General features: G+C 42.5%; 3 protein-coding genes across 5 annotated transcripts in view; 1 reads left to right on the forward strand and 2 right to left on the reverse strand.

Annotated features, from left to right (window-relative positions):
• The window catches only part of mchr2b (melanin concentrating hormone receptor 2b), a 6,871-nt gene extending 5,088 nt beyond the window's left edge, over positions 1 to 1,783 (reverse strand). The window contains exon 1 of the mRNA XM_040173881.2: positions 1,022 to 1,783. Within this exon, the coding sequence (XP_040029815.2) occupies positions 1,022 to 1,425 (404 nt within the window). The 5' untranslated portion in view covers positions 1,426 to 1,783. The remainder of the gene's footprint in view (positions 1 to 1,021) is intronic.
• Positions 1,784 to 32,267: 30,484 nt separating this feature from the next.
• Positions 32,268 to 97,719, forward strand: ctnna1 (catenin (cadherin-associated protein), alpha 1). 3 transcript variants are annotated; one of them, XM_040173813.2, is made up of 18 exons: positions 32,268 to 32,433; positions 33,814 to 33,931; positions 34,124 to 34,319; positions 39,345 to 39,511; positions 40,110 to 40,229; positions 41,548 to 41,817; positions 44,723 to 44,926; positions 64,339 to 64,419; positions 64,853 to 65,005; positions 70,540 to 70,632; positions 71,873 to 72,029; positions 72,687 to 72,887; positions 75,235 to 75,386; positions 78,763 to 78,873; positions 80,300 to 80,481; positions 85,210 to 85,315; positions 95,194 to 95,328; positions 95,946 to 97,719. In XM_040173813.2, the coding sequence occupies exons 2-18, from the start codon at positions 33,827 to 33,829 to the stop codon at positions 96,234 to 96,236; spliced, it is 2,724 nt and encodes a 907-aa protein (XP_040029747.1). In that variant the 5' UTR covers positions 32,268 to 32,433; positions 33,814 to 33,826; the 3' UTR covers positions 96,237 to 97,719. The 3 variants fall into 3 exon arrangements, with proteins under 3 accessions (XP_040029747.1, XP_040029746.1, XP_040029745.1); XM_040173812.2 differs by having other exon boundaries at positions 32,342 to 32,647; XM_040173811.2 differs by having other exon boundaries at positions 32,356 to 32,551.
• Positions 55,809 to 61,604, reverse strand: lrrtm2 (leucine rich repeat transmembrane neuronal 2). The gene is made up of 2 exons (XM_040173849.2): positions 60,916 to 61,604; positions 55,809 to 60,293 (listed from the first exon to the last, which is right to left on the reverse strand). The coding sequence occupies exons 1-2, from the start codon at positions 60,917 to 60,919 to the stop codon at positions 58,639 to 58,641; spliced, it is 1,659 nt and encodes a 552-aa protein (XP_040029783.2). The 5' UTR covers positions 60,920 to 61,604; the 3' UTR covers positions 55,809 to 58,638.
• Positions 97,720 to 144,179: the final 46,460 nt, after the last annotated feature.

The following is a 144,179-nucleotide window of genomic DNA, read 5'->3' on the forward strand; positions in this document are numbered from 1 at the left end:
AAAGTGCAACCGGCAGAAATAACATCTTCCCGCGAGGATTAGAACAACACCATGTTGGTGCTGAGGGGAATACAGATGGTTGTAAACTAAGAATATAATGTCAGGTAGTTTCACAGCTCAGAAGGAGAAAAAAAACACACGGATAGACATAAATGTTTTAAACAGATTTAACTTGGTAATATTTAAATTAGAAGCTGAATTTTTCACTGTGACTGCTTCTAAATTCAGATAACGGTTCAGAAATGTTTCTGCTTGTATCGACATGACGTTCAGTGGTGTCATTGGAGCTGTTTGAAAACTCTCTGTTTTTGAATTAAATAACAACACTAAATTGAATCAGGCCTGTGGGATGTTTTAAACACTGTAATTAAGTTGTTTTCATGGCACAACAGACCTCTTTTTGTTTGTTCCTTTGTTACGGGTTATCATTATTTCGACCTTCTTTTGAACAAATATTGCAATTATGGGATTGAAGTTTAGTCTCTACTTCATCTATTTGTGACATGAACCTTTATAACTACGTATGTAATGACAGTAATTTGAAAGGATAGTCTGCATTGTCAAGACTAGATCCCATAAAACAATATTGATAAATTAGCTGTTAGTGGCCCTCCAGAACTGCATTATGTATATTATTACTGAAAGTGTGATTGGGGAGAAACTCCTGCTTTGGTGATTACCATCAAAATTAGATGTTTATCATTCTAAGACTCATTTATAAATGTCCTCTACGCGTACACATCACAGACAATCCACATTTTCAATGCATGTTGCACAGATTACCCCCCCACTGATGGTCAATCGAATATGGTAACAGATGAAACACGTTCAGCTTCATTCACAAAGGAAATGTTGTTATAATTATGATTATTTTACCCAAACTTTGATCAAGTACGTGTTCAGCTTTATAAATGCTGTGTTTTGCTGTGAGAGGGGGGGGGGGTCCTGTGCCGCTTGGGACATTTCACCCCCAACTAGTCGTAATTAGTCAAACGTTTTTGAGGATTCGATCAACACTCACCGATCGATGCATAACACAGTAACAATTCCCACTGTGGTGAACTGGTTGCTGACATCCACCACCACCACCGCTTTACACATAAAGTTTCCGAAGACCCACTGCCTGTCTCTGACCAGCTGGTGAATGTTGAAGGGCATCACGAGCAAGAACAGCATGTCGGCTATGGCCAAGTTCAGCACGTAGATGTCTGACACCATTTTCTTCTTGCACGCTTTCACCGCGTAGATGACCAGTCCGTTGGCTATGACCCCCACCGCGCACAGGATGCCGTAAATCGAAGGCAATATGTGCATGAAAGTGGTTAGGTCGATGGGGCTGTAAGACGAAGGGGTCGAATTTAGACATGACACGTCAGACGAGTTCTCTGTTTGGTTTTTCTGGCAAAAAACGGCCGTGTCATTCATCTTAAGATCCTCTTAAACAACCGCCTCGGTCTCACGGCTGTGGTCGACGTGCGCACTTTGCGCTCTCCGGCAGGCGTCCGGTCTCCAAACTCTCCAAACGCAGCCAAACTCGCGCACTCTCCAAAAGTATGCGTGTCCTCTCCTCGAGTTCGTCCGTGGATTTCCCCCCAGCCACCCCCGACTGAGATGCTATGATTTCAAACAGGGAGATGTCAGATCTAATGACGGCTGCCTGCATGAGCGCTGATGCTCACTGGAACATCTTATCTCTGGTGCCAGACCATTTAGCGCGCGCCCGCCCGCGATGTGCGCTTTACCACAGCGGAGTGCGCCTGGGGGGACAGTAGTTCCCTCCCTGCCAACACACAGCGCGGCGTCATGTCGAAACAAGCAAATGAAAACAAGATCCTCTGAAGCCCGGAAATATTGGCCAACTTTTCGCTTTGATTCGACGTTTAAATAAAGCACGAGAGGGAACTCAGCATTATGCACTTTAAAGAAGTTTCTCTTGTCCCTTAAGTTTACTCTCTGCTACACCGTTATTAAGGCAACAGCTTGCATGTTTAAACCTTCAATAACATTTACTGTATTTGGATATTGACATGACACATCAACCTTTTATGGCATTTGAATGGAAAACCAATAAACTAATATCTCTACCGTGAATAAAAGTATACCTCTAGTCACACTAGATTGGACAAAATGTGTTAAGATTAAAAACAGGATGGTGTTCATCAACGCCGGCCAATTTAATTCCCTTCTGTCAATTTGCTATACCTGTCCTCAGGTTTCAGGTTTCCACGCTCTCTATTTCCTTATGATGAACAGATGAAGTTCAATATTATACTCATTTTAACACTCCTAAAACAATAGCAGACCTGCCTCAATGGGCACAAGAGAAACACTCCCTAAACGTAATTCACTCTACTTATTCATGTTCTATTATTTTGATCTCCGCAATTCAGATCGGACGTTTAACTTTGCCAGAGATACATAGATGGTCATCGAGTGTGTTAGTGGAGACTGAATGGAAAGTCAAACAAGGTGGCACAACGTCAGCAAGGCTAAAACAGTCATTCTAAATGTTTTGGACTTTCCATCACAGATTCAAGGACAGGCGAGGATGGGGAGGATCTTAGGCGATGCTTCGGGTCCCCATAATGCAGGTCATCTGCTTTGCAGAGCGTTCCAGTTTTCTTGAGAAAAAGCTTAACATTCAAGGTTAATCCAATTTTTTGGAATGTAGGCAATTTGTGCGGCGCGGTATTTTCAGCTTTGTACATCTCCTGAAGGATGAAAGTGTGAAGTGGTCTGAATATCTGATGGAGGAAGGGGCTCTAGATTGGACAGGTATGCTGATTTACTTTTTTCATCTAGCGCCAATCAACATTTAAAATTGTCCAATGCTTTATTTGAAAGCAAAACACTCGACTAGATCACGACTCTTTGCTGTCCTCGCTTCGAAATGGTGGAACGAGCTCCCTGATGACAGCAGGACCGCAGAGAGACTTCACATCTTCACATTGCACTTGTAATGGCTTATATCTATAGCAAGTTGCAAATTGGCTTACTTGAAGAAATTGCACTTTCTTGTTTCTTGTTCGTCTGGGTTTGTATCCTCATGGTTGAAATGCACCTATTGAAAGCCGCTTTGGATAAAAGCGTCAGCTAAATGACATGTAATGTCTTATATGTGACCAAATGCCTCCATAATGGCTCCTATCAGTGTTGAGTGACTTTGTGTTTTGTGACAAGAGCACATTTCTTCATGTTGGTATTTACCTCAAAGCACTGTTGTTTAGCACAACTAAAAGAAGCCATCTTGTTATCACTGTGATGTTAACACATGTCACAAACGTTGCTGGTGGTGCCAACACGAAAGTATTGTGAGCTTTAAATGGTGCTCCTGTGTAAAGAGAGACGGCTGGATGGATCGATTAAGGAGAGGTTTAACATTTCTCCCAAGCAGCGGTTGACTGCGTTGGCGATGAGAGACAGCCCAGAAAGTGGAGTGTTTTCTCAGTGAAATAAAGCAATGATGCTGGAGGAATAATGATGCAAAAGGGAATAAGAGGGCTGCCAAAGTCATGAAATGTTTGATTACATTAACAGCTGATTATACCTTCTCCACTGTGCATCACATTCAGTCATCACAGTTGGATTCACACAAATCAAAAGCTCATATCCTTGATACCCAGCTGTCTGGGAGATGTGTCATAATTACACCAGGAGATATTTAGGCTATGAAGACTCAAAACCTATTCTATGCAATTTTAATAAGAAGCTTAAAAGGTCCCCTTTATTTCTACTAACATAATAATGATATAGAATTGCTGTGTCAAAGTGCCTCGCGGAGCCAATAACGACATTAGGAGCAATCTCTTTTATCACTGGGATGGACGTCCAATAGGTTCCGCTAACATTTCTCGACACAAATGATTTCATTATTCATATTTGTTAATTGAACACTTTTCTGTTCTTCAAAGCTATACAAGTTATTTCAAAGACGGCGCTCATCCGTCACACATCGCCTCTCTGTGTCTCTTCAGACACTTTTCCCACTTGTTTCGAAACGGTGTATCACCTGTTCAGTGGATGCCCTCATACTTTTTCACCAGACCTCCTAATTCACCTGCTCACCTTTTTTCCCCTCTGTCACTCACAACAAATAGCAGCCGAAATCCTTTTTTTATTTCAACTTAGTGGCCTTGTGCATTGTGCTCCTCGATCTGAATGTGCCTTTCAACCAAAACCTTTCCACACCTACTAACACCTGCCTGTAAGACCATTTCCTTGTTGCCCGCACTTCCAATCCTGAGAAACACATTGGGTATTACACAGCTAAAGCGTTCATTAAGCATTATGTGACATAAATAACCACATGGGCCACATTAATTCTTTTTAGACAGAGAAATCATTGCAATACGGCACTGTTGAGATTAGCATGAACTTCAGTCTTCTCCGGTCACCCAAAGCTGAAAGATTTGGCCTGTGAGTTCTTTCCATTCCTTCAGCAGCTGCTCCTCTAAGTGCTGGTGCAAGACCGGGTCAGTAGGGTCGTACCCCTCCATCTGCCTCTGTCAAGTGAGGGATAAACATGACAACTTAAATGGTTTACACTTATCGTATGCGCAATTACGCGTATATATTAAACTTAAGTGTGTATTAATTGTGAATAGGTTGGTCCGGCTCTACAAGATATGTGTTAGCTATTAATTGACAGTAGAGTGCTGGACAAGTAATTGTTAAAACCTACACTATAGTAGTCCCCATTAGTTAGGTAACGTGCTCACGGCACTTGCTTGCGGTTGCTCATAAAAGCTCGACTGATCACTTGAAGCCCACCGAATGGAGCCATCGGAGGAGTAAAAACAGACTCAACAGAGGGAGCGGAAACAAAGAGAACAGTCATAAACACGAAACCATCGGCATGGAGACAGATTCTGGCATTATTCTTTGTAATAGTGACGCAATAACATTTCACTGCACTTTGATAACAATTTACACAGCTGTAAATTGTTGAATGATTTCTCTATCTGCATGTTAAAAAGTGAAATGTTTGCTGGGGTTGTTCCTGCTGCAACAAGTCATCGCCTCGCTCACAGATGTCCCAACCCTTTAATTAAAAACATTCTGAAATTGATCATGTTTTTTGGGGGGTATAACTGACAGTACGGTCTAGTCTAAGTCTAATATCTGAGGGAAGCTGGATGAGCAGCTTTCAGAGTAAAATCCCTGTTACTGAAACACCTAAACTTTTAGAATACATCTCACGGTCTTCATTGTTTGTTTTCATATGTATTATGTATGAAATATAAATATATGAATATATATCATTTTCTCTAGGGATCTCTTAATGTAAAGTAATAAGGTGCAGACCGAACTTTAAAGCTTTTTTTAGCGGACAGAAACAATGTACCCGTTATATTGATTTTGTGCATTCGATTTTAGGACCTCTCCCATCATTCAACGGCTGCATGAAGTCTAACGTTTTCATTTCGATGTATGAATTGAAAATAAAATGAAAATATCTGGATCTTCAGGCCATCTAATTCCTCCTTTCATCCCTCCAGCCATTCTTGCCTCTCAGCCTTAAGGAGTTCATGACGCAAAATATATAATTTGCCACTGAGTTCCAAACATCTCTTTCAGAATGAAATGGTAGTTTGGCCATTTACCTTAGACAGCCGAAGTGAAGCTGAAGTGGACGGCTTGGGCTTTCAACGTCTTGTTTTTCCGGAGCCAGAGATGTCCATATTTGGAAGAGAATAGAACTGTGTCGGTCCGGGCTAGACATTCGACCCCTGAGTGTCTTTTCAGTAAAATTAACTAACAAACCATGTGTGGCGTACCTGCTAATTAATGCTGCAACATTATCTAACTAAAATAACCCTATAAGCAAAGACTTGCCCAAACAATGAAAAAACAATATTGTTATAAGAAATAGTGAAAGGCACAAGTGCAGTTAAATAAGCGTTTTTTCTTACTTTGTTTTTGCATGTATTTAAAAAAAGTAGAATATGTTTATTTGTGACTTACAAAGTTGTTGGTAGGCAGATTTTGCCACCTTTTGGTAAGAACCACACTAGCCATTTCCTCCTTTCCGGTGTTTATGCTAAACTAATCTAACCATCTGCTGGCTCATCTATATGCAGGGCTGTAGTGGAGGGTAAACGCACGTAAACGCCGTTTACGCACCTCTGGAATTTGGAAATAGCGTTTACGCACCTATAAATAGCGTTTACGCACCCCTAAGTGGCGTTTACGCACCTCAAAGTTCCCTGCACCTTGTATTCTTCCGTTGGAATAATCCGAAATAAACTTGGTGTAATTTTAAAACAGCTAAGACTACGTTCCCTATTGTTGAACATATGAACGCCGTAGTCTGAATCCTTTTCATCTGCGCTGTATTGTGGTCTGTGAGCATCCAATCAGTGCCTGGTGACGCGTAGATTAGAAATTAAAACAAGTCAGTTCTCAATGTGAAAAAAACATGCTGTATAGGCTATTTATGATGACATAGGTAGTACATGAGTGTTCCTTTAACTCATGTTGTCAGTGTAATTGACAGGCTGCTAAACTGGTTAACTCTTAAATGCAACATATTTTTTCAGGCAGTGAGAGGACAGGCAATGATGCAGAGAGCACAGGGAGAGGAGAAACACCAGGTCCAATAGAGAGAGAAGCACAGAGGAACCATGAACCCCAGAACACGTGTTCTGGGGTTCATGGCTCCTCTGTGCAAGGCAGGACCTGACGTGGAGGACAAGGAGGCCCTCTGGGCACTACTGTAAAAAGGAGACTCCGTATGTAGATAGTTCTTAATCTGCAATTATGTTGTTATGTTGTGTTGACATACTTTTCTTCACTGTTTTCATAGATTTAATAAACTACAAACTACTTACACATTTATTCATTGTCATTGATTGTAGATGACTTTTACTGATAACATAATGCAATATAGCCAGGACAGCCTTAGTCGCGACGCTTTGTGTTGCGTTGCTTCGCATCGCGTCGAGGTCTGTATGATCACAAAATTCAGAGTTTACCCACTTCTAATTTTACCACTACAGCACTGTCTATATGTAGTTAATGTGCAAACGCAAAAGTTGTACTGATCTATTGATCTAAATATGCGCCAAAGACTCACTATGTTTATTTCCCTAAATGTCAAACTAATCCTTTAAACAACTAAATCCAATTTCCCTCCGAGACCAAAAAGGCGCTACCTGCTCTGCCTAGTGAGTAATCCAGCATTAATTCAATGAGGCGTAAATGTCAGAAAAGTGGAAAAAGACTATTTGAAAATGTCAGAATGGAGAATATGCTTTTCATCCAGTGACGGCACTGCATGTGGCATCAGAACATGCTCCTCTTCTTTAATCTTCCCTTTCAGTCCTGTTGAGCTCTCATTGTAGTTAAGAGTACACATAATTGCTTGTGACATAATGTTCTTTGACAGGATTAAGGAGTTTGCGCTCACTTCCTCATTACTTTCCTTAGAGAGAGAACAGCTGAGGCAGAGAGGGAAAGGGCAGCTTCAAGCTGCTTCACACACTGCAGTGTGTGTGTGTGTGTGTGTGTGTGTGTGTGTGTGTGTGTGTGTGTGTGTGTGTGTGTGTGTGTGTGTGTGTGTGTGTGTGTGTGTGTGTGTGCGTGTGTGTGTGTGTGTGTGTGTGTGTGTGTGTGTGTGTGTGTGTAGGTGTGTGTGTGCCACTTCAGTGGGGGAAGTTTTTCATTAGAAGTGTCTTCATGGTATAAGGTGAGGGCGGGGGGGGGGGGGGGGGGGGCTCTGCCACTGGGTGTCAAAGGTGCATGCAAACACGATAACCTAGAAATACCAGTGTGTGTGTGACCGGGGATTTTTGTGTCACAAGGATGATGGGACAACAGAGCGCTCCTGGTGTACACATGTCATTTTCACTCGACCGCACAAATCATTCACATGCACCTATTGAAAGCCATTCATCTACAGAGTATAATATATTGTTTATTCATGTCCTACCTCACATGTCATTTGGGTGATTTACTTAATATACTGTACATCCAAACAGTTATCTTTAGTAGGCAGATTCTTAATACTTATCACTAACTTGCCACAGAAAACCATTCGCTATCACATCAAGGACCACTGACCTGAGAACATCTCGTCCTCCGCGTCCGTGTGTGGAGTCTATAGACTTGGGGCTGAACGCGGTGTTCTCTGCTAACCGGTGGTAAAACGTGGACAAAGCAGAGCATCTGACTAACTTTTCCAAGACCATCTGTAATTGAATAGATGCTGGTATGCCTGAGGCCTTTAACTGAATAAGGGAAAATGTGAACGGAAATGTCAATTGCCACAGTGTGTCTGTATGCATTATAGAATGGGACTTCAAACAGTTGAATGACTATTTCGTTTTTAGTTTCCGCAGAGATGTTGAAATTCATTGTGCGGATATGTAATTCGTGCGATCTGGCAGGTATTGGCTGATGCTCCACCTCCACAAGTGTCCGTTGATGTCAAAGCTGAGCACAAGTCCAGAGAGAAAACATGAAGTAACAACACAGTGGTCTGCTCTGTTGGAGTTTCAGCTAATAGAATCACATGCCTTAGATGTCATATGAGTTTCTTCTGTCAAGATAAGATAAAAATCTCGAAATCTGTTTCTAATAGTAATTGCATGCTCTGGTCAATGTTCAAAAGCAACTAAAACCCAACAGCACTTTTCTAACCTGAGAAACACTGATCTACTTGTATTGTTGATGGTCTGCGCTCTACAAGCATCATTTTCTAGTGCAGAGTATTTTAATTCTACATATTGTGGCTCTGAATATGCATAACAAAACCTCTACTGGTTGAATCCCATCTTTTTGAAAAGTATAAAGTACCAATGCTTGTAATAACCAGTAGAATATTTTCTAGAAATAAAATGGATCTGAGTCCAACATAAAACCCCTTTGGAGCAGATGTTTGTTTGCCTTGTTAGCAATCGTCAACTATGATGTTCCGCTTCAAGTCCAGCGAAATGCATCCACATTTATCTTAATGATGCCTTTACCTTAGCTCTTAGTCCCTCCCATAGGGAGGCATTGAGGAATACCAGCATGTCCTACAGCATAAGGTCGCATTTGGCAGTTTGTGAGCAAGCATGCGCTTCTGGCTGCTCTGACCCACAATCCCCTCCACAGCCGATATGTGAGCAACAGGGTCACGGTTGAGGGTGCAATGTTTTAACAAAGTAGCCACAATTGAATGTATGTACATGCAACAGTCCATACTTTGCAAGGGCAGCTGCAGTATGGACCAAAAATAAATAGTGCATTCTAATATTAGTGAAGGCACTTTCCTCTCTGTAGCCTGCTATCTGCTTACATGCCTGTCCTGCATAAACAGACTTCTTTTTCTCTTTGTGTGTGTGAAGAATATGACAATTGTGTCTTTTGAACACTGGGAAAGGAAATTACGTAACTCGTATATAATCCAAAGCGCAGCAATTATCTGCCTCATGTGACTGAAATGACTTGATGATATATTGTGTAAAATGATCATTGTATCCCTAATAAACGTTAATGGAGGAAATAGCAGATCATGAAAAACACATATCCATCTAGTTTGTTTCTAGTTTGCATAACACTCAACTTGGGAGGGTTTAATCTTTGATCTGTCTTCACTGCAGTACGACACATTAGTGATAATGAGATGGATCAGTCCGATCAGCTGCAACTCACTTATGGCTCCTGAGTGATTCCGCCTCGCTCCTCGGTCCCATCACCTCAGACCAGACGTAAGAGAAGTGACACGAGATGGCGGACCGGTACGATCCTTTGGTTCAGGCGAGGGTCGAGAAGCGAGGAAATATCATATAAGAGTATCGATGCACCCTTTGTTTTTGGAGGAATCAGAAATGTGACAAACACAAAGGGAAAGGTCACGACGAGCTGAGGAGAAGTCAGTGAGACGATTAAGGGTTGTTTGGGGGGGGGGTTCCCATTGGAGTTGAGCCTCATTTGCATATCTCCTCTAGCAATGATGGCCTCTCCGCTCGCAACTACCGAATGTCTCCTTGTATGTACTGTACATGCATATATGTATGTATTTGTGAAGATAAAATACTGTGACAGAACTCTGACAATACACGAGTTGCCTCGGCCTTGAAGTGTCATAACATTCAGAAATAACATTCCCTTTGTGTGCCATTTGTCTCTCGCGCAGGTTCCCGTTACAATGCAGAGTTTCCTCTAACAAGACGGTCGATCAGATTATGTCTCACTCCCACAGGGGCGGTTCTGTCCATGTGAACTCTTCATCTACATCCAGTCACGCATAATATCAGATTGTGGCAAGTTATGCAACTCCCGCTTTGTTCAAGTTAAATCACTTTATGTTTATTTGAATACAAAACAAATGAGCTTTGACAGGCGCTCCTCTGGCCGTAGCAACTGGTCCTGTCCGGCTTGTTTTGCTCCTCCCCTCATCTTGTGGACAATCATATGATCTGCTTCTGCATCCCCTCCAGGGGATCAAGCACGACGAATTCACACAATGTGGTGAAACCAGTCCTTTGTAAAGTTACCACACATCCACTTCGATATTACACATACTTTACTTCCCTAGATAACTTTTCTGAGAATGAAGGATCACAACAGCACTGTGTTCTCTTCCAGCCTTTAAACAAGAATTGCCCAATATTTGATTAAGTGTTTATTTATGTGCTTCCTTCATGTAAATGACCCGTTTGATTCAGACAACAGAGTGCTGCATCTTCTTAGTCAGCAATAACAATACTCTTGTTAATGTTGAGTCTCGGATTCCTTCCATGCAGGAAAGAAAATGATGGATAATGTGATGTCCCAAAACGTGTTTGCCTTAACTGCTTTAGAAAACACACTGTTTAATTTGAGGCCTGGCTCTTGCATGCCGACGATTGCCGAGTGTCTCCGCTCGCTGTGAAAGTGCACAGAGTCGACTGCAGATTGATTCTGATCTTGTTTGATGTGACTCATGTGCTTTTTACCAATTCGGTTAAGGAAGACGAGAGCACAGAGTCCTCCCTGTGAGACAAGAATCTATCGTGTTGTAGCTTGTTGTTATTAGTTAAAAATCTGTGTCTTATTGCTGATTTCCTGTCGCCAAGCCAAGGACATAATTCATTGTTAGAAGTCCTTCAGATGTAACACAAACACTCGTGACGTACAGATAAAATGTGTATGTGTTCTTCTCTAACCTCTTACCATGTCACGTCAAGCAGTGAGCCTTGTTTTGATACCTTCATGGCAACAACAACAACATTCACCCTCGGTTTTGCAATGTTTTTGCACTACACTGTACATTGACTCTATCAGTGACATATCAGCCGATTGATATTCTTTGGTTTGTTTTAAAAACTTTATGAGAAGGGTTCACATTTTCCTTTGACTTTAAGTTCTTTTGGAAAACAATGTGAATGATCGTCCTCAACCTTCTGTCTGTCCTCCTGCAACTGTTTCTGAGTCTCACTCCAACAGCATGAGGTTTGATTTCATTTCGACATTCTTTTTGGAGCATTTTCGAAGATGTGTGAGTCTTCATTTCATTATTTATAAAACCTTTAGTTTGATGCTGTAAATAGACAAGACCGCTTGTGTCACGGTGTGGTTTTATTTCCTGTCTTATTTTGTAGTTTTCTGCTTCTTGTCTCCCTGGGTAACTTCACTTCCTGCCTTGTCCTGTCATCGTGATGTCAACCTGATTTTAAAACACGAAACATTCAAACGAGCTACAAAAATCCCAAATATTTGTTCCCAAACAGCAGTAAGGCTGTGTCTGTCAGGAAAACCCTGATTATCTTAATAATTTTCATTAAGGGTTCATGGTTCATCTTGTGTATCTGTCATTTAAGTGATAATGTTAATGCTGGTGTTTCACATAATCACTTCATGAACCACAGTGCTGCATTTATCTCATCATCCACTCAACCTCTCGTGGCACTTTGTATTTATTTCCTTTCACATCCCCTTTGAACATCAAAAAGGAGTGAGAGCTGATTATTACTGATTTCAATTATTTCACATTTATAAACACCTTGAAAGCTCTTCCTTTCTGCGTGAAGGAAATACAGACTCTTTGATATCTTGTGTGGAAAATGGACCAGGTATTTTATGATAATGTGGTAATGGTCAATGCATAATAGTACATGATGATGAAGGGTGATAAAACGATCTTGAAGGAGGAATAGCAGGTAACAAGGACATAATATGTCATATGCAGTGTGGAGCGGCAGACTCCCACAAAAGGCTATTTTCATAGCAGACATTTCGGCTGCGTTCAGAGTGCAGGAACATTCGATTTGTGTCTTGGACCAGATTTTTGATAGACCGAAAACACTGTTTCTGTATTAATGAGATTGTATGCAATGTACATTTTAATGGTGTTGCATCAGAAAAGTAAAGTACCAGTAGACGGTCAAGTGATTGTGTTCATTTTCTCCAGGCCTTTAACCACTCATTCCTCAACCTCTGCCAATCGTAGCTTCTCCTCTCACAGCAGACACTTTAGCCAATCATTGTAGGAAAAACAGAAGTGTAAATTATTTAAAAATGAGTGCATTCCATGTAGCGATGCTATTTTTCAAGGCCTCGGTACGGCGCACGCCGGCTCGCTGGCACGACACAAAGAAACAGAATCATCTAGGAAGTCAAACCGCTTTCACTCGTAAGATCGACTTTAGAAATTTCACTTTTGACATACAAAGCATCACGCTTTCACATTATGACCAAGGATCAAAGTGGCAGAGCTGCCAAAAAAGAAAGGAAAGCCAAACTAGTGCAGTTACTGTTTTTTGCAAAGGCATCTGAAAACAAATTACATTCCCATTTCTCAACGCTTTGCGTTGATTTTATGTTTTGAATCGTCACTTTAATTATGGACCTGGGTGGGAACGCACGCCCCCCCTGTCTTCACATGAGTCGGGATAATGGGAAGGCCTCCAATCAGGATGTGAGCAGCTGTGCAGAGATATGCTGACGCAGTTATTTATCTATGTTCGGCAATCTGGGACATCGACACTAGCATTGTTTTCACTTTGTGAGTCTGTGTTTGAGTCATCGTGTCAACATCTCCCCGGCGATTTAAGCCCTCGGCCCCGGTTAGCGGTGGGGGCTGGACACAATGCAGGATTAGAAAGAGGGTCTGTATGTATGTGTTTCTGCCAGCTAAAGTGATGGAAATAGGAGAACATGGACATGCGGTTCACTGCTGACCCGGTTTGAGCGAGCGTTCGACCCTCCAGCTTCACGTAGGTGAAGAGAGAGCAGATCAACTGAGAGACAAGTCTTCACACAGCATGTAGCTGTGGAGAAATGCTGAATTAGATGATTATCTAGGCCGTAGGTGCATTCCGCGGCATTACTTCTTTTTCAGTCAATTTGGTATGTTGACCGTATGGCATGGAAATTTCAGCAAACAAAATACTCATAATTGTTGAATGAATGAGAGAGGTCTATATTCATGTGTTGCTGCCAACTAAAGTGATGAACATCAGACAAATCGCCTTGTTTAAACAAGAAGATTAAATCAAGCAAACATCGCAGATTAAATGAATACACAGGCCAGGATATTAGTTTGTGGAATAGTCACGGAATGCAAACTATTGGGTTTTTTTTGCACAGGGTCACAAATCATCTTTTTTTTCTACAAAGTGTTATGACCAGGTAAATGAACGTGGACCTGAACGCAGCACACAGGAGTCACAGGTGAGGTTTCCTGGAAAACATCTGATTTATTCACATAAAAAGAAGTTGCGCAGGGTTGAGTGTGGTGGGGTTAATGACACCGGAGAGCAGGCAGGCACGATTCCACAACACGAGAACAAGGTGAGCAAAGTAACCAGCCGGCCTGAATGCGTCTCTACCTCTCTGGCTACGACACGATGAATGGCAGGAAGGTTAATATGGGGCCGTCCCCTGTTGGCTGATTGTTCCAGCCACCACCTCCCAGGATGAGCAGGAGGGGGCCACACCTCCTCGCTGACAGACACGGTGAAACACAGGCGAACAGAAAGGAAACACAGGGGAGCTGCTGGACTGACACAGAGAGACGGCCATTTAAAAGTCAAGTGGGAGGCTGATCTGATCCAAGCTAAAGTTGGAAGTAGTTATGTACCATAGGATTTTCAAAAAAAGACAAGTATTTGTGGGTGGGAGGGGAGGGGGACAAACTAACTGTATGTGGTTTTGTTGCCAAAACCAAAATGTCTTCACTAATTCCGAGTGACACAAAACCAACAGATAACAAATGTTCAATTGTTTTACGAGGTGCCATGAGACTGTTGTAATAAAGCACCAAACCACTTTTATATTGATCTGAGATAGGTGGGAAACTCCAGATATTGATATCTAAGATGCTAAACCAAGATCAGCAGCATAGTTTCCCATTTCATCATTTGTCTTTGCCTTTCAAAACCAATACAAACAAATGTTGGAAAAGTAAATCACTTTCTTTTCTTTTTTTTCTGATGTGACAAAGCTTCAGAGGAGGTGTGGATGGGTTTATGTGCGGGAAACCTTTTGATGGGTGCTTTCTTTTCTTTTTTTTTTGTCTTGGTTGCATTAATAACTACTTGATTAAGCCCAGGGGGGCATTGTGTTCACAATATAAAGAACAACACCGTGGACGGGTAACTGCATCCCCGGGATTGTCACGCAATGACGGTTTGCTGTATTTTTGGCATAACTTTGTTATCTTTAATATAATTTAGATAAGCAAATATGTAGAGTATTAGTTGTTTGCGTTGTGTGTGGGCTGGCAGTATGTCTATGTGTGGCCTTGCTGTCTGAAGATGACATTGTAGGAGAAGGAAAGAGTGAAATGAGGTGAACTTATAAAAAACAATGTTTGGCAATCTGCCAAAGTGTTGGAAAAAGAAAGATATTTATTGTAAGACATGATTTAACATCTTCCTAACTCACTTTGACACTCCTCTGCTACAATATGTGTCACTAAGGCAAATGATTTGATTCATGTCTCTATAATCACGGCTCCAGAGCGAGCCTCTCTCATCTCTTTGTATTTATTTCCCCTGTCTGGGCTCCTATTAATTTCCTGGCCCATGAGGACCCATCAATGCACCAGGGAGTGACTCATTTTACCCCTGGATTCTCAAAAATATCTTTATCTATATCTTTTAATATGTCTTCAAAATTTTGATGGATGTGGCAAACGTGTGAGTCAAAGTGTGTAGTAGTGCGCCCAACATTTGGTTGCATTTCTTTTTTTTAATACATTTTCCCTTGCAACTACAATTAAAGCTGAAAATCACCATTTCTCCTCCTGCTGTGCTGAGTGCCAAACAAAGCATTATTGAACTGACGAATTTCTAGTGCCATTCTTTTTACGTCATTCTGAGTTCTAATGGTATAATTACTATATTCTTCAGGCTTCAGGGAGGGCTGAAATGTTTTGTTTTTCCTGCCAGTCTTCGAGGGTTTTTATTTGAAAGTATAAAATGTCTCCATGCGGTTCATCCCCAGCAGGTCTTTTGATGGTTGTGGGAAGCGTCTGAGCGCCCGTCCGTCAGCTTTCAGGGAAATAAACAAAATTCAAACAGCTTATTTTCACCTCCAAGATGTAAAAAGAAATCTGTATGCTGTATTGATCATGCTAGGCCCGGCGGGCTTTATGTATTAGTACTTACCGTCTCCACAGCGGGAGCTCTGCCCTCACTGTGGCACTTGGGGATTCACGCAGTGTCTGATGGGTTCCAGCATTATCAGTATGCAGCACACATGCCTACAGGTCTGCAAATAACTCTGTGACAAGCCGCCCATCCAGCCGCCCCGCCCCTTTGTTGATCCATACTTTATTACTATATTTATGAGTAATACACAAGCTCCAACGGTGTCGTTCCAATCAACCAGGGGTCGTGCAAATTCTTTTTCCCCACTAGCCGTCAAATTCGATGAGTAATTTGAATAGGTGCTGATGCAGACGGAGCTGGTGGTCAAGTGGGTTTATCTTTATCCCGGTTCAAATAAACTGTGCGTGCTGACAGAGCAAACTTGAATCCGTACTTGAATCTGATGAACTAAGGATACAATCTTGTTTGTCTGTTGCTGCTCAAGCATCAGCTTATAAGATTTTTAAAAAAAATGAAAATTTGTTTCAAGATTACATCTCTTTGCCGCCTTTCTCGGCAGAAGTAAGTACTCCATCAGTGCAACTAGTCACAAGTAAATGGACCTGCAGCCCACCTAAACACAATCCTCTGAGAACGTATCTTTCAACGTGGAGAATCAATAATAGATTTCTTTACTCCACAGGGGGAAGGTTTAAACTAGACAAGTGTCAGTCTCTGTTTTATTAGACAGTCATCCACCCCTAAATGCGACTAAGGACACAATGCAGCAATTTGATCACAGCAGATAGGAGCAGGCAAGAAAAAACGATTTCTTCTTTTGTATCAAGTCCACCACATTTAACAGGATCACAGCATGGTGCCGTGGATCACAAACCAATCCGGCAGCGGTTTTATGCAACATTAGTAATTTTTCTCATATATTTAATGAACTAACACGGACGGCATGTTTAACTGTACATTAAAACATGCCGGTTTATTCCTTGTGCAAATTAACATAGCATGGAAAAACACACAAACACCCCCTCCCCCCCCATCACATAAACACGGAAAGGTAGAGATTATAGACCGGGGATGCTCACTTTTTTACAGCTGATTACATCATGGAAAGTTTTAACATTTCCATTTCCATGGCAACAGAACAAACTCAATATACTAGTGAGGCGGTTGATGTGATGTGGACGACGGCTATAGACCTTACCAGAATGGATTATTTTGTCAAATGTTAAGATTAATGTCATGCTACTTAAAACATAATGATCCAATAAAGAAAAACCTACAGCTGAGTCATGTTTACCAGACACAACACGGTAGTGTTTTAGTTGCTTTGCGAACACACGCTCCTGGCACTGCAGTAAAAGCTCTTTGGCAATGACTCAGACACTTAATATGCATATATTTCCCCCTACTGGTCAACACATAACATTGCATATCATCTTTGTCCCTTTTATTTCTCAGCTTTTGATATAAATCTAAATTACTGCTGCAAAATACAGATTTGGGCAGATAGTAGACCAGCGTGTGAAATTTCTCCATATTTATGTTATGGATTGCAGTCAGTGGAGCACATCACTGGCAGCCTCTGGGCTTTATAGCTGTTATCAAAACAGGCTGAGACTGGCCTGTGTTGATTTGTGTCCTGTTCTCTGGTGAATCTGCATGTAATTTGTCCTGTGAGTCCCTGTTTGATCCATGCAGCAAATCTTGGCACAAATAGGACTTCACAGCATGAGAGCTACTCTTGCTGTGGATTTTGCATTAAGCCCGTCATCCTACTCTGATGTTATGCTATTGGGAATAAAATAGGTGGTGCCTCCCCCTCTTGTGGTTTGATGTAATATTGCATTGGCTTGAAGTTGTAGTTGCTCCTAACTGTGCCAGGTCATTAGAGCTTTTGATAACCACATTGAGGCTGATACTGAGCTTGCATCGCAATCTGCAAACCATGAACCGAATGCTAAGCGCACGGAGAGCACCGCGCGTTTTATCTCGGCAGAAAATAATAGACACCAATTTCAATGCGTGTATATGGAGTTATGTGACTGCCTGGGATGACAAAGACAATGTTTGAGAGGAGAAGAGAAAGAAATCAATGTCAGGATTGAGGCGGCTTATTTCCTTTGGTGTGCAGTGTATCGCTGATTGAGCGTTCAGACCCATCCAAAACCAAGATTGCCTCTCCTTTTTATAGGCAGCTCCAGCTCAGATTGACTCTCAGTCTCACGATGCTGGTAAAAATAGCTTTATTCTCAACAGGCTAGATTTCATTTAGCAGGCCGGTGTCTTTGCACTAGTAGCTGATGGGAAAGAGTTTATTTATAACAGAGGAGGGGACGGATTACTTTTGTATTGTTTTTGTATAAGAAACATCGTGCATTGCAGCAGCATCGTTTGTATGTGTGTGCATGTGAACAATCTCCTTTACTTTCAAAAGTCGCATGTGTTTTCTTTTGAAGGTAAAGATGAGTGCTGAGAGGAAAAATATTTCACCATGCATTCAGAATTCTTCTCCCTGTTTCCCAGGAAGATCCTGGGCTTTGCTGTGAAGCATGGGTGGCTGTGTGAGTTATGGCACGCGAGCTCGTCAGGAAGGTTTCAAAGAAAGAATGGATTCCACACAATAATGTCTCCTCTCAGATACATACCAGATATAAAAAAGCAACAATACAGGAAAGACAGCACCGTGCACAACGCCGCATCGGTCCCTCAGGTTGATAGTTAAAAGAAAAGTGTGGAAAGTGTGTTTTCTCTGGCAATGAAATGGTGAGCAAGGAAGGCTGGGTTCATTCTTCTTCAGCCTCCTAAGGGCACTGAATTCATGCCTAGCTTTCTTTTTCTCTCCCTCTTCTTGTGCGTTTATGTGAACGCGCGCGCACTACACTCTTGTCTGTGTTTGTGTGTGCATCGGGCGAGTGTGCCAGGGCATCATTGGGTTGAAGCTATGTGGAATGGAATTTATCAAAGTCAGTGGAGCATTGTGATGAGAGCTTTGTGAGGAAATTTCAACCATGACTATAGCCAGGGTCCATATAAAGCGGTTAGCTTTCTCTTGCTTTTTAATGAAAATTCTCCCCAGCTATTTTGGTTCACAGGATCTCAATATAGCTTTAACCTTTGCTGTTTGTACTGTCAGCTGAACTGGTGGGTGCCATTCTTCCATCCATCCAAGTTGTTTTGCATGATCAGAATTTGACCAGGCGTCTATTTATCTTCAGCCTCCCCGAAGACACGTTCTGCATATTCAATTTGTATTTTCTCCATCCAGTTTCCATTTGAAAACCGATTGACTCAGTGCCTCCCCATCCACTATAATGACCAAATAATTTACCTTGTTACCATGAGGCAGATAATGGAAATGAAAATAAATCCCAATCCAAACTTTGTTGGGCCACAACATTACAATCAAATGCTTGAGCTGAAAACAAGGAAAAGGAGCGAAATACTCTCCATGTAACAATTATTTGTTTGATTGCTTTTGAGGTCTCTTACCTGTGCTCTTTGTGTCTCTGTGTCTAAATGGCTTCCCATACCTAAGGCCAGTCATTTATTTACACCATTAGGGCAAATTGCACGGCTGAGACCAGCTATGATGTCCTCTGCTTCTCCACCAGTGAGCACAGCCCATTGCTATGCATTGACAACCTCCAGGTAGAGCACATGATATACAATTGCCATTAACTCACTGCCACTGTAAATGGAGCCCGGTAAACATATTTATAATTGCACCACATAGACTTGTGTGGGAGCATGATGGATTCTTGACATCAAAACTATTTTTTGATGACAGATTTGCAATAACAGTTTTTCTGCCGCAGGTTTGCGGGTGTTGGGAGGCAGACAGCAAACAGTATTTCACTTTGAGCAAGTCATGTGTCACTTAACGTAATTTCTTTTTTTTTTCTCATATTAGATTGGAAACATTGCTTTATCTTGTATGCGATGACATGCAATTTTTTTTTTAGCTGTAAAAAGTTTCAACAGTCTGACTAGTTATTGTCAGATTGGATAATAAAATTGACACCATGACTATAGGTACGATATGATTAAGTACAATATAGCTGCAGTTTCATCAGATAGAGTAAGGGAGACACATAAACAGCTTTAAGTAATGCATGCAGAGAACTCAAGTACCTTCTTTAGCACACAGCGCACGCAGACACACTCAAAAAGCAGTATTTTCTTGCCACATTCTTACAGGTTTGAATTGACACATTGGTGGCAGGCTCGACAGATTTCACAACAAATCATTCACTGCTGTCTTACAAACCTAGTATATATTTTTAAAAATATGGAAAATTTGCATGGCACGATGGATAACAAAAAAAACATCATTACTTTTAGAACAACGGAAAATTCTAATCATTTACCTATCACCTCATGCTATATATATCCTCTTTCTCATACAACAGATTATTGCAGTCCATTAGCAGAAATTGTAACACCATTAGCTAACAAGCACTGAAAATGCTGGCAAAGCTTCCTCCCACTCATACCTCTGCCAACCATATCTGTATTTCAACCCTGCTACTCAACATTCCTGACCACTCTGCTATTGATAACTTATGCGTCAGAGCCGTGTAGAGAGGAAGGTCATGCAACCAACATACTTGGAGCCAACCGGTGTCAAAGATATTTCTTTCGTTCCTTCTGATTCAGATTTATAGTTATGATGGACAAAGTTTCAGTAACACACGTTAAAGGTATAAAATCGGAAAGGAATCTTAAATGCTGTCGTATAAAAGCAACACTCAGTTTAAGACACAGAACAGATTCACAACTACAAATAGCAAACCCGATCTTGAGGTCATCATACGCAGTGTATGATGCTCCACGGTTTATTACAAGCCTGAAAGCTTTTTACCTCGGTTTGCTTTATCATTAGAACACGTTTTTTTAATCATGCCTCATTTCCTACAGCTCTAGCCAACTTAATAGCACAGCAACATAATTAATACATGAGGAGTTTGCAGACGCACACAGTGAAAAGGACCTTTCTGGCCTTATGCTTCGCCCTCAGTCTCACAAAAAGGACGTGCATTAATTGTAATCAACAGAGACACACAGAGCTGGAAAACAGAAAAGGCTAAATCAATTTCAATCAGCAGGAACCTGACCTAATGCTAACTATGAGGCACTGAGTCAATTGCAGTAACTGTGTAAGGCTGAGGCTGACCACATTAGCTGGAAAATAAATACCATTTTCAGTCTGGCTTAAAGAAAATCTACGAAATGTTCCTTCTCCATCTCAACAGAGAGACCATTCAGATGCGAGGGAGTGTCGTTAAGGCTGCCAGGTGGCATCGATTGATAGCAATGACCCTGCGGGTCAGTGTGGGGCAGTGTGTATGATCGAACTGGGTCTTTCAAACAGGAAAATGTTAATAGTGCACTAGCTGCAGCTAAATGTCACCTCCCGACAAAGATTGGACATACGATCCCTGGAAAAGCTGGCAGTGTCCTATCAAGCTAAAGGAAGTCTATTGTATTCATTTATCTAATTCATAACTTGAATGTCCTCAAAGCTTCTATAGGGACCGCAGCTGTTGGGAGAATGTGCATGAATATGCACAGTATGTCTTACTCAATCATTTCATCTTACTCAAATAAGTAAGCATAATGTCTGTTTTCCTGTGACCAATGGAGTTTGAATTTGGTCAATTGCACAGATTAGATGTCGCATAGAAGCTATTCTGTTCAGAGTTTGGAGAAAGTTTATTCACAAAGTAAAAGTTTGAACTTTAATTTACAAATTATTACTCAAAGTGAGAGATAGACATTGTGATTTATGGTTATACTATTTTCCATATTTAGAATCCATTTGAATATGTTGGCAGTTCAACCCCACAACAATGTTGTGCCTGGCTCGATCATCTTAAGCCTCTTGCATTAATAGTGTCAACCAAATAGTTAGTTGTCAGAGAACGAATGGATGCCTTTCCTTGCTGTTACTGAATTGTCCTGACTCATCAATTGACCTGTAGTTTTAAGGATCAAAGATGAAACTATAAAGGGGCAGAGAAGCTGCAGATGCTCCAACCAGTGTTACCACTCACGGCCCACACCGGCCACAGGGCGGCTAGGAGCTGGAGTTGGCGTAAGGAGGCAGTCAATGACAGTATGAAAGAGGCTGTGAGAGGTGTTTGAGAAAGTGTGAGACAGCGCAACTGCGAGAGGTTCTCGAGCGCACAGCCATGACTAGCAGCCAAAAGTATTGTGCAGTTTGTTGCAGCAGAATGCAGGGTTGGACGTGGACAGACAAAGAGTCTTTCACCGTCAAATACTCACCAAGGCACCCACGTGAGTGATTGCATGTTCTCCTGGCGGAGGTAAACAATAATTATATAGCTAGCGTCGGACACTCTTCAAAATTCATAAAATGATTTCACACCATATACAAATACACACTAGAGATTGAGCGAAAAGAAAAGCTTCCTTGAAATCGCAGACACTCAGAGGAGTTGACTCAGAGTCAATATTATTATTATTATTATTATTATTATTATTATTAGAGTTAATATTCTGTATGATAAATTCATTTATAAGTGTCGGCCTTTTGTGATTATCATCAATGCTGCTAAATGTAGCATTACAAATAAAGTGTGAATTATCTGTCATGTCTATTAATAAGGTACAAACAAGATTTTGGTATGTGTATGTTTATTTGAAAAATTATGGAAGGACAAAAAATGAATAACACCGGAATTTGTCAAGCGCATTAACTGTCCTACTTTTTTTATTACGAGATTAGGAAGTGGCTCGCCTTTCTGCATAGAATGGCATCTGCTGAAGAGTGAAGGGCACTTATTATGAGAAATGTGTTGACTCAATCTGCCAGCTCAGAAGACACCCACACACGCTACCAGCGTTGCCATTGAAGCTGGTCATCTTTTTGAAAGAACAAGTGATGAAATGTCTGCACTTTTTGTACACATTCTCCCCATTGAATGTGTTAGTGTGCAACCTACTTATGACATTGAAGTGAATCATACAACAATGCCAGCAATGCATTTAAAGTGCATTAGTTTTTGGACAATACGGAGCAGCCACATTGTCACCATAATATAATAGCACTACAGTGTGGTGGAGGCTACGCTTTAACTAAACATTTACACATAGACATTGGGCAACATTAGCAGTAGACATTTTCCAAATCATTTTTCCTTAACTGAAGCTACCGACTCGACACCAGTCGGATATAATATGATGATGTTCATCACACTATACGATATGAGACGGTGATTTCAGATTTCACATACTCGGGGAACAACTTTAACTAGCGGCCTTATGTCTTTTCTCTTTAACTGATGTTTTTAAGTGTCTCCTTTTAGTTCCTCTCCTTTTAGCTCAGTTCTGGGCTCAATTTACTAATGCAATTTTTGTGTGTGTGTTTTAGCTGCTGGGTGTTCAATTTGCTTCACCAGTTAGTAGGTCATCTTTCTCTGTGTTTAATGAGAGTGGCTTTTACTCCTCTTTGAGTAAATGGGTGGTTCATGAAACCAAAACAATGAGCGAAACGGACTAAAAAGATGTAGAGCAAAACATATTTTAAATGGCACAATAAGAGCCAACTTTTTCCATTTTTGAAACTGGATGCAAGGCAATTCCTTCTAATCAATTCTCTGTTGGCGCGGATGAGCGTAACGTGGCTGTGGATACAGACATATGTTGGGATACATTTTTCATGGCCATACCCTCTCTAATAGTATATGAGACATTTAGCACAAGCAGTAAATTGAAGCTGAGCAATCAGCAAGAGATGAGTCGAAGGTGCCTGGTCCTGCATGTGAAGAAGCCTCAAACCAAAGCTCTTAGACAAAAATTACACACAATGCAGAGCTGATACTGCAACACCCAGAGTATTCTTTACATATTGTTGATCCTGATCACTGCCTCCTCTTAAAGAAAGGTGGGTAATCTTCTTTGGTGTTCTTCTTTTTGTTGTGTTTGCAAGAAAATGTCTTTGCATCCCAACAGCAATCCATTTATCACAAGCCCCTGCAAAAAGCTAAAAGAAGAAGAAGAAAAAAAACGTATCTCTAACTGTCCATCCACTGGTTATAGTTAGCCTGATTAAAACGATTGGACAGGTTACCCGTTGCCTTTGCATTTTCCTTTTATTCAGCCCTTCCAAGCCCATCTCCGCTCTCTCACCCGGGTCAGTCTTCTCATGTACTTGTTTTTCTTATCTGTTCATGCTTCATTCTACTTAAGAGATGGCACATTACTCTCTAGCTTTCATTGTATTGATCACAGACTGGTTGTGTTTTTTTTCCCGCTGGTCTCTTGTCACTGGATAACCCTGGCATGTTAAATGGAGCAACAACTGTTCTTTCCAAGATAAAGAGTTATTATCACTTTGTTGTGTCTTTGTCTGTCTTCAAAGACGTGTCAGTGCTACAGTCAATTGTAGTTTAACCGTGGGACTCGTTTTCTCTGTCATGTGCTGCACAGTGGATGTCAGGAATCACACAAGATGTAAAACTGACGTTAAACGTGGGGTTATTTGTATGCATCGAAGTGAAATTAAAAACTTTTCAATGAAAGGTCAAAAATGAAATGTCATTTTGCAACCCTCCCTCCCCCTAATAACGGGGAAAAGGGCTAATTATCAGTGTTTGGACCGTGGCATTTATCCTTTTCCAGACATCTGAATTGTGACCAAAATTTCTTTTTGGTTAGAATATTTGAGCAAGACAAGGCTAAAACATGAGTACCAATAGGGATTATCTTTGTCTTGAACCATTTCACTATTTTGTTTGTATATTACAACAAATACGATGTTACTGATAGCGGGATGCTGATTTTCTTTTGTTGTGTTTTTGTAGTAGTGTCTGTTTGTAAAAACGACTTGCTGTATTCACCTTCCTCTTCATCTTTGACTATGAGGTGAATGTCTTCTAACATAAACTATATATGTATATGTAATATTGGTAAGCTCATTGTTTTCACATCGTTATCACTTAAAATATATTTTTTTCTGTTTTTCGTCTTTTTCGAGAACCCCTGCTATATACTTTTTGACATATCAGAGATGCTTTACTCCATCATTCAATTTAGTCCGGGCTCTCTTGATGACTTCCTACCATTGTTTTCTGTTGCTGTTTAATAAGCAACAAGCTGCTTTTTAAACAAATATGTCCTCGCCGATTCTCGTTTGAAAACACCCAATTGTGGGCTGTTCAGATTCAATAGATGATATATAACACACACATCAAATGTTATTAATTTAAAGAAATAGTTGGGGCCCCCTGACAGCTGTTTTGAAGAAGAGATGCCACAGACACAGATAGATTTGTTCTTTCAGTTTCCTTTTTAAAAAACAAGCTAACTTTCCTCAAATGACGGTTTCCAGTTTACATTATTAACAAGTAGAATTGCTTTGTGAAGACATGAGTTCACATTTTGCTGTGATGGTTGTTTCCTACAGTTTATTCTTGGGGTTCCTTGCTTGGTCCACGTATGTTAGATAGTGTTCTTAGGAGGAGAGTTAAGACTTCTTTGTGGGCTCTGAGATTGTGTGCTTTTTTTCACCATAGTTTATATGCTTGATTATAAATAAAATATTATGAATTGATCATATATTACAATATAGCACTTCAATGTGTACAATAGGAGTACCAAACCTTTTAAAACACAGACATACTAAATGCTTCAAGCAATCTGGTGTCCTAAACCACTAAATTAAAAATATCCAGCTTAGGATATGTGTCGATTGATTTTTTTTTTTTGCCACATCAGAATTTACCTCTTCTTATGAAATGTCATGAAAGTTTGATAATAGACGCATGGGATTCCCTGTTATTGGCAACATTGACGTGTCAAAATAGGAATCCATAAACCTCCTGTGACAGTGCATAAAAGTGGACTCATTCCCATGATTGATTAGACATCCAGCTGACACACAGCCGGCGATTGTTTACTGTGGTGGACCCTGACGACGACTGGGCGTTTATTGCTATCTGGTCCAGTAGTATTTCAACATTGCATCTCACTCCTCGGAGCCATCTGCGAGCACGTTCACAGCAGCCTCACACATGTGAGGATGAGCAGTGGTGGTTTTGTTACCAAACTGCAGCACAGGCCCTGCTGTGTTTGCCCATCCTGTCGCTTCTACCGACTGATGTTTTCCCTTGCAGGTATCTTGGTAAAGAGAGAGCAAGGAATGTCACTCTGTATAATTTATGGGTAATTATGCATCGCACTTTGACGATCAACAGCGTCGCTGAATTCCCTTTAGGCTTGGGAGCCCTCTTAGAGGAATAGAGAAACGCTGTATGCCGTGTTGGTATTGGGAAATGGAAGGCACATAAAAAATTCAATGGATAATCACTTCAGTTGTAGCTAGTGTATATTTTATTTCGTACAAGATTTCTGCATAAGAGTGGCTGAGCTTTTCTTCACTCTCATATTCATTATTCAAAACACAGCTATCTTTTGCAAGAAATGCTTCTCAAATTTGAAAGCTCTGGGAGGTAGCGGGGAGGCGGGGAGAGGGGGGGGGGTGCTGCCATCAGGTGCTGCTAAAAACCTCTACACCGCATTATCAATTCAAATCACAGCAGCGCATCAGGTGAAAGTGACTGGCGGCAGCAGAAGATGGAAAAGCCCAAATAAATTATGGTGCTGCATCCCTCCCCACCACGAGTCCTTACATCGGAGGGAATCAATGTCAAACCGACGGAGCATCACTTCCCTTCGCTACCGTTTCTGTGATGTGTGACAATTATTTTGCTTTCAATGAACCACTGTATCCAAAAAAAAAGTTACTTTGCTCCTTTTTCTGCTCGTTCTGTGCCTGGAGGGAATGAACGTGGTCATGCGAAGGTGATCGCGTCGGTGTGAGAGAAGCTGATTCCACGATACATCGCGTGAAGTCGTTTCCTAAGCAGGCCAGTAAACGAACAAATGTTTGAGGGAATCAGTCCTCCCTGAGAGAGAGGGAGAAAAGAAAAAATAAATCTGCCGCATTTCCAAAAGACATCATCCGCTGCAGGGAGAGTGGGAGGATGTTCTCATTGAATTACTACATTCTGCTGCTGCATTCAATAAAGACTGACCCAACCTCAGAGCCTGGTAGTTGCTTTGATTCGTTCTTATTAAAGTAAATATGGAATAAATGGCGCCGTGGATAAGCTGTCTCTGTGGTCTCATCTATTCATTGCCCGAGGATTACCCCCAAAGCAGGTCATGATGATGTCATGGCGCTCTGCATCATTAACATTGAGAGGTAATTTCCCCTACATGGAAGTCGTGTCTATCACCTGCTGGGTTCAATTTTCAATTTGCCACGAGACTGCCTGGGTCATTCCGACGATTTATCTGGTGCAAACAGCCTAACAGTGGTATAAAATTCCTCTGCATTTCTGCCGACTTCTTTTCTTTTATTGCTTCATGTTGAGCACAAGCAGCACAAAGTACCACCCACTGTTTTCCTGCTACTCTGACTCGATTTTCAGTGAGCAGAAAATATTCAACAACTGTCCAAAAGAGATTTTCAGTCAAATGGGCCCCATGTGATAAAAAAAAATTCAAGCAGAAATGTTTTATGAATTTATGTATAAAAAAAACACCAATACACCAAATCAATATGTACTTTAATATGTCAGTTTCACGTTTCGACAGTGGTTTAGTCAAGATGAACACAGATGTGTTCCCAGTCTGACCATTTCTATTATTTGATTTATTACAGGTGGGAGATATTTTGGCACAGACCAAAGCAATAACACACTAACTTTTCTTTTCACAAATTCAACACTCAAAACTATATTTCTTTCTTTAGGCTGCTCTGGAGGGTTTAGAAACCTTAGCTACAGAGTGTTTTTTAAAGGAATCATATGAAACCCCAGAGAAGCCTCACTTTCTGTCAGCCCCAAAACCTTCTGTGTGCATTTCATTTTGTTCTATTTCCAAACCTGTTGTTCCACCTCCACTGGGTATAAGGTACTCTACAACGTCTAATGACATATTATGACGTTTTTTTTGTTTTTATTCAATAGACAAATACAAGTTTCAACAGATACATTTGTATCTACATATACAGACAAAATACAAATATGACTTTGCCCCCAAAAAGTCATGGTTCAAATGTTATTTTTGAAGCCTATGGCAGACAGATGTTCTAAGAGGTCCTTATTAATAAATAAAATCCATACCACAAAGTGCCGTCTGATGTTATATGCTCTGTCGTCAGCTATTTGCTGTGAGTTATTTTTTGACCGTGTCCATGTTTAGAGCTTACCACAACAAAACACTGTCAACTGTATATCTTGAAGGATCATGATCAACATAAAATGTTTGAATGGCGTCTGAACCTGTAACTCATCGCAGCGTTGAAAACCATTATCTTTCATTCTGTGGCTTCCACCACATTATTCACCTTCCTTTTAAATTGAATCCCATTTGGAAAGAAAGAAATTAGGGCAAGAGCTCCCTGAAGGACTTTGAAATAAAACAAGGTTTCTGGAATAATGTTTGAACTGTGAGTGACGATTGAGTTTTCACTCGGTGGTCTGCTGGTAAATGCACGAAACAAATGTATTATCATTCCCTCAAAAGTTATTGTACAAAAAAACACCATAAACATGTCATTGTCTCTCCATCTACAAAGGACATTTTGAATCAGAGGTTGTACGATCTAAAAACAATGTCAGGGAGAAAAATTGTTTTTTATCAGCGACACAAGTTTCCTAGAAAAGTCTTCTTCCCTTTTTCAGGAGCAATCGAACTCTGCACTCGAAACTTGTTTGACTTTGAAACCGCCAAAGACCAAATACAGCTTGCGAATCTATGTTTTAAAAGTTACAAAACAGACTGTCTGAGGGAAAGGATTCTCTATCAAAGGTTACTCAGTGGCGGCACCACAGGCGTGTCACTCAGTCTGTTAATGAGGCTCCGTGGTCACAGGCTGGCTCCTCACACTCACCATCGAGGAGTGTGCGTCTGTTACAATGCTTTGTTGCTACCTGTGTACCCCCACCAGTGGGTGCGAGTACTGATGCCTGAGACCGATGGTCAGTTAACACACGTGGCTGTGTGTGCATGTGTGTGGTTCTGAAAGGAAAACCATAGAATGTAATTGTTCACTCATAATAAAGGCCATAGCTCTTTGCCCAGTGAGTTACATGGTGACGGTATCTTAGTTACTGTGGGATAATATAACCTGGGCATTTGACAGATATTTAAATAATTAATAAACATTTAAACATGAAACAACATTAAAAAATGTGTGCATTTTGTCACCATTCTATAGACGAAGGTGAAATTATAACGTACTGTAAACTACATAAGTATAAACATAAATGAGTGAGCTCAGTTAATTGGGTATATCTACTGCTATTTATACACACTGCAATTACAGAATCATGAAGCTAACATCAGCTGCATTTTAAATGGTTGATAAACGTGTTGACTTACATTTCTCTTCACACACACACACACACACACACACACAGGAATGCAAACACTGGATCAACAGTCGATCCCCGTACCAAGTAGCTACCGAGCAGATTTTGCAACAGCCCCCTGGGGGACGGGGCCTTCAAACAAGCCGTCCCGTTCGTCCCTTCAAAACACACTTCCCGCTGCTTCCAAAGCCAGAGGAAAACTGCTTCCCCAAGAGGGGGGCAACAGTCTGACACCACGGCTCCCAAAGAGTTAGCAGCATCAGGGTTTCAGACTGAAGTTAAGTCGTGAGCTGCACCCTTCTCGGTGGTCAAATCAGATAGAAGGGCGGCTTTTGGACCAAGGCCCAGAACAACAAGAATCAAGAAAGTACAATTTCTTCAAGAAAGCCAAACTATAAAGTGCTATAAGTAAGTGTCATCATAAGTGTCCCGGTATAGTCTGGATCTAGTCTACTCCTACAGTCCATCACTGTCCCAACACCCAACGGCAAACATGTCCGACATCTCCTCCCATGGGGAATTTTTGGTGGAATCGCTGCAGTTCTTTTCACCTCCGTGAGAACGTCGCAGTGAGTGACTGCTATCGAGGATGATCATTAGTCTGACTAACCAGTCCACCTTCCAGCCCGACCCGCGGTTTTTGCCGTGGAGGAGTGACGACCGCATCGCCGCCACAGTCACATCCAATCACGGTGGTGTGGGTCTCTCTCGGGAAGGGGGGGAGGCTGCAGATGACATCATGCAGCTCCATGGACAGCTGTCAGGATGAGTCAGGTGAATGTGGGCAGACTGAAAGTCGCTGTAAAGTCGTTATGTCAGAATCTTCCCCCGGTGAAGGTGCTTCCAATTCAGTCAGTGTCAAAAGTATGAGTAACTGCTCATAGAGGACGCCGTGATGTACAGCATAGCTCCTGTGTCTGCAAAACAATGGATAACCCAATTATGAAAGAGGTTACCTGCGGATGCAGTCACGAGGGGTTTCTCTTATCAGCCTGCAGCGGTGCCACTCGATAAGACGTTATGTTTTTCCTGAATAGAAACACAACATGACTCTGTGGTGCTACTGAGCAGAGAGCTCAAAGATAACCAAACACATTTACGCACACAAAACACTTGTGTTTTATTTTTAGAAAATACAATTATGATAACAAACAGAAAGATAAAATATATTTACCACCTCTGCTACCACATGCAACAGATTTGCATTTGTGTCACAAATGCAAATCTGTGTGTGTGTCACAAACATGTGCACCTCCTCATAATGAGGAGGAATTATGTATAGCATGCTGTGCTCTTATCCTTCGTCTGGCCTAAAAGGTACAAAAAAGATTGAAGTTCAAGGACATCCAAACTTGTCCTCCAGGGCAAGCTGTTACTTGGACAAACATCCGTCATTCAAGCACACAACTTCAGCGCATCCCTTCTCCCTGCAGAGCATCAATTGGAAGAACATAAATCTGCTGCGTTATGCCCGTGGCAGGTCCTGTGTCTCAATGAAATGAATACTACAAGACAGTTCAATGATTCACAGAATATCGCAGCTCGTTTTAATGGTCCTATTTAATGTGTGACCCGTGAGATTCAGCATGGTCAAAACTGTGGAGAAAACAATTACCCTTATTATTAAACGAGAAAAACATTCAGTCGTGTCTTTCCATAAGATAATTATATTCCTAGGGCTTCATTAAGAGCTTTGTGAGTGCATTTGTGAGCTGATTCTTTTCTGGACTGTAATTCATGCTTCATTGGTGGAGCTTCTTAATTAACACCTTCTACAGCCAACAGATAGAAGTGTGTTAGTTGTACTTGCCCTCAGAACAAGGCGTCATTGTTGTTTGTGAAGTTCCTTGGGGCCACCTCTTTCAGTCGCAGATGACTTTGTCTCATATTCTTTTTTCGCATTTCTTGGTGCATATATATAATTAGAATTATGACCTATCTGCTGGCATTGTTTTACCACCTCTTAGTTTTACATTTTCTGAGATTTTTATGTATCACCCTGTCACTCTTTCTAGTAACTTTATGCAATCCAAAGACAGTGTACTCATTGTGTCTGTGTGTGTATGTATGTGTTTAAGTTTTGAAAGTGAGCCTGGAGGAGCAGCACCTGGCTTCTTTAGATAATCTATTTAATGCTTTCACACCTAATTAGGCCCAAACCCAAATACTCGACTCTTGAATATGTTTATCAAATTTGTCAGTGTTATCAGTCACTGCTGCCATAAAACATTAGGGTGACAGTTGCATACTGATCACAGGGTGTATAGTTTTCCCCAACCGTAATATTGTAAAAATGTTTGGCATCTGCTAGTCATCTTGAGTAAAAGTCAATGTCTTATCTGAAATGTCAGTGCAGCTGTAGTTGGATGTTCGCAATTATTAATAAAATATGAGAAACTGCTCATTGTCTGTGGGGATCTGAATTAACTGACTTTGAAGCGTTGTTTTTCTTTGTTGTCTGCTGTTAAATTTGTTAATCCAACACTGGAATCCAATGGCATTCAAAAATAAAAGTATGGGATGGGCATGGGGTATCAGAATGGGTCGTTCGGTGGCAATATAGATGGGCAATAAACCACTAGATCGATTTTTTCAAATCAATGTCTCACTGCGACTTGTCCCGTAAGATCAGACTTTAATAGAGAAGCAAATAACTCAACATCACAAAGGATACATAAAACATGTATTGTATTTCAAGCCACATTACCATTGAAGATTAGTCACGTGAGCTGAGAAGATTTAGTAATAGACCAAAGGTAGATTTTTCCCAAGTGGATCCATATTGCTTGAGGATGAAACCCTTAACCTAATTTTTTTTCTATTGTGGTGAAGAAATGAAGTGTAATGGGGGTTAAAGCCTATTATGTTTGATCCAATTGCTCCAAGACTGGAATAACGGGATCATTTTTCATTAATTTGGGTTGTGATTTTTGACACGTTACAGCTGAAAAGTATTAGAAAACGTACATTAACAAAGAGACAATTCAATTTAACTGCAACAGAAAATAATCTCTAACCATTAAATAATTAACAAGGTGAAACTAGGGTGTTTTGTGGGTTTCCCTGTCTGGATTACCTTAAATGAACAATAGAGCAAACACCAGTTTCCTCTAGACTAGAGAAAATGAAGTCAATCAAGATGAAACCAGTTCCTCATTTCTGTGAAGATCAAAAAGTGGGCAGAAAAAAATGAGATGAATTCATAAGTGCCAGCAGTTAAACTTCAAGGTCTAAAATGTCCTCCGACTACAGCAGGTGAGGCTGGTGTCCCTCGGCGCGGCCCATGGAAGCGCTGTCGAAGCAACAATTGATCCATATATGGTCACGTACAGTCGGAGCCACGCCCAGAACACCTCCTCGCTGCTGCGGCCTGTGGCTGCTCCGCTGCCGGGAAGTTCAGGAACTCGGTCACCGCCCTAGCCCCCCCCCCTCTCTTCCCAACCCCCCCCCGCCTCATCCATTGTTGGGCAATAAACTGCGACATCGAAACAGTCTTGACCGAAACTATTTAGGTAACAAACTGCTCAGGGTTACTTGCAGCCGCTCTCGTAGCTCGAGTTACTCGGATATTTTCTTTTCCCAGAGGAGAAGCAAGCTGTGTGCGGTTAGGATCGCAGCTCAACTGAGCCGGTGAGAGGAGGAAAAGTTTTGAAGCGAGGAACTCCGTATTTCCCATTCCTCCATTTTGAACTTTTAAACTACAGTTTTGCCCGTGGATTGTTTTCAGTAAGGTTGCAACTTTCCACTCTTTGTTTATTACGTTGGAAGGGTTAGTGTCCAAGCTGTTAGCGTGAACGTTTTTCGCAGCATTAAATGGGCTAATCGCGATATCGTGACGTTAAATGTTTGTTGTGTTGGCTAGCATTAGCATTAGCAAGGTGCCCTGTTTGCCACACGGTACCTTAGCAGGTAACGTTAACCCTCCGCCCGTTGAGCTTCTCTAAAGTGTTATCGATGCATATTACTAGTAACACACGGCTAGTTGATTTGGTCAACAACCGGCGAAGTCCACTCGTTTACTTGTTTTGTGGTCCCTTACCGATAAAATTAACGTTAGAGTGGTGAAAACAACGTTTCCGCTGGGAACGTTAGCTGACGTCGCAACAGGTGCCGCTTATTAAGCTACTTAATGTAATTAGTACCCGTTGCTGTTAGCCCCCGGTTAACGCTGCTCCCCCCACGAGTAATTCGTGTTCGCTTTTAAAGTGTTTTTGTATTTTAATAAAGACATTTCTAGCTTGGAAAATCGCTTCATCTGATCAGATTTAGAGATAACAGGCGACCTCTGCCCCACCCATACCTGCCGTGCTTTCAAGTAGTTATCGGTTAAAGTCTTTCTTTTAGGGCTGCGCTTTTAGCTTTACCTCCATGATGAAATGAGTTGTAACTTTTCATGAAAATCTGCATATCTGTCTTGGATTAAATATACAAAAAGAGCATAGTTAATGACAACTAAACACCATTAAAATTCCAAAGATTATTTTTACTATTTTTTTTAAGCTTAATTGAAAGCACACCCACTAAATATCAGTCCAGAATAACATTCAATGTCCGCCGATTGTTTTCAATGTTCTCGCATCTATGGACTATGTAGGTTAGTGGCCATTGACGTTTGTCTTCTCATAATACAGGACCAATTTGTCAGTTGAGGCCCCCTCATCCCTCAGGCCCCTCAGAGTATCCGACCCCTCCCGATTTAGAAAGCTAATCAATGGCGTTGATGCCTGAAAAAAAAAATAATCAAAGTTGGGCCACAGTGTTACTACTTTCTTTCATTTTGCAATGGATTGAGCATTGCTGTCCCAAAGGCCGTGGTCTTTATATTTTGTCGAGATTAGCGTGAGAATCATGAAGGATTCTGACTTTGATTTTTTTTTCTTTTTTGTAACCAGAATTTCAGACACCATGACTACCATCAACACCGCTAACATCAACTTTAAATGGGACCCAAAGAGCCTGGAGATTCGCACTCTGGCTGTGGAGAGGCTGCTAGAGCCCCTGGTCACACAGGTAATGTAAACAAAGTGTGCATTTTTAATTTTATGTAGGATAACCACACAGGCCTAGATATGTGATTCAAAATCGAAGTTTATTGAAATCCCCCTCACAGCTACATTTTCTGAGCCGGTAGAAGGTGACATCCCTCTTTCTTATCCCAGAGCTGCGGTTTCATTGTTGAACCATTTTGTATTTCCGACATAGGTCACCACCTTGGTAAACTCCAGCAACAAAGGCCCATCTAACAAGAAGAAAGGACGATCCAAAAAGGCTCATGTTTTGGCGGCATCTGTGGAGAATGCCACCCAGAACTTTCTGGAAAAAGGAGAAAAAATCGCAAAGGAGAGTCAATTTCTCAAGGATGAGCTGATCGCTGCAGTGGAAGACGTCCGTAAGCAAGGTATGTTGGAAATGCGTATTGTAACAGTGTTTTCCAGCTAACAGAGTGCATCTTGAGATGAGAAGGATGATGCATAAGTCATAAGCTATGTACATATCCTCAGCCCCAGTGGAAGACATGATGCAAGAATCTCCTTTGAGCCTGACATAGTCTGCTATGGGGGTATTTAGCGGGCCTTTCGCTAGACTTTGCTTTTACGCATGCATATAGTTAACATTCATATCTAATACGCTGTCACTATCTTGTGACAACAAATGACAATGTTACATCTTGACCTAAACCTGGCAATTAAGCTGCTTATTTGGTTTGCAAAAGCAAACGAGATGAAACAAAAGCTCTCTGAATGTAGTTTTACCATTTTTAGCTTAGTTTGCCATGCATTTTTTATTTGACATAATTTGCCAGTTATTTATTTATTCATTTTTTGTAAATTGCTGAGAAATCTTTGTCTACCTATGGTCTCTGCTGGCTGTGAAAGGCCATCGGCAGATGGGATGAAGGGATGAAAGACTCATTCTTTCTGTTTTTCAGTATTTCTAAACATCACTCCGTATCAATTGTAATCATGTTATTGACATTTACCGGAATACACTTTTTTTTTCCTCAAGATATCATTTAAGTTGATTTTCCTACTTTGCTGCTCCAAGAACAGGCGCTAGTACAGAAAGGAAGATTAAACCAATAACATTTAGATATTGATGAAACCCCAATAACTTTGGCACCTCCCTCCGCTCTCAAATATTTAGCACGCTTTGGCCATTAAATCCCAGGTTTCTTTGCCCTTGGTTTTATCCATCTTGATTATGAGACTGGGCCCGTGCAACATTTGTTTGGCCTTCTGTGACTGTTATCCACGGGGCCTCGTAATGGAGTACCAGTTCACTGTGCGACAGAATGAACGACGTGTGCGGCTCAAGACCAAATCTAACCTCAAATCACCGGCCAACTCTCAAATTAAATTACAAATTGGCTTGCTATAGCGGATTCCATCATCTGACAACCGCGATTGCGATTCTCATTCATCCCGCTCTGCTTCAGATAGCCAATCGTCTTTTGACACACGATAGTGGGCCGCTGAGACGACAGCGCGATGACTCGCTGTTATCACCGCGCCAAGCGCTGTTCCTCCGCAGATGTCCCCTCTGTCCGATCACCGCTCTGAGCAGTTGGGAGGTAGATGACACGTAGCCCGTGCATTGCTCTGTGCCCGGGAATGTTACCGTAGTCGTGGTAAGCTGTCACCCGGCTGGAATGCACTGACTGTTGTTAGCCGGTGCCCAGGCCTGGCCGTCAGCTATGCCACGCTGCTCAGCGGAGCGTGCCTGGACTGAGAATGCGGCCATTGAGCAGAGTACCCCCTCCCTCCATCACCCTCTGGATTCAAGAAGTATTTTCTGCCCAGCTGTGGCTTGCCGGCTGTTGTAAAATGGGAGAAAAATATTCTGACAAGATCATCAAGTTTACTTTTTTTTTTTTTTTTTTTTTTCTCCTAGTCTTTCCCCAAATCATTTTTTTTAATTGTTTTTCCAGAGTAAACAAAGTCTGACTGTATTTGAATTCCCATATGCATCGATACAATCTGTAGACGTCTCTTGCCCCCTTTTATAGATTTTACCTCGACGCAGCCGCTGCTGTTCTGCGTCTCGCCCTCCCTTCGCTGTCTGTGTCTCTGTTACCCCTTTGGCCGGGCTGTGTGATATACATTTTAATCATTTCATCCAGCACTCTGCTGGCCGCAGGTGAGCCAGATGGATGGAAGTTTATTAAAGGGGTACTGATCATTATCTGCCCCCTGAAAATGGCCTTATTGATTCTGTTCAAATGGAGGCGGGGGGCAGCCTGCAGGTGTGGACTGTGTGTGAGGTCCATGTTGGTGATCATTTGCAAAAAACTGCTTGGTGCTCTGTTGGTGATCACAATCTGTGGGAGATCTGTTCCTCTACAAATCATTACTCTAGTGAATTTGAAAATAGTCCGCCAAATGGCCGTTAACAAAGAATAGTCCCTGGAAATATGATTAATTGACGACCCAAAGAGGAATTAACCGTTTAATTGTTGCCATTTGAAGTAGTTTATCTTGGATGGTCTGTGTGATAATTACTCCAGTGGTTCACACCACTTGATGATAGTTGTTGAATCTCTAAACTAGTTTTGTTGCAGCTGCTGTGGACCTGCTGAGGCCACAGTCGTCTCCACCTCACACCTGTTTTACAGCTATGTTCTTCAGTTTGTCTGTCTGGCAGACGAGAGTTGCTTCCATGACAACCTTTTTATGCTTCAATGGTGTTCTCTCTAAAGCGATAACTGCTTGATGTTGGGTTGTGCTGTGAACAGTGTCAGAATCCTTTGGAGCATGCTGCAGAGCAGTATTGTGGCTGAACACATCCACTATAGTCGCTTCTATCTTTGCTTCACTTATTTGTTTAGTTTTTTTTTAGTCTTCAGAGTTTCACTTAAAGTGCCTTCAAAATCCTACATGTTCTCACAAACTACGAGCATACAGTAAGGGAGCCTTTTGAACTCTGGAATCTGAATGCACTGAAATGGCTATCAAATACATTTGAAAACAGTTTTATTGTCTTTCTAACATTTTGAGTTTCGAGACGCCGAGATTCCATTGGTTAAGTAAGTTGGTAACAGTGCTCGCATATTTCTGAACCTCTGATTAATAAGTACAATTTTAAGTGCTACAATTTGTTTAATGTTTTTAGTTTAGTGGTAGAGTCTGAAGAGGTGTGTCTTTAGTTGATTGTTGCTGATTGTAATCTGATGGGGCATACGTTTGTCAAATGAGGAATCTTGATTCAGAGTTGACGGGTTTAATGAACAAGAAGAATCTTTTGTGCAATGCAATGATGGTTGAACAAAAAAATTGTTAGAATACAGTAAGAATTTGTATTTGTTGCTACGCTACTTGGCTCCAGCTCCTTATGTAGTGTGTCACACTTGACACACATTAATGTTAGAATAAAGCTATTGAATTATTTAAAATTCTTAAATGGAAATCTATACAGCTACTAGTTGCTGGATACTTGTTCCATATGTCCTTTTTTTCAGCCGCTATAATCTTGATGAGAAGATTGGTATCACTCTGTATGCAAGTTTAGAGCTGGAGCCAGGCGGCAAACTGCACAACATGCAGATTGGAAGCAGGGGTAATAGACCTGGTCAATATTATCTTTTTCGTGAGGCTGGTGAGCAAATGTATTCACTTGGTATGATTGCAATGATCTTAATGCACAGATCAAATCACAAACTCCAAAGCAAATGCTGCTTTTCAGTTTGATTCCCCATTTAAAAGCAGATCGTCTACTACAGTATTGTGGAGTGTGCGCAACTTCAGACAAAGAATCTGCTTTAGAAGAAGCTGCCAGTTCTGTCTGCTCAAGTTGAAAATGTTTCTTAAGCACAAGGTTGCATGACTTAAGACACTGGGGCAGAGGAAAGTTGGCTTGAGGAAAAATGGGAAACTGGACCCCCTGATAAATTAGCTCATCCATCAGCATGAGCTGTCTCACATACAGTCACCTTTTGTTCTCACAGCAAATGTCAGCCGGGGACTCGTCCACTGGCTGCTTGTGGATGAAGCTCACGGAAAACATTCCACAGGTCAAAGCCAAGAAGCCATATCTTGGTATCTTGCGCTGATAAAACTTCATTGAAACTCTGTTGACTGGAAGGGTAACCTAAAACACCACTCGCCTCAGTCTGAACAGCTTGCATATCCAATTAAAAAAATTCTGTTTGTTGCCATTTTGTTGTAGGAAATACCATGTGAACATATTGTCTTTTAAAAGCATTGTCTGAACGGCTTCCCCAGTTTTTTTTTTTTTTTTAAGTCTAACTCATTTACAGCCTTTAATGTCTCAAATGGGGAAATGCATAGTACCTCTTTGTAAGCATGGTGCTGCTTTTAAAACACAACAGTAATTATAATACTTTAATGTTGTATAGCTCTTTTCTAAGTATCAAAGTCTCCTAAAACATTTAAGCGACTTTGGGTCGTAAACATTTAAATTTAACTACAGGGCAGCCGCTGTGACTAACGCCGGGTTGGACCGTCAAATGATCTACCGCCTTATTTGCAAACAAACTTGTCTATAAATTGTAATTTATTAGAAAAGCTTTAGAAACTAACTCACGCTTGTTTTAGTTATATCAGTGAATTTTTCTGTAAGACGATTATTTGTGCCGATGCTGTTTTATCTCCGGTTTCTATAAAGCTGTGCCACAATCAGGAACCCGACTGACTTTGGAACTCGTCATACATAGAATAATTAGAATTTGGTCGTGCCTCCGCTGGAGTAAACTATTTCTGGATTTACTGTCCTGTTCATAATGTGAGCCTGCAAAGTCTATTTGTGTGCTCAGTCGACTGTGCAGGCCCATCCAATGTGGGACAAAGCATTCTGCCGGACCAACCAGACAGTGAGCCCTTTGTCCTGGCTGTGACCCCCTTTTTCTCTTTTTGTTGATGGCAGTGTGTGACAATGTGTGTGCAAGCAGAAATGATTACTGGACATTGAAGAGTTGTTGGTGTGTGTTTGCGTCTGGATTTGTTGCTCTGTGTGACATGTGCTGGCCCTCAGCAGGCCGGGGGATCGGTCCCAATGTTGCTTTTCTGCCGCATAGTCCCCTTTGTCTCAAACCAAGACTTTGACGCAATTAACTCTTGAGTCTGCAACAGACCCGTATCAGGCTGCTGCTGCTAGCTCCCACAGACCATCACTAACGTACCCTGATGCTGCAACTACTAGTGAAGCAGATTTAAACAAAGGAAAAGGAAAAAAATCAAATGATTTATTACAAGAAATATTGTGGGAATTTACAATATATTTCCAAATGATTTATTTGGGTCACACATTTCTACATCACAACTTGGTCACAACCACAAGCTGGTGTGGCACATGCCTGGCACGTTTACAAATTTACATCCTCATAGTATAAAATTTCATTGCCAAAAATGGGCAACAGTTTCAGTTTAAACCTCGAAGTGACTGCAAAGGTTTTGTTACTCCTTCTCAGGTGACTCGATGCGACAGGCTTCTGGAGAATTTGCGGAAGACCCCTGCTCATCTGTGAAGAGGGGCAATATGGTTCGTGCTGCCAGAGCCCTCCTGTCGGCAGTCACACATCTGTTGGTGCTGGCAGACATGTCGGATGTCTACAAACTTCTACTTCAGCTTAAACTGGTGAGATTGCTTTATTCTTCTGGATGACAAGCATTATACATAAACCTACTTAATATTTCAGAAAATTCAATTATTGACTCGGTGGAAAACACCCGCTTTACTTTATCCCCTCAATCAAGAACTGTATTATCCACTGAGGTTGTTTTGGAGCACTGAAATGGCATTGATAATGCAATCATCGGTGGTATCGGAATGCACTAAGGTTCATTTGATTATAGTGACCACATAAGAACTCTCTTTCAATAAATGAATACATGAACTTACATTTCGAACTTATCAAATATCATCATTTCAGCTGGCTGGAAGGCTTCACCTGTTGAAACGCAGCGTGCCGACCTACAGCAAATTAAAATCACACCTTGATTTGTTGGTGTGATTTGATTGCAATCTTTAAAATTGCCCTTTTGAAATGATTGTTTTAAACCCCTAGCATGCTTGTGGAGATAATGAAATCTATCCCTAATGAGTTACATTTTAAAAGTTAACGCTTAAAGTTGCCCTAATTGACCATTCATTTAGTTTGAACCTTCACTTTCAGTGAACTGTATGCCTCCCTCTTCCAAGTTATTGTCTAACTTTGTCCACCCACTTGACTCAGGTGGAAGAAAATCTTGTGAAAGTGCGTAATGCAGGAACCGAGCAGGACCTTGGGATCCAATATAAGGCCTTAAAACCCGAGGTGGATAAGCTGAACATGATGGCCGCCAAGAGACAGCAGGTAATGTACAGTCAGCAGAAAACAGCGACGTGGTGGGATTCTGGGAGCAGAGAATTATGAAGGATTTAATTGGGTTGAGAGGTTATCAGGTTCCTGAATGGTTGTTAGTTGTCCTTTCCGCTCATAACAAAATAGACTCTCACGGTCCAGATGGGAAGTAAAACAATGACGAGCATGAAGGAGAGTGCCCCGTGCTTTAGATTGTTCATGCTTACTGCATCTAATCACCAATCTTCTGATTACAGATTGCAGTGAAGTAGGTCAGGGGTGCAAGAAAACCGCCTAAAGGCTCCTCTCTAAATGTAACAAAAGCCACTTCCTTGAGAAATGACATGTCATTTCTCTCTGTGATACAAGCGGTAGTCAACATTGAGGCGTTGCATGATTCTTTTAGCCACAATAAACTACCGCATGATGGTGCAGATTAGGCCTGTCAAAATTGCACAAAAATGATTTGAATTTGAATATTTGCTTAAAAAAAACTTGTAAAAATATTTGGTTGCGCATTACACGTCAACAGGAAAAATCTATACGAGATATAACTACTTGTGTAGGTCATTTATTTAAGTTAAAACATATTTAACAAATTACCTACACAAAAACATGTAAATTAACTAATGGCCAAGACCACAGACCTCTCGCTCGCACACACGCTCTTTCTCTCTTCTGCACCGTCGCACTCTCTATGCATAGCGGTTTAAATGAATGACAACAATAAAACAAATGCTGAGTGCTGAGCAAGAGTTCTGTGAAAGTAATTTAAGGTTGTGATATAAAAGTGCATACTGGTGTCATGCTTCAATAAAATTCTTCATATTCCTGAAGTCTTGCCAGAATGATCACTTGTCTTTTCATAATCTAGCCTTTGCTTGGCATTGCACTTTGGTTAGGAATATTTTGCCGTCAATTGAACAAAGGGAAATTCCAGACATTAATGGGGCTTAGAGACTATTCTTTTGGTTTTCTGCTAAGTGACCAAAGGGGGGGGGAAAGCCTGTGTGTATGTGCAAGCTAGTGATGTCCTTTCTCCTCTCATCCATAAATACATATTTGAATACATGAATACATATTTGGACGATAATGCTGATGAATAGCAATGCATTCATTTGGAACGCCATTTTATAATGGCCATATTATGACTGTGTTGACTTACCGTATGCAACATAAATAAATCTGGGTCATCATCCAGAGCAAACTTTGTCAGGCCCAGTTTGAATCCAAAGTACATTACCGGCCAGCCTCTTGCATGTACTCTGCCCTCCAGTTAACCCCTGGTATATTCCTTTGTTCCTGCTATTTAAACTCATTCCGCTGCTAGGAGCTGAAGGACGTCCACCACAAGGACCAAATGGCGGCTGCTCGCGGGGTGCTGCAGAGGAACATCCCCATGCTGTACACAGCGTCACGCGCCTGCCTCCAGCACCCTGACGTGGCAGCCTATAAGGCTAACCGCGACCTGATCTACAAGCAGCTGCAGCATGCCGTCTCCGGCATCTCCAACGCCGCGCAGGCCACTGCCTCCGAGGACTCTGCACTCGCTCATCCAGCAGGTGGTGGGGAACTTGCCTACGCCCTCAACAACTTTGATGTAAGTCCAATGAGTTGCTTAAGTTTGCCTGGTTTTCCTTTTTTCTTTGAGCGTTCAAGTGGACAGCCGTTGTATTAATCAAAACATAAACTTTATTATGTTCCACAACAGTGTGGCTCAGTTCCAACACTACTAATTAACACAGATGGATGCAGGCGTGTTCAGGGAGTTTCAGTTTGCTCAGATTTTGACTTTGTAGAACCTACCAGCTGCATCATAAAATGACAAACTCTTGAAACGGTTGAGGTGGAAATGCGCACTACAAAGTGGGACATGGCTGTGGGGTACTTAGAATATGTTCTTGAGTCACTTCTGCAGTGTTCCCGGGCATTGCTTCTATGTCAAATGAAGGAGATTTGCACAGATGTTGTAAATGACTCGACTATTCCTCTGCTAGTAGACACTCCGCTTTGCTCTACCGTTGCAAGCTTTGCTCTACCGTCTAACGGCTGCTCATGGAGACTAAAGCTGAGGTCTTTTTATCCCCATCGTTATTAAAAATGGATGGCAAACTGAAATGGTACCTTTTTTATAAATATAGGGAAGGATGCGAGAGCATGTAGAGCACTTTACCGTATTTAAGATGCAAACAAGGCTCCCTTAATTTTGACATTTATTCAGCAGTCAGGATGAGTTTTAATGTACTAAACACATCCTCCATATCCCTAAAATCCACACAAATATTTTGGTTTTAATTATTTGCTATTACTCTAATTCCTTCCACTTGCGCTCCATATTTAGTTAAAACTGCACTACATATAAACTCCACTGGCTCACCCTTAAATTTTTATGAGATTCATATAATATTGTTATTAATCATAATTATAATAAAACTGTTCTTAATAATAATAACAACAACAATGTGTACGCCTAAAAAGGTATACGAAACGTATGACATACCAATCATCATAATATTGACATGAAACAACATTGAGCTAGCAGCTGGATAAAACATCGAGCTAATCATCTAAATGCTGCCCGGAGTGATAAATGCAAAGATGATTGACTATTTTATTCCTCGCTGCATCTCACTTCCGTCAGACTTGCAGAGCACCTTTTTGTTCACCGGAGATTTGTTGATATTCACACTGCATCCAAAGACTCCCACAACGACAAATGAAATCTGGGTCGATGAGGTCTCGAAGTACATGCTTCCATTGTGCTCCCACTTTTAGCAGACAAATTGCACATTTCGTAGTAAAGCTTTTAGCCATTTCGCTAAAGTAGCAGTGTAAGTTGATATGTTCATCCTGCGGTTTACCCACAAGATTGATGCAATCTGCACTCTTATTTTACATGCCTATGGCCAAATTACGTGCTGTTTAATTAATTACTCACTCGTAACCTTTTTGCATGCATTTTGGCTATTGCAAATAACGGCTGTTTTCCATGGAGCTTGCAGTAGCAAGAAAAGTGAAGCCTCCTTAATAGATGTTCGTGAGTAGCACTTGAACATAAGATCTCTAGCAATTTACCGGATTTCCAGTTTCACACATGTATTGTGCATTTACGTGTGAATCCTGTGCCCAGGATCAATGTGACTGTCACTCTCCAGGCAATGCTGCTCCTGAAGTGAGCACATCAGTGTTCACAAATCCCATGCGGACAATTTAAATTCTCAGTTTTCTCATAGTTGCCTGCCTAATTATCATACCAATATGCTTTTCCTCGTTACCTCAGAAAAATACTTAAGTCCTCCGTTTGAGACATTAGCACTTTGCAAGACTAATGAAAAATGTATTCAAGCTAAGCTTTTTTTCTTTTTAAGTAGCAAATGTGGTATTTAGGCATTCTGCTTGAAGCATCCTTTCATCGAGTGAACATTTATTTTCTATACTCTGCACAGAGTTTATAAAAGCATGCCATTGCAGCTTCCCTTTAGTATAATTGTATCCTAATGGATTGAGGAAGAGTGTAAGTTTGTGTACTTTACATCAGTAATTTGCAACCGGTTATGTGTGTGTCCGTATTCAGTAATGGGCTAATAGCTGACCATTTGGGCTGAGTGGATTACTGTCATTTAAATTTATTTGACACATAAATTATAAAAGCATTACTCTCCAACAGATGGCATGTCAAATGATCAATCTACATAAAACATGTGTCTACAATGCTACAAGTCTCTCAGCGCTGTTGCTCCATTGATTGTTTCACAGGTAGCCAAGCAGTCAGTCCCAAAGTCCCCCCCCCAGGTCTTTTACGGACTGGTTTTAAGTGCAAGGCAAATGAGTAAAAAAAGAACCCCCAATCTTTCTTTTTCCGTGTCTTTCTGTGCGCCTGTTGCCATGGTGATATGACACGCAGCAGAGGAGGTCAAATCAGACTGAGTGGAGGGGGGCTGGAGGTGGCTTTGATAGAGGGCGGGCAGCCTAATGCAGCATATTTCTAACCAATGAATTGTTTTATATTTTGTAGCAACATGGCATCCATAGAAGCTCAGAGTTTGTCCGTCACAGGCTTTCTTCCTAGCCGCCACAAGCGTTATAGTGATACCTTAACCCTCTGCACAGTCTCTCCAGCATGTCAACTAGTTGCCTCTCTCAGCAGGCTCGCGCCTGTGAAATCAGACTTAAGTGTTCTCCTGCATCCTGCTGGTACAAAAGAGTGCAGCGGTTTACGACAATACCTGCCACTCTAACCTTTCACAAAAAGGAATATATATATATATATATATATATATATATATATATATATATAATATATATATACACACATACACACACCACATATTATTGACTCATCTGTTGCACAGCTGTCTGCTCTACCGCAGCAGAGTTTCTCCAGCCATGTTCTCAGTCTGCCTGTTGGAATTGTTTCTTCGGAGCCGTAGAAGGAGAGATCCCTTTGGTCTTTTAGCGTTTTCTTTTGCCCCCCTGTGTAATTTCCCGTGACCCTTTTGTTTCAGAAACAAATCATCGTGGACCCTCTGGCGTTCAGTGAGGAGCGCTTCCGTCCCTCCCTGGAGGAGCGCCTTGAGAGCATCATCAGCGGCGCTGCCCTCATGGCCGACTCTTCTTGCACGAGAGATGACCGCAGGGAGCGCATAGTGGCCGAATGCAATTCCGTGCGCCAGGCTCTTCAGGACCTGCTGTCTGAGTACATGGGCAATGTAAGTGTTTCACCCTTCCGTTCCCTACCTCCTGCCACCACACCCGCTGTGCATGCTCAATGCAACAGCTCTTAGATCTACTTTCCCTTTGCCGGACAACTAGATAGATGTAACGTCAAGACACATGAGTTAAGAAATGCATTCATGACGTCTTAATTCAGGCCCAGAGAAACGTAGAAGCACAACAATTTCCTCAATGTTGAACTTCATAAATACATTCTATTAATTGATTATAAATCAATTTTACAAATGCTGTCAAACTTGGTGCTTGAATCCTCACATCATAGTCCTGTGGGAAAATGACCCTAACCCCCTTTTTTATTTTGCATCAGTTTTGCATCCACTTACCTTGCTTTATATGGAATGCCGTTTTGGTCAATTAAATAAATTAATAAATACATGAAATATGCATTTGAAATGCGTCATGAAATAAATAAATGAGGCAATAAATACATAACTATTAAATACATTTAATTATTTCATGGTACTTTTTTTCATAATGACACTTCATTTCCAGAGACTTATTTCATAATGCCGTTTTACATTTCACGTTCTTATATGCAAATCAGGGGGCGTGGCCAGGGATGATTTTGATATGAGCTACTGGCGTGTTTAATCCAGTTGGATTTCAAGCCGCCGTGTGTTTGGTGGCAGCAAGTCAGAGGCCCCAATTATCTTAGTCGTTTCAAGTATGTTGCCCCCAGATCCAATCAAGTTTAGCTTTACAGCACTTTCATGTACAGTCAAACATCAAACTCTCTGTTGGCCAACAGGGATGTTTGCCATGTGGCTTGTTTACATGCAAATGAGGTTCTGCCCTTTCCAGTCTAGAAGGAAGCACCTCATGCTCTTTGCAAAGGGCCAAGAAGAGACAAGAACCAACCAAAAGAATTGACTAACAACCATTTACATACATATGGGGGGGTTAGATAAGAAGCCGAGCCCTCTGTATCTGATCATACGTGTTAAAATCACTGGAGGAATTTTTCCATGTTGCTTTAATGAGGCGTCGAACCTGTTAACTTCCTTAAGATTTATGTTTAATGTTGATAATGGAGTCAGTGTTAATTTGGTCGACAAACTATGACAAATGTTTCGTTAACGAACCTTTTTTCCGTGACAAACGATCTTAAAAAATAAAAACTATGACTAAATCTATTCTAACTTTCGTTAACGAGACGAGACAAACATGTTGGTGGTTGACGAAGTCACAATACTTTTTCCCCCTAAATTCGCACTCCGCTAACAGACAGTTTCAAACAGTTTGAATGTGGCATCGTTAGTTTAGCTCAGCTGTCTCTGTTTAGCTGACTGTTAGCAGGCTGAAGCCGCGCTGCTTCACAGAAACATGAAGACCCGTTTAACAGACTGTCGGACCTTTCTGCTCTGTTCTCTGGCGACGGCAGGCAGCGTTTGCTCGGTGGATGAGACGGTCCGTTACAGGCTTCTCCAAACACGTCTAACAAAATAAACTCATTGCAGGTTCTGAAGCCTCACACAGTGACCGTGAGACACACTCATTTCAACTATAGTTCACGCGCCACATCGTGAGAAGACTGTGCTAAACCGTCTCGGCCACCGTACGTTCGTTACTAAGCAACATAGAGGCGGCAACACACGTGACAGGTGGATCCTCTTGATAGAACTGCGCAGTGCAGGTGAAGGATGTGGCGGCACAGAGCAGGTGGAGGAAAACCCGCAGGACACAAGAGCGAAGAACTGGTCATGAAACCAACAAATAAACAAAGAGAAAGAAAAGACTGTTGATCGAAAAGTGGGGGTCCAGTTTAGAATGGCTGGTTTATGATGCAGCCAAGAAAATAATGTATTGCACAGAGTGTAAGACGTTAAGGGGTCTCTTTTGTTGGGACAAGCAATTTCACAGTGGAAACAATAAAGGACCATGATGTTTCCGGTGGCCATGTCAAAAGCATTGCAAGTAAACAAAGACAACAAATTGTTGCGTTTAGATCCCTGGTCCTCATGAAGTTGTTACACCTTTGTTAAATTGCATTGCAAATAAATGCTTTGCTATTTGTTAAAATCCAAATCCTTTCATGTAATGATTTTTCACATGTCATTTATATTAGCTCACACAAACACTTCAACCATTTGTTCTTGGCCCGGCTCCTCCGTCACATTTTACAACCCATTGTGGCCCGCGAGTCAAAAAGTTTGCCGATCGCTGCTATAGACCTGTCCTCACTATTATGCAGTTGTAGACACAACACAGGGGGTCCCTGGGCCTGAGAAGGGAAGAAAAGGAGTTTAATATGGCTATTAGATGTGATTAAAACTAATTACATTTTAGACTAGTTTTCGTAGACTAAAACTAAGAAGGATTAAAATGACTAAATGTGACAAACTAATATGCATTTTTCGTCTAAAGACTAAGACTAAATCAAAAATAGCTGCCAAAATTAACACTGCTCTGAGTATGTATTTCTACAGACCGTTATTCTCACTCACATAGCAACGCTGTGCATGCTGAACCATGGCATTTGTGCCTTGGAGAGAGATTAACCCATTTACACCTCTTTATCCTCTGGCCAGAATGTGTCACATTTTCTTGGATTCCAATTAGTCTAGAGTGCTTCTCAGATACATTCACACATAGATTTTTTTTGAGATTATATGGCTTTCCAAACCGCATTAAGTGGGGCTACACAAATGGTCTGTTTCGTAGTTTTATTTTTAAATCATACGCTATTGTGGCTGAAATTTAAGTGTCCGCATATTAGCTGAGCAGCTATCAGATAACATGAAACAAATGAGTCTTGTGGACTATCTGACAGACGTAATAGTTTATTTTGTGCAGTAAACAACATATTGTCTATATATGTATAGGTATGTTATCCTTTGGGTTTTTTTGGATACCGGTGCCAAACCAATATTTTTAAACGTGGCCTGAACTGGCACAAAAACACGATTGACATTATTGAACCATAAATTAACTTTTTAAAACAATACTTTAATTTAAACTTCAAACTACGAACTATATATGAACTCTTAACAGTTCTCAGTATAGTTAGTGTTTCCCCTCATGAGCTGGAAGTGTACATACTAGTTAATTTTGGGAGATATTGATCATTTAATTTTAGATTTGGGCTTATTGTGCATGAACTAGATATATAAATATATTAAAAAGCATTTGTTATATTGACGCTCCTTAAGCCCCAAGCTCATCTCTCTTCCATTTTTCAATGGTCGATGGGGGTGTGGATTTTTTCTTTTGACCCGGAGACTGTGATGGTGGCTGGATTTGCTCTCCCGCACTCACAGGTCCGATCAAGAAGGGCTCCTTCCTTTTACAAAGTTTGATTGTTCTCTCACGCGCAACATCAATCAAGGTGAGAATCAAACATTATATGGCATGTGGACCGGGTCATTACAGCTACGATGTTTTTGACAAGTTAACTAAATTGTATTTATTGTTGGAGGAAATTATGGGGGCATTTTTGGACTCTCTCCTTGTGATATCTGGGGCAAAATGATATTTCTTGCCCTCACGTATCTGACTGTTGGCCCATGAATTCCCGGTACTAAACAAGATTTGATTGTTTGTCCTAGAACTTCCCAGACATAAAATATCTTGGTCAGATTTGTATTTTTCTCTTTAAAAAGGGCCTTGTTAAACTATTCCTGAATATCCTGTCAGTGGTCCCCAACCTCTGGGCCACGGGCCACTTGGGATTTTTTTTTTTTTTTTTCCTGAAAAATATTTTATTTTGAAAAATAGCACATTCTCTCCCAACTACATGCCTTAGTCCCTCTTTACACATTTCCCAATTTTTTTTTTTTTTTTTTTTTGTCGTACGCAGCGATCCCCCTTCTACAATTCTGTATTTTGTGGGTCTTGTGGGTTATATTCTAAATAGGTTAACCTAGGATCTGCTGCCTGGACATGGTTATTATAGGAGAGAATTGGGCAATGTCCCAAGGCTGCCTGCTTCACAGGCGGGCAAAAGTGCACCCAAAGTAATCTTTTTGGAAAATGGCAAAATTCTCAATGGAATGTCATTAAAATCTTTCCACTAGTTTTATTTTATTAAAGAAATGGACAAACATATTCGACAAAAAAACCCTCTTTGCAGTGTCTATGAAGATGGTACTTAAATATTAACGATGGTTGCAGTAGCTCTGCAGTTTGGTGGGAGTGGATTTGTTTCAGCGTTTTAAAGTATTCTCTTTTGTGGTATGGTAGCAGTTTTGTTTATAAGACTAACTTATAAACCAGCTTTGAACTACAGTTTAAAGATATTTAGAGCTGCTAAATGAAACCTTTTTGTAAATAGATGATGATGATGATGATCTAGTCTGTTTAATTTGATAGCTGCTCAGTTACCAAACCCTGCATTAGTGTGTTCTCCCTTGACAATGCCGGTCAAAATGACAAACCAGTCAGACGTCAACTCTGTTTACATGTCATTGTCTCAATACTTCTGCCCATGCTCTGCCGTCCCAGCTATGGTTTGTTCTCATTGCTCATCCAGATCACTGCCAGTTTATTTTAAGGTTTGGGCATTTCAAGCAGCATCTCCCGTTCAAAACACGTTTTCTCCTCGACTGGTCTCATCTGTAGCCCGTGTATGACTTAGAAATGTAGATTCCACGGAGGAGCACATCTCGTCACCGTAGTGATGGCGAATAGACATTTCAGGGATATGGCCGCCCATTTGACAATATGGAAGGAGACCATCACGGAGCATAATAGGGCTGTGTCCATCTTGTGCATTTGCTTCTTGGGTGTAGCCTTTGAACTGAGGCTGACTTGTAGCGACCGGGCACCAAAAAGGCCACACACACATCTGTGACTGTCTTTCACTAAACCTGGCACATAAATCAAAGCTCACGTTGCCTAGATGAGTGTGCTCTCATTGTGAAGCAGAGCTTTAGAGGTGTGAATTGACAGGGTTCCCACGTAAAGTTGCTGTAGGTATGAATTTTTTTGCCGATGCGCTTAATGACAACGAGAAAGCATAGTGGTGTATCGTAAAACATCTAATAGTTGATTAATTTAGTATTGTGCGAAATGAGTCAGCAATTGAATAGCTGTTTACGGTACGTCGGCTACAGACTCTAACGTCAGGCTGCGTGTCGCCATTACGCGGTTGTCGATGTGAGGTTGAAAATGCAAAGAAGATGGGGAAGTGCAAATTTAACGACAAGTGGATGGAAGAGGATGCATTTAGGAGGTGGTTGGTGCCTCCTAAATCCAATAAATCCAGTGATTTATCGGATAAAAAAAACAATTGCAAATGACAAACTTGGAAGTTATTAAACCGTATGTCGCCTTTTACAACATATGGGTTTACTCTCACAGCTGATGTTGGATGGCATCTCAACTTATTCTTTCTCCCTTCCTTCTGCTTCTTCAGGCCCTTCATCTACATGTTGTATTCACCCCCCTTACTAAATAGTATTCAATTGAATGAACTCAATTAACATTTATTTGGGATGTTAAACAGTCATCTAGGGGAAGGCTACGTATTCAGATTTGGATTAAAAATGTGGAAAGCTTGGTCTACAAAAAACAATTTGCAATTCAATTTCAGCTTGAAAAATTGTTGTTTTTCAAAGTGCTCTTTTCACGGATATTCATGAGACATTTTAACCCTTAGTTTTGAGAGCCAACCTTTTTGGTTCTTCACAAAATCAATATCAATCCACATGAGCATTCAGCAACCCTCAAATACATAAAAATCTGCATTTTTGGATTCAAAAACATGAAGAGTTGGCCAAAAGTCACGTTGCAGGTGGCCAAGAATTGCACTTCATTGTGTTGACTGCTGAAGGGTGTCAATTTGTAATGTAAACATCCACATGTGTGAAGCCCCAGCACTGCCGCATAAAGTTCCCTCAATTATTCTATATTGTCATGATACATGACACATTCAGCATGGTGTAACCATTTCTGGCACTTTTTTATCAATCTGCCAGGGTTTTATGTCACGCAAACTAGTGATTCTGGGTTGCTTTGACATATAGAGCGACTGACATTTTAAATTCCCTCGACTTGAAGTTACACAATATTCGTTGGTGCTGCATCGAAGAGGACTGGCAGTGGGACCGGTACGTTTCTCCCTCAGCAGCCCTCTGTCTGCGCGACCTAATGTAGTCCTTACTCTGAGCACCCAAACAGCTCTCTCACTTTTCTTTCTCAATCCTGTTTTCCCTCCCGTTAAGAGTGCCGTTCCCTTTTGACAGCTCCCTCATTCCTCCACTCTTTTGGCTTTCGGCATCCACAGTGAGCGTCAGACAAGCTTTTGCCCTTTTCTTCGGGGGCTGCCGCTCATCTTTACCACATTTTAGGTTCGGGATGATCATCTACCCGATCCTGCTATTAAACATGCATACGAAACCATTCCTAAGTTTTCTATTCAGGGTTAGGAATCTAATGACACTACGACACTAGCGGGATGTTGGATATGTTTATTTTATTTTTTTTTAACTTCTTTTGAAAGAATGTTCAAGAGCAACATGAAAGCAGTTCAATTTATCTAGATGTAATCTCATCTAAATGCATAATTAAAGTGTACTACTCTCGACAAAATATAACAAGAAAAAAAGATTTAGTGTCCCTAAGGCCTTTCGTAAATTTACAGCCTCCATAAAACACTGTCAGTAACCGCCTTTCAGGCACCATTTCCCAGGCCTAGCCCCTTGATCTGTTGAATTCCAAGCTTTTGATTGGCTTTTCTGTCGGGCAGAGAAGATGCCCCCAGAGCCTGCCGTTAAACAATAAAGAATGTTGTGTGGGTACTTGATGATCCTACAACAGAATCCACCCCCACCCCTCCATTTTCCATTTTGTGAATTATTTGTAAATTAACATAACCTGCTAAACGGGTTTTCTGTTCTCATAGCGTTTGCCACGGTTTTATTGGCAATTATGGCAACTTTTTCCTCAACAAATTAATGCATGTGTATTTCTTTACAATGACATTCAATTGTGTGCATGTCTGAATATTTTGTCACCCTTTTATTGCTGCATCACTAAATTCAAGTATACAATTTGCCTACCATCCTAAAAAGCTGTTCTTGGTCCCCTGGGAGAACTTATTACCCTGCGTATTCCTTTTGTGCACACGCTGCAGATCTGTTGCTGCCGAGCCGTCTCGTTCATCTCTCACGGATTGGACTTTCATTACTCTGAAGAAGTGAGGAGTATTTTAGTAGTTAAAAGAAAACCCTTTAAATAGCCTTTTCTCAGGTTTTGCTACCACATTGACTATATTTTAGGAAACAAGAATTTTAATTAAATTAATGCCCAATTACATTTAACAAGTCCATGGAATCATTTCGGACAAAATTATTATTATTTTTTCTACTCAAAAAAAACTTGTCAACTCTGATATAGCGCCTCTCTGCCTGTGATCCTCCAAGCTGTTCCACATCTATTAAGACTCCATTGAGATATGGCTAGGTTGTATGGCCAAAAACCTCATATCGTGGTATTTTGTAGGATTGTGACTGTATCCCGGTATATCACCCTATTTTAAGACTAGTAGCGCTGACTGCTGTGAGAAACTAGTTGTTACGGCTCAACACCGGTGTGACCGTACGGGCTGTATACTGTAACCGGTATACAGCCCTACATTGACATTACTTAACTTTTGCTGATTCAAAGAACAAACTTTATTCTCAACTAGAAAGGAAATCCGAGATCCAATAATGTATTATGACCCAATGAATGTCAACCGCACAATAAACCCCATTGACACGGGGCATAGGACATCTTGCCCAATCGTTTACATGCATTTGCATTTTGGCATGAATGTGCAGACCTGTTAGCATTTCAGTAGCATCAGGGCTGTACAAATTGGTTTTAGTGTACAGCTATACTACACTTTATTTCAAAACCCTATTTTTTTTTTTCAGAATTTTACTGCTGCTAGCTACTTTCCTTGCAGAAATCCATTTTTACCTGAGACAGAGTGACTATCTTAGTCAGATAATCACATTGGTTTGAAAGTCATGTGGACTGAATTGAAGTGAATGGAGCTGTGAGGGACATCTCTGAATAAGAAGCAAACTCAATGTATCTAACACCTGAAAAACCCATTTGGGTAAATGGTAAATTTGCTCAGCTTTATTTTTTCGTCACATATGCTGCTTACCTTGAATGCAGGACCTGGTCTAAACTCATATATATTAGGTAAATTATATGTTGAACTAAATGACAAAGCGTGGAGATTTTATTTAACAATGAAATCAACCCATGTAAAACAAATAAAGTGACTTGCAACCCTGTCCATCCAGCCATAACTAGCTCCTGTTCAGGAGCCGACATCCTGTCAAGGCGCTCGTTCAGAGCTACAGTGTACACTGTGGACACTTCCCCACTTCACAGGGCGAGCACACACCCTTACAAACATGTTCATGCCGAGGGGAAGCGCGTGTCTCCACTTCACCTGACCTGCATGTATTTGAACTGCAGCACCTGAAGGAGAGCCCAGGAGAGCATGTTAATTCCAGTCTTCTTGATGGTGAATAAATGCTACATGTCTTCCAGACCCAAGGACTAAGCCTAGTTTAGATTTATTTTCTGTCTTATTTCCTTCCCTTGACACGAGGAATGATTAATTTTATACTGAAAGCAAAGCATGAAGATGGCCTCTTCTACATAAAAGATGAACAGAAGTTAAGTATTTTTCATTGAGATATTCAGAACACAACAGGTGACCCTGAATAATTAAATTGAGCTCCTTGATAAAATAGTTAACTTCGAAATATCACAGTGAAATGTGTCACAATTTCAGAATTTGATTTTGATATTCAAACGCTGGATTGGTAATTTTCCCCATACATCCTCATTCACCCGTGCTTTCTTGTGGGTTTCTGACATAAAGCCACAATTAAAAATAATTTTGACTGCTTTCCTTACCAGGAGCTTTCCTGCTGGGGTATGAGATGACGAAGAAATGGAAAATTCTCTTGCTTCTTTGAAGCCCCCAATGTTGCAGCCATTAGCCTTCCTCTACAGTTATTAGAACCAGCGTAGCCCTCCCTGCTGTAAAGTACTCGCTGCCATCCAGTGTAGTGGATCTTTTTGTCATTGCTCAAATATCTCTTGTTGCTTTTGTTGAATCAACTATTTAACTTTCCCAACAATGCCTCATTGTACCAGTAGCATCTATTCTTGGAGAATTTGCTAAATGTAAATAGTGCCTCTCCCCTACCACCAGGTTCACGCTAGTATTTCTGTTGGCATTCATGACGTTGTCTCAGCCCACATCCCGTTGAGAGCTGCATGCAGGCGATGGATATGCACTGAATTTAAAAGTTAGCACATTTAAAAGATAAGCAATTAAAATATTAGGGGAGTATTGCTGATGCGAGTCCAGATCAATATGTGTGCCCTAAGCATTTTGTAGATTCATTGGAGGGCTCGTACAGCGTATGTGACGCATTCATGCGCTCGTAAGCCTTGAACCCTGCAGACTGCCGATGCCATGTAGTCAAGACTTCGGTGTTGGCGCCTCCCCCAGCTGCATACACGCTGCAGGTGAATTACTGAAGCCTGCTTTCTGTAGGCCTCATCAGAAAAGGGCAGGTAGGATTAATAGCCATGTCTTCCTATATTAGTGTTTGCATCTAATTTAGAAACCTCAAGCTGCTTGAGATTATATATATAATCTCTCAACCTGAAACTGCCTCCCCAAAATCCTAAAGTAGACTTCTTTTTTTTTTTATTCTCTTAAACAATTTAGTATTGACATTGCTGCGCAATTAGAAAATATAGCAACTTGAAAGTTTATTTTCAAATATTTGATCAAGATTGAAAAGGTTGAAATAATTTTTACAAACTATTTAGCTGCAGGAATAATCCAAGAAATTGCGTGGATTTTCTTTTTGTTATGAGTTTATTGTCCTATTCAGACCTCTCGCTTGCAAAAGTCACAGCATCATGGTCCATTTAACAGTATTATCTTAAATGTCACAATACAAATCCTACCCATTATGTTGAGCGCTGCTATGGGGCACAGAATAAAGTTTTTTTTGGGGGGGGGGGGCTGGTTGGTATCTGGAGAAGGGACCTACGAGGTTGTATCCATGGAGAAGAGACTGAAAACTGTTTGTAATTAAGGATCTAAAATGCGCTCTTGCTAATCAAGGCTCTGCAGAAGGAAAGGCAGCTCTACCAGAAACGAGTCAATTCACACTTCAGATTCAACAGATTATTTTTCATCTTTATCAACGTACAAGATCTGACATCGAGTTAGTTCAAAACCGTCTTGATATTGATGTAGGAAGATAAATTATCCAAAACGCGAAGAGACAAGATATTTGACGGCTGTATCCAAGATGTCAAATGGCTATATGGTTAACTATTGAACTAGTGCTAATATGGATATTAAGTTAATTGACAGTATAATCTATCATGTGTGGGTGGGTTCAATGCTTTTGTTTTCATAAATTCAGTAAATTTGATGTTTGAACAAAACTAGCAATTGTAACTCATTACCTTTTGGTTTTTTTAAACTTGTGATGTGCATTTGTCCCTCTTTGACACTGTAGACTAAACTATTAATCAATTAAACAGATTGTTGGGAAAGTATTTAATACTTTAAGAACAACAATGGTTGAGTCTGTTGAATCCTCTTGGACCACTTTCTCCAGTAGGCATAACCTAGTCTTCTGCATAACCACCCGTTCATTGCCCACGTTCGACTGTTAAAACACTAAAACGCTAATGCGGTGAACTTTTACCTCGTTGAGTTGTAAAGTAAGTGATCTGGTCATCATGTCGAGCTGCATTAAGGGGATTGGATCGCACAAACCCAACATACTGATGCATATATCAACGTCGCTACGGGTTAGGTTTGCTTTCAATTTATTCTTTATACCATACTGTAATGAAAGACCAAACCAAGTTGTGAGTATCCACCAGTTGGCAAACATTCTTTAAATTATAACCATTTTATTTAAAAAATATATGTTTTGAGGGGGGAAATGTTTTTTTTTTCATTTTTTTTTTCAGTTTGGCACATCTTATCCACTATACAGATATGAAATTGTACATATTACAATACAAAATAAAAATGGAAAGAGAAAAAGCATTCATTTTGCACAAAGAGGTTGGGTAATAGGGAATTTGTTCACTTTTTTCTTTTTTTTCTTTTTTTTTTTTTCTTTTTTTAGGCAGGTTGGGGACCAGGGCTCGAGGGTGACGAGAGGAAACAAAAACGGTTTACAAAGAGCCAGAGTGCAAAGGGATGCATATTTCTACAAATTGTGATTTTTCAGTCACTTGGCCAAATGATTAACAGAACTTTATAGGAATTCCATATAGATCCCTATTCTTGGTGTTATCAAAAAAGAGGTCTGTTCATAACGTTTGCTGAATGACATTAAGAAATCTGTAACTCAATTGACTTCTGAACATGCAAGACGGATTAGAAGGGCAGTAGTAAAAGCAGTGCTAAGCTGGAAGAAAACAAAATTGGAAACCCAGTGGAGTAGTTTGACTGGAAATCACTACTATCGGAGTACGCAATGTGTTCCGTTGTACTCAAATGTGAAGCGTAGCACTTTATTAGACACTTTCTTAGACATTTGTTGTTGTAGGCGTCTTATGATCATGTGCACAGAGACATTGACCCAATAATTTATTTTTAGAACATTGAAACCAAATTTTCAGACAAAGCCACAAATGGCACCTCCCTGCTACCTCGCGGGAGCATCCGCCTACGAGCGGCGCCTCGCTGCTCCGAGCCGGATGACTCGTTTCCTGCTGCTCTATCAGCATCCAGCTGTCGTAAGCACTGATTTGGTCACATATCCAGATTTGACATGTTCATGAAGGAAAAAAAATCCAAATTTTAATTTCCTGGGAAAAGCAATCAAGAAAGTGCCCTTTTTTTCTTTTTAATTGTACTGGGTCGTGTTCTTGTTCTCCTGCTGGAACATTTGGTGGTTGACGTTGCTGTGTGATCGGTTTGCCTTTCGAGCCCCCGGTGCTTTCAGTCACTACGTATCGTTTCATTCTCAGCCACCTTCGCTAATAATCCAAGACATTGCCCCGTCGTTGCCCCTCTCCATCGTTCCATCAATTCCTCTCCGTCCCTCTTTCACCCTGCCCCCACCACCAAACTGAACACCGAGATGTGCGGAGCTGCAGCAGCAGCTTTGGTCTGATGCTAATGCACATCCTCCCCTTTGCATACCAATGTGTCCTGACCGTGGCTTGCTGTTTGCTTATCACTGGATCTCCATTTGCTCTCAGGCTATTGACCGCAATTTAATTTGACGCTTGTGACTGCGAACCAAGGAACTGTTACATTATGCATTATTCAAAGTAATCCCATTTTGAGTAGAGTAAATGACAACCTGGTATCCCTAAGGAGAAAAATGTCCTAAAGTAAAAGGTTCAATGATGTTTTTATGTAGTGCGATGGATGATTGCACTATGACTATTTGAGTGGCTGAACAAGCTTAATGTTGCTGGACCACTGGTGTGGGTGACAGAACATTAGATTATTTTTGCCTTGCCTTAATTGGTTCAATCTTGAGCCTGTCAATCCTGATTAGCATGTAAGTAGTAAAGAGCCATGGCTACTGGGGAATGGTTTTATTTTAAAAATAAAATGCTCTCCTATCTGGCGTTTGCGCTGGTCATTACCCTTTAACTTGCTACCCTCCCACCTCACACTAGCCTGTCTGTATATAGATCCTAGTATAATAGCAAGTCAGCAGACTGTTCTTTCGAGGTTAAGCTGTTAATATTATTGGCACAGTGTTTGTGGCAGTTGGGGGGGGTGAGTAGAGAATCATCTACAAATCGTTGTAGATGTAAAGGTCACATCAGGATGTCCAGGATGAGGACGAAATCAGTGTATTTAGAATTTATTTGTGGTGGTTGTCCGTCGTGGGAAGGAGGGCCAACAAGCCTCAAAACATGTTTTCGTTTACGAGCAGACCTCTTTAAATAAGCTGTTATGTTTCCAATAAATATAATTGAATATAAATTCTCCATCCTGGCACTCTATTCAATTCATGTGTGTAAATGCAGTAGTTGCATTTACACACATGAATTTTCTCTTTTTGGCTGTTGGGGTGGGCCACCAACATTAATTGTTTTTAGCAGGAAACCCGGAAGCCTTTAATCTGATGGCAGATTATAGGCTTGCCTAGATCTACTAATGCTTGAATTTTGAAAATGTGTTAAAATGTGCTTAGTCTGAATATAATTTCAGGACTCCTTTTTGGCTAACTGTAAAATAAAGACATTCTGGTAATTGGTCCAATTAATTTGCCCCAGTGATTGAGTACATGGTTTACAGTGCTTGTGGTGCAGTTAAAAACATGATTTCAAATACTTTTAAAAGAAATAAGCCATAAATCACATTCCTCCACTTAATGTATTCTGTTAGCAGAGGAACCTTTTATATTTTCTCTGTGCTGCAGAATAATTGAAGATACAATGTGGAGACAAATCTCACAGTTCACAATTTTCTTGTTTTAAAATGATTGCCCCGGCTTGATGTGAACAACCTTTCATTCATAGAAAAATAAATTTGACCTCTACCACCTCCCTAAACTGTCAGGTCAGACCTCTGTCATTGTCTCATTCGTTCGCATTTGTCAAATCTCACTTGTAGAAATTATGCTTTTTACATAAACTGGAAAAACCAAAAAAAAAAAAGCAAACCCTGTATCATCTGAAATGGTCAAATGGCAAACCATATGCTCTAGGAATAAATAAGAGTTCATACTTCACACTCTTTGTAAGGCAGTTGCTGACACTTGCACTGCCCATAGCCGTTTATGATCACGAGCGCCCCCTCCTCGTGGCTGGGCTCGTACTCGTTATAGGGTACCTGGGTCGCTAGATCTGCCATAGGCTGCCGCTGCTGGGTCCTCATCTGTCGGCGGTTCTGAATAGCCGAACAGTGGCGTATCCGGCGCAGGGTGGGAGGGCAGCACTTCCGTGAGATATATACAACGAAAATTATGAAAAAGAATGAAAATAGAAGGGCCATAGTTCCTATGATAACCCTCTGAGTCATTACAGTGTTGTCCATCGCGGAGGAGTCCTCTGTCACAGCTTCCTCTTCCAATGTAGCGGTGGTCGCTTGAGCAGTGCGACGTGTTGTTGTTGTTGTTGTTGTCGTCGTGGTAGTGGTCGTGACTATGGTAAAGCTCCCAAAATCCTCTGCATAGTCCAGCGTGGGGGTCTGCTGCATAATTCCAAACAAGGAGCTTGTGGTTTCTGCAGCGATAGTAGCGTCTGTGGTTGTGCTAGTGGTCTGAACAACCGGCGCTGAGAAATTTTGGCAAAGCTGGAATCCGTACACAGCATCCAGTATCTCCTCCCCTTGGGCATATTCGGGACTGTGGCAGAGAATGGAATGTTCCCACCTTCCCTTAAAGGTGCTTAGCCAAGTGGCAAGAGAGCAAATCCTTTTGGTACATTCCCAATAGTTGCTGGACAGCCCGATGGTTCCCAGTGACTGCCACATATCCATGACTTGGGGGTACAGACTGCTTAGTTTATTGTTATCCAGCAGCAAAATCTTTAAATTTGGCAGCGTTTGAAACACGTCAGATGTCAGGACCCGGATTTCATTCCCTGTGAGGTCCAGCTTCTCTAAAGTGGTCCAGGTCCACTCCATGCCACACGTCAAGTTGCTGATTTTATTCCACTGCAGATAGAGAAACTGGAGGGCAACAAGGCGAGGGAAGTGGGCCAAGTTGATCTTGGTCAGCTGATTGTGCTCCAAGTGGAGCTCTTTAAGCTTAATGAGCCCAGCAAATCCATTCCGGGCCAGGCTGCGCAGGCGGTTGCTGCTCAGGCCCAAATACTCCAGGCTGCGGCAGTCCCAGAACGCGCGAACAGGTGTGGTGCGGAGCAAATTGGAGCGGAGGTGGAGTATCTGGAGCTTTCTCAGTCCGTGAAACAGTTCTGGTTCCAATGCGGTCATCTGATTGAAGGACAGGTCAAGTATCTGGAGGTTGATGAGGTGGATGAAGGATGTGTTGGGCAACTTGGTGATGCGGTTGGAGCTCAGGTTGAGGTCCTTCAGCTTGTAGAGCCCTTGAAAGGCGTCCTCTTGCACTGCTGTAATCTGGTTGTGGTCTAGATGGAGCCAGGTGAGCTGGCTGAAGCCGTAGAACTGATCGGGGCTGAGCTCGGTGATGGTGTTGTGACGTAGTGACAACCCCAGGGCCCCCTTGTCTACAGCATCCGGGGGCGCCTGAAGCCCCTGGGTGTCGCAGTAGAACTGCAGGTCTTCACAGCGGCATTTTTGCGGGCAGGTCGTGCACGATGCAGGAGGCAGCAGGCACACTAGGAGCATGCTGATCACACTCAGACACAGAGCCGCTGGTGCAGGTCCCACCAATGGCCACCTTGAATGGAAACCTGGGTGGGTTCAAAGATAACAGAATGAACTGTGGGGCGGGAAAGCTTATCTCTGCAGAGCACTTATTACTAATTCATGGTGACTATTGTGCTTTTTCTACTGTGCTCTTTCTCTACTGTGCACAGCGCAATATAGATTTTTTTTTTTTTTTTTTTGTTGACAACTTTCATGGTTGCTCCTAAGCATGATTTATTTGGACTCCGCTTTAAATGAAGATGTTAGTTTAGCATTTATTGATCGGTTGCATACGTGAGCTGGACTTTGTTTTGACATCCTTGCTATTTATATACACGTTATTTTGTTGACACTTTGCGATTAGTCACCAATACATAGATTCCTGCTGCTTTGTCATCTATTGCGCATATTTTTGCCCCTGTTTTGTCAGCTAGAATGTGCAGATGTCCTTTTTGAATTCCTAGATTTTTTTTATTTCTAAAAATCACTTGAGTACTGCGTTACAATTTAATGTTATATTGCTATATTCCCAACTAGTGTGTCGTGAAGAAGAAAATGGGGCAGTTGCGGTAAAGAGATGAGGCTGAAGAGCTTTTAGTCCTTAGCCTCCCTCTTACTTGAATTCCCTATTCATGTCCAGACGACGGTATAAAGGGACTAACTTACCCATTCTTTTGTGCACATCGGAGGCTGCATTCAACTGTCCTTTTCCGCAGACTCTTGGAGCAACCAGATGGAAGAAAAATCCAAAGGAAAAAAAACCCTTTGAGTAAGCACAAAAGGAATCAGCCTCTTTGGAAAAAAAGCAATTCTGAGCCCACACAATTGAAACAAAATATGAAATTCCATGTCCCGAGATGATATTATTCCGGCGACTCCTTCCGAAAATCCAAGCTCAGAGAAAGGGTTGAATCTTTTCCTTCATCCTCGGGAACCTTGAATAAATATTTATATAATTCTTTCTCTTTTTTTCAAGTTGATCAGTTGCGTCCAGAGCGACTCCGGTGAACATAACCCCCCTCCCTCCGCCCCACTCCTTGCTCCTCTTTTTTTTCCTTTTCTTTTTTTTACCCTTTTGTTTCCCTTCCACCGCAATGATGTCAGCTCAGATGGTTAATTGACGATCAAGCATCTCCCTCTCATGTCCGCGCTCTCCCGACCCTAACTTGTTGATGGCAGCCAGAGATCCTGCTCCCTGTGCCGGCTCCGTCTCGGCATAGCCTCTGCAGAGCTGTGAGCGGAGCCCTCGTCTGCTAGCTGAGACGCAGGGAGGGAGGGAAAAAAAAAAGCAGAGCAGGGAGTCGGGGATGTTATTCTGTGCTTTTCTGTTGCAGCCACTCACTGCTACAGAGTGGTGGCAGCCTGGCGTCGATCATCACTACTGTTTCTCTCTCTCTCTCTCGCAAACACCCTCTCACTCTCTTGCTCAGTCGCTTGCTCTCTACCTCATTCGCACTGGCCGTGCACCTGTCGTCCTCCACCCTTCTCTCGCATCCCCACTTCCTTCTCACTGGCTCGTCACCATCAGAATATTGATATCTTGAACGTGTTGCGGCAGCTTGCTGTTGAAATTAAACACCGCTGTAAATCTCCGCTTCGCCTCCAGTATGCGCTTTGTATGAATGCGTGCCAGAGACTCTCATGAAATGTGTGAAATACGCAAAAAACTCACTGTAGTTGGTAACTTGTGGCTCCAGACAACATAAACATGACTACGACCACGGGGAGTAAAGACATGCTGCGTTCCCTCAACTCTGTACGGGTATTCATTATGCTATTGCCATTAGACCAATTGCAACGCTAACAGAATTGTCATAATTTACATATCCTGAGCACCGTGCTTGCAGGTGACCTATGGCCAGCTGCTCTGTAGCTAAATCAAGCTAGCTTTTAACATGCAATAGACAATGTTTATAGTTTAGTTAAAAGGCGTTGAGAGTGCTTGACAGAATTACGTATCTGAAAATGCTAACTTTTCCTCATTTATTGTAAGTGGAAATGGGTGTGAGGGTAACTTCAATGACCTGGATGAGACGCAGCCAAAGACGAGATGCAAGAGACTGCGAGGCACTGACGTCTTTAGCGTGGTACTTAAACACCCGTTTCCACTCAAGCATCTTTTCATTGAAACACATCCACAGGTCGCTTAAGCCCTCCGCCCGTCCATGTTTTATACATTTCATTTCATAATCTCAGTTCTTCCGACAGTGCCTTTCCAAGTCCCTTGACCAGCACGTTGCTGTCATTGTCATTTCTTGTAGCTTGCATAAGTCAACGCGCTGAATGGGCATAGAAGGCACTGACCTCTGATCATTTGCCACTTTGTTTGCATTTAATTCTCCCACAACCCAGTGATTCTGTAGGAAAGGGATGTTAAATGCTAAATCTGTCCTAAAGGACATGGATTAAGACCCACTTGAGGAACATAAAAGCTGCTGCAGACAAACTGATTCCATAATAAGCACCTGAAGTGCTTTAGAACCCTCTAGCATGGAAATGAAATGTAGGCTTGGCGTGAATAAAACAGGAATAAGGGACTAGGGGCAGAGCGGACTAAACCCCCGACCACAGCACTGCATCCAAGCAGCACAAAATCGCAGGGGATTAGTAGAAGCTGCCGGCCCCCAACTACATGCACAACCCCCTGATGGGCAAAGAGCAGTGGGGGAAGGGGCAGGTCAATGGTGGTGTGTCGCAGTTGATCTTAGCATTTTATTTTTTTTATATATTTAATTTAAACTTTTGGATTTTCCATGCTTCGCTGGAGCAGTTTGCAGTGTGGGACTGAGCATGTCTCGGCTCTCAGCAGGGGGGGCAGTAGTTGGTCCTTTGACTGCTGCATAACGTTAAACTGTGTGACCGCTGCCAACAGTGTTAAGAAAGACGATCCTGTGGGGAAGCAATTAGAGATGTAGTTTCAGAGTTGCTTTACATTATTAGTGCTTGTGATTAGCCGTGATGCTGCTTTTTACTTAAAAACAAAGAAAGGACTAGTAGTCTTTCTACTAGATGTTGACAGACTAATTGTTTTGGCTGATTAAATCTGGCAGCTTATGTTTTACAAACCTTTTTTCAGAGGAACTGGGCTCCATTAGCGGCCACCACTCGTGATCCAGGGAAATGCTGTTTTATATTGACGCTCCATACACATAACGAGGGCCACATATTTTAAAAATATCTGTGCGGATATGAATATCTCAGATAATGATCTTAACCACTGTTGGACAAACCAAACAAATGGAAGAACCTCTATGTTCAACAATTGTTACTGATGTTGGCCCATTAATTACATTAAGAACGTGTCAGTGATATTGAGCTATACAAATATCTTCCTGGCAACGGTGGATTAATTTGAGAGAACACCAGGACGAACCAGGAATAAGAATGAATTGGAATAAAGGAAGCCCGTATCTATCTCATTAATAAACTAGAGCCTGCATCACAGGTTGGCTGTTGGCTCCCTGTAATGAATCGTGCAGTGTTCTCTTCAATTTTCATGTAGAGGTCTGTGTTGACAGCAAGGCTTGAACAGTATTTGGCTTTCTTTGATCCCTCCAGGAATACAAATTCCAATTTAAATGCAGTTTACAAAAACAGCAATTAAATGGGTGTGGTGTCCATGAATTATAGCACTGATATAGATGCAAATCGGCTCTTTTTATAACCCAAAGCAGCTGTGCCTTTTGTGTTTGCGTGTTGTAATGCGATCGCTCAGGAAAATACATCCCGGAGTTTCAACATAGGGCGCCTGGGCCCTTTTGACAGCTGACTTGGCGCAACGGTTTACGATGACTAAAAGGATCACAAATGGATCAGGATTGGTATCTGCAAAACACTAGCTGCACTGTAATCTGGAGGTCCATTTTGAGCTCTTGCTGGAACTTGTTACTAATGAAATGTATACAACTTCCCTTTGCCTCACAGCAAACTGTTGCCCTTTGCAATTGCAAGAACCTACAAAATTGCTCAGATTGCAGAAGAAGGAAATGCACACAACTTGAAACATTCTTTAAACAGTTTTATGTTCTCACAATTCCATGATCATTAAAGTATTTGCTTCTCACTAACCGCTCTCATTGTTTGTTTCAGGCTGGGAGGAAGGATCGGAGCGACGCTCTGAACACCGCCATTGACCGGATGACCAAGAAGACCAGAGACCTTCGCAGACAGGTTTTTATTTTTTTCATCTTAATCGCGCTGTCATGTGGCTCACTGAATCATTATTTTAAAAAACAAAAAGCAAATGACATTTCTTCGTTGCCAACAACCTGCCACCCACTTGTTTCCTTGGCGACGTGATCTACTGTTGCTTTAGCATTGGGCAACAAATGCTGACAGCACAACACAGAGGTTACCCGACAATATATATTGCCGTGGCAAAGACGGCACTCTGTGAACAAGTGGTCAAACAATCACTCATCTTTGGAAAATATTCAGCCAACGGCAATCAGAAGTCATTTGCTCATTGTTATTTATGGCCGCGTACAGCGGTTGCGTTGCTTTACTTGTTTGTGTCTATGAATTTATTTTTGAATTTATGGTGATGGGGATATATTATTCTAACTGTGCCTTGTTTCCTTTTTTTAAATGTCTTCCTTCACAGCTGCGTAAAGCTGTCATGGACCACGTCTCCGACTCTTTCCTGGAGACCAATGTGCCCCTCTTGGTCCTGATCGAAGCTGCAAAGAATGGCAACGAGAAGGAAGTCAAGGAATACGCACAGGTGTTCCGTGAGCACGCCAACAAGCTCATCGAGGTAATTTAACTTCGGCGTCTCTGTTCGGTCTCTAGGTTTGTTCCCCTGTGAGCCAACTTAAGAATCACAGCGTCGCAGTAAGTAGCAATCTGGGATCTTTCCACCATAATGAAAACAAAAATGCTATTTTACATTGAAGTTATTTTAGCTGGTTGGGTTTCTTTGTCACACTCCCACCCAAACACATTTAGTAAATAGAAGGTGAGGCGGATTCTAATCTGATGCTAAATTGAGCAGACCAACCAAACATTGCTGTGTTGTCACAACAACAGATCAATTTTTTTAAGTACAACCAAAGGACTGAAACAACAACTCAAGGATAAGTGCTACCTCTGGGAAAAGGATGTCCTTGCCTCAACATATTGATGTACTCTTCATTATTGGACAACTCCAAGTGTTCCTCATACTTACAAAGAGAAATATCTTAAAAGGAGGCAGAATGCATCCTGCTTCTTGCTGCTCTCTGTGGTTGGTTTCATGTCTTAACAGAAGTGCTCATTGCGGGACGACAGATTTTTTTGGGGGGCGGCAGCAGCAAAGTGTTGGACTTTGATGGGCAACAAGCTGACAGAAACCTGAGCGATACTCAGTAGGGGTGTTTCCCTCCATTTCTCAAATGTCCGTGTCACAGCGTGATACGCTGACATTTGAAAGTGACTTCTTCGCATGGGCAGATGGCCATGAGAGTAGCTGGATCGGTTGGCAAGTATCTACATTCACTGGGGAAACCGCTGAAGCATCAGAGGCAAAAGGGAACCACTCTGGGGAGGGGACCCTGAAGGCTGCAGTGTCAGAAGTGGCATTAAAGGACAACATTTGTGGACTTTCCTAATGCTGAAGCACTGTAGCTTTAATCTGCTCAGAACACTCGGATGGGATACACAAAGGACTATGAATGGTTTCGCATGTTTTAGTCCTCTACACACCACATTTGGGTGTGATTAAGTTGGATGGTGTCAATCTAAGTAGCATAGATAAAGTCCTTAAATGTGTGTTTCAGCTGTCAAATAGAACAAGCACACTGCCCCCAATAAACTGATTGGATGTCAACAATGAAACTGAAGAAAAGAACCCTTCCGTTATAATAATGGATGATATTGATAATTTTTACTCTTTCCATGTCATGTGGAACTAAACTGTTAAGTCTAAATCTTACTAAGATTTGTTAGTAATATGGATCTGTAAAAGTAAACATTTTTTAATTCTCTACTCCCAAATCCGGAATAAGACCCCACGAAGTCATGTTTAAAAAATAGAAGACATAGTTACTGATACTAATGTATGGTAAGTGACTGAGTTGTTCTTGCAGTAGTAAATTAAGGCAAAGGGTCGTAGCTTAAATGTAGTGATTATTATCATTAGAAAATTGAGAATTGCACTGGCTTAGAAATCTAAATCTCAAGGTAATACAGTAATACTAATCACTTGGATCATATTGTTAATATTTAAATATGCAGAACGTACATCCTATAATGTTACAGCCACAAATTGCAAAAAAAAGGTTGGTTGTAAATTGCAAAGAATACAGTCAAATGTTGTTTTACTGCTCTAGAGTGAACCAACATTAATGCAGTAATGGATGAGCCGCAGGAAGTTTTGCAGTCGTTGCCGCTCACTGAAATAATCTCATTTCCCTTCCAATGTGTCATGTGAAGTGGGTGTTTTGGGACGGGGTTACGATGTCATAGCAAAAGTGACAATGTTTGGTTTTTAACACCTAAGGAGTTCATATCATGAATGTGATATGTCGGGAACAGCAAGTGCCACAAATCTGTTTGTATGACATCACGAGTTGTTTATTTGAAGCCTGCCTTAAGGCAAATGGTCCATATTGATCCACATTCATTAGTTGTCCCCTTTTTAAGCAGGTCCTTTACTCAATCACACTAAAGCATTTGAAAAATTTGCATGTAATTAATCTGTTATGTAATTAATTAAAGATTGTCTGACCTGACACTGTACACCTTTTGCTAATTGCAGTCGGACCAAAAATATTCCACATTGCATTGATAATCTGTTGACTTTGCTATTATCTCCATCAGGAGAAGCGTGCGCGCGTGTGGCTGTGGCTAATCTTCTGCTGCATCAAACGGAATAATGTTTGCTTGCTGCAATGGTTGTGAGAGCAGCGCACGGTGGTTAAAACCAGTTTTGAAAGCCAAGTCATGTTTAAAAACGGACGAGGATTCAGCTGATCCTAATGAATATTTCACTAATGCAGGGGGTATAAGACTTGAATGGTGAATCATTTATATAATTGAATAACTACATGTTAAAGCGTATTATTAGGGCCTTGCTATCTATGCATTGAATAGAGGCTCCCTTTTTATTTATTTTTTTGCCAGATTGAAGTCTTTTGTTCAACTACTTCGCTCCCCTGCATTCGTTGCTGATCGTCTTTTGAGTTAAAGTGAGGAGTATTTTGCGGCGGCGTTGTGTCCAGACACAGGTTTCGCATACTGTGGGTGTTTTTCATTCAATCACACTGCTGCCGTGGTCGTGGCAGACCGACCCGGGGGACGTCTTCACTCTGCTGAGTGAACCTCTCTAGGTCGTGATGTTATTAGTCTCTGTTCAGATGTTAGGAAACTACGTCAAGCAGTGTCCTCCTGCTGATTTTTTGCAATTGTTGAGTGTTTTATTGTTTTCGTCCGATGTTACTTTTTAACCGAAATCTTTCGAGTGGGGGGGGATTGACACAGCTTAGTGTTGTTTCCCTGCTGCTCAGCAGAATGTGGAGATTTAAGCGCACAGTCTGCAGAGGAAGAATGAAGCCCAGAACGACAGCTGGATAAATACAAAAGTGGATATTTAGGATCTGTAATGTCGTCTTGGAGCTTGGCCTAAGGATGGTAGGGACCAGATATGGGGTTAGTTTACATTGTTTAGACGCGGTTGTTTCCCCCGAGTGTGAATTCTTTAGTGATTATGGGCTTTGGAGTAAGGAGCCACTAAGTTAGAGATTTTCAACATGACAAACCGGGATGCAGGGATGCCACCACTGAGGTGTGACCAATGATCCCAATGAAATGGTGTAATCAGCAGTGGAGATGGCCTGAATAGCAATGTTTTTCCACCGTGCCTAAAGCCTTTTGTTTAATGCATAGAAAGTAGAATCAAATAATGAAATGGGTTAACGTTTGTTTGTTTCATTTGATGACAAATGCTGTTAGGGTAAGCTGAATCTGTTTCTTAAACCTGACTTGACTTTTAGCAAGCTTCCAAACGTCTCTCATAGTGAGCTTCTAAAAAAGGAATACTGCTAAAAATGTTTACCTCCTGATTTTATCAAGAGCAGCAATGACATTGCATATTGAGCTTTCAAAACGTATTATCTTCTTCCTCTCCCTTTCTGCCATCCAAGAGAAAATATTTATGGAGTATCCAACCTCGTTTGGCTACACTTTTTTTCAGGGTTCCCATTGCAGGTTATTTTGTCAGTTAATCAAAAAGGATGCATATCATCTTTAAGTTGTAAAACACTGATTCATTGTGCCCGTTTTTTTGTTTAGTACTGGAATAATTTGACGGTAGTGGTTAACTGGTTTGACTTTCTATTCAGGTCCAATACCAGCATAATATTCACCCTGTTGTGCACAGACTCTCACGTGGTGTGCGTGGTATGGTCGTTGAAGAGACTGGTTTTATAGGATTGTCTTCCTTTGTGTGTCTGCCAAGATGGCATAATTGAGTCACACGTCCTTACCCATTTCACGTACTTGTCATTGAACGACGTGTATATCTCTGCGGGATCAGGTTTGTCTAACTTTGTAGGCTATTTTGCTTCTGTGGAGTACAAAGGAATGTAAATCTGTGTATTTAGACCTTTGTCTCCGTAAACTCCGACTCCCCTGACACTTGAAAAAGCTACATGGCAGGTGGGAGGGCATTACTTGACTTTCCTGTTTGAATTCCTCCGCAGCCTCTTTATGCTAAAATGGCTGCTTTCCCAGTAGCGGCATCATAAGAGCGAGGGAAGGCTTATGTGAAAGATCATGGAAGTGAAAGGGCAGGTCTTCCCAAAAAGTGCCAGTTTGGCTTTTACATAACTCCTCTCTCAACCTTCCTCTCGGGTTACTGCATTTCCCTCCCTGTGGTCCCTGCATGTGTTTGCATAGTGATGTAGGATGTTTATATCAATGTTTCAGTGCTTCACCAGCGCGGTGGAGTAAGTGCTTCTCATCAGCAAAAATTGCTGTGGAAATTGTGAGGCGGGCGAGGGGCATCTTCTGGCAGTGCTTAAGTGACTGAGGAGGAGGCGAGGGCTGCTCACGTTCATCCACCGCGCCACTCTCGCACCCAGCAAGGCTTTCCCCCCACCAGCGCTGTCCTGGAATTTTCCGTATTATCTTCACAGCTTTGTTCCACATTCCGTCCTGTCATAATAGGATTTTTCCTGGAGATCCGAGACCCCCAGTAGAGTTCATTAGGGCAAACGTGAGCCGTCACAAGACCACATGGGGTCAAAATCGACCTCATTAATCCTATTCAAATGAATGTGATCTATGTATTATGAACCTTCATTTGATCAAACATTAGGCCCCTTTTTGTAACACCATGCAATGTTTGAATGCAATCGATCATGAATGTTTTATATTATTATGGTGAAACTGCATCTTTGTTTACTGCCAATGTAATCGCCTCACTGCTAATGTTGCTGCGTGACCCAGATCTCAGTGAATCATTGAATTACAAATATGACCGATTCATTACTGAAACTACGAAAATAAGACCCAGATTGCAACCCTTGTTTCTGCTGTAGTGAAATCCAGATTTTATTCTTATACCTTTTTTTTTTTTTTATAGTTGATTGTGTTTCAGCGCATTTTCTGTCCATTTGATAATCCCGCTTTGGCATTGTTCCTCATATCCCAGGCATGTTGTTTCAGCATGGTTGCCAGCATATCCATACCCACAAATGGGAATATTCAAAGTCCCTGACCTAAATTTTGTGAATATGATGAGATGCATAATGTGACGTAATAATAATTACTAATTATAATTAATAATGTGAGAAGCTAAAATGTGCATTTTAAAAGTGTGCAAAAACATTATTTTTTTATTTTTATGGTTAACTTGCAAACCATAAATGTGTGCAGCTGGAAGGAAGACTCACTCAGCGCTGCTATTCTTAAAAGTCTTATGTGTGTCCGGAATATTTTCCTTTCTGATCCAGAAGTGTAATGACAATCTGGCAGTCTCGCGATTTTTACCACAAAATAGTCATGTCATTGTATGTTTGGCTTCAACTTGCATTTACATTTGGAGAAGTGTACTTTGGGAAACAAAAAAAAATGGTAAACTGAGCGCAATCATATTTGGTCCTTTTCGCAGCTTTATGAATTAATCCTCGGCTTTGGGTTTGTATTCCACGGGGATCTCTTGTACTGCAGAGCTGCTCCATTTCCGATTCATTATGGTAGCTTGGGTTTAGGATTCAATATGCTTTTTTTTTTTTTTTTTCCTAAATGGACTATGTCAGTCCTTGTGTTTTGCTAACGCTGGTCTGTCTGTCTGTTTGTTTTCGTTCTTAGGTGGCCAACCTGGCGTGCTCCATCTCCAACAATGAGGAGGGAGTGAAGCTGGTCCGCATGGCAGCATCTCAACTGGAAACTCTTTGCCCCCAGGTTTGTTCCACCCGGCTGAATGATTGTGCACCTCTATGGGAGGCTTCCACATGTCTCCTAATACAAGTTATTCACTAATTGAAAACTGAAAGTGCTGCACTAACAAGCTAACTCCTGATTTTGAGAGACTCAAATGGCATTTGCGCTATAGAGGTGAAGAAGTGACCTGAACTCACAATTGTTGTTGAGTAGTCATTCTTTCAACGATGTGTTAATTTGATTAATAAGAGAATGGGCAAAGTAGTCACAAACATGCCTCACAGAAGTGGCCTCGCTAGCAGTTATGATAATGAGTTACCGGTGCAGAGACAAGGGCATGATCCCCTGCAGGTTCCTCACCTCGTTTTCTTTCAGCAACATTCCGAATGCAACACCACCTGGGATGTGAATTCCGGGTCTCAGTTGGTGAGGCTGAAAATTGCCCATGTGCAATTTGTCTTCCGCCCTTTCCCTGGTATTGAGCAACTACATACACAAAAGAATGTCTCCTTTTCTATTTACGTTCATATTGCAATTTTATAATATATTATGATTAGAATGAAATTATATATATATATATATATATATATATAATATAAATAAATTACACCCATACCCAATGGAATAAAGTTTTGTACAAATAAAATACATCAACAGTTTTCCTCATTCGTTTTCCTTTTAGTCTCTTGATTCAGTTACTGTTTGTACTCTCACCTGTGCTAGACTCGCATCGAGCACCAAAGGAGCTGTATTTTCACGTTTCTATCCCCCCATTTCCAAAACGTCCATCTTTCCTAACCGTTTAGAAATGTTCAAACTGCAACAATAAAATGCCACTCTGATTTAATTTGACATATGCTGAACGTAGGAAGTCATCTGTAGCGTTAGAATAAAGAGCATCAATAGTTCTTTGTCTGTGTCCACCATTGATCCTGTCTTACCATTTTAACAGTCAGTCTCTCATCTATTCCCCTGAGTCTTAGCCGACGTCTCCACTGTGCTGCCACTACTCCTTTTTTAATCTCTTCTAATGACTCCCATTCATCCTGAGCTTTGCAATTCACAAGTTCCTTTCCCCAAAACAAACTGATCTGTTTTATTTCATTGCAATCCTTCAAAACATGAAATGAATTTGCTTCACGCTGCTGTCCCAGCAATGCAATGGGGTGGGAGGGGGCTTCGTGCAATCAACCTATGCTAATGTTGTGGTTGAGGGCTGTGCTGTAATGGAGCTTTAATGGCTGTAATTGGGTAATTACAGGTGATTAATGCAGCGTTGGCCCTTGCTGCCAAGCCCAACAGTAAGGTGGCCCAGGACAATATGGATTTGTTCAAGGAGCAGTGGGAGAAGCAGGTCCGAGTCCTCACCGATGCCGTCGATGACATAACGTCCATCGATGACTTCCTCTGCGTGTCCGGTGAGTTGCATTTCGTGGCCACTGTACTGCTGGACTAATCATTGGTCCTTTTTTAGGGGCCTTTTTTTAATGATTATAAATGTGTAACTTGACCATAAATGATTTTAAATGTGTAACCTGATTCCGGTCAGTTGTGAAATGGATTTGCACGTATTGGTGATATTAGTCCTTTCTGAACCGAGCCATACTGATTGGGCTCTACCGGGGGGAAATCAGCATAACTATGTCTGAAATTAACATCATGTCACGTGTATTAAAATGCACAAATGGTTTGTCGTGCGTACCCTCAAAGCGTTCTCGTTAAGCATTAAGCAGAGTGACTTCTCTCACCTCCAGCCAAGGGCGGATGATAATTTACACAGTGAACATTTGCATTTTACAGGCTCCACATCAATAAGCTGAATTTGTCTTCAGCCCTCCCCATCCAATACTTGAGCTTCCCAGTGGCCCTCTTAATTTGAGGACTATGCAAACACAGAATGAAGGCATTTTCTCAATATTACTACTATCAACATGTTCCGTCTTGGATTAAAGCATATCTCCGGTGAAAACAAATCCAAACACTAAGCTCTTTGCATCCAGGCGAAACATGGCATGGATTTGTTTGCGTATTGCAAAGTATACACCATTAACTGATGCATTGTGTTCTGTCCCCAGAGAACCACATCCTGGAGGATGTGAATAAGTGCGTCATCGCTCTGCAGGAGAAAGATGTTGACGGTTTGGATCGCACTGCCGGGGCTATCCGAGGCCGTGCCGCCAGAGTCGTCCACGTGGTCACCTCAGAAATGGACAATTATGAACCTGGAATCTACACTGAGAAGGTCTTGGAGGCTACCAAGCTCCTCACCAACACAGGTACCACAGAGTTTTTGAACGAGCCAAAGACTGGTTATTTAGGCCAAAAGACAACGTCATGCATACTTACCTATGTATTTCTCTATGATGGTATATTTAGATGATTACAGATGCCGTGAGTCAGATCTGGAAACACCCTGATTTCTTAAGCTTTTGGATTATTATAGTATGTTTTTTGCTCGAGTCAGTTATTTTAATTCTAAAAACAAAGCTTGTACATTCCAATGGAAGACTCTATGATTTATAGTACTGCAACTACATATGTTATGACACTAGCGTGATGCAAAAGAGTGTCATTCTTTAAGAAGGTTCCCAGTGAGCAGTTAGCCATAAAAAAAAAAACTCCCAGAATGTATTCGGGAAAGTGCGTTTTACTGTGAAGTTTCAGTTGGTGTACTTCAAATGAATCCTCCACCTCGTAGTCAACCACAGGCTCGGATTCCACTGACAATACTGATCTGCACAGTCGGCACCTTTCAGTTGTCGGATAGCCCCGAACATCTTAACCCAAGTTACATCCCAGAAGTAACTGTTGTCCACATTCTGTGCCTTTTGATTGAGCCCGAATGTGTGAGCGGGTGTTAGCTCTCATCGCTAGGAAGCTAAAAACATGGAAGAAAGACCGCTGCTTGTCCCTCTTGAGGGTGAGCTCGTTAAAAAGCTGGATGTGCAGACGTCAGCTTAAGTCGGATTTCTTCTGTTGCTGAGGTCTGAAGACATCGACTGTCGTGAGTTTTTTTTTTTTTTTTAAACTAAAGTGTCGCTTTTTAATGTGGAATCTCTGCACTGATGACGTGCACTGTCAACTGTGTGACAAATATAGGCAGGTGTTTGTGTATGGAACCAGGCAAGAATTTAAAGTTGGTTTCACAAGAGATGATTGTCAATTTTCCTTTGGTCAACCAGTAGATCATTTTAACTGGTTTGATAGCTTTCGACCTCAAGTTAAGATATCCTTTCTTTCTATTAAACATTCAATTTTAAATAAACTATCTGTTGATATTAATTATGTATTTATGGTTTTGCCTTGTTAATTTATTAAGAATCGTTGTTGCCAAATGATTATAAAAGAGTAACTACACACTATATTAATACAAAGGATAATGTTCGATTGCTCAATGAGTACATGACACGAGTAAAAAACAAATCCCGTGGTGTCTCCAGGAATCTATTTGAAAAACAATGTGTGCTAATGTTGTATATTTTGATGGATTTGGTTGAGGAAATTCTGCGCTGAGAAAAGACTAAAAGGAAGTTACAGCTTTGGAGTTATCACTAGACAATGTATTTTGGGTGCTTTGTGTCTGAATGGGGCGATTTGAAAGACTGATCAGTTATAGGTTGAGCGAAATAATCGTTGCGACTGAAACAAGTGCTGCCAGATTTTCAATTTTAACATTGCTTCAACAACACGGAAGACTGCAGGTTAGAAACGCTCTGCAAGCACAACACCCTATTCTAATTTTATATTTTTATTTCCTTCTCTTGCGGCGCTCTGCCTCCACATGTGCATCCATGCCTCTCCTGTGAAGGCCCACCTGAATCCTCAATACTGCATTTGAAATGTTATTTAAATCAAATTAGCTGGAGAGCCCTCTGGAGCTGTTATTATATTGTCAATGGGGCAGGGTGCATGTCTACTGGGAGAGCTTTGTGAAACATAACCCATCTATTGGAAAACTCTATTATGCCAAATCTGGGATGTATTCCCCTGAGCATTTTGTTCCTTTTTCTCGGAGAACTCAAAGTAAATGGTTCAAAAGTGAGCAAGCAGACAAACAGTGCAAAATTCACTCCTTCAAAAGCGGAGTGTAATGACTCAACTTTTCAATTAAGCATTCTGAAGCCGCTATCTTCCCTGGTGCAACAGGAAAGGCCTTACTAGTAACTTTGAGGGGGTAGTTTTTAATACTATGCTTTATAATTTATGTCATATCTTTTGATGACCTTCAGTCTGCAGACAACGGCCATAGATGGGCATCAGTGAGGAAACTGAGCCGAGGCACATTGCTCTGGTAAAGTCTCCCCTCGGTGTAAATGCTTTCACTCTCCCATTGGCTCGAAGTCTGTTCTGTGCTGGAGCTGATGGGAGAATGTTTTTTTTTTTTTCTTTTTTTTTTTTTTTTTCAAAACAAAGCTTTTTTTTTTTTTTTTTTTTTCAAATATCCTTGTACTATATCATCGGCCATCCCTCACTCGATATACCCGTTTGTAGTCTGCGCTTTTATATGCTGTGCTCACCTACAGGCCATTGACCTTTCTTAATGTTTTTTTGAGCAGTGAATCTTCATCAACATTGTTTTTCTTTTCCCCTTCTTCCTCCCATCCTTCATCTCACCTTCGTCAGTCATGCCACGGTTCACGGAGCAAGTGGAGTCTGCAGTGGAGGCCTTGAGTGCAAACCCCTCCCTACCTGTGGATGAGAATGAGTTCATCGACGCGTCCCGTCTGGTGTATGATGGCATCCGTGACATCCGCAAGGCTGTCCTCATGATCAGAGTAAGTTGTACCGTTCCTTCAGCAATGCTTGATTTCAGTGAAAACATTTTTGGCCTTCTGCCCGATCTGTATTACCAGGAAGAGGAACATTTTGACGGTCATTTGTGTTTTTTTTACTTGACTAGAATTGAATATCTGAAATTCAAGCCTACCTATTCAAAGCGAACATTTAAAATATCCACATTCTTTGTGTGAAAAGCGGCGCTACTTTCATGTTTCTTTCTGGTATCTAGAATTAACTTAAATCATATCTTCCATAGAACTTTCACTAGGAAAAACTCATTTCCGATAGCTACAATCCAATTAGTAATGTTCACAATTTGGATTTCATGTATCCGAAATGACAAAAGAAACCATTTCCGAAATCCATGATGTCATTTTGAAAACATCCACAAGTAAAATGTAATAGTGGGTATCTCAAATATACTTTTGGATAGGAAGAATGAGATAAAATCTGCAGTACGAGTCTTGGGCAATGAGTTGGATATATTGAGTTACTGTTCTGTTTAGTAAGAATATCGTTTTTAATCTGTCTATTTCTCTGGATCTAAAATGTGATGGGAGATGGTTCTATTAAATGTTCAAACAGCTTGACATAAGGTTCTGACCAGTGCTCCTTGCACCAGATGCTCTTAATGCAACGAGAGAATCTGTATATGCGTGCCGTCCGAGAAGCCAATGATTAACTATTCTCATGCAAGAGCAGACCTAATTGACCAGTCTTGCAATGTAGTGCGACAACAGCCTCCGTTGTCTGTGGGCTAATGGCCTTTGCTTGAGTAGATCTCTAACTGAGACAGATGGTAGTTGGGTACCTAATTGACTGACAATGCGCTGACCAAAAAAAGAACCACGCTCCAGTTAATGAAAAAAAGTCAAATGGATAGTTCTTAAGGCTTAACTACTTTGACTACACAACACTGCAAAATTAGATGTTGTATATCTTAAGAAGTGGAAGAATTTTATTTAAACGTCTTCTCGTGTGTAATGGTACCTAATTACATGTTTACTGCATGACACCAAGACACAATGGGCTGGATGTTTTTATGTTGTCCCTCCATTATTTTCAACACTTAAATCTTTCGAATTGGAATCATTAGTCCTGATAGCACAATTGCGTTGACAATGGTGCTCCAAAACGGTGCCTGGGCTTTCATGAATAATGCTGCTTAGACAGACAAGAAGAGGGGGACCATTATGCAGCATTTACATTATAATAAGCAATTGATTTAAGATGGAGCTTTTAATTAGCATTCTTGAGTTGGACTGTGAGCCAGAGAACTACATTCACTTTCCATCTGCCCCAGCTTCTTTCTTGTTATCCAGATTGATTAAGCTGTTAACAGTGGGCCTGTGGGGCGGGCTGAACACTGCCTGATGTGTATGTGTGTGTGTGTGTGGAACTAACGGCTGATATAACAAAAGTTGAGCTTACTTCAAATGAATTCTGCTGTTCTCAACAATGAGTTGGCGATGGTGATGTGATTCATTTTCTATCTAAAAAAAAAAAATGTTTTCAATGATCTGCCAGTATTTAGTTGATCACGTGTGTGATTTAATCCTCACGGGTTTTGTGGTGTTAATTCAGCGTGAAGTGCCTCATCTGCCGAGTAGTTACAGAATTTCCAGCAGCACCTGCACAGCCGTCTACTTAAGCAGTCTACTCTTAATTGCTGCTGTTTGCAATGAGATTAGACAAGTGAATCAAAAACGAATTATTTAGAAGAACCCGTTGCCTGCCTGAACTGCCTTTCATATGAAACTGACCCCGGTTGCCCCACCCAAATTCCCCCCCAAAATATGATTTATCGCAAAATTGGCCGAGTGGAGCACAACTTCTCCAGACGGCATGTCTACAGAACAGACAAGCGTGTGTGTGTGTGTGGTTGCGGCTACTCCACATAGACAAGTCTTTAACCCCTGTAAGTGGTACCCAGGCGGCCTCTGTTGGATGGCCCTTGGATATTTGACAGGCAGACGGAGCCCTCTCCCCACCTGTGGCGACATCAGAGAATATGCCTCCCAGACATCAAACTGTCGCGAAGTCAGGGAGCTGCTGACAGCGAGATACGGGGGCAGCTGTCGCTACCTCATGATTTGTGCAGGGCACCGTGGCCCAAGGTGATTTTGCAAAGAATGTCTTTTTTCACCGAGGCTATGAGGTGAATGTCACTTAAAAAAAAAATTGCCATTATACATTTAAACTGCCATGTCCATATCTGTATCAGCAGTCAGGATACCGTAATTTGAGCTCGGTCCCCTGTCCTCTCGTGGTATCAGGGGGTGGTCATTTGTGCTGCACAGAGGTTGGCACTGATACAACTGAATATTTTTAGCTCAATTCAGACAGTTGAGAGTCTGGACGTTACAAAGTTCAATATTGGATAAAGTATTTTGTCACAGCATGAAGGGTAGTATTAAAATGTCCCTTACTGTGCTCTCCGCACAAATCCTTAATTAAACCGCAGGCTATTGTCCCATATCTACAGTAGTGTCCACTGTGCCCACAATGAGCTTTCATCTGTTAGCCGCACACATTGGGGGTTTATCTGTTGCTCAGGCCACAGCAGGTGATGTCTCTGCCCTACTGTGCAGCATTGTCTGGGCTGAAAGGGATGCCTTTGAGTCACTACAGCTTTGTATCTGAAACATGCCCATATTCCCCTGAGAACAAGAGCATCTCTACATTTCATAAAGCAGCGTACGGTTGTTCAGAGACCTTCAGTTATTTATAGATGCGAGGGCTCCAAATCCATTACAGACAGCCGGATAAGCAGCGGCACAGGCGTGATAATGCACCTTTTATCTGTCCGCATCGTCTCCCCTGTCGCCACCAAATACATTTCCCCGTCAATCAGTATTGTATTTTGACCAAAGCGTGACCCGTTGAGATGGACATCCTGTTTGATCATTAATAGTGATGAGGAACTTGGTTTCATTTCGGATTCAGTGGGAGAAGACGCTCTTGAAAAACACAACTCGTGCCTCCCTTGCCGTTCCACAGATAGCAGCAACAGATGGGACTCTGAAGCGGTTTGCTCCCTATATGTTTCATGCCAGCTTGCCCCTTCATTTTCCCTCTCAAAATGCACAGGCAGCACATTACACTTGATTTACAAATTCATTTTGAGTCTACGGTTTCTTGTACCAAGCTCAGGAGCAAAAGACATTTATCTGATGCTGCGCTGGCTGGCAGCCACGAGGCATTTCTCAAAGATAGTAAGCAGGTTGGTTATTTGATAGTGCTTAAAAGGCTGTAGTGTGCCAATATTATTTGACGTTCTCCACATAGAGCTAACAGCTTTCTCTGACCCCCTTCCCCTGGTTTCTGTTCTTTCGCACCCTCCTCCTACCTTTATCTGTGGATCCTTTGCAGACTCCAGAGGAGCTGGACGACTCTGACTTTGAGACCGAAGACTTTGATGTCCGTAGCAGGACCAGCACGCAGACGGAGGATGACCAGCTTATCGCCGGCCAGAGTGCACGGGTAAGATATTCCTCGCCTCTTCTAGTATATACAGACATTCCAGTGGATCGCCTTTTGTTCGCCCTGCCTAAAACCTTTAGTTGTCAAATTGCCTCATGTGAGATGCTTGTAAATGCATATTTAAAGCATACATTCAGTCATGGTGATAAATATTGAGTACATTTGTTTATGTGCTATTCTAGAACATCCCATTGCTTGGTACAGAAAAGAGCAATTTGGTGCCTCGACCACAAGTAGAACCATGAACATACAATCACAAAAGAGTGTGTACTTCCAAGAGCCGCTGTTCTTCCAGACACTCCAGTCCCATTGTCGTTGTTGATGGGTTGTGCACAATTGGCTTGCTGCTGCCGTATCTCATGTGACCAAAGTCTTTCCTCATATAGCTCTTGTGCACAGCTGGGTCTCATTTACGGTGTTAAATGGTTGTTGGGTGCAGTCCTATAGTAAAAAGTATTGTACAAATTGTGCATTTCACCCTCTAGCTTTTTTTGAAATTTTTCAAAATGCTTAAAAGTAAAATGATGTGAACATTTTTTTAAAGTAATAAATTAATCAAAAATAATCCCTTTTGGCCGAGTGATGTAAAAGTTTTTTGTTTTGTTCACCAAGGATTATGTGGCGGTTTTCTTCGGCATGGGCTTTTCACCTTTGCACTTTGTGGAGCTGCTTTACTCAGGCTTAGGTCACTGTAGGGAGCAAGTCCTATTTACCAGTAATGGAACGCTCACGCGTTGATATTTGATTTCCTTCTCTTAAGTGCCTGCACACTTCTGCCTCAGACTCATTCCTTGAATGTCTGATTGCCTGTTTGGAAACTGCCAGTTAACCATCAAGCCCAAGAGGATGGATAGAGATGGTGCTAAACACATTGGCACTTGGTATTAAGTAGTGCAAGACAAATGCCCTTTTATTGATTTTCAGTGACCAGAGGCATAGAGTTTAATAAATGTATATTCATCCGGAAGATTTCACGTACCATCACTTAGTAGCTGTGAACCCTGTTCCAAACGCAGCTTTTGTAGTGCTCCAAAAAAATACATCTCCACTTAACCTGCACCAATCAGCGAAATGCCACTACAACTATTTACAGAAAATATATTTTTCAGTCTTAAGTCCAACATTCCTGCTACCATGAATTTTGATGCCTAAAAGCATTAAGAGTTAAATAAAGTACGTTTGTCCCAACTCCATAATATAAGCTCTGCTCTAGACAAAATGGTAGCAGAACTGTTCAGTATTGTAAGAACAATGTGTATGTATAAGGGAAGTGGCAGAGTACACCAGTGTCTTCTCCAGTATCTGGCAAGAAAATGCATTGGCATCCATAGCGACCGCAGGAGATGATGTACAACGAAATGCCCTGGAGATCGAAAATGGCCTCGGCCACAGTAACCCTCTATGCTTCCTATAATTCCTCCTCCAGGCCATCATGGCCCAGCTGCCCCAGGAGCAGAAGGCAAAGATTGCCGAACAGGTGGCTAGCTTCCAGGAAGAGAAGAGCAAGCTGGATGCTGAGGTATCCAAGTGGGATGACAGCGGCAATGACATCATAGTGTTGGCCAAGCAGATGTGCATGATCATGATGGAGATGACAGACTTCACCAGGTGAGTTTGAACTAACAGCTTGGCTCCTGCCAAGAGCCTTTTTTTTCTTCCACCCCCCCCCCCCCCCCCCCCAGCAAATTATGTCAGTATTTCAGTATTTAGTCATTGTAGACACTCTTGTGACCTCTGAAGACATCTGAATGCAATGGTTTGTAGTGCGGTTTTACATTTCAAAGAGTTTGTGGTCCATTTTCACAGGGCCAATATGAATGTCACTTTACCCGCCCTCACATTAATATTCCGATAGTTGTGCAAGTGGAGCATAATGCCCCCGGGACACGAAATGCGTGTTAAGTTAAGCCAAATACAATCTCCATTAAGCCCACATTTGTTTCCCAACATTTGTCCATATCTGCACACTACTATGTGCCCAGTTTAACACTACTGTTCATGCATCAACGCTCTTCATTTTCCTTAAGCAGCACTGTTGGTAGGATTTTCTTCCTGATTATTTTTTCCTTTTACCCCTAATCTTAATATACTGGTACACGAATAAAGCTGCGTGCGTGCAGTAAATCCCAAATGGACCGTCTCGTTCAGCAGAACCCCTGTAAGGTGCCCACGTTCACCCTCGGTTGGTGGTTTGGTTCAAGGCAATTATGATGGTAGAAAAATGGTTTGAATTAAAAGAAACACCAATTTTTCTACTTGAAATGGTATGAAACATCTTTGGGTATAAAGAAAATCTGCAGGTGTCTAAATTTTCTGTGGTTAATACTGACAAATGAAACACATTTTCAGCTGCTGATTTCTGCAGAACTGCTGGTGTAACACTGTTAAATTTGCCAACCACTTGAAGGTGAAAAAATGTTTTTGGGTTTGATTAACGTCACAGAAGTTTTGAACATCATTGGTGATCCAAATTTAAGCAGCTGGATAGAACCACAAGTCAAAGAAGCCCAAATTTCCAAATGAATCTATACAGACGCTTATTTATGTAATCCTATCTGATAATCTGTTTTCCTAAACACACTAAAGAAGATGTTCGTTTTCTATCATTACTTTGGGACGTACTGGTTCGGTAGTTGTGAACGACATTGTGCGCATGAAACTGGTATTTGCCACCTTGTTTGGAAATGTTGACAATTATATATATATTATATATTATTATATATATATATATATATATATATATATATATATATATATATATATAAATATTGTACGCGCAATGTGCAGAGGCATTTTGATTAGTTGACTGTATTCGTATGACTGCAGTTTTTTCTGAAATTCAACTGTTACTCAGAGGGCATTTTGCATTCAAGACTGAGTCATATGCGTAATGATGAAACACTGCCTCCCGATCTCAGTCTTCTGAATGGGTCAAATATCCCGTCTACTCGGCCAAACAAGCACACTGAAAAGCTGTGGAAGAGATCTTACTACTAGCACAGCCAGTGATCTCAGAGGTCACCTAGAGCCCTGAGATTTTTAATTAGCAGTGCATTCAGCCAAAAGAACCAAGGAAAAGAAATGGTATAGGAATATTTGCCTCCTTTTCTATTCCATTGACAGTCAAGAATGTAATTGGGATGCAAATGATGCTTCCATTTAAGGAGTTTTTAGATGGCATCAGCTGTGTCTATATATTTTAAGAGGTTATTGATGGCGGTGACATCTTAATGTCAGGCACCGGCTTTGCTTCACAGTAGATGGCTGACCCTTGGAATTCAAATAAAAGCTTTCTAGTCAGCATTCCAGGAAAATTACCATTGTGTTTTGGGATTCAAAAATTGCTTTAAAGTTTGGTGTTTGTTTTTTAATCAAAAGCAACAATGCTTCATTGGCAGAAGAAATATGACAGCAATCAAAAGATATATTTTTCAGAATGCAACACACATTTTGAGCATTTTTTTATTACTGTTTTATCTTAGTCACGTCATGCAAGTTTTGCACGTTTGTGGCCGTTTATGCTGATCAAAAACTTGTTTGGTTGGGCTTGATCATCGGGTGTCTTATTTTCCTGAATAATAATGAATAATAGCCGTTCACCTCTCAACCTGAAGGAAAAAATCCTGAACACTGAATCCCAGAGCTAATTAATGTGCCAGTTCGGCGCACGAGTGGTAATGTGTCAACTGGGTCAAAGTCGCTCATGTTGGAGCGATACAAGTAGAGCAATGCTGATTTATTTTGGATCCCCCACAAGGCCTTTTTCAGCCCGTGCCTGGATTTTAAACCATAAAAACACAGAATGCGCTGCTTCCTTGAAAAAAAAAAAATGTTTTGAATTTAGAAAGCTGCTTCATAGCTGCATGTAAACAGTGGCTAGGAGTTTTCCTGAATTCAATGTCTATTGGAAATGCACCATTGCCAACATGGGCTACTGTCACTGAAACGGCATTTTTCCCCGAGCTGCAGATTTATTCCCGTAGTTCACCTGGTTTTATGTGCATAGAACCCAATTACCATCTGGGCTCCCATTGTTAGAAACCTTCCTTTGGATAGCAATTCATAAGATACTTTATTTGTTCTTCAAATGTGTGTACCCTTCAATAATTGCACACAGATATAGAATTCTAAATGAAGTGCTATTTCCTTCGCTCAGGTTGTTTCAGGGTAGTTCTAACCGAACCAAAGAAATCTGGTGAGCGATATTCATCCTGCGTTGTCAAGTTTTGAATAAAGTGTATTTACGGTTTAGCTTCATTATCTTTGACCTTGGTCATGACCAACAGGATGAGCCTTAAGAACAAAGTTGACTTTTGCTACTAGAACTATATAGTATTGTTACATTTGGCACTGTGGGTGTCTTGAGAACCGCACACGGCGGTCGGTTGGCCTGAAAGTACATCTTCAAATCTGCCTCGCCTCTCAGGCGGCCTTTGGCATACAAGGTCAGTACAAGCGTACAAGGTCAGTAGCTGACTAATTCAGCCCCGCCCGTGTTATTGCCCCCTTAACCTTGGGCCGGCACAAAGCCCTGCCAAGGTTAATGCTGCGTGAGATTATCGCTCTGGACCGCTCTCCTGACAAATTGGTAGGGAGTGAGCGGGATTCTTCGCGACTGGCGCATTGCTTGTGGCCCTTTGCTGCCACTCATAAGGCATGTATGGCTTGGGAACATTTTTGAGAGCCACCTGTCTTGGAGCGGCATTTGGTGTTTGCAGTGCCCGGCCATTGTGGCTTGCACCCATCTGAGCGCCCGAAGCTGTCCCCAGACTGGAAGTCCATAGTTTATTCTCCGTGTTGGAGTCCACTACGGAAAACCTTGCAGGGGTGTCCTCCCGTCAGGTGTTTGCTAATCTCTCTGCGTAGCCTCTTTTTGTGCTTTTGCATACCCAGCCGCGGGCTCTTCCAAAGCCAAAGAAAGGCAAACCTTCGGGAGAGAAATCGTTGGTTGCTGCATCCACGCTTTGGGATGTTGCTTTTCTTTTATTGAGCCAGGCGACCGCTAAACACGAGCAACACTCTATTAAACCCACAGTGTCCCCCACCAACCCCAGAGCCCCATCACAATGCCTGTAGCGCTTTCTCCAGGGGTTGACGTGTCCCCAGAAAGCTTCCAGTCTGCTCTGACGCGTGGCCTCTTCCTCTAGGGTCGCGCTTTGCAGCCGAGGGAGAGCGGGGAAGGGTTGGAGGGATGAAGGGGAAGCGAGCGAGCGAACGGGACACAAAAATCCATCTGTTCTGGGTTGGATGGCTCATTTTTTTTAGCCTGGAGAGAGCAGCTTTGAATCCAATTCGTGCCTCATGCCAACTGTGTCCCAGAGTCACTTGTGGGAGCAGAAAACAAATGCAAATGGCTGACTAGCTTTACAGTGTGTGGGGTCAGGGCTTAACTGACCTGTACTTGGGATGGGCATTGTTGGTCTCTAGACTGGTCAACGCTGGACACTTGACATCAGGACAATGACCCAAGTCTTTTTGAGTTAATTTAAGTTGCTCTCTCATCCCTCCGTGACACGTACTAGGCGCAGAATGACCACGCTGGGGGGGGGGGTGGGGGGTGGTGTGTGTTGTGTTGTGTGTGTGTGTGGTTTTCTGAGGGAAACAAACACTTCTACGCCAACAGACACAAAACCAGTCAGATTTGGCTCTCAGCCCTCTAATAAAACCCTTTAAAGCTGCTTGAATAAAAGGGGGCAAGCAGCCCGTTGCACAGCTTCTGTTCCAGTCAGCTTCTCATGGCTAAGAGTTTACAGACTGCCATCTACTGCAGGTAACGCACGGACTCCGGATACAACCTTGCTTTGAAACTAAAAAAAATAAGACAAGGTGCACATTTCTGTTATGATAGAAAGCCTATGGCACTGTTAACCACTACGATACAATGGCCTCTCGTGAATATCGTGAATATGATAGCGCTGACTCTAAAAAGCACGTCAGCAACATATTTTATCCATCTTGTGCTAGATGACGCCCTCATTTTCTAAGTGAGTTGATGGCGCTCGAAAAGCGTGGTACTACAGCGCCTTGCTGCAATCTTTAAGGCCGGCCCTGAGAGTGAAGGCTGCCCCCCTGCATTTAATGTCTTATAAAGGGTGCTCGGCTCTGACTGAAGATACAGTGCCGACTGGTTCATGTGCGAGCGGTCTGCGTGTCTGCATACACACATTTTTGCGACGCATTCCCATAAGTGATTCCCTATCCATACTTTCCTATGACAGAAAACTTGAATGAACGTCCAAAATGGGCGCAAGCTCCATGACTGAGACGCCTCTTCTGCAAATTGATTGGGATCAGAAACGGTGACTAAACTTTTCCCCCTTTTTTTTCCTCCCCCAGGGGCAAAGGGCCTCTGAAGAATACATCTGACGTCATCAGCGCCGCCAAGAAAATTGCAGAGGCAGGATCGCGAATGGACAAGCTGGGCCGCACCATTGCTGACAATGTAAGTCTTTAATAGAATCCATCCCAAAGGGTTAGATGTGTACTACACCTTTTTGTGCTGGCAACACCGATGCATAGTGATGCCACAATTACACCTTGAGGCTACAACATGAAACATGGGATGAATGACTCTTAATCCTGATACAAATGGCATGTACAACATGTCATTTGTATCAGGATTAATTGAGGAGCTTCAAATGACTTAATCTACTTCCTCCATCATATTGACTTTATTTTGTGCTCAAAGAATCTGACCTATGTGTATTTGTTGCACTAGCTGACAGAAGTCCTACTTCTTCCTGCACACACAAGTGTGTTTTATCTTTGTGATGGTCACGAATTTACTACCGAAGTTACATTTACACTTAAGTTGCGAAAATTCTGACTTGTGTGCAAACGTCGACATCGTAGTTTGAGTCAAAGGTTTGTTGTGTTGTTTGGAGGCTAACTTTGCCCGCTGCGTATTCTGTGGTCTTAATACTGTTTTATGCAATTTTCTTTAAGCACAAATACTTTTGTGGATCGTAGCGAAAGGGCCGCTCAGCAGAAAGCTTCAGATGTTAACAACTGCTATGATTTGTGTTATTCATGAGACGCCCCTTACCAGCCAATTTTTTTCAGGATCAAAGACTCCCTCCCTCGCTCTTCCTTTTCCCACTCCCCAATTCCATCATCCCTCCACATCAATCCCACACCCCAGAGACTATGGTCCTTGACATTGGGACGCGCACATATTCAATTATCCATGGCTTCATATTTCACTTAAACACTTGCACTGTACCGCTCCTCGGGGAGACACTGTACATGATTTATCCCCCAACTTATTCATTTGCCATCTCTTAGGCATGAGCGCGTGGTCCTGGTGTCTGCGCCGCACAGCCAGTTTTGTTGTTAAATCATGGAATACGTTGAGTAGTGATGTTTGCAACACAAAGTGTTTGTCAGTTTGAGGTCTTATCCCGACATCGGTGGATCCCGTGTGCTCGGTTGTAGCAGCCATGTGCTGCTACAACCGAGCACACAGTCACTCAGAAAGGCACATACTGGCTTCAGTTGTTTGCTTTAAGATTTCAATTTCGATAACATTGGCGGCGTTGTCAGTCCCTCTTTCTCTGGTTTTGTTGACATCTCCGTTGATATGTTGCCAAACCGTTGGAACGGCATCCAGCCTCTAAAGTCAAATGATCGGCCAACTGCGCCACACAGGTTTTTAATGCAACGTTTTCTGTCCAGGTTTCTGCCCACACAAGGCATCAATTAATGATTCATAGAAGTATTGAACAGATATTCAGGGGAAATTTCAGGAACATTCCACATTGGAGGGTGTGGGGGACTGTATCTCAGGCTTTAAAAGACAGGCAGTAATGTTGCTAGTCCCTCTTAGTCTGATACAATGAGCCGCTGGCCTCAAAGAGCCCTGCGCGGCAGATATTTTATTGAAGGTGACCTTAAATCTTCGATATTAAAGGCCCAGGTCCATCACAAAGTATAAATTGTATCTTTTTCGACCTCACTGAATCTGCATCATCTGAATGGGGAATAAGCCGTTCTGGAAAGTGACTTCTTTTTTTTCTTTTCTTTTTTTTTTTTATGCCTCACTGCTGCTTTTGAAGATGCTTATTCACTTTAATGAAAACCGTGTTATCCCCCAAAGAAAACAGATGGGCTACTATGCAGGTGTGTGTGTTTATGCCTTGCGTGTGAACACGTCTGACTGGCCTGCCAATCCACATTCACATGTGTGCAGATGTGTTTGATACGTGTGACTGTTTCATTCCCTTGTCCTCAATGGTTCGTTACCAACTTGGCTGTCTCGTCCTTTGTGAATGTATGTTTGCGAGTGTGTACACTATTAGGGTTCATCCGGTTTTGAAGCACTCAAAGCATGAATAAATGAAGAGCGTTGGCTGTTGGAACTTGTGTCTTTGCCAAGACTGAGGACCCCTTCAGCCACTGAACCCCATACAGCTGTCCCTTGTAGGCTTTCCCTCTCAGCGGGCTCCAAAACACCGACACTCACCCGTAACACATCAGCCTGGCCTTCCAGGGACGGAAATGGGGTGGACGGAGGAATAAAGGGGAGAGATGGGAGTAGAAAAAGAGCGTTTGTGTGGCGTGAGGATTGTTCCTACTGAGAGATGAATCCATTAAGAGGGCTTTGCCTTTTAATTAGCAGTTTAATTGCCAGGTGGCAGTTAAAAACAACAGAAAACCCAACTCTTATTTATTTACGCAGGCAGTTTATAGTTGGGGCCGGATCTCTAACCAAGCAGGAGATGCCACAGGCGCACTTGCAGCGAAAGCATGGCGCGTCAGGTTTGTCCAAATCCACCAGCGGCAATACTTGAGTGAATCACCTCCAAGACGTACACATACTGACAGTCAGAGGAGCAAAGGAGGTGCTGGGACTGCTCATTAGCCGAGGCATATTAATCACCTGCAGGGCCCATGAGGGTTTCATCCTCACATAAAACACATCAGCAGATGGTCCCAGACTGATAGCACAGCATCTAGCCACACGGTTGCCCATCACAAGACTGTTGTCTTGTGTATCTTTTTGCCTCAGCTGAGACGTTGAGGTGGACGCAGGCTAGTTTGGCATTGGCATTTTTTCCAAACTCACTTGAATGCGTGTAATGGAGCCTTGTTAAAGTTTTAAAGAAATGAGCGTAGTGCAGAGACGAGCTGTGGGATTTAGGTCAGTGCCATCCAAAGGTCTGCACTGCAGCTTATTAAGAATTTATGACCCCCCCCCCCCCCCTCTGCAGGGCACCTTATGAGAATTCCATCGGAGCCGGCTGGTAAACAAATAATGCTTTGTAATTGAGATCTATAATGCAAATGTGTTCGGCACTATGTAGCCCATAAATTTCTACTGCTCGCCTGCTCACCACATAAACACTTGCATGTACACGTACAAAAAACATGCACTTACATATTTGGAGACTGGGTCTGTGCATGCCTCGTGTATGTGTTGTGTGAGCTTTATTCTCATGATGTATACTGACATACATGGTGCACTTTTCCAATTTGCATTCAATCAGTGGAGATTTATGGTGATCCATGGGCTCTGGTGCTGGTCACAGTCTAATCCCGACTCTGGCCCCAGACGCTCCACAGCAGACAGGGTTGTAAATTACTTACTGCAGTGGGGAAGCAAAATCACCCACAGAGCCCACAAATTCTCAGCTCAGCAGTTCAAGGGTCAGCCGTCGGCAGACTGCGCTCCAGCCCAGATGCGGGAGCACCACCTTATTTGCTGGTTGAGAAAACTTATCAACTCCGGATTGATTGTTTTGAAAGGTGGTTACCCACAATAACTCAATATTTTAACACATAATGTCGAGCCTGTCAGCCTAATGGAAGAGATCTGGCCTTGATGGTGCTGTGTTTAGTTGCCAAAGAGGTCTGAGGTTGATTATCATTTCTGAAGTGCATAGAAGAATAGCCAAACATCTACTATATGTAATGGTTTTTTGGCCATGATTTGGGCAGGTTAAATTGTGCATCGCTGTGACAGGAAGGGGGGGGGGGGGGGTGTGAACAGCCAGATCTTGAAATGAATGAAATCTAACTTGATCCGTCTGGTTTCTAAGTGAGCCAAACGCTGTAAAGACTCGGGCCTAATAACAGTCTGAATGTCAAACGTTAATTTCCAAATGTTTTAAAGTGCCTGTTCTCATCTCCGCTGTAGCAGCCCTGTTAACTTCTAGGTTTTGTATACTAGTACGATGGTGAAGCGCCTGACTGACGGGTGCAGCAAGAACATTCAAAATTGATGGGAGCCATTTAATTGGTCCCCATGGTTACCTCTAAAGTCTTTCTGGCTCGCCCCCAGCTGGATTTTCTCCTGTCACACTGAGGCTGTCGGCTTCACTGTCCCGTTAACATTCCCAGGTGCCGGTGTTAATAAATTTGCCCCGCACAAAGATGGAGCATCTTTCTTTTCTTTTTCTTTTCTTTTCTTCTTTTTTTTTTTTTTTTTTAAACTGATACCGTACGGGAAAATCTGGCTATCATCAATCTGTAATGAATCGTGATTGATATCCGTAGCCTGTGGCGGATTTATTTTTAGCCGCAACCGTTAACACAATCAGCACCAGACTTGGATAAATCTAATGTAAAGCGCATTACTGTAAAGCCCATTAACGAGGCTGTGCGCAGCAAATACCTGCACACCCCTTCAGCTGAGGTCTGGTCTCTAGGTGCTCTGCGAGCTTCTATCAAGACGGTAAAAACTCTTCCTGTGCATTTTAGTCATGTTTCATCATGGTTTTCTTTGAAACCATAATCCCCTTTTAAACCTGATGTAATGTGAAAGAATTCTTCTTTGAGGGTTATTCCTCCTGAGAGAGAAATCCATTAAGAGGGCCTTTTACTCAGCAGTGAAATTGCCAGGTGGCAGTTAAAAAAATAATAACCTTTATTTATTTGCGCAGGTCAGTTTGTATTTAGGGCCGTATCTCTAACCAAGCAGGAGATGCCACATGGGCACTTTCGGCAGCTGTCAAAATTAACGCGTTAATCTATGTGGTCTTTTGTGGTCGTTGAAGTATTTTAGAGCAACGTTGTGCATTGACCCCGGAAACGGAACAGTGCAGTCGGTTAGATCGAAGAGATCGACACTGTAGTTGAAGATGGAGAGCTTTTTGCATTTTAAGTAAAACAAACTAAGGCACAACATACAGTGGAGAACTGCAGAAGAATTCCTCTACGTGTCAAACAGAAGGGGGGATGATGGCAAACGGGCCACTTTTGGACTAATGGTGACCGTAGTGCTCCACTGCTTCTATCTCAACATCTGCACGGCACAGTCTGCAGAGGACCACTGTGTCCCTAAAAGACAGTGGTTTGGGAAAACGTCCTGGCTTAATGTGGCGCTTCAAATGAGCCGTCAAATGATGGAGAGTTGATTAGCAAAGAGCACGAGGACCGCAGGAAGAGCTAGAGCTAGTTCAACATGTTGCAGCTCCAATCGCATGTGTGTAGTTTTGTGTTTTAAAATACAATTTCTAAAGTGATTACTCATTACTTGTAAGATTTAGTCTGAAAAACTATTACTCGCGAATTTGAAAATGTGAAATTAATTTGCTTTTAGCCCTGCCTTCCCCTGCTAGGTGTTAAGTATGCCAGATCAATGAAGCCAAATTGTTAAATTATCTGTATCCTTTTGGAAATAACAACATGCTTGTTTGCAGCCGTTTGTCTGTACTGGCCAAAGTCTAGAGGATAAATTAAAAAGTCCCTTTTTAATGAGAACCACAACCCAAACCTCTCTCAATCTCTTCTGTGGTATATGGGCAAAGTAGGAATATATTTCTTTTTCTCCCTCTTTCTTTCATTTCCTGACTGCAAGTGAGTGAAAAACAAAACCCGCTGGTAAATACCTGGATATGCACTGCTCCGTGGCTCTGGGCATCAGGTGGCTGGCCGTGGCGCATTAGAATGCTGCCTTGTCAGTAAATATTGGAGATTGGCATTTCCTGTGGGTTATGCGTCCTGAAAGGTCAGTGCTGGGCAGCTGCAGCACACGGGCTCTGCCTCTGTCTCTATATAATGGAATTCAGCGGCGCTGCATGGCATTTCCAACGATGGGATCTGACCTTCCGGATCATCATTTATATCATGAACATTACCCGACACGGAGCGCGGCGAAACGCTTCTGTTTAACATCCTGCTCTTTCACTGTTATTTGCCTCATTTCCTCTTCCTATTTTGTCTACTTTTGTTTACTCTGCCGTCTGAACCTTCTCTAGAGCGCTAGCTTAAATGCTAAGGCGAGAGCTACCTGCACAGACTTTTGAAGTGAACTCATGAATATGGAATTTAGGAGATCAGAACACTTAAATAAAGATCTAGTACCCTTCTTGAATGGACTTTGATGGGTCACCTTTATTTTTCCGAGAAGGCACTTAAGGCCGACAGTGATGAGGTCACGACAACTCCACCACAGTCTGACATTTCCAGCTGCACTGCTGGCCACCTTTTTTGAAAAATGGTGACTCACCTTTAACATTAATTTGCCTTGAAACGGTATCCAGAGTCCAGATGAAGCCTCTTGTGCCCCGTCTCCCTGCTTTGCCATATCTCAACAGCTGACCAAGCAAGGTTAAGTGTCCCCGGCCGTATCTGGCCACACAGCATGCGAGGGGAGCGCAGGATGCTACATCATCAGTCCTGGGGAACATCTTACAGTGGCACTCAGAGGAGATAAGGGGGGGTACAATGGATGTGGTCAAAATCGCCATTAGCAGAGAGCATCACTCAGTGGGAACAAGAGCGACAATTAGTGGTGATAAGTCACGGATGGGATCACTACAGAAGAAGAAGAAAGGGAACAAATGCAACTTTTATAGATCCCCGATTTGCAGCTAATACTAATTGTTGCCTTAGTGATGAATGTCGTATGCAGATACAAATAGCTTGTTTGCTGATCCAAGTTCCAACCAATGACAACGTTATGTGTTCACATGTAATCTTTTACAAAACCCCATGTCTACACATGATTAAGTTATCATTTACCTTTACGAAGACCCTTTTTCCCCTAAGACTGAACGCATCGTAACGTAACTAATCGTAACCTTCCTTTGTTGACAGTTACCACGGTTCTGTTGATTTGGGACGATGTCCCGACCGCATATTTGACTGACTATTGCTGGATATCTTCGATAGCTCTTATTTCATGCTGTGATGGTTAACAGGTATCTGTGCCTCTGTGGGGGGGGTTTTCCCGTTGAAAACTGTTTGAATAGCGAGGCCAGATGTGCTTTTCATTGGAGTACTTGGCTGCACATCCGCTGAGGTAGAGGCTTACATTAGGTTTTGTGCATTGTTGTTGTTATTCATGCCGTATAGTAGGAGAGGGGGAGAAAGAGCGTGTGTGAAATGTGAGCTGGCTCCTGATGCATCTGGTGTGGAAACCTTGAACCCCAGTGCAGTCAGCGAGCCACTTGAGCTCCTCTAACGATGATCTGCTTGTGAGTGAGTTGCACACAGGCGCTTCTATTTTTTTACACAGCAACCCGAAAACAATCAAAGGTGTTCTCGTCTTTTCTCCGCGCAGCTCCTGTATGCACATGTCACACTGAGAGCAGCCTTGCAGGGTTTCCTGAGTGGCGAGTGAAGCCAGCAGGTGAGCTGAGTACGAGCACAAGTGATGCTTTCAGTGCCCTGCTCTCAGCCGTCTGAATACTTCCCCAAGCCCTCATTAGCATGGCTGCTGCATTCAGCCTCATTGCAGGTCTTTGCTATTGCATGTGTGTGATTGCACACGCACTCTCTCTCTCACACACACACACACACACACACACACACACACACACACACACACACACACACACACACACACACACACACACACACACACACACACACACACACACACACACACACACACACACACACACACACACACACACACACACACTACTTACTTAAGCCCCCTCCCAACTCCAGTTGAATCCTCCTGTCTACGTCCCGTTTCCCTAGTAGGATTTTTTCCCCTCATTTACGTCTGCGTACTGTTACCCCTCTGGCTCACTCTTCATCCCCATCCTTTCTCAAACTTATTTTTATCTCCTTCTTTCTGGCTTTTTTTTTTGTTGTTTAACCTTTCATCCACTCCTAGTATCTCAACCATGTATGAGGGTCATTCTTTTTGGCTCGCTTTCCTCTGCTCTGGCATACCTTCTTGGCTCTTACATGTCCCTACTATTCACTTAGCATATATATATATATTAATCAGGAGAAGATGGTAAAGACATTTGATTAGTGTTGTCCGGGGTCAGCTATAGAGCTCAGTTGGGGGAAACATGACTGAAAGTCGTATTTGCTTTTGCGACCTTATTTGCAAAGATATTGTGGGTTTCTTTGAAGAATCGCTTGCGTTTTTCCGTCTGCTTCACTGATGTGTACGAAGGAGTACAGCTGGCCGGGGCGGTGTGCAAAACGCATGCACGCATGGCTGTATGCCATGCTTCTATGCGAGTGCGCTATATTCAGTGCAGCGCTCGATACTCCCACCAGGGATAGTGACGCGCTCGGCGGGATTAGAGGCACCACGTCCTAGTCTGTTTGAAGTGTCGAAAACCCATCTTGATACGTAGATGCCCCCCGCTTCTTTTGCACAGGGAGAGGAAACCGGTGGAAATGTGAATTTAGTGCATTTAAATCATGGTACCGTTATTCCAAGATGCCTCAAATGCCTCTTCAGCCGGTCTAGACACACGCAAACCCCTGTGCACACTCGCAGCACTGACCTCCCCGACTCCTTCCTGCAGAGAATCCATCAATTAAAAGATTGGCTGCCATTACCTCCCGCTCACCTTTTCCCTGCACTCAAAATTAACGGCTGCCAAAGTACTCCGCCTTCTGACTGCCAAGCAGCTGCCATGATTCCATGGCCTCTGCTTTGCCACACATTTTAGGCTCCCTCACCGACTGCAGGTTTCCCCTGAGAATGAATTGCATTTGAAGCCTGTTCTAGTGCCTCTCCAACCCCGAGCTGCCAATTCACACCCCAACATGTAAAGTCCTGTTAGGTTGGAGTGTTTTCTCAAACCTGCTCTGGACGTGGCTGCTGTTTACACTTTGCATCTAGCTTGTATTTTTGCTGCTAAATGGACTTCACACAAGATGATTACCAAACACCTAGAAGTTTTGATTGACAGCCGTGTTTACCTCCTAATAGAATTAGCATTCTGTGTGACTTGATCGTGCTTAACCCTGTGGAAATGAGTTATCAATCTACAAGGTTGTGGGCGTGAGTTTGTCATTTTGGCTCTGCGCACAGACCTAATGTGGGTGTCTACCTTACCTGTCACAGCGCTACTAACTCATCTTGATAAAGCGTGAGATCATGGCGTCGGCCGGATCACATAAATATTCCGATTGAGTCGTACCAGTAAGGTCCAAAAATGGAGGAACAAGGAAAGTAAAACTCTTTGCTGACACAGGCATGAAAATCCCTCACCTTTCGGCGAAATTCGCCGTTTTGAAACCAAAATAGGTGACCTACGTGAATCGTGTAGATTCGATGAGTTTTTTTGGGGGGGGTACGGTATTCATATTCAGTGAACTGCGAACTAATGCGTGTGTCAGAAGGTAGTGCGAGATTCTGTGAATTGCAAACAGGGTGAGTGATGGTTTCAATAATTTTAATATTTTCTGGTATATCGAAGTTAAGTTACCGAGGAGCTAACATAGGAGTTGACATAGACTGAGCTAACGTTAGCTACAGCTTGATGAATAGTCATTAAGCTAGCCAGCTAGCTAAAGCTCCGGTGGAAATGATTAGCTAACGGTACCGTTTTGGAGGAGGTAGATTTTGAGGTGTGGGGACTGACTAGGCAGAAGGTAAAGTGGTCCACCCTTCTATCAATAAGCAGACCTGCCAACCAGGTAAGCATTCTGACTTCAAAGTACGCTGGTACGATTTGTCACTCGAAACTACGCAAAAATTTGTCAAATTAATTTTAGACTAGTTGACCAGCACACATTATATGCAATGCAATATAATGCATGACGAGTATTTAATGACTTGTCCCCAATTAGTCCCATCCCCCCCTCGTCGGTACGCAAAAAATGATCCCTGGGACAAAACCAGTTAAAATATCCGCTGCCCTAGAGGGGTAATATCCTTCTCACCTTTTTCACCCTTGACCCGTTTTCATGCCTGGTTTTATTCTCCGCTCAAACATTGTGCTGTGTAATTAAGGTCTCATATTACGTCTCCATACCGTCAAATAAAAATTCAGATTGAGTCGTACCAGTAAGGTCCAAAAATGGATTTCTGATGCAGCCTTCTAACCACAAACGGGTTTGTGCTTGTATGCAACTTGAAGTGGACATTAGTTGACGTGTTTGTCTCCCCCTCCGCAGTGCCCCGACTCCACCTGTAAGCAGGACCTGCTCGCCTACCTGCAGCGCATTGCCTTGTATTGCCACCAGCTCAACATCTGCAGCAAAGTCAAGGCAGAGGTGCAGAACCTGGGAGGAGAGCTGGTCGTCTCTGGAGTAAGTTCAACCTCCATCTCAGTAACCAAGAGTAGTGGACGCTTTAAAATGGGATATTTAATAAATAAATGTATTTGGCGGGGCCCTAGTGGCCGGTCACGATTGATTGAGGTAATGCAGCTTCAAAGGTGGAAACAAACCAATAAAAGATAGAGGAGAGCAGGGTGCCGGTTTAAAAGCATTCACACGACAATATCCGCATGTTCCTTGGAACATTAAGAAGACACACAATGCATTCGGGTGAAAAACCATTAATTTGAACAGATTTAAATTTGTTCACAGTGAAAGATGATCTTTTTTCTGAAGTTATCCTATCTGGTGTTTAAGATGAGACCGTACAAGGCCATTGTTTACCAAACATTTATGCATGCATTAACCACTTGCCAGTCCAATCTGTGCAAAGAATAATTAATTCCTCCCTCCTCTCTGTGCTAAAATGAGCCTTTGCTTCCCACATTTCAGTCAAGTGCCACCAGTGAGATTTTTTTTTCTCCATATTCTCAAATGTCCTGTGAAAATCTGAGCTGTTGTTAATGCATCTATATACGTAGATGTGTAGATAACAGACTTTGTTTTGACCACTCTACAAAGCTGACCTTCCCTGTCTCCTCCCCCAGTTGGACAGCGCCATGTCCCTTATCCAGGCCGCTAAGAACCTGATGAACACAGTGGTGTCCACTGTCAAGGCTTCCTACGTCGCCTCTACAAAGTACCAGAAGAGCAAAAATATGGAGGCCCTGAATATGCCCGCTATCTCCTGGAGGATGAAAGCTCCCGAGAAGAAGCCTTTGGTGAAGCGAGAGAAGCAGGACGACGGCCAAACCAACAAGGTCAAGAGGTCCTCTCAGAAGAAGCACATCAACCCGGTGCAGGCTCTGAGCGAGTTTAAGGCCATGGATAGCATCTAGAATGCCCCGATTCCCACCTACAGCCAGAACACAAAGTATTGACCAATGAGTTCATATATAGATAAAACTTAGCCAGTCTGTATGACCTATTATATCGCTACACTGCCTCCTTTCTATTCCATGAATTTCCGATTTGCTCATTAACGTTGACTTCTCTGGAACATGCAGTTGGAGGGAAATCAACTGGACGAATGCATTTTTCTACTATATAGTTCCCATTTTTTTGTCGCATTTATAGGAGGAAAGAGAGCAGATTCCAGAGATGATCGAAGAAGTTATTCCATGAGGCTTATGATTATTTTGTATTCTAACCAGTTTTATAGTAATGTGGGGTCGCTGGCGTTTTCAACTACAATGCTTGATTATAGCAAATACCTTCTGTACTGCAAATATTCACTATGCAAAATCTGTCTGCCTTATTTTGACTTGAGAAATAACTGTAGTTAATTTGGAATGTGCTGGGCTAACTGGTAAGATTTTAAATGTGTTTGTTCTTTAAGGAACCAAGTTAATATATTTCTACGTGTGCCTGCTTTTTTCTGTTATGCCTCTGCGACGGTCCAAAAAAGTTCACTATTATGACTCATTTGTACCTATTTCCTTTTGGACTGATTCCTTATAGATTAAGCAGCTCACATTTCATGTTCTGCTTTTTGTATTTCTTGTTGATCTAATCAAGCAAATCAAGGTGACAAAATGCTGTTGCCCTGTTTTTGTTGCATAAGTGGTGTGTGTATACACACACACACACACACACACACACACACACACACACACACACAAACACTTCAGCCCCCCTATATAAATACAGCTCTGCTTCTAGTCGGAGAGAAGCCAGTGGGCTAAACAACGAGCAGACCAGTGTCGTTTCTCTCCAAAGCCGTCAAGCTTCATTAACAGTCAATGAGACCAAACTCCTCCATCTAATGTGTCCAAATTGAGGGATCAATAAGTTTTCCCCCTGCAACATTGGAGGTAGGCGAAAAAATGAGGTTTCCCCGTTTCTTTTCCTTTTCCTTAAATGAACACAAATCAAAATGTTATGTCGGGCACAACCTTTAAGAAACACTAACAGGTTTCCAGGAGTTGGCGCTTTAAAGCAGGACTGCTTTTGTTTGTGTAGTGAACTTTAGGTAACAACTGTGTGATGTTTGTCCAGTCGTACATTCTGCTGCATAGCGGTGCGTTGGTATACAGCAAGGCTCTGACACCCTGCTGCTTTCTTCTTTGGTCTGAATCTTTGTTTTGCTCGTTTGGCACCTCCTGAAGTGTAGCTGGATGGGCATGCAGGACGATCTGACGGGATTCCTTTTCTGTACTGTAGAACCAAGCATGTCAGCAGTTCGTCTTTTGCTGTATTGGAGTTTGGATTTTAATCTGGAGTAATAGATCAAACTATTTTGCTGTGGATTTTTTTTGAGAGCACATGTTTCTTATATTCATGTGGCTGCTTTATATCTTAATAAACATTTAAGAAAACAAACTACTGTTATCTTTTTTTCTTACCTGCAGTCAGTCTTTATTTTTTACACTCCATTGATGTATTGATGTAATTAAGGCCTCATATTAAGTCTTCATACCTCCTCAACACTCTGCATTACTGACTCAAGGCCTGTATACAATCCCGTAAACTGCTCGTTAGATCGTTCTACTGTTGGTTGTGTGGTTTATTTTCTCAGACACCACGAGACCGAAAAATATTGGAAGCTGCACTTTTCTTTTTAACAAACAATAGTCTGAATAAAATTCAGTGGTAGAAACAAGTGTGTGCAGAGTGAAGATAAAAAGGGAAGAAAGTATTTGGAAGGAATAGTCGTTCTGACGCACTTTGAAATCCACTTTCATATTCCTTCACAGGCGGGTCCGTATCGCTATGTTTGCTTTCCTTTTTTTGATGATTGTTCTAAATTGAGTTACCCAAACCCATCGACATCCACATATGTCATAATGGATGTGAAATAGATGGAGACCACCGCAGCAGCAGCAGAGAGGGAGAGCGGATTTCCAGGCTGCTGCCTGATGACTTTGGCGATCAAACCCTTCAGCGTGTTTTATTGCATCTGATGTAAATTCACTGACACCAATAAAAAAGGCTAAGCATTTTAAAGCCACTGACTCTCTCCTCACTCACTATATCTCACCCCTGTCAGGTTGTGTGAATTTGGGGCTTCTGATTGTTTGTCGGGGGCGGCGTGGTGGTTAGCGCTGTCGCCTCCCAGCAGGAAGGTCCTGGGTTCGACTTCGCCCAGTGGCCTTTCTGTTTGGAGTCTGTTCTCTGCGTGGGTTCTCTCCGGGTGCTCTGGCTCCCACAGTCCAACGACATGCTCTGGGGATCAGGTTGATTGGTGAGTGTGAGTGTGAATGGTTTCTTTCTGTTAGCTCCTGCGATTGGCTGGCAACAGTCGCCCAAAGTTGCTGGGATCAACTCCAGCGACCCTGAGTGAAGGACTATTCAGGATGGATGGATGGGACGAAGCTTCTTACCACATGGTTTGGGATTGCACATTAATAAAGTTGTTACTACTACCCTCAGTTACTACAAAAAAGGGTTTCACCAAACAATAACGTGAATCCAAACAAACTTTGCAACAATTGCAAGGGCGCTGGAGGACCCAGAGATGACATCACTCTATATTTTTGTTATGCATAAATATTGGGCAAGTGCAACGTTGTGTGCAATTTGTTAAAATAACGAGAAACAAAATGGCTCTCTCCTGATTCAACAAACACAAATGGCTACCATGGAAACGGCCAATTAATAAGAATAGCCGCCAAGATGATATAAATAAAACTACTTTTAAATGTGTTTTTTTTTGAGGCCCAACATTTTTTTTAGCACCTGCAGAAAGCAGATTGGGTGAATCGAGCAGCGTTTACTCAGTTAACCTTCAAGTCTGTAGGACACAGAAACTCGCAACAACTGTTCGAGACCAGTTTGTCGCATAACTACGGGTCCAGCTGCCCTTCGACAGGAACGTGCCCTGCAGAGACCATCCGGAGGGATGTGACGGTCACCCTGATTACGACCCTCGCTGCCCTGAGTGGTCTCAACCGTAAGTAGAACTTCAGTTATTTTAACTGTTCACCGCTGGTGTTACTCTGCTTCTGTTTTGTCCATTTTTTTTGTTATATTTTTCTTGTGGATTTCACACACAAACTGCGGTCTGCTCCTGTATGATTGCTGCGTGTGGTTGTTGGAAGGAGACGTCATCCCACGCACAAATGTCTGACATCCTGAGCTGTGTTGATGCGGCTCCGATGTGTGTATTTCGCGTTAAATGCGCTGCTGGCCTTGAAGTCTGGTTGTTTCTCTGCCTGTGTGCACCCGTGTCTGTTGTTGACATGCAATAAAATAGTATCTGAATGGGGATTTATGTTTCTACCACGTTTGGTGCCTTAGCAGGAAATAATGCAGGAAGAAGTGCATCTTTTGAACGCAGAACGTCATGCATTGTTGCGTTGCTAATTTCCCAAGTAGTTTATGTGAACTACGTGCTTGAATTAGATACGATGAATGAATGTGTGGTAACATGCACACTGACGGAAAAAAAATGTCTGGTGAGACGTAGTCAGCATTGGCTTATACCCTAAATTCATTATGGGTCCAGACCTCCACAGTGATCCCTTCTCATACACCAGTACTCATCATGATGAATAGAATTTTACAATAAACCGTCCACCTTATCTCCACGTAAAGCATAGGGCCTGAGTGCTGGTGTAGTCTTTGACTTGTGTTGAAGTGCTTGAATAAAATGAAACAGAAGGAACGTGCTCTGTCAGCAGTTGTGATTAGTTCCCCTCAACCATGCAGGTGGACCACTGTACAAAGGTCGTAGGACAGGGACATGTGTCGGGACTTAAGAGTGTACAGAATGTGCACACCACAATGTTGTAGAAACGTGATTGAATTCTGTCACGCTCCCAAGCGCTCTGTGCTGTCGGGTTCCTCTCGCTGCCTTGCTCTGGTTTATAGTTTATTTTTGGAGCAGGAAATGACAACGGCATTGTTCTTTTTAACGCGTACAGGGAGAGAAAACAGCCAAAAGTCTACATTAAAATAAAATAAGAAATATCTATTTTCCGGATGAGTGATATTTAAATATTGCCGTTGAAGTCGACCAGACGAGACTGCATCACAACAAACAAATGGTCAATTCAGTGCTTATTTTTAAAGTTGGGATGTAAAACCCAAATTTTAAGAGAGACGGTACGAACAAGAAACCAGTGACTCGCATGATTCATCTTTGAGGGACCACGTGCCGCCCTGCTGCCAATTTGTAAACCAGGAATTGAAGGTAGACCGGCAACCGATAACATTTCAAGTCCTCTCCATCACACTTTCATTATTTCGCTTACATGCTACTGCGCCTGCCCGGCAGCCACCTTTCAGAATGAGTTATTTTTGTGAGGCTTTCAATGGGGTTTCTGATTAAAAAAAAAAGACTCCTTTTCACGGCGTTGCTTCAGTGTGTTTTATGCTTTGTCTCTCCCATCACAACTATTCATAGGAATCCGTGCCGTCGCCGGCGAGACTTCATGTTAGCAAAATGGCACTCCTGCAAAACAACAGCGGCGTCTGGGGTGGGCCTGCGTTTATAGTTTCTCAACCTGATTTAGCACTTCATTGCTCTCACCTCACCCTCCGCTCAGGCCGGAGCCCACCACGGCAGTCCCCAGACAAACGCATCTTTCAAACATGGCTGGTCCCCAGAGACTAGCTGAGTCTTGACGGATAATAATAGAACAGCTTCTTCTCTGCTGAGACTCACAAGGCCCTTTTGGTTCAAGACACATTTGAATACAGATATGATGCAAAGGTGACACACACACACACACACACACACACACACACACAGCCGCTCTTCTAGCTTCCACCCATCTGTCGTCGCATGACATGTTTGAATGAAGTTTTATCCATCACAGCGGTCAAGTGTGACAGTTTAATCAATAGACTAAGGTTTTCCCAGAGATCCCATTCTTCTCTTTTCTTTCTTTTTTTTTTTAAATCAAAGGACCAGGGCAAAGTGGAGGATGAGCAGCATCTTAAATAAAGGGAGGGCGGGCTTTAACCTGTCAAGCTTTACTGTACATAAACACAAGGACTTCAGTATTATTAGCCCTGAACCAAGCGTGAAAGAATTGGCCATAAACACCGGCTGCCGGACTGGAAAATCTGTCAGCGCTGAACTGGTCGCCTTAGATGGATGGATGGACTCGGCTCCGTCGGCCTATAAATGTTAAATATGACCGGGTGAGAGGACCAGTGAACCACACTGTACAGATGCCAGAGTGCAATCACTGCAAATAAGGGAGTCCTTACTGAAATGTCAATAGCTGTACGCCCGATCCAAGAGTCCGGTGGGGTTCAGTTCAGCGGGTTCAGTCGCTCCACAGGTGAATGTTTCAGACGTGATGTCAAAGAGTCCGATGAGTGAATCAACGCGGCACAGACAGCGATATGTTGAAAACACCCGAGGCATCTGGGAAGAGCTGAACATTTTTGGGTAGTTTACCCAATATGAAGTCTATAAGTTCCCCACAACTTTTCGAGGGCCTCATTAATAATGCCGTCTTCACATTAATAAAAAAAAAAGAAATTGCCAGGAGCTGTCTCAGAGGAAAAAAAGGTTTCCAGAAGTCCCCTTAAGCCACTTCTTGAGGGGCGCAGTGTAGAGAACTTTAGAGAACATTAATTACCTGAAGGGCTGGCAGCAGAAGTGGTAACTGCTGTGAGGTGCCGGCTTGTATGTTGGCCCGTGTCAGCTTTATAGTGGCACAGGAACCCACTTATCATGTTTAATGGAAGTATTGTCCTTTTGGGGGGGATTTGGTTTTGCCTTTCTTCGTTAGAAGTTTAATTAGTGATGTGTGCACGGGGCTTAATCTCGTCTCATGATGTGTGGAATTCCACCCCGTTGGCCGGTTAGAGATTTTTTCATGGTGACTTATGGAGTCTTTTCTTTATAGGCCCGAGTCCGCCGATGGCATGTTGGCTAAAGACGAGGAAGGAGTTCTGGGTCACATGCAGCTCTACCGCTCACTCAGCCTGTCGGCACTGCTCACGCAATGCTAAAGCTGTGTCATTAAATGCAGCGAAAGAGAGTGAAACATTGACTCCAGTTTGAAAAAGTAAGTAAATTACACATCTAGCCATAAAATCCATAGCCCCCCCCCCCTCGTAAAGACCACTCAGACACATGCGAACACAATTCTTCTTATCTTCGCCTTTTCATGGTGAACAGTTAAATCGAATTCTATATCCAAAAATCACCTCTTTCTGATGTGAGTCCAGGCCCACGGTACTTGTCCCTCAGTCTGAAAATATTGTAGAGTTGGATGATACGTAATCTAGTGAAATGGTGCCAGTATTAAAAAGGGCACTATCTTTTCATTTCAAGTCACTTTTTATAATCAGCTTCCCAAGAATAAAAAAAAGAAAGTAAAAGTAATAGGATCAGCAGCTGCACAGACATAGGTAGTCATTTTCTTAAAAACCCCTTTCACAACGCAATCTTGGATAAGGAAAGCCTAATACCGTAAGCCTCGCAGTGAGGGCTGCTTTCATTGTATTGCAAATAAATGGCTGTGGTAAACGTGTGTGTGTGTGTGTGTGTGTGTGTGTGCTGCCCGGTACGATTTGTGTGATGTAATTAGATGTAAAATGCTTTTTAGCGGGCTCTTTAATTTACTTTTGGCAAGAGTGATTTGTGGCCATCAGGCTTTCCCTCGTGGCGCTGTGTTGTCTCCACCAAAGGACAGCGGATTATTTGTTAACACCTAAATCCAGTTTCCGGAGCTGGACTCGTTCGATCGGCCTTCTCTTGTGTGAAGGTGGCTTCTATAACCTGAAGGGAGAACTGCCTTAGACGTACATTCCTACACTTACCTTTCCCTCAATCACACTTTACTTAAAATACATCGTGGCAGCTTTTTAAACATGTATTCAACATTCCGTTCAACACCTTTTTGCATAAGGTAATGCAGTGGTGTCGCACGGCATCGCCGACTACCAATCATCTCATAGGTATTCCGGGGACCCGGCACTGTATTTTAATGGCCGACATCTCAGGGCTGCAATTCAAGTGTGATTTATACCTCCCCAAGTCATCAGTTAAAATCAGATCCAAGGATCTCACTCTGTGCCTTCCAGACACGCACAGCTAACAGGGAGGCGGAATAACAGCACGTTCCCAAAGTTTTCTGTGGGGGTTTTTGAATGGAAGGAGCGGTGGGGAAGGTTAGATAGAGCGAGTAAAAGACGGATGATGGAGCTTCACATTGGTACGCGAGCCTCTGTCTCGTCCTTAAACCAATTTCCTTCCTCAATACTCTGGGGAGCGGTCTGATTTGCGCCGTTCCCTTTCTCGGAGTGAGTGTTTATCCTGCTTTTACAATTAGATCTGTCTCCCAGCTGCATCATTAATCAAATACCCAGACATGTTCCCTCCTCATCTGAAGATTGTGGGAATGTGTCCTGTATTTCTCCTGCTGTGCTAACAGGCCGCGAAGCACTACAGTTATTTGGTAAGCAAGCGTCTCGCAGATCCTGTACACAGATTTAACCGTGGAAGAGGATTGCACACAGCTCTGAAAGGGAGCCAGAGTGGAGGTTATTTGGATTTACTGTGCTGGGAGGCGTGCTTGTGATCTATTGATATTGCTCTTATTTATCCTGGTTTGATACTTGCCTCTGTATTTCTGACTAAAGGGAAATGCTTAAAAACTGTGCATACGCACACGCTTTTTTGTTTTTTGAAGTAGTAACGTTTATTGGCCTGGTCAAGTAAACCAAGTAAACGGGTTGGGATACGTTGAAGGTCCAGTTGGAGAGCCTAGCACTACCTACTGGACCGCATAGCAATTTGTTGCAGTATGCGAGAGTCAGACCACAAAAATGCAGGATTGTTTTGGTCTGTGGCCACAAGGGCTGCGCTCAAAAAGTAAAAGGTAACCCGGCCCGCTGGGGGCATCCAGTGCAGCCCCCTACCCCTCCGGATGACTTTGCTTTTGTGGGAATTGCAGAAAGGTCCCCACGCTTGCATGGTTGCTTCTGACAGACGAGGGGCTCGTTGTGTTTAACGTCTGCGCTGTTGCAAATGCAAAGAACTGCTGGGCGGCCTCATCTTCTGTCCTTTGGTGGAGGAAGTTCTAGTGTTTTCCTTTATAAAGGACAGAAAGGAAGCATTGAAGAACCTTTGCTCTGCATTTAGAGAATTCGAACAGCTCATATCATGGCAGCAACTTACAGATACTTCCAGGTCATTTCACTCGGTTAGGAACCTTCCTAGGAAGAAAGGACTATTCAACCGCAGCCCTGATCTCCTTTTTGTGGACGCAGAGAGAAGGCTCTAATGTAGCGTAATGTAGAGTTCAGAGGAAAAGAAGAGCGTGTAGCGTAGTTCTTGCTCTACTCGACGGATGAATAGCGATCTGGCAACTCTCAGAAAGAGATTATTAAGCAATTTAGCAGTTTCCTCCATCTCCATGGTTACGGAAAGTTGTGACATTCGGTCAGGAACGTGCAAGACAACCAATTTATTAGTCAGGAAAAGACTGATAGAGCCCAAATTAGGAATGATAGAGAAGGTATAAATCACAAATTGGTCTGCTACTTTCACCAGGATGCCTTGTACTGCTGTTGTCACATGCAAATCATCACCAGTGAGACCTGCAACAACAACAACAACAACAACAACAGATCCAGCAGCACAGCACGCCGTCATTCAGTCATTAATTCCTTCTCAGTTCTCAACTTTATCTGCTGTGAAAGCCGTCCCTCCACACTGCGCTTGTTTATTCTGTATTTCTCCCCTCTAAGAGGGCTTTCTCTGCCAACTATAGAAGGCAGGCAGCTTTTACGCTGTGTTGGCCTAAATTATCTGCATCCAAATGGAAGTGGCGAATGCAGAGTGAACAATTTGTGTATTTCAATATTTAATGAGCTAAAACGCCGATGCTTCCCAAATCTGCCACGAGAAACTCCGTGATGCAAGTTAGTGCTGGTGGACAGTCAAGATCCTCAAACACAAATTTCATCATGTCAAGGACACAAATTGGAGCACTAATTTCTAATCTGTGCGTCGTGTGGAAACTGTGTAGGCCCTTAACGTGATTCCTGCCTCCCATTTTTCACTCCCAGTGTCGAACAGTGCTCATCCCCTCAGGTCGAGAAAGGCTCGTCACTTGTCGTATGCACTTGGACGACGACTGCGCCGCAGTAACTCGTGTCTTTCTGTGTGTCACAGACTGATGCATCGTGAAGACCAGCGCCGATCCCCGTCTGCTGTCAGATCCCATATTACCGCCGCCATGTTATGCACGAGGGCCCGCAGTGACTCCGCAGTGAGCTTCAAACGGACGCGGGCAGAAACCACCACTGAACCGCGCCTCGCCGAATAGCTCGGCCTTCCCATTGTAATGAGCCGCCGGGTGGGCTGACTTAATTAAAAGTGATGTTAAATAATTTATCTGTGTCCACGGCGCCGTGAACTCTGCTCAGCCTCACAGCGCGACCTGGTACTCTCGTCCACGGCTGATTGCAGCCATTATGCACACTCGACAAGCATTATTTATCAGAGGGGGAGTATTTATCTTGACTAAGAAAACACCCCAAAAACATTCAATTTGATTCGTGCACCCCCAGCCCCCCCACCATGGCGAGGAACTCTCCACATGGTAAGTGGATCAGGGTGATTGTATGCCTGTATTTGTGATGAAGTGTGAGACAGAACAACAGAAAAATGAGACTTTGCTTTGAAAGAGTGCCTCCGGAGTGTCTGCTTTCTTGCCTTGATTGCTCCATGTTTGTCCAAGACTGTGGGATAGGGACTTCAGTTCAATATGAAAGTAGAGGGAGGGAGTTCTATTAAATTTGTCTATGGGTTGAATAAACTTGTCATGGCATCACTCTCTCTCACACACACACACGCACACGCTGCAATCCTGTTTTTTGTGGAGATTGATTCTGTTGCACAAAATAGGCTCAGTATGAAGTCATAAATTACAACATGATTCAGCCTCATTAGAGAGACTCCTCACTGCTCCGTGGACAATTCCGCAGACAGAGCTTCAATTTAAAAGCAACCAATGGGATTTTTTTTTTTAGGCGATGATGTCACCTCTGTGTCATGCAAGTGGATCAGTAAATGTACGTGGTTGCTTTCCTAGTAGCACCATCAGCCTGTAGGAAATATGGATTGTGTTTATTTTCACTGGAAAAAAAGGAGAAAGAACACTTCAAAACAGATTTGACTACATGTTGTAAATATATTGTTGTCATTTAGGAGAGAAAGGAGACTTATAAGTTGTCCCAAGAGAATCATTTACAAAATGAACATACAGTACTTTAGAAAAAGGCCTCTATCTAGTCACAACCCAGTCAGCTGCTTCTTCAGCGGCCGGTCGCCGTCAGCCAGTGGAACGGCACAGCGTGCTGACAAAGCAGCCGCCGTCACATTGCTTTTATAATAGCATACATCAAGCCTTAAATGCTTCGGAGAAACACTACGACATCTGCGTGCGGGTAATTTTTTGTTGCCCTATAGATTCTGCCCAGACAGACGGAGTGCAAAGTAATAGGTGTTGTGCAGCTGAACAGAGGCCCCACACACACCGCTCTCAAGCCGCAGCAGGGATTTTTTGGGCCCTGGTAATCGGGGACGCGGTGGCATCAGGCCTGGGCCTGCTGCTTCAGCTCTTGCCCCGAGGCGGTGCAACTAACTCGAAGCGCTCCAGTATTTAGAATGCTTTTTAGAGGGCCTTAATTTAAATACTTCATAGCATGCTGAGTGGCCCCATGAATATGTGATAAGGATACGGGCACCAATTTGAATTAAACGTTACACGGAGCAACCATTTGCATAAATGTGTGGACATAAAGTCGCGCTCCTTTGACAGGAAGTTGAAGAACAGCAAACAGCTGGCTTCATTGACTGCATTTACTTTTATGACACCTGTTTTTTAAAATCTATTTCATAATACATTTTAGTGGTAGTGTTGTTTGTAAATGTAGCAGTAAGCAACATCCAGCCAGAGGCCACCTGAACTGCACTGGTGACGGCTGCACAGGCACTGCACATCCAAACGGATGCTGTGCAGAAGTCTGTGCCCGTGCAATGCAAAAATCTCTGGTTAATTGACCCGCAGTAACTGCGGTCAACGGCCCATCTTGTTCTCCCTGCATGGTCGAACACACGTCCAAATAAAGCTGCCGTTGAATCCGTTTTTTAAGAGACGCACATGCGTCGTTCCAGGGTTGAGACTGCAGTACAGCCCAAAGGGCTCATTAGTTTGTCCCTCAATAAGCGCCTGTCTGAAAAGTGAAATGGATGAGTTCCTTTGAGGTCTTTTGAAATGACAAATGTGCCCTGAAATAGGAATACTTATATTCAGTGAGTACTTGGACCTGGGCTCCTTGTTAAATTGTGTCCCAGTGTTGTGTGTTTGCCAAAAGGTTCCTTTAGAATGCGGTAGGTTGTGAAATGAATCAATCCGGTGCATTTTTAGAACACCATTAAGAGACTAGATCTATGAAGAATGTTGTGCTTTGTAAAAACTTTCTTCTGCTTATAGCCTTCGTTTAAGCACATTTAGGATGTGCAAGAGTTCACCTTTAAAGTACCTGGGCTCTACTTGTGTAATTGAATACGTGTAGTCCACTACTTTTCAGAGGAAATTATTTTTTTTTCAATTTTGCTTCATTTATTGACAGCATCAGTTAATAATAAGGCTACTTTGTAGTTTTCTTATTATGAAATGTTTGGGGCTGGTGTTATGAACACTGTAACAAATTGCTGTAAATTTACGGTGCATTTCTAACGGTATCTTACAGTATGTCATGATAACTGTAACATACAGTTCAATTTCCATCCCTTGCTTGTAAATTAACGGCCAATGTCATGAATAGTTAACAGAACAGTTAAAGCTGTCAATTTACGATAATAGCAGACTTCCGTAATTCAACTGTATGTTACATATATTTTATGAAGTGGTGGAAATACAAGTGCAGTGAATCACAGGATCACAATGATGACTTTGACTTACAAGACATTAGTATACATGTAGCTGTCACTTTTATCCAAAGCGCCCATTTATATGGAGTAATTGAGGGGTAGGGGGTCTTGCTCAGGGACACTTCGACTTCGACTCGGCACAGGGAGCAGCCAGGATTCAAACCGCCGACCTTGCACTGCACAGAACACCATCCCTATCCCCTGCACCACATGTATATATGCGGCATATTTTATGTTTTGTTCTTGGTTACAAATGTCTAACATTTTTGTCTTAAAGGCATCTAATGAACTCTATGAGTTTGGTTGTCTTTCTTTAATTTGTGGGGAGTGAAATTCAAAAGTGTATGGTTATAAGTAACAACAACGGTAACATTCTGGTATTTATAACACAAAAACAGTAATCCTATGGTAACAAACTAATCCAATATACAGCAACATACCGTATATTAAGGTAGGGCACTGTAAATAAAACAGTTACTAGCGTGGATTGCCAGTAAATTGCAGTTAATTCACATTAAAATTGTTTTTTAATGTTTACGGTAACATACAGTAATCCTTTATACGGTAACATTGTCATTGTCAGGAAGGTGTGCTGGGGAAACAAGGACATGGACACGGACATAGGCTTCTGACAATCAACCAACATGGAACAATGACACGACAAGTGACAACAGACACACATGGCTTAAATACACTAGGGCGGTGCAGGTGATTGGACACAGCTGGAAACAATCATGACATGACAGACAATCACAGGGGAAGACAGGACAAGGCAGGAAGTGACGTGACCCAGGGAGAACAGAGGCAAGAAACTACAAAATAAAACCAGACATGAACCCAAACCGTGACAAACATACTGTATTCTACGGCAGTGTACCACTAAAAAAACAGCAATTTACTGGCATCCGCTGCCAGTATTTTACCGTTAATTGACTGTAAAGTTCACGCCAATTTACTGTAATCCATTTTACGGTAACATAGTGTAGAAACCATTTACGGTATTATCCCGTAAAATAACGGTAAATTCCTGGCGTCCTTCCTGGCAGTAAGTTACCGTTAATTTACGGTGACATTTTTTAGAGTGAAGTTAAGCAGGTCATTCTTCCTTTGTATCGCTTCCAGGTCTCTGAAGCGAGCTAAAAAGATCGCGGCCGACCCCTCTCACCCCGGACAAAAACTGTTTGTGCCCCTTCCATCTGGCAGGAGGCGGAGGTCCATCAGGACTAAGACCTCCCGCCACACGAACAGTTTCTTCCCGTCGGCAGTCGGGCTCATCAACAGAGCCCGGTCCCCCACTGACTGACTATAACATCCCACCGGTCACTCCCCTTCATACTGCACATGCCACTTTAACTGCAATTCATCACTTTGTCGTCACTTGTCACTTTGTCTCTTGTCTGTTACTTGTTCGTTAGTGCACTTTATGCTTAATATTTTTCTTTTTAACTTTTTAATATTTAAATTTTTTTAACTTTTAACTGTTTTATACTAACCCATAGCCTTAGCCTTATTCTACTAACCCATTGCATTAGCATTTCATTCCACTTTATTTTATTACTTGTGCACTGTTGTCTTGTCTGTCTACTGTCGCGCACTAACCGCCAAGACAAATTCCTTGTATGTTTGACATATTTTGGCTAATAAATGTTTCCTGATTCCTGATTCCTGATCAGTGTAAAAACATCTTCAAATAACTATATTCATTCATGTATGTTATTATGACATCACATTTGACCTTCTCCCAATGCCCATTGTTACTGAATAGATTATGAACGCACTGTTGCCAACGTTATTAGCTCTCCTCCTACCGATGTAAATACAGATTTATTAGTAAATGCCGATCTGATATCTTTACTGATTATTTGCTGTGAAAATGCACCTTAGCCCCTTATTGAAATGTGTCTATAATGAAATTTTGTCCGGGTGCCTTAGTCCAGGTAACTAATGGAAAAAAATATATACTATATATAATATACAATATAGTCAGCCAATTCAACGTTTTCTGCTGCAGCCCAAAATGCACTTCTGCGGATGATACATGCACGCGAGCACGATTTAATGAAGGAGTTTATTAAATGTATAAGGAGGCCAGATTTAGAACACACTACTGCCAATTAGCATCTCCACCTCGGTATGATCCGAGGCTCTGCGCCACGCCGCCTCTGGCTGTTCTCTCTCTCTCTCTCTCTCCCTCTTTTTGTTCAGAGAGTTTTGTGAAGTCCGGCATCTCACCCCATGTGCCCTGGAACTGGCTGAGTCTTACTCTTTTGCAGCCTTCCAGTTGCGCATTGGTTGCTGCTGGCAGAATTAGATAGATAAATACAAAGAAATCTGTAACAACAGAATCTATAGTGCGTGTCTCACGTATTGATCCGGTCATGCACCAGCAGATCTCCATTTGCCAAAGTATGTCATGCTTCTCTCCAGAATGACCCCGAGGATTTACAGATATGAACAAACAACCGCAAACTTCAGAGCTTATGTTGTTTACATGACAGAAACACAGGAAATACTGTCAAAAACCATCGTCCGAAAAATATCTCATAAAAACGCTCTTTATATTTATTTACAGTGCTTATTCATATTTATCCCTCTTGTGCTGAGCTTGCACAGAACGCCTATTGTTGGCAGGGGATCATGTGACAATGTCAAGTTTCTTTTTATTACAGCTTTGCTGCCAAAGCCCAGTAGTGTTTAAACTGGATCATAGCAGAGCGGGGAGTGATGGATGTTTGGAGATGCATTGTGTTTTTTTTACTGGGGGGGTTATTGCTTAGCCTCCATTGTGAAAAGCCTGAAATGTAAAGGAGGATGTTCATGCTAAAAGGAATGGGGTAAATTAGAGGATGGAGTTCAGGATTGAATTGAAGTTATCTCTTCACACACAAGACATGTATTCTAAGACTACAACGTCCATCCTAAATAGTGTGGAATAGAAAAGGAAAACGGTACGAAAGGAATTTGACGTAGAGAAATGCTGAATGAGTCATCTGTAAATATTACCTTCCTCTGCGTAGAATCGACTTGTCCTCTTTTTACATTTATTACACACTGCACCATATAATATCACAAAAGTGCATCTTTCAACCATTTGTGTTGCTGTTGCATCACATGGTTCTTTAATCTCTGCTAAATATATCAAGGCTGTGAGCAGATCATGGCGTTCTCACAGCTCGGAGCACAGACCTCTGCATGGTATCTGGAGGGTGTTCTCACTTATTATTTGCAGATTTAAGGAGTTCTGACTCCTCATCTGCATTTACATAAGCGGCCATAAAAGCTGGTTTCTGGTCTTCCTTTCCTCTTCCTTGGACAGTCTTGAAGAACTGGAACAGAATTGAGATGCTGGCATAGGCTACTAACTCGACGGAGGCAGCAGCTGCATAAACAATGCTTTATTTCACATCCTCCTTAATGTTTATTCACTGGCTCGCCTTTCGTACATTGATAGTGCTGAGTCACACCCTCATGTGGAGACTCTCTAATTATTCTGTGCCATAGCAACCGTAACTTAGCAATTGATAAACCTCTTCCACTTGAAAAGTTCAGAAAAATGTCATTATTTCTTCTCTACTGATCCATTCAAAAGCAGGAAAGTAAGTCAAACTAGGATTGGCTACATTATTATGAGTCCTATCCAGCCCTCCCTCCTTGTGATATGCTGATCTGAGGTCTTTAAGGATTGAGTGAAGTCATTGAAACTGACTGACTTTACTTGTAAATTACCTGTAATTTCATGTAAAATACAGAAAGAACATTGCTTCATTACAGCGGAGGCTATTAAAATATAGTAAGACACTTCTATCTGATGTCCTTTCTGTGTCTGGAAAAGAGCCACTATCAATTCTGGGCTTCTTGACAACTAGTGACACTCTCTCGCAGCTGATGTGTCTCATACCACTTTGAGACTCAGAACTGTGAATCACACAGGATATTAGACACTCATTCATACCAAAATGATAGTAAAAGGTAGATCACAAGATGTTGGGGTCTTAGCTGTTGTCATACATTTCTCTGCTACATGACTGACTTATTACGTGCGTTCATGTTCGGATGTCTGTAAATTAAAAAAGATAATTCAACCAAATGTCTTTATTCATTCTGTCCGCTAATTTTCTCTCCAAAGTGCCTTTTGTGGCTTTCAAGCAGTGAGGTAAGTCTCTTGCTCAGGCAGCGAGTGGCTGAAACGATCTGCAAAATGTATGCAGTGTTTCCCACAGGATTTTTTAAGACTGGTGGGCGCCCGGAACATTCAACCCCCTTCAGAATACATAGATGTATATACGAATAATATGTATATATATATATATATATATATATATATATATATATATATATATATATATATATACATACACATATTATTCGTACATGTTAAAGTTAGGGTTGAATAATAAGTAAAGTTAAAGAGGTTCTTGTAAATACGGTTACCATTTTGAGTAACTTTATATTTCACTTAACTTTACTAGATGTATTTGACATTATCGGTCACTCGTTTACTTTGTAGATTAATTTATTAATACTAAGCAACTAAAAACTGTTTTAATTTATTTAACAGCTGTAAAAGTGGAGAAGCCGCACTGGCGATATACCCAAAATCAAACATCATTATATTATCACTATAGCCAATTATCTTATTTCAAACAACCTTGATCCTTAATTCCTGGTCCCACTGCTGATTTATAGCCACAGCATGTAAGAATCCTATACATGCTCCGTCCAACCCTGGACCTGGAAATCCTCCACTAACTGACCCTTCACTCTCCTAATTCTCCCTCATCTGCCCGTTGGATCTCAATAAATTTATCTCTGGCACCCCCGCTACTTTAGTCATAGCCTGTTTTCCTGCCCTCCGCCCACTCCTCCCTCCTGTCGTCAACTCCTCCCTGTTGACTGTCTCCGTTCCTCCCGTCCCTCAGAACTCCCCTCCTCTTCATCCTCTACCCACTCCCCCTTGGTGACATCATACAACACCACGGTCTCAAGTTCCACTGCTATGCTGACGACACCCAGCTTTACATCTCCACCTAATCCATCACCGCCACCACCCGCTCAAGCATCACCAATTGCCTGACAGATATAAAAACCTGGATACAAGCCAACTTCAACCGCGACAAATCTGAAATCCTCATCATCAGACCCAAATCGCTCATCTGCGCCTTCATCACCTCTCGACTGGTGTTACGTCCGGTGGCTAGGGGTAGACGGACATAAACATAAAACCAGGTGTAATTGGTATTTAAAAAGAATATTTAGGAATTTGGCAGAACTGAACCGAGCTTACAAAAACAAAGAGAATGGGGCCAATGGGTGCTGTGGAACTCAAAAACAGAATACAACAAAAGGAGATCCTCAAAAGGAAGATTATTCTTGTCTATCTAGAACACAAACGGTTAAACAAAACCGCTGGTCGTGCACGGTAAAAGGACAAGAAAAACGCCTGGTGACGCGTAGATTAGAAAACAAGTCAGTTCTCAATGTGAAAAAAAACATGCTGTATAGGCTATTTATGATGACATAGGTAGTACATGAGTGTTCCTTTAACTTACGTTGTCAGTGTAATTGACAGGCTGCTTAACTGGTTAACTCTTAAATTCAACATATTTTTTCAGGCAGTGATAGGACAGGCAATGATGCAGAGAGCACAGGGAGAGGAGAAACACCAGGTCCAATAGAGAGAGGAGAACGCGTTCTGGGGTTCATGGCTCCTCTGTGCAAGGCAGGACCTGACGTGGAGGACAAGGAGGCCCTCTGGGCACTACTGTAAAAAGGAGACTTGGTATGTATATAGTTCTTAATCTGCAATTGTGTTGTTGTGTTGTGTTGACATACTTTTCTTCACTGTTTTCATAGATTTAATGAACTACAAACTACTAACACATTTATTCATTGTCATTGATTGTATATGACTTATACTGATAACATAATGCAATATAGCCAGGACAGCCTTACAGAGTTGCGACGCTTTGTGTTGCGTTGTTTCACATTGCGTCGAGGTCTGTATGATCACAAAATTTAGTTTACCACTACAGCACTGGTGGTATCAGTATTTTGGGATTCTTATCCGAGGCCCGCTTTCTCTCACTCCAACCGCTCTTCCAATCTGGTCTGACAGCCGCCCTCAGCTGCGTTCAGTCAGGCCTTTTGAGCTGGCGGGACCGGCGATGGCGATCCTCTGATTGGCCGGGACTGCTGGGCGGGTCTTCTCGATCCTCCAATCATGAGTGGGGGATGTCACAGCCTGCTTTGCATATCATTAACTTACACACATGAGGTGGCCGACGGCTGCCTAACTGTTGCAACAGCGTCCTGTATGGCTCATCTACCAAAACCATCAACCAAGTACAATACATTCACAACACAGCTGCTCGTCTACTCTCCCGCACCAGAGATCACATCACCCCGGTCCTCCAAAACCCCCACTGGCTCCCCGTACAGCACAGAATCCAGTTGAGGATTATTCTCATTACATATAAAGCCCTTCACAACATCGGCCCCTTTATACCAGACAGTCTACATCCACACGCTCCCTTATTTCTTTTTTCTCTTGATGTCAGCGATTTTGTTTTTACCATTTTACCGTCTTTTGAAGTGCTAAATAAAAGGTATTGTTATTATTATTTTGCTGTGTCTTTGTTGGTTCCTATTTCATTTCAGCTACTCATAATAAGAACCAGAAAACAGTGTCAGTACTGACGGGTCGCTGCTTCCACTGCACAGGCCGGCCGTTGCTAACTTGGACACAGCTCATTTACAAAGCGGCCTTTTTTTTTTTTGAGGGGGGTTGACTGATGATACAGACATTCATTTTAGTATTTAGTTCATTTCAGTTTCCTTTGAACCCTGCTTGTAATACTGCTGCGAGAGGCTGTCCTTCTCGTCAAGGCCAAGTTCAAATGGAACTTTACCAAATTACAAAGAGTGTGTCTGTTTTCATTTCAGTAGGTTCAGCAGGTTTCAAAAGCGAATGTCTTTAAACCCTTCGTTCTGAGTAGTTTTTGTGTGTCAGCGGTTTACCATTGACTTCACTCCGGCCCGTAATGCACCACAGGAACCTCGTGCAGGTATTTGGCTCGCACGTAATAACAATAAAGGACTCCTCAGAATGGACCTGGAACAGACACAAAAGTGACCAGTGTCAACGTGCCCTCCCTCCTTGCCCCCTTGTCTTCCTCAAGAGCTTCCTCTAGTTTAAAGGTGGCCTGGAAATGGTTCCTCTTTTCCTTCACTCACTGTCTTATCTTGTTTGTTCCTGCCCAGTTTCCGAGCTCGACTGTGCCGGTCGCATTCTGCTCATGCGCGAGCGCACACTCACACATACACAAGACACACACACCCAAACACACACACACACACACACACACAAGCGCAGAGGCACAGACTCCGAGTCAGTCACATAACACCGAGTTCAGAGACTTTTCCTCTCCTGCCCTCGCCGTAGGGTTTGGTTTGATTCATGGCCTTTGTCAGACTTTGAGTGAGTCTCAAGGAAATAATGGTGTGACTTCCCTGGGAGTGTGTTGGCTTCCTTAATTGGTGTCTTTTCTCGCGTGTACATTCCATTCGCCCTTGTTCACTTGAAATCACGCATCGAAGGATCTGAAAACTTCTCTCCTGCACTGTCAACATGAAGTTCATACCAGCGAGGTCCTAAGAGGAGAAATGTGTGGGGAAAAAAAAGTGGAACGAGGTTGGCGAACTATAAATGAATGCATGTCAGTGTTGCATCTGTGGCATTGTGTGCAAATCCTGATAATATAACTTGGTTTGCATGCTGTTATATTCATGCACACTTTGTATTAACTCATTCATACAATTTCCTATTCATGTATTTACACTACATTGGAGATCACCCCTAAATATCTGCATATATATTGTTTGTAATTTCTGTTTGACCACAATCATGAATGAATGATTAAATGATGAATCTGGAACCAGCCCACACATCAAACATGGCAAATAGTTAGTCGTACAAAGAAATGGATGTCATGTGATCACAATAAACTGAAATAAACTATAAGCATAAGAATAATCAGAATAAATGTTATCATTAGATCATTCAAATGAAACAAACGCAACGCCTTCCCCGCCTGCTGCAATCGCTCTCTTGAATGACGGCGAACATGCGTCTCACACGTAGTGGCTGAATATCAGCAGTGAGGTTTTCCCTGTCACCAGCAGAAATTAATGGTCATGTTTTTATCCACTGAGGTGTGAAATTGCCGCTGTATTTGGCAGATTGGTGTGGGTTAAAGTACTCTCTGAGGTCCTACTTTCCATCCCCATCCCTTTGCGCCACCATGGCTGGCGTGAGCTGTCAGCCTCACACATGGGATGGTGTTCCGTGTTTCATCGGCCACTTTAGCGATAACAAAAGATTTTGTGAGGGTGCTTGTGTTTGAGAATTTATTCAAATTTGGCTGCAAACTGCTCTGACGAATCCACCCAAACAAACCCTCAATGGTCCTCCCAAAAAAAGACATGACAGTTTTTCCCCTAAAATCAGATTGAAAGGGGCGGTCTTTTAATATCTGGTTGTTTTACGGTGAAAGGGGGACATGGACCCAGTAAAAATAGCTCTGCACCTGTCCATTCTGCTGCGCACTCAAACAGGCAGGTTTGAGTCGCTGTGCAGCCGGTTTCATCTGTGCATTGATCGTATTTGGATCCTCTTTCATCTATAAATAATGTAGTCATCTGCAGAGTGTTCTCTCTGTATAGTCATCAGGCAGAGTGTGCTCCCTCTGAAACCCCCCGGTTACCATCACTGGGAAGGCAATCAGCCGTACCAGGCATTTCATGCCTGTCTATGATAATTGTTTTCCGGATGCTGCACTTACTTTCTCTCTATGTTTAACTTTATTTCTTTATTTCTACTCTTTTTTCTCCCTCTGTCTCTCTCTCTCTCTCTCTCTCTCTCTCTCTGGCCGATTATGGCACATATCAGGTCAAGCTAGCATTAATGGCTCTCTCTGCAAGTCCCTCTCCCCATATGAAACCCCCTTTACGTCTATTAGAGATCACTGACACCACATCGAAAGGGGCTGCAGCAACAAAGGCAAATGCCGATGGCCGACTCCACCAGAGGGTTAAATAAAAACTAGAGTTGACTCTCTTGCCTTGTAGTCGCCTGTGCAAGAAACACATTTTCCCCCCTCTCTCTAGCTCTCTCATTATCTATGCTTGGCTGCGTGGCGTACCCAGTGTACTGTAAATGCTTTCAATAGCAATCTGGGAGAGCTGAGAGTGTTGTGATTTCCATTCTGTTGCACATTTCTCTCTGCTGGTCTCCTGAGAGAGTCAGAGGATTGCAGGGGCTCCCCCGAGGTTGGACACCAAGCCCCCAGGCGTTGAGACAGATTAAGTCCAAGATGGAAATTAATATTATTCACATTCTTTGACCCCAACTAGATATAATCCATACTGTTGGTTGTGTGCCGAGGAGCACGATGGGCAATTGCTTTGTCGACTTGCAACATATCGTAAATAACTGTAAATAGAATTGCTGCCATTCATGATATGTAGTTTTTATTCAGAAAGTAAATGTTACATAACGATAAAGTGCAGTTTGTTTTTCCTCAGTACTCCGGCAGTACTTGCCGCTTTCAAGTATGCAAATGATGCAGGAGTTAGAGAGCTGCCATGAGTGGTCTGAGATGTTTGCCGCATCTCAGTGTCAGTGGAAGGTATGGCCTTTACAAAGCACCTGGTGATCTTCAAAACCCCGATGGTTGTTTTCCAGTTAAATCTGGTGCTTGGACTATTCACATGCTAAAGAACTGTGTGGAATATCCAAGCAAAAAGGAAGATTTGTCCTTTAATCTCTCCTTTGTTGCTGCACTGTTGACATGGGTCATGTCTTAAGTTAAAGGCCCGGGTTCTTTCTAATAAGTTGTGATATTATTTGAGATGTTGTTATTTTATTGATAGGGCTGAATTCCCAGTGAAACACACACACACACACACACACACACACACACACACACACACACATATAGACCCTGGGAATAGACAGAATATCTCCTGACGTTTCTCCAGGCAGTACCGCAGTTTCTTTGCTCTGTTGCATATCTCTGAGTATACTGCTGCATAATACAAACAGATAAATAATTCCGTTGAGGTTTTGAAGACACGCTTGGCTAAATGGCTGCCAATAATAAACAAGACTCTGTGGAACCAAATAACCCTCGCAATCATCCCGCTGCTGTCACAGTTCTTGAAGACAGGTTGGAATCAGTAGCATTTGCTTCCTGCAAAGGAAAGGAAAACTAGCAAAGGGAAACAACCAAATATGTGGATGGGATGCCGTGCTTGCGGTTGAAACATTTGGCTTTATTTCTTTTTTAACTTTATCTCAATGAAAAACATGAAGGCCGGTGGCATGAGATGTGATGAATAATAGAACTCATTTGGACATGATGTGTGCTGCACAGCCAAACAAGACTTCCGTTCAAAGTGCAACTAACACATTGGCCTCTAGTTTTAAAGTCTGTAGCATTAACCTCTATAGACTCCAGTAATGGTTGTTGACACACAGCAGCTAAACCTTGGATTGGGCTCCATTTGGTTTCTGAAATAGTCCCTTCATCCGTAGCGGCGCCATGCATGCCTCGCAGATGGTTGCAGTTCAAATTCCGAGATTTCGGGATTTTCACCTCTGAATTGCACGTACTTTATTTGAAGGAAGATGAACTTTGTATTTTTTTATCAATTCCTTTCAGGGAAAATTCCGTTTCTTCTCTACTTTTCAAATATGCATGTGCAAACAGGACTAGATGCATGCATTTATTTAAAGAGGGAAGTCGGAGGAAGGGGGCCGCCAACACGGGCTTCAAATACGTTAAAAAACAAAAAAGGTTGAATCCGACAGGTCAGTAACTTACTTACCACCACGGGACTGGCAATCTGAGGCATAAAGAAGTCATGAGTTGTAGAGCTCATCGATGGTCTCGCGGGTCCTTTGTGAGGTTTAATTGATGTTCAGGTTCAAATATCAATGTTCTCCAATCTACTTGGTCCTTATTTTGTACGTCTACACGGTATGTTCTGAACACTATTAAGTATATTTTATATATATTAAATGTTTGCGAGTGCAACAATAATATCAAGGATCAAATCATCCTTGAGGAGAGAGGGAAGGAATGTAATAGCGTGTGGATAAATCGTGTTTAATAGTGTAAAAACCTTTAAAATTAATTGAGCAGCCAAATGTTCCTTGCTCCTTCTTATGCGTGCTTGCAGCGATGGAGAATCCCACTGCAAATGGAAATGGAATCGTCCTTTGTCTGAGAGTCGGGCAAATGTGTGGACGTGGTCGTCACATTAGTCTTTTTTATTAGTGCCCTTGATGTTAATGTTGCAAAATGCATTGTAAGTTATTGTAGACAATAAATGGCATGCTGAGGTTTTATGCTGCAAACTTGTTAACACCATCAATTGGTAATAGCACAGCAATCAGCAGCTATTAACCGGATGTGGATTTGCATAAAGATACAATCATTTACATGATCAGACGATACCACGGTTAATCATCAGAGGCGGGAGGTTCTGACCCTTTTACATCATGAACTGTTCAAGGAATGCAGAGACATGCGAGAAAAATCCCTTTTAATGAGCAGTCCAGCTTTCAGTTCAACAAATAATTGCAAACGGAAACTTGTCTGTAACATACATTAAACTGCTGAGAGAGCTGGCTGGCGTGGCTGGGAAAGATGGGCGGCGTGCCGGTTTCATCAGCGCCACCAATGTCCCTTTGAGCCACGACGTGGACTTTATACCGAACAAACACACACTTTGTTGAATTGAAGCCGCGGCTTGTATGTATTTAGTGTCCACACACTCACGCTTTGCTGCTGCCAAACCACAACACAAAATTGTTTTTTCTTTTTCTTTTTATGAGAAGAAATGTCGGAGCACGGCAGGTCTCGGTGTAAAAAGGTAAAAACTGCTTTTGGTTTCTTTGAAAATGTAAGTGGGAAGTAATTCACATTTTAATAATACAAATAGAATAACAGTGCATTACCGTTACACTATGGGGCGGGATTCTACTCTCACACATTTGATATATCTCCATTTTCTATATACAAAAAAATATATATAGTATATTATGTTTTTCCTTCACAATGCCAATAGACAAAAACAAAATTGCTTGAATAATGTTATCAGTGGAAAAACCCTTTTTAACTGGATGGTCACTAATCAGAAAAGTTAAAATAATTTCATGTCGGGAGCCCTTACTTTGGGGTCAGCTTTCAGTAAGCAGTTTAAAGCCACAAAAAGCTTCAGTCCACTGTTTTCAATTACAGCTCATCTCAGTTTGCTGAGCCAATCTGAAACGGGCTGCTGCGGCTCTGTGGTCTGAGATTGTTAGCTGACCCAGTGTTCAGCCAGAGCTTTATGCTTCAGCAAGCCCCTCTGCGATCTACTCCACTGTAGCACCCAAGAAATTATAGATGGGAGGGAGCTACAGTATCATTGATACATCTCGTCTTTGCCCAGAGGGCAGTCTTTCGCCTGCAATCTAAAAGCGGGGCTCTTGCAGACCAGCAAAGAGCCATGAATTCTTGCCAAGCCATTTGGTTTTTTATAGGCTATTCCCCGGGAACTAACAATTATTCCGTTTGTAATGAATGCAAGCCCAACTGTGCTGTGGCGCACCGCATGATCTTCAAGATTACGAACGCATCTGATGCCGGAGGCAAACATTTCAATCTCTCTAAAAATGATTGTTCGCAGTGCTGTTCGAAGGGCTCCTATAACCTCATAATGTCTCTGGAGGGGGATAATGCTGTAACCTGAAAGCCACAAACGGCCTTAAATGGCTCTGATAAAAATCTCATCTCTGATGAAACATCTCACAGTCAGAGTCATAAAGATGATGTCTGTTCGTCAGTGACATGGAGGAATTTGCAACGCTGCCTCGTGTCCTGGACCACGTTCTTCCCTCCGGAGGCTCCCCGGCTCGTCTTCCTCAGTTTTAACCCTACGAGTTGGTATCGAGGATCCAGCCTAAGCGAAATCATATTGGTTTGAATTGGGCAATGATCTCATTTTTGAGAAGTGCTGAGGGACAAGACGGGAAGAGAAAAACACTGATCCGACAAAATGCAATTTTATGACTTCTCCTGTCACATCTACTTGCTTTGTCAATTTAGCGCTAACACTGCCGCCTTGGGGCCTCGGCACGGAGACGCGCTGCGTAGATGTACCGAACCCAGTTGCCTCGACCGCCGCAGGATGCAAGAGTGCGCTTCACATCGCTTACAGTGTACAATTAGTTCAGAAGGTCAGGCACGGGGAAATACATATTCAGTGTGTTTTTAAGCCCAGCAGACTTTGAATTAATAGCTGTGACGATATTGCGTTTCCAACACTTTGAGAACATGAATTTTTTTTTTTTTTTTTTTTGCCACACTCAGAAGAAATGGCATTTTCCAACCGTGGTCACACGTGTATGAGAAAACTGTTCAGATCCAATCTTTATATATATGGCCATATATGGCATTTTTTACTACAACGTTGCTGATACTGAAGCTTTTGCCATGTAACAAACCAGTCAAAACCAGTCAAAACCAGCCGAACCACCGATTGTTTCCAGATCGTAGCGAATTATGTTCACCAAGCAAGATGCATTTAAAAACACAAAGGCTTTTTTTCTGTCAATAAATGTCCTCTGTGTTATTTCATCAGACTGTAATGCAGTGTCTAAAATTTACAAAATGTAGAGACACACTGAGAGAAATCAGTATTTTTAAGTGAATTGGATTTTAAATGGACATGACTGTTGCACAATTGAAATCTGGAAAAAACTAAACATAACGGAAGACGGTCATAGTAAAATAAATTATTCTACTAAATGTATTTGCTTTCCCTGTATACGTTAAATTGGCAGCAGAACATCTTCTCAATCAATGATCTGCTTTTTCGTCTGCTGTTTGGCCTTTCAATGTGTGAAGAGTCTTGAAACAATAATTACAGAATACTTCAAGATTTAACATTGTCTGTTAGCGCTGCTCACAGTTCAGCAATGCTCAATACATTGCAAGACCATCATGTATATAAATTCACATGATTTGACAACGGAGATGAAACAAAGTACTGAAACAAAATGCAAAGAGTTATTACACAATCACTGAGCAAAACACTGTGGAAAGGAAGAAGGCAACCTTCTATTTTTTTTTTTATAAGAGCCCTAATGTCCCAACTGGAAGTCAGAGGCTCTTCACTTGAAAGTACTAATGTTGGTAATGTATTTATCGGGACCCGGAGTCTCCTCGTGCCGCAAGGTTCTGAGCTCGGTGCTGCCGCTCAACCGCTCAAGCTGAAGCAGCTGTTTGTTTTTTTCTTTCTAGTTTTGTCAATAAGAAGAAGATGAAGACTGTGATAGTCCCAACCTGCAGTTGGAATAATATCCAATAATACCGTGGTCTGACTGAGCTCCGAGCTTGGTGTCACTAAAGTTCCTCAACAAGATTCAGTGGAGGCCGCTGGATAGGTTTCCGTTTAATATTGACTGTGACATTTCAACCTTTTGTGATGAATTTTCCAGATCAACATCACTCGCCGTCTGTGTTTGTGTCCTCGTGGTGGGCTCAACGAGCGGACAGGAAGAATTCAACACAGAGGAGGAATAATCTGTTTAGAAATGGCGGATGAGACGCTTCGGCCTTCATCCCCTGTGTTTGCGCCCGTGTGCTCTGCGGAGGTGTCCGAGGCCTTGACGACAATATTACACGCTCGCCAGGTGAGGTGTATGACCCCCACCATCATCACTCACCTCCTCCCTCGTAAAAACACACACAGGCACACACACACACACTCTGCATGTGCCGGCGTGCACGGGCTTATCCTCCCGAGTGTTATCTCCAGTGAAGCCTTTGGAGAATCGAATCACGAGAGCTCAGTGCGGAAACCGGAGAGAGCCGTTTATTCTGCTCGTGTGCCGTACTCATGGATAGCCCTCCAACGCACTCCTCCTCACGCAGGACGCAGGCCCCCCAAGTCCTCGCTTCAAACGGGCGACGCCCTTTCAAACAGCGAACGCGGCGAGCTGCAATAATAATGCAACGCTGGCCAACCTTCTTTTGCTGCTCTCGTGGCCGTGACTCCAATACGGGACAAAAAGGGTGATTGCTGCCTCGAAGAGAAGAGATTCTCCTGCGGATGAGTATTTGGACGGCAGCAGGAGGGGCAGCGCCCCCCCCCCCCCCCCTCCCCCAGGAGACAGGCTGAGCCCAGCCATGCTTACAGATCGAGAGCCCTCTGGGAGGCAGAGAGGCTGGAAAACCTCTTGGGAGAGCGATGTACATGGGGTCACACACCCTACAGATACGGTTTTGCCCTTGATTGTTTCTGCGTATACTTGAGAACATCGTGCAGCCTCCGTCCTCTTAAAGAAGGGGACGAGACAAGGTGTCTGCATGCTAAATTGGTTGGTCCTCGCTGACGGTGACATTTGAGTTTCTAATTATTATGTTCTCTCATGCACCTGCGGTGACTTTAAATCACTCTTTGAACATCTCTGGTTGAGAGTGGGCCTTTTTCCTAAAAATGCAAATGAATCTGAGAAAAATGTGAATCCGTATGCAGAAATCCTGAACATGTTATTACCTGCACATTGTATCGCCAGGTTTGTCATTTGGAAACCGGGACCTTGTTTGCTTTTACTTGGATTACACTGGATATGACACATTTTGTCCCTTCACTCTTACTTTTTCTTTCAACCTAAAGGTGCTCAACACTACAGCTGAATAAAGCATGAAAGGGAATTTTGGACTGTCAGCAGTAACAAAGCCACAGAAACTCCCTGTTCACTCTCACTTCGAGCCGCTCATCTTGCCTGTCGAGCAGGTAAAGAGAACATGAGGAGAGGGACGTGCATGTGAAATCAGCTCTTTACCTGTAGAAGCATCTGTGTGTCAGAGCACAGCTCAGGTCTGTACAATGCAGCTGTAAAAAAAATAGCACCGTTTTACTCTCAGGTTTAATGCGGAAGCCGCTGCATCTGAAACAAGCTCCATTACACAAGGACGCAATCAGCTCGAGATGTGTCCAGCCTGATGGGCCCCTGCAATTAGGATCCACTTTCACAGCTGATCTTGTGTGTACATGTTTGACCCGGTGTTGCTGTCTGACCACAGGAAATGCCTGTGGTGCACCCTGCCGTGCGTAGCCACTCATTTCAAATCTAAAGTGATTTCTTTTTCTTTTCTTCATCTTCAAAGGTTTGTGATATGACATTCAAATTTGTCAGACACGTTTCACTGCACATAATAAAGAGCTTGCTGAAAAATGTACTTTTTGAAATAACTAACTATGGAAATATATGGCGTTATATTTGTGCCACAATCCTGAGCGCGTAATTTTAAGTTTTGAGCACAGAGAACTATATTTTAGCAAAGAAAAACATATTCCGTGCGCGCAGTTTACTGAGGTGCCCTCGCCACAAACTGGTTTTCTGCGCGCAGGCAGCGGTTGCTGCGCTCGCTCCACCTCTTCACTCACGCGCTCGCTCGACGGTTCACTCACGCGCTCGCTCGACTTGCAGCAGCGTTACATTTGTGCCACAAAACCAACCAATCAGAGAATTAAAGAAGGTCCATTGTGATTGGCTGTTGGTCTCCAATCACAACGCTAGTAGAACTACCCACAGCATCGCGGAAGCTCAGCGATTTGTTGAAGTTTGCAGCATTTGTGCTAAATGCTAATGGCCTGGATTAAAACACTTGCTGTTCTCATCATTTGCTTCGGTCATGTCTGATGGTGGCTAGCCGGACTTAATATCACTCGTTTTCGTCTTCTTTAGGAAGCGTTGTGATTGGAGACCAACAGCCAATCACAATGGACCTTCTTTAATTCTCTGATTGGTTGGTTTTGTGGCACAAATGTAACGCTGCTGCAAGTCGAGCGAGCGCGTGAGTGAACCGTCGAGCGAGCGCAGCGTGAAGAGGTGGAGCGAGCGCAGCAACGGCTGCCTGCGCGCAGAAAACCAGTTTGTGGAGAGGGCACCTGAGTAAACTGCGCGCACGGAATATGTTTTTCTTTGCTAAAATATAGTTCTCTGTGCTCAAAACTTAAAATTACGCGCTCAGGATTGTGGCACAAATATAACGCCATGGAAATAATGTTTATTTGATATCTTATCTTAGCCGCAGGTCAAACTCACTACACAGGGTCTTGCCAGCATCACCTGAACACGAGCTTTCCCCTCGTGTCCATTATTTAGAGCATTAGCAAAGGTTTTGTCGGGCCGTCAGCATCAGGTAATGTTCTGCAATCAAGGGAGAACATGACGCCTCACCCAAGAACATTTTCATATTCTTGTGTTAACTTTCTCTTACTTTACTGGTACAATGGACTCAAACGGGCGTGCCACGTCTTATTCAGAAAACGGCTTTTATCCTGGATGACTGTAAATGTTCACCACAAATGATGAATGCCACGCGTGCGTAAAGAAATTGACAAAATGTCAGATTTTAGTCGTTGGAGAAACAATGAAGGCAAATATTTTAACAGCGTCATTAGTGGAAATAAGGAGGAATGTGGAAAAAATAGCGAGTGCTTTTGATGCCGTCTCACCCGAGGGTCTTAGTGGCACTGGCACAAGAATGGAAAAAATAAATAAAGGTGTTGCTACAGCGAGGTGATTGATGACTCCAGTGGGAGGCGGCCAACGGGAAAAAACTCCTTCATGGAGACGGACAAAAGATTTACATGCCATTATGCGTGAAGTTGCACTGCTAACGCAACGCTGCCTAATGTCGACGTAAGTATGTGACCACCTGGTCACATTTCTCACTCACCTTGTCATACACAAAGACAAATTGACCTTAAATAGTGTCTTGCAGCTTGAGATGGTCACATTGATATTTTAGTCTTATATACACCTTTTCAGATGTTATTTTGAAGTTTTTTACTGACTACAACCTGCCAAAACCAGCCACACGAAAATAAAAAAAGAGAGAGGTAGAGTTCCTCACAATGACTATACAAATATATCAGTGGGAGTTTGACAGAGCTATACAGTGAACTATAATATTTAAAAATGTATCATGTATGACTGAGTCAGCAATACGCTGTCTTTATACATCAAAGTGTTCCGTGATCTAAATTAAAGCATGTTTAAATGAACATTGGGAAGGATATGAAAGATGATGGACTCCAGTCCTTTGATGGACTCCTTCTGTGTGCAGGATTTATCCCCAAAGGGCTGCACCTCCTTGATGTATGTCATGAGTGTAGGTGCAGGTTTCTTGACCAGCTCTCAGAAGTGCAGGAGGAGATGTACCTTCATAGTCCAATCTCCACGTGAGTCCCTGCCTCTGTGACTGGCTCACTGGCTGATGCATTCCCAGTTTGGTCACTACCATTAAGGTCTGACTACTGTCCTCCTAATGTGGGAGCAATGGTGGTCGTCATGGTCGCGCAAATAGCAATCCTTTGTTTTCTGTGCAGGGACCTTTCAAACCTTTTTGATCATAAGGCTCTAATGGTTTCTAAAATTGGCCGATTTAAACACTCCAATTTTGGTCAAAGTACTAATGTTTGAGTGCCAAAGGCTATTTTCGTACGCGCCTTCTAAAAACCTGGTTACCGAGGGAGGTTTCTGCATGGTGATGTTGCTACATGTATGTATATAACATTATGTATAGTGAGTGTATTACCTACAGCATCTTTAGGTGGTGGTCGGCAAGGCCGCAGTTTGAAAAAGCAGATAGTAGAACTCAAACCACTGACACATAGTCACTGTGTGTATTCATTGCAGTTATTGTGGATTTGTCATTTGTGCTTATTTATAATACTTTTTTCTTTTGCTCTCTCTTGCACTCCTACGCTGCTGTAAATTGTGTGATTTCCCCAATGCGGGATTATTAAAGGTATTATCTTGTCTTATTTTATTCAGTACGGCAGCTAAGACATTTATATTTGCAATGTTTTGTTTTTTTAAACCACATTATTTTGTTGTAACAATTTTTTTTATTTCTCAAAATGGGATGTATGCCAGAGCAACTGGCTGGTGGCTGCAGAGACACACGGTGAAACGCACATTAGCGTCTATAAACTTAAGGAGGAGATAAAGCCAGGTACTTGTCCTCGTCCGGCCTCCAACATGACACAAAGCCATGACCTGAGATCACATAAAAAGGTGCTGCACTGGCCCTCAGCTAAGGTCATCGCAACTGTGAAGGCAAATAAACGTCAAAATTCAATGGCACTGCATCTCAGAGATAAATAATGTGCAGCATTGACATTAAAAACATACATCTTATAGACTTTGATACATGGTTATATATATATATATATATATTGTTGATTGTGAATGCAGAACACATTTACAGAACCTCTGAGATGTAGTGGAGTAAAATGCAGATTATTTACCTCTGCGATCTAATGTTTTATGGCAGATTTAGATCTCAGTTCTCGAAGCTTAAGAAAGAGCTTCAAAAAACACTTTAAATGTTCACTACATAGATAAAGCCCAAGTGCAGAAGGCAAGCCGTTGCCACACTTTTACAGTCATCCAGAACCTTTTTTCCCTGGTGGTCTATCGACATGTGGGCAGAGGTGAAGCCTTCCTGTGCTGCAGTTCAATGTAAGACACAGATCATAATCATCTTAGATTGCATCTTTCCTGAGATCCAAAAAACATGTGAATTAGGGGTCAACAGACGGCAGACTGTCGGTAATGTTCCAGCTCACAAAAGAGGTAATTTACTGGGTTGAAGTTTACAGACCCAATAATGCAATAGAGATAAGACGCTCACAGAAAGATATTGGTTATATACTAGATAAGGAAGGTATGCAAGTTATGTTAATGATACCTTTTCACATCAATTCCTCCTTCTGACCGGTGAACACCAGTTCATATCTTTGTAAAGTCACTGAGGAAACATAGTCTTTTTTTCTCAAAAAACTATTTGAGATTGAGAGACGACTGAATTGACATAATCAGATAAAATTTTGACTTTTTAAACATTTAAGATTTCTAACCAATTTAAAGTTGAGAAAGATTCCCAGTCGGGCCTCCCTTTGGCTGGTACTGTATCTGGAATTGAGTAAGCAACTTAATAATTGTTTGTTCAAAAACACCCTCTTTACATGACATGACATTACATTACATGTCATTTAGCGGACGCTTTTATCCAAAGCGACGTACAATAAGTGCATTCAACCATAGGGTACAAACTCAGGAGAACAAGAAACAAGAAAGTGCAATTTCGTCAAATAAGCCAATTTACAATTTGCTATAGATGAGTGACGTTACAAGTACAATTTAAGTGCTACAATTTGTTAGTCTTTAGTCGAGGTAGAGTCTGAAGAGGTGTGTCTTTAGTTTACGGCGGAAGATGTGAAGGCTCTCTGCGGTCCTGGTGTCTTCAGAGAGCTCGTTCCACCATTTCTACGAGGTATTGGAGACCCACCTGGCGACGTCGCAAGTTTAACAGAGCCCTGACCGTGTGTGTTGCCTCGTCCTCCAGGGGCGGTGGGGGGGTTGTCGGCTGCACCTCCGGTCCTGACTGACCGTCACAGGTCCTGATGGCCGGTTTGAGCAGGGATACGTGGAACGTCGGATTGATCCTGTAGTGGGGGGGTAACTGCAACCGATATGACACAGGATTGATCTGCTTGATGATTTTGAATGGGCCGACGAAACGGGGACTTAGCTTTTTGGAAGGGAGGCGTAGACGGATATTCCGTGTGGACAGCCATACGTCCTGACCGGGTTGGAACCGGGGCGCTATGCGCCTGTGCTGATCGGCGTTCCCCTTCTGACGCTGGACGGCCCGTTGTATCTGGACTCGAGCGGCATCCCAGATGGTCCTACTCCGTCTTAACCAGTCGTCCACCGCCAAGACCTCTGACGACTCCCCGGACCATAGAAATAAGGCTGGCTGGAAACCCAACATACACTGGAACGGCGAAATCTTGGTGGACGAGCTCTTATGGGCGTTCTGAGCATATTCGGCCCATGGCAAAAACCGGCTCCATTCCCTCGGTTGCTGGAAGCAGTAGGCGCGTAGGAACCGGCCAATCTCTTGGTTCAGCCTTTCTGTCTGCCCATTGCTCTGTGGATGATATCCCGAAGACAGATGCACTTGAACATTTAAAAAAATGCTGCCCATACCTTCGAGGTGAACTGGACCCCTCTGTCTGACACAATCTCCTCCGGTAGGCCGAAGGTCCGGAACACATGGTGAAACAGTGCTTCCGCGGTTTCCAAGGCAGTGGGTAATCCTTTGAGGGGAATCAGACGGCATGCCTTGGAGAACCTATCCACTGCCACCAGGATGGTGGTAAAACCCTGAGAACGGGGAAGGTCGGTAATGAAATCCACCGCCATGTGGGACCAAGGTCTATTAGGTATGGGGAGCGGTTCCAGGAGACCGGAGGGTAGTTGTCGGGAGGATCTCGTCTGGGCACATACGGCACAGGCCGTGACGTAATTTGTGACGTCCCGTACCAACGATGGCCACCAAAACTGCTCCCTGGTCAGTGTGAGAGTGCGTTGAACACCTGGATGTCCTGAACTGGGAGACAAATGTATCCAATGCAGGAGCTGGGCGCGGACCGCTGAGGGCACATAGGTTCTGTCCCCGGGGCACCCTGGGGGAACCGGGTCTCCTGGCAAGGCCTGTTGGATCTGTCCCATGATGTCCCATCTGATGGGGGCGATGATGTGTTGTGTGGGCAGGATCGGACCCGGGGTGTTCTGGGACGTCACCGTATCATGGAGACGGGAGAGTGCGTCTGCTTTGCCGTTCTTCGAACCTGGTCTATAGGTCAGGGTGAAATCAAACCGGGTAAAAAACAGAGCCCAATGCGCCTGACGAGGGTTCAAGCGTTTAGCCGACTGAATGTATTCTAAATTGCGGTGGTCCGTTAGGACCACAAAGGGGTGCTTGTTCCCTCCAGCCAGTGTCTCCACTCCTCAAAGGCCAGTTTGACTGCTAGGAGTTCGCGATTTCCCACGTCGTAATTCCTCTCTGCCGAGGTCAATTTGCGCTAAAAGAACGCACATGGGTGTAGTTTAGTGGGCTTACCATGGCGCTGAGAGAGGATGCCTCCTACTCCTGTTTCCGAGGCATCCACCTCCACCACAAAGGTGAGGTTCGGGTCCGGGTGCTTGAGGACAGGTGCCGAGGTGAATCTGTCCTTCAGCTCTCTGAAGGCCCGGGCGGCAGCCTCATTCCAGACGAGTTTCTTGGGAGACCCCTTTAAAAGAGACGTTAGCGGTGCAGCCACTGAACTGAAGTTGCGAATGAAACGCCTGTAAAAGTTTGCGAAGCCCAGAAAGCGCTGGAGCTCCTTAACGGTCTGGGGCCCCGGCCAGTCCACTACTGCCTTGATCTTATCCTTGTCCATCTGGACCCCCTGGGAGGAAATTACGTACCCCAGAAATTGTACCTGGGTCTTATGGAACTCGCATTTCTCCAACTTGACATAAAGGTGGTTCTCCAGCAGTTTCTCGATGACTTGGCGTACATGCGCAACATGCTTCTCCAGATCTGTTGAGTAGACCAAGATGTCATCAATGTACACGATTACACAATTTCCCATGTATTCCCGGAGCACCTCGTTGACGAACGCTTGGAACACGGACAGGGAGTTGGCTAACCCAAAAGGCATCATCAGATACTCGTAATGCCCCGTTGCCGTGTGAAATGCAGTTTTCCATTCGTCACCGTCCCTGATGCGAATGAGGTTATAGGCGCTGCGGAGATAGAGTTTGGTATATACCTGGGCCTCTTGTAGTTGTTCTACAGCCGCAGGCACCAACGGCAGGGGGTATCGGTACTTAATGGTGGTGGCGTTCAACCCCCTATAATCAATACATGGTCGAAGCCCGCCATCCTTCTTTTTCACAAAGAAGCTTGAGGCTGCGGGTGATGTGGAGGGGCGAATGAAACCCTTGGCGAGAGCCTCTTCCACATACTTCTCCATGGCCTGTGATTCTGGCAAAGATAGGGGGAAGATCCTACCTCGGGGTAGAGTAGCTCCTGACATCAGGTCTATGGCACAATCCCCTGGTCTGTGTGGTGGCAAGCATTCGGCGCTCGTCTTGCTGAATACCGCTGCGAGATCCAGGTAGACAGAGGGGACCCCTGGTGGGGCCGCGGCGGCTGGGCTCCTGATGGTGGCTGCTCTAATGGGTTTAACCAGGCACTGGGAGACACACTTTTCGCTCCAACGGAGCAGTTCATTATTGGTCCAGGAAATCTGTGGTTCGTAGAATGCCAGCCATGGCAAGCCTAAGATAACTTCATTCGTTATGTCGTCAATAACTAGCAAAGATAGTCTTTCAGAGTGCAAAACACCCACAACCAGGGTAACCGGGACTGTAGCCTGCGAGATGAGACCTGACCCGAGAGGCTGATTGTTAATGGCCGTAATCGGGAGCGGCGGAGAGCAGGGCGACGTAGCTAGTTGAAGATGTTGCACTAGACGTCGACTAATGAAATTCCCTGCAGACCCTGAGTCTACTAACGCTGGAACGGTTACTCGCCCCTTACTCCCGATGATAGTGACCGACAACAGACATTGGTGCGAGGAAATGTTGGGGCAGAGAAGCGTGCTCACCGTCAGTGGTTGACCTCTGGTTCCCCGATGCGGGCAGGTGTTCTGGTAGTGTCCAGTCCTCCCGCAGTAGAAGCATAAACCTTCAACCCTCCGTCGCTCGCGCTCCTCTGGAGACAGTCGAGTCCCCCCGAGTTGCATTGGCTCTCCCTCCGAACCAGGAGCAGCCGCGGAGGTGGAGTGTGGGAGGCCCCTGGAATGATGACCCTCCCCGCTCCTGGAGCTCTTTTCCTGCTGTCTCTCTCTCCTGCGACGGTCGAGTTGAGCAGCCAGACTGATGAGGCCCTCAAGGGTATTACCCCAGTCCCTGTTCACCAGTTCATCCTTAAGAGAGTCACCAAGGCTATGATAAAAGGTGGTCATCAGAGCAGACTCCTCCCATCTGCTCTCTGCCGCCAGGGTCCTGAAGTCTATAGCAAAATCAGCCACCGCCCGTTGTCCCTGGCGCAGCTTCAAGAGGCGGATGGCAGCCTCCTGCACACTATAGGGGTGATCAAACACCTGTCTTAGCTGTTGCATGAACCTCTCATGGTCTGAACAGACAGGGTCCTGTTGGCCCCACACTGCAGTGGCCCACTCTAAAGCTCTCCCTGTGAGCCTAGAGATAATAAAGGCCACCCTAGCGCGACCTGAAATAAACTGTGGAGCCTGTAATTCAAACACCAGGGAGCACTGGGTCAGGAAACCTCTGCAGGACTCGGGGCTACCGTCATAACGCTGAGGTGGCGCTAGATGAGGCGCTGACTGCGGTATTGCCGGTGCGGGGTTTTCCATGGCAGCAGCAAATCCGGCTGAAGCAGTAAGGGCGGCCGCCCGCGCGGACGTATGCTCCGCGTGCTGCTTGAGCTCCTGAAGAGCTGCTGCTAGGGTGTTTAAGGCTTCCCCGATTTGGCCGAGTCGTTGGCCCTGCTCGGTTTGGACCGCGGCGAGATGCTCAATGACCTGAGGCATACTGAGGTCTCCTCCAGTCTGCTGATCCAGGTCGGACGTTTCCACAGGCGATGGAAACGCTGCGCCTCTGCTGAGTCTGGTTGCGGCGAAGTCTTCTGTAACGCACCACAAGAGACCAGAGTGAACTCAAGCGCAGAGCGCAGTTTTATTAGCGGGGTACAGACAAGGATCAGGCGTGGTAGGGTCCGGTGAACAGGCAGGGGTCGTAAGCCGGGAGCGCAGAGGTAGGCAGAGGTACCGTCGAGGGTCAGGCAGGCGTGAACGAGGTCTGGGACAAAGGAGAGGTCAATAACAGGTAGGCAGAAACAGGATATCAAGAGAACGCTCAGAATGTGATGGCAACATGCACAAGACTTCGCACCGGCTTCTGAGACTTCGGCAGCTTAAATGCCCAACCTCTCCTGATGAGAGACGAGCCACAGGTGTGTTGGTGGGAGTGGCCGTGCCCGCTCAGTGGGCTGATCCTGAGTGGCACAAACCATTGTCACGTGCCACAGAGGGGTGACTGAGATCCCGAGCTTCGGACCTTAGTACTCCGGAGACGGGGAACGTCTGTTTGTGACAGTGTGTGTGTGTGTGTGTGTCAGTACCACAAAGGTTGCCCCCCCCGCCCCCCATAATAATAACAAATTAAAATCTCTGAAGTAATAAGTTCTTGAAGAATTCAAAACAATTGATCAAGGTAATAATTACAGGGCGAAGAGTAACTTTTTTCCAATTAATGTGGATGTAAGCAGTCGCTGCCATCCCCACGTTCATCAACCTCCACCTGAAATGTTATTCTATATTATGATGATAGAAGATGCAATCAGTGTTGCAATTAGCAGGATAAAGTCATCCACTTGTGTTCTTGACCCTATTCCACCCAAGCTATTTAAAGCCAGTTTCTAGTGCCTCCCATGAAACAGCAATTATAATGAAGTGTTTTTTGAAGCTCAGGCGTTGTTCCCAAAGCTTTCAATGTATATCGGCTAATCCTAATTCAAATGGCCGGGTGGCGTATCGATGACATGATGAACTCTGGCGCTGCTCTGTCCAGCTCTCACTCTCGTTTACACCGCGGTCTTTTGCCACATGGCACCATTACTAAACGAAAGGGAAAGGTAAGAAAGACGTTTCATTTCTCTTTAGAGTAATTATAAAAAACAATCAGCGGCGCACAGAAAAAGCCCTTTTATTGAATGTAGATATTGGTGCACAGCTCCCCGACATGATTACTTTGCATTCGCCGCTGGCTTTTAAATAAAGAGAAAAAACAAAACAAAAACATGGAAAATTAGCTTCGGGATTGAAAAATATGTACGTTACCCATAATAATATTCACACTTACAGGCCCATGGCTCCTGTTTCCTGTAGCAGTACTGGTGAGGCTGTCCTCTGTTGTACCCTAAACTTAAGACTACCCTTGAGTATTTTAATAATAATTAAGTATCTGTTCTCTTTTTGAAAGGGTTTGCATTGTTCTCATAAAACACCAGCATAACCACAACGTGACATGTGACATGGAGACATGGAGACATGGAAGAGCCCAAAATGTTTCCCTGAATTAGTGTCGTGTGGTCAATTATGCCATAGTGGACTAGTAACGTGTTATTAGTATGGTACATTCATACTACAATGATCACATTTTTTCATTCCAAAAACTACTATTCATGATGAAATTTCAAACACCAATAAATATGAAACTTTGCCATTGGATCGTCTGCCTCAATTTTCCCAGAGCTTTTTGTTGTGATACTCGATGAAATGAGCTGAAATTAGCACCAGACTAATTAAAATGTGTACATATTGCAATCAATTGTTCCTTGCTTCAGTGGAAAGGCTTCTGCACAGTCTTAGCTGTGTGTCGGCAATATTCATTTCCTATGTGTGGCCTTCGTATTAGGACACTATTCTGCTCAATCACTGGTACAACATTTACTTGTTACTTGTTGAGTACTTAATAGTGCAGTAGTTTATGTAGCCTCTGTTAGTTTACCATTTTAATTTGATGACCGGCCCATTGAAAGTCGCCTGCGCCTTCTAGAGAAATACGAACTCTTGATGTATGTGTATGCTTAGTGCAAATAATGAATCCAAAGCAGGAAAAGTAATTCAATAAATCAGGATTACATTAGGAGAACTGCATCTGAGAGATTTAATTTAGGACTTATGGGGCTTGAATTATGAAAGACGATTACTGTCTGCCTTTTCCTATGACTGCATGGGAAGTGAAACTGAGACAGGCGTTTTATACGAACCCTCCGACAGTTGATATGAGCCACTTTTATATACAAACTGCATTTGAGATTAGCATTAAGGTAAATGAGCATTTTTTGTCGAGACGATGGTTTTAATATTTTAAAGCCCATTGAGGTCAGCATCATGGAGTGTGTATGCTCATCATTGCAAAACAGTTGCAGCTGTTCTTTAGCGATTAGCGTGACACATCATGTGTTGTGTACAAAGTGCTAGTAGGCTAACAGCTGAGTCAAAGGAGAGGGCTGGACCCTCCTAAAGGGATTTTCAGTGGAAGATTCCCCCCCTCCTCCACCGTCCCCCTGTTTTCATTCCCTGCAACTGGCTCAGTGGGTGTAAGTGAAAAGTAAAAAATCCTCCCTTAAAAGTTTTAAAGAAAAGTGAGTCGCATTGTATTATTCAAATTTCAGTTGAGTGAATAATATGCTCTAATTACACGGTACAGTAGTGAGTCTGTTTGAATTCATGCATTCCATTTTTCAGGCTGACTAACACATTGTATCACACAAAATGACTAATTGAAGGAGGCTATTGTACAGATTTAAAACACAGGGAGAGTAAGGTGAAAAAGCCAAAGCTTTACAACCCCCACCTGGTGCTTGGGGGAAAGACTGGGGGAAATTCATGCTAAACTTTAAAAAAATAACACTCGTCCAATTCCCAGCAACTTTCAAATTTTCTTTCTATGATTTCTAGCAACAACTCACAATCCATACGTCCATGACCGCGTTGAGCGGCTCTGAATCCGTTCATTTTGGTAAGTCTGGAAAGGGCAGCATCTATGTGATGCTGAAATAGCTTCAGTTAAAGCTGCAGTGAGTAAAACGCTTACACAGAATTACAATTATACCCGCAAGGGATGTGAGCTTGACGTTGGACTGACTAAAAACCTCAATGAGTCAGTTTGTGTTTTCTGTGCGTTTTGGTTGAATAATGAAATACAGTCCAGGAAAGATGCTTGAGTGTTGGATTCAGATTAAGGATTAAGATTAACAATGCACAGTTTCCTATGACACCTACTGGATGGACATAATAGCTGTGAAAGCTTCTCTCCGCAACAATCACCAGGTAAACAATCAAATTAAGTCATTCAAGTTGCAAAGTAAAATCACTGCAGTGCTTGTTTGCATGATGTTACCGGCCAACAACCTTCTTTCTGCGTTGACATGATAGATGAAACTACACTACATTGTTCTGCGTTGTACTAATTATGGTTCTGGCCACCTGCCTTTGTCAGGTAGGATATCTTCTTTTAACGTGAAATGTAATCAAAAGACTCAGGAAGGTACTGAGATGAGCAGGCATGCATCTTAATATAAATGATTGCAATAGTTGTACAGCCTCTAGATGTTCAAAACAGCAAACAATTATGGATAACACAGGGAATACTTGTATTAACATGTGTTATTCACAACATTGTTAATGATGCATCGTGTTTTGAACGCAGTGGGCCGTAAACAGAGTCCGGCCTGTAGAATTGGCACCGGCGTGTGCTTTGTTTATTGTTGCCTACTGGCTGGTAGTCGTGTTATGGCTGATCTGCTCACACGAGACAAAACAGGCACACAGGTCTGACATGAGAGCAAAGGTGTGAGAGAGAATTTACAACGGCGTTATCTGCGGTTACGACTGGTTACTCCTTTACTTCTCTGGGCAGAGGGGATGTCAGGATAGTAAAGTGAATGAAGATAAATAAATGTTTTTAACAGGGGGCTTTTTGACTTGTCATTAATGGGAAAAGCATATTGTTGACAACATTACCGACGGATGTTTGTTTTTCAAGAGTCACAATGAGCTAAGGCACTGTGACAGTGAGCACAATGCCAAGCGAACAGTGAGTCACACAAGTTAATAATGGAGGTAGGCTATTGTTGGGATGTAAACAAGTTCTCCGTAGCTAGATATTTCAGGAAGAATGAAGATCAAATTCACATTTGTACTTATAAGTAAATAGTTAAGCATATGTGCAGGCATTCACCAAACACCTCTCTTTCTGCCTGCAGCGTGTGCTCGCAAGCACGTTGTTACAGGAGGATGCTGCTTTTTTTACTCTTCCTCTTCCTTTAGTGAATGAGATGCCTGCAATAATAATGGTGGTCTGAAAACGGCCTTTGCCAGGCGGTAAATCCTCTTGTGAACATGAAATGTAATCACAAATTCTATTTCCTCTGCTACTGCTGATGTATTTTCCCTTCAGATTTTTTTGTATATGCCAGTGAGCACAACAAAAGGAACCTGAAACCAATGTAACGAAGATTCGTTTTACATTTTTCTACTTTTTTCAAAAGGAGAAAGCATTATTCTCACTGTGTGCAACGTCGAACTAACAATGAAACCACTTAATAAATATATCTAATATTTATATATATATATTTACATGTTCTATTGCACTTTCTATAAATATATGAATATTATATGATATCATATACTGAATGTTATTTTATATGTATATGTCCAATATAAATATTAATTAACATACTGCATTGTATAAATAAGATGTCCTTATTATCTTAAACTGTTATTAAATATTTAACTGCAAAGAAATGAGGCTTGTTTAATACCTTTTTTCGTGTCATACTGAGATGTTTGCTGAAACTGATTGGCTGGTCCTACCAAAAAAAGAATCCGCCAGCTGCCACCGGTTTAAAGGAAACATTAGCAGGAAAGCCGGTTAGAAGAAACTGAAAGAGTTTGCTTGTACCGAAGCACAAATCGACTGACGGGAGATGAGACTGACAATGTTGCTTACAGCTCGCTTTAAAACACAAACATTAAGTAACAATTGATGAAAAGGGAATTCTCCTCCGGTTCACCGTGTACGCTGCAATGTTGCAGTCACATCAGGTTACTACGAGATACATCCTACACAAGCTCCCGATGGAGAACGGGACTTGTTCGGAGCACATCATTCGTTTCGCTTAATTTCTAAATACCAAAGACTGGCAAAGAGTTTTCAATTAAACTTTGTATTACTTTTGACCACAACTACCATTTGGTGACATTTGGTATGCTGAGGTGTTTAGCTCATCTGGTTTTAAGGCAACATCTCAATTTAAGTTATCTGGTAATAACCCATATGTGTTTGGGTGATTTCTTCAGCCAGTTTGATTTGATACATAGCAAGTATGTCTGCATGTAAAAAAAAAATCCACCATCTTTAAACTAAACAGAAAATTGACAACATTCAACAAGTTACATATCTTGATCAAGCCGAGAAAGGCAAAACAAGTTTTTGAGAAATGGCTTCCTAGAACTTCTTTTACATCAGCAGAAGTTTAAAGGAGCCACCAGGATCCCAATCTATTTGACACAACCACAAGCGATTACATGGACTCCCAACTGTGGATGGAGAAACAAAGATATCACTGCACGCATGCACCAGGCCCTGACGTCCACGCGCACACCTACACGTGCGTTCACTCTTAATTATCATGGATGCCTCATTCATTAATTATTAAGCACACTCTAGGCGTCGCTAATGGTATTTTTGGAGAGGAAGCTTTATCTACTGTAAGAAGGTAGATGTCTAGTTGGTGAGTCAGTGAAATAATTTAGTGTGGCCCCACAGGCGGTATAAAAATACCGTCTGTATTGAAATCAAATGCAACGCCTTGGCAGGTTTAGGTGGTTTTGTCTGACCCTAATTTTGTATCCATTTAGATTGCAATTACTTTCTAGCCGGCAAAAATATTTATTCATCACCATCGCACAAATATTTCAAATGTTACAGTTACGCTACAGTGCCACACTGATCGACACATTCTGCTATATTACACTTTTATTTCATCAGTACTTTTATTTCATCATAATGCATTTGGGATATTCCGAATCACGAGTTATGCAAATTACATCTGGATTCACCCTGTATGGTTAGTGGCAATGATGACAGTTTGATTGATTCCTATTATAGCAGATTGCTGCATATTTAATGCCGGGCATTTTTGGGAAGGAGGATATCTGTTTGAATTAACAGTGAGACGTTGTACACCTCAATATCACGCTACTGTGACAGCGAGTCGACGTTCACCTCTCCGCTTTAAAACAAATGCTTTCAATTTGGGACAATCCAAGCATCACCAAAGCGACACATTGCGCCGGGTGAGGCAGTGATACTGTATTTCAGAGGGAGAAAGCGAGACAGTGAAAGACTGGTGGTGAAATCAGCAGTGTTGCTTGTCAGCTTCTCTGTAATGGAAAATGTATTTAAAATGGGGTCTACTGGATCTCATTTTACGAATCATTAATAATAAATTGGTGCCATCAATCCTAATGATGACGGGTGCCCTATTATCAGGTCAGCGTTTGGGATATTTCTGTTGGCTTGGAGCAGTTAATTTGCCTTTTTCCCCCCTATACATAAAACATCTGTTTGGTTTCTTGAAAAACATTGTTGAATAAAACAACAGACATCAGGGTGTGAGGCCACGCTGGTTCGATGGATGACCTGTTTGTTGCTGCCGTGTACTGAAGACAGCAAGAAGCGGAGAGCTGGGAATGCTCAGCTTGAGGCCTCGGCTACAGTGTAGGAGAAAAAAAAAACAGCTGAGTTAAAGATCCATGACTGTACACGCTCCAGCCATATGACCACGCTAATAGATGAGATTATTCGGAGCACTGGGGGGCATTATGGTTAGACGATCATGGACATGTCCTTGAACAACAACCATCACTCATATTGCCCCCCCTTCGCTTCATGCCACGTTTATGAGCACGCCTTGATATTCAGTCATGATGAGGATTTACTTTCACATTCACAGCATGCAGGTAGATCACCACATAAATGTGCGGCTCGCATAAAACAGGGCGCAATTTATTGACTGTAAACCATTTTTTTTCCAACAGCATTATTATTTTTTTATTGACATAAACTGGCGGGCTTTCAAAATTGGGAATGTTGAAATTGGGAGACGTCGGGACATTTATCCGGCAGGATACTTCATGTGAATGTTTATGTGCCTTTATGGGACTAATGATATATGACCTAGGTAAGTTCTACATCTGAAAAGAAAGCGGCTGAAAAGGTGTTGATTTAATTAGAGTAAAGTAGCAATTCCGTCCGCAGCCAAACATTTTGGGTGTGTAGAATGCTTGTTTTACATTAGGAATAGACAGAAGAATACAAATGACATAGGCTCATGGTATATATTTCTTTATTAAATCAACAATGGACCCATTACTTCTGTGCCGAGTTAGTTTGATTCCAACCAGGAGAGCAACTGTATACTGGATGACTAAGACCTGGTCCAATAGGATCATGTAGAAGGCAGAAAACCGTGAATGATGGCATCACCTCAGCAGCATTAGTAAAAATGTTGGTGGCACCGCACACCTCGCAATTAGATTTTAGATGTGTAGACTGATTGTAGAGCTTCCAGCAGGGGCAGTCAACCTGAGGCGAATAATGCAAGCGTTGCCAGCTTGCGCTCCTTCCAACACTCTGACTCAGAACTCCTGCCCGTTGGAGGCGGTAACTGAAGTTATGAGCCGTTTTATTTACAACACATACTCATAGATAATCGTTGAATGTGGAGGGACTAGGCTTGTAACCAGGTAAATAATCTTAGTTAGCAACATTTCAGTGACAATTCTTTTCCATGGAGGACAAAAAATGCGGACTGGTCAGCCACAGCATCGATTCGGCTGAAATACATATTGTTGTTGTCAACATTAAGCTTGATGAAAGATAATGTGTGGTTGCTGATTAGCCGGGTTATCTACACCGTAGAGGTGCTGAAGGGGTCAGCCAAGATGCTGCCTGTCAAACTTGCAGCACGAGACATTATTCATAGATTACAAAGTTGAAAAAATGCAGGCAATTTTAGCTATTTTAATTCCCTGACATTTTATCAGAACATTTTTATGGACAATTTTCAAGGCCCATTTAGGAATATCTTATTATTTTATTTGCATATCATTATCTTTATGTTGTTTAGATTTCCTTAAGTGTTCTCTGATCCTTTTGCATTAACTTCACTGCATAAAAAAAAAATTATACATGATTGTCCCTTTATACCATGATTGTCCGTCACAATGTGTATTTTAATGCAGATTATGATTTACATTTGTAAACACGTGTAACTGATAGTTAAAAAGGGTTGGCTGATACGTACACCATAATGAAGGTCAATCATTCATTCCACTGATTTGATCAAGGTTGATATTTCTCAATAATTAGACATTCATGGTCACCACATGATGAACCGCACTGACTTGAACTCCCGTCCTTTTCCTGGCATGAGATTTACTTTTTAGTTGTATTAGTATTATTATTGGTATTGTTAATGCCTTCTCATGTACAGAGACCAATTGTATTAAGTTGGAGATCATTGTGTTGATTGATCAGTGAAATATCTATTTTCTTATTAACGTAACTGGTAGTAATGTTTGTCGTGGTACAATCAAAGTGACTTTTATATTTGTTTGAATTAATTTTAGCTGAGGTCACACTGGGCTCTTGAGGCCAGACAAATGGAATTAGCTCTATTCATCGGTAGCCACGGGGCTGCTCACCATGTTGTGATGCATACTGAGAAGAGACATTGCAGACTGGAAGTACATGCTTAAATACAGAGCAGAAATGTTCTCTCTCCATCCAACCGGATCATTCTCAGCCCGACACCTCTGACGGTGAAGTCTTAAGACTGGGAACAGCATCTCCCATTGCCTGCCTGGTCAGACCAGTGCTCAACTGTGTGGCAGATCTACCGCCCGAAGCAACAAATGAGTCTCGTCTGCACGGATTCAACCCGCTCTCACCGGCTCCCTGTCAGCCCCCGTTGACTCCAATCTGTCAACATTCCCGTAACATTGATCCATCAGTATACGGACACCACACACGCCTAATGATCAATGCTTCTCAGTGTGTTTTGATCGCCTGAGGTTGGGCGGAGCTTTGATCTTGTTACTTTCCTGCACCTCCATAAAACAACACAGCCTAATGTGGTGGGGTCTCAAGTACTGAATTAAAATCCTGACCTTTGACCTCAGGATGAATAGTCACATTACTGTTTGACGGGGATATTCATCGGTTTGGAGGAATGTAATTGACCAAGCAGTGCACTATGTAGATGACTGCATGTAGTTATTAGAGTAAACTAACCGAATAATAAATGTCAAAGCATATTGAAAACCAGAATTGAATACATTTATTCATGTCGTAACATCCACTTGTCGGCATGCAGCATGAATACAAAGTCAATACAATGTTCTTTGAAATGTCTTTTGCCACATTGTGTACATTTTCAACAGAAATTGAATATTAGCGTGTCCCATTGTTGTGTTCCATTAAACTGTCAACCCATGATATCACTGTCCATGAGCAATGCCTTATAAACTGAGAGCAGAGCTGTGATTTACAAACGTAGGCCCCCTGGGCAGAACAGTCTTATCTGAATTTTGTCATGGCTTGTCAATGATGTGGAGCCGTCCCCTCTGAGAACCCGCGCCGTTATCTGAGGAAGCACTCGAAAATGGGTTTTTATTGTCTGATGCGGCTTTTCTCATGCCGCTTCTTTACCCCGGACAAACAATCGTACCACAGACAGCTGCACAGATTGCACTTAGCGAGCAGCCACTCAAGCTAAGCGGACAGACGTCCTACTGACATGAAGGACACTCCAGGTAAGAGGCGGTGTCCGAGACATTTCCTCCACTAGATTGGCTTTGATCGAGACAAACAATGCTGATTCCCTCCAAAGTACAAGCCCAGTTGTGACATTTGCATCCATTTAGGTGATTGTAAGTGACAGCTACCATGTTTTGTCTTTTACTTTGTATGCCATGGCTTTCTTATAGTTAAATTATTCAGATCTTTGTTGGTCGGGGTATCGCACCTCTCTCCCAGGCTTTTTAAGACAACATTGTCTGATTTGTTGCGAGCCACTCTGTCCGGGCAAAAATGCATGCTTGATACCCGACTAGTTACCTTTAGAAGTTTTTAATGATCTGGAGCTCATGAACATTTACATGCTGATCTAAACACATTTAAGTGCATCATTTCTAGGGAGGAATGCTCTACTGCCCGGTAAATAATGCAAACAAAATATGAACGATACATTCCGTATCTACATCTAGATACAGATGTAGCTATATAGATATAGACATAGATATATGTATAAAATGTATTGCTCTAGCAAGAGAGAGAGACACTAATACAAAGGCTAATTCCAAGCCCCCCAAAATTGAGTTACCTTTCCAAAGCCGTGGTAACGATCCCTTATACACACACAGCATCCCTGCTGTGCAGGTTTTCAATGGGTTGAGACTTTAATGGGACAGGACATTTCCTAAATGACACTATGATTCTGAGCCTACAGCGTTACAGGTTGTACACAGGATATCAAGCACACATTCAAATAAATCCGATACAATCCCAAACCACCCTGCTGAGGGCAAAAATAAATCAGCATTTAGAAATGCAATGTTTGCTCCCCATGCTGTGGTGGCCATTGACGTGTCACATGTCAGTATCCAGGCATGGTCAATATATTACCATTTGCTTGTAAACTGAAACAGGATAGCACAGCCTAAATAGCATGTCTGGGATCCTGATTTTTAACGGTTTCACCTATTGGACCATATCAATTCACGACTCACAAATAGGACTTTATTATCAACTTTACCTTGTCTTTGAACAGGGCATCAATGATGACGCTTCTTACTCCCTTCCTAAACATTAGAGTACTACATGTGCACAGAAGAACTACAATACGGCTCACGGTGTGTCTCGTGGCACAATATGAGGATTACTGTCTTCATGGAGAACTGCATGAAGAGCAGGAAGGTGAAAATCACAATTAAACTAAGGAAAACACGAAAGCTTCAGAGGAGCAGAAGTGAACTGGCTGGAATTTATTACAAATGTATGTTGACAGACTTCTCTCTACCTGGAACCACATCTACAAATTCCATGAAACTTTTATGCTCCAGCCTCTCCTGTCCATTCAGTCAGCAACAAACAACGTAACAAACCATACTGCGCTAGTTTCTTTTTTGGCTAACTCAAAACCAAAAATATACATATGCCTGCATCCATAGTGTGCATTCATTAGATTATCATGATGAATAAATACACAAAAATGTAATTTTACTGACACTTAACTGCAGCCATAACTTCCATTTATCTTGTTTGGAGCAATGTTCTTTGGTCAACTTGAGCATGTAGGTATTG

The sequence above is a fragment of the Gasterosteus aculeatus genome, chromosome 4 (assembly GCF_964276395.1).
Source record: "Gasterosteus aculeatus chromosome 4, fGasAcu3.hap1.1, whole genome shotgun sequence".
In the NCBI taxonomy this organism is placed as follows: domain Eukaryota; kingdom Metazoa; phylum Chordata; class Actinopteri; order Perciformes; family Gasterosteidae; genus Gasterosteus; species Gasterosteus aculeatus.

Bases quoted from the DNA above. Each gene is read 5' to 3' on its own strand.
- ctnna1 (XM_040173813.2), top strand. From the start codon at position 33,827: ATGACTACCATCAACACCGCTAACATCAACTTTAAATGGGACCCAAAG. The intron at 33,932-34,123 runs GTAATGTAAACA...TTTCCGACATAG, and splicing joins TAGAGCCCCTGGTCACACAG to GTCACCACCTTGGTAAACTC. The intron at 40,230-41,547 runs GTAATGTACAGT...TTCCGCTGCTAG, and splicing joins TGGCCGCCAAGAGACAGCAG to GAGCTGAAGGACGTCCACCA.